General features: G+C 46.3%; 3 protein-coding genes and 1 long non-coding RNA gene across 5 annotated transcripts; 3 read left to right on the forward strand and 1 right to left on the reverse strand.

The window, feature by feature from the left end:
• The first annotated feature begins 3213 nt into the window (after positions 1-3213).
• LOC121832937 (ficolin-1-like) lies at positions 3214-107204 on the forward strand. The gene is made up of 5 exons (XM_042288216.1): positions 3214-3373; positions 32570-32706; positions 63380-63485; positions 103676-103852; positions 106871-107204. Exons 1-5 carry the CDS (start codon positions 3229-3231, stop codon positions 107173-107175), a joined length of 870 nt encoding a protein of 289 aa, XP_042144150.1. The 5' UTR covers positions 3214-3228; the 3' UTR covers positions 107176-107204.
• On the forward strand, positions 90865-95440 carry LOC121834519. Its single transcript, XM_042288215.1, has 6 exons — positions 90865-91333; positions 91423-91675; positions 92427-92598; positions 92783-92934; positions 93149-93260; positions 95007-95440. Exons 1-4 carry the CDS (start codon positions 91300-91302, stop codon positions 92897-92899), a joined length of 576 nt encoding a protein of 191 aa, XP_042144149.1. The 5' UTR covers positions 90865-91299; the 3' UTR covers positions 92900-92934; positions 93149-93260; positions 95007-95440.
• Positions 96936-102551, reverse strand: LOC121834518. Of its 2 annotated transcripts, XM_042288214.1 has the most exons (5): positions 102152-102551; positions 101956-102069; positions 101377-101463; positions 100856-100972; positions 99233-99476 (listed from the first exon to the last, which is right to left on the reverse strand). In XM_042288214.1, the coding sequence occupies exons 1-5, from the start codon at positions 102357-102359 to the stop codon at positions 99331-99333; spliced, it is 672 nt and encodes a 223-aa protein (XP_042144148.1). In that variant the 5' UTR covers positions 102360-102551; the 3' UTR covers positions 99233-99330. The 2 variants fall into 2 exon arrangements, with proteins under 2 accessions (XP_042144147.1, XP_042144148.1); XM_042288213.1 differs by lacking the exons at positions 100856-100972; positions 101377-101463; positions 101956-102069; positions 102152-102551 and adding exons at positions 96936-98118; positions 99929-100784 and having other exon boundaries at positions 99360-99476.
• Positions 107205-129924: 22720 nt separating the features above from the next.
• On the forward strand, positions 129925-144042 carry LOC121832969. Its single transcript, XR_006077246.1, has 4 exons — positions 129925-129994; positions 130594-130642; positions 132580-132789; positions 143983-144042. It is a non-coding gene; the product is annotated as an uncharacterized LOC121832969 (long non-coding RNA).
• The last annotated feature ends 137 nt before the right edge of the window (positions 144043-144179 follow it).

The following is a 144179-nucleotide window of genomic DNA, read 5'->3' on the forward strand; positions in this document are numbered from 1 at the left end:
GGCGCTTGATGGCACGAGGGATACGAATCATACCGGGTGAAACAAGGAGACGGTAGGCTCTTTAAATCGACCAGAAAATTCGGTTTCTTAACCTATCGCGCTACGACTTTGTGCAGCGTTGCCCACACATGGTGCATTTTTTTCGTAAAATTTGCAAAGAGCGGATTTACCTGAGGAAAAAGTAAAGAAAGAAAAAGGCTTAGCTCCTATGGAAACGCAGCGACGCCACCGGTCTGCAATCAACACGGCGCCGTTTCGCACGGTAGACAAGAGATGGCGCAAGCGGTCGCGACGCCAACTGCCGCCAACGAACGAGCAGACGAAGCCGAGAGCCGGCGTAATTAGCAGCAAGCAACAACAAGGAACTGCAGTTCCTTGTTGTTACCGCGCCTGTCTTTTTTGTTTCTGCGACTGTCGCCGCCTGCGGAACGCGCGCCGCTTTTGAGTCGAAAAGATTGTCTGTAAAGACGCTGGCTCTCGGCGCCGTATGCTCGTTCGTTGGCGGCGTTCGTTGCGCCATCTCTTGTCTCCCGTGCAAAACGGCGCCGTGTTGATTGCAGACCGGTGGCGTCGCTGCGTTTCCATAGGAGCTAAGCCTTTTTCTTTCTTTACTTTTTCCTCAGGTAAGTTCGCTCTTCGCAAATTTTACAAAAAAAAAAATGCACCATCTGTGGGCAACGCTGCACAAAGTCGTAGCGTGATAAGTTAAGAAACCGAATTTTCCGGTCGATTTAAAGAGCCTACCGTCTCCTTGTTTCACCCGGTAGATTCGATGTCTCGCCAGCTTAATCTCGTTAGTAGAAGTCTCCTTCCTTGAGAACAGCGGGGATTCATCGTGCAGATGCCTTGCTAGCCTTGAGCAACACTGTACTCGTACTACGCAAAAGGATGTACTCGCAATGCGCAAACTTCGTCCTTTTCTCTTATTTTTCTACTTCGAATAAGTAAATCTGTTTCAGTTTTATTTCGAGTGGAGCAGAAGCTACAAGAGCGAGTGCCGGCCTTTCAGCGCCCTTGATAAGCACGCGCGCTCGTGCAGTGCAAGTACCGTTTAGAGCAACATGCTCATGCTTATACCTTCGGCTTCACTCGCACACAAGGTGGAACGATTATATTTATATTTTATAGCTTAATATATTTTCGGGTGTGTGCCTACTCTTTTGTGTTTATTATTGTCGCCTTCGTTTTTACTACCTCTACAATCACGCTCCCTTTTACTCTCTTGGTGTTAACGCTTAGGTTTTTTTGTCTTACTAGTACTATAAACGTCCGCTTGTGGGGCTACGCAAGCAAATTTTTCGAACCCGCTCAAAACGCTCTTACGCTGAAGAAAAACGCTCTACTAAAACGCGTTTTTGGACCTCCGCTTTCCATTCCGGCGAAGCGGGCCGCGCATGCGCAGTTTGGCACCCTCAGAGCGGAGCGGAAGATGAAAACGGTCTACTAAAACTCTCTACAATTGCACGTTTGTTCCATGATGAAAGTGAGCGGATCCAATTCGCGGTTGCGATTCGAGCGCCAGAGTGAATGCACTGTTAGAGCTGTAGTATTGGAGCTGATTAGATTGCCTTTCAATTCCTAATATATATAAACGATATTGTTAACGGGCCGCTTGTATCATGAGCCTACGATATTGTATGCTCATGATACTAACGTGTTCTTTTCATGTGATCATCTACAAGAGCTTCAAGTAACTGCAAAGAGCTTGTTTGTAGAACTATATGTATGGTTAGAGTCTACTCACCTAGTGTTAAGCACAACGAAAAAAATATGTTATATTCAGATCAAAGAACAAACCGCTGGAGTAAAAACCCCATATTCAATTACTAAATTAGACAATAGAGTTTACTACGGCACACAGATTCTTGGAGTATCGTTTGAGGAATTTTTAAGTTAGACAAAGCATGTAAATAACCTAAGATGTAACATCTCACGTTCAATTGAAATGCTGCGCAAACTAAGGGGATTACTACCAAACTGGCTCAAGCTACAGTTGTACTACGCTCTTGTCAATCCTCGCTTACAATATTCTCTATCAGTGTGGGGCAGAACCACAAAAACACGCACTGGAAAAAATATTCCTTTTACAAAAGAAGGCTGCAAGAATTATTAAAAATTTAGGGTACATCGAAAAAAGCACCCTCATTCAAAAATGAAGGTTATTACAAATAAAATATGTCCTCTCACACAAATTGCCGATCCTCGTTTTTGATCAGATAAAGCACGATGTGACATAGTTCTCTGATACTTATCTTAATAAACCTGCGGAATATAATTTCAGGCGCACCGCTTTTAGAAAACCAAACGTTAGAACTAACTGTGGAACTCAAAAACCAGATTACCGATTTCCTAACCTACTAAATAAACACCCAAACATTGTACGAAAAGCACAGCAGTGTAGAAAAAAGCCACAAGTTCAGGAAAAAAGTAAAACATGTTTTCCTTGAAGCTAATCGCTTACCTTAGATTATTGTTATAAAAAGTAAATTTTACGTTTGCATATGGCAAATAAAATGACTTCAGTACGTCTTTTTTTTTTCCCATGGTGTTAGGAAGTGTTATGATATGTTGATGCCAGACGGGTGTTGGATGATAGTGTGTATAACGACAATGTCAATGTAAATAAATGCAGTTTCCTCTTGTCTTTGTTTTATAATTTGCTTGTTTTGTTTGTTTCAATTTTTTGGTTTTTATTGTGGCGCATTGCTTATGTTCATTTGTTTATATGAATAATACTGATCTTAATAGTTCACAGATGTCTAGGTTTATTTTAATTTTGTTCCTTAATTATTGGGGCGGGGGAGGGGGGGGGAGACACATCAGAAAGCTTTTTGCCTTCTGTTGCTGCAGCCACCCAGACACATGTGTAACACATGTGTGCCTGAACTAAACTATTCTATTCTATAATGTCTTTGACTTTTGAATAGGGTCAATTACTTGTGCAGAGAAAAATAACAAAAAGTAAGAAAATTTCCAGAGAAGATGCTTTTAAAAGGTAATTCAACTGAAATACAATTGTTTTCCTAAAAACGAAAGCTCCCCGGTCAATCTCTTCCCCTCAGCCTACATCAACAAAAAAAATCATAGCGCAACTTTCGTTTTTGTTGCAGGTGCTCATTCGAATCATCCACGTGATGTCCTCATGCTATAAATGGGAGGAGAGATAAAGAGAGGGGAGCATTTGTTACGACTTATGAGAATATTGTTACCATCGACAAAGATCTCAAGATGTTCGTAGTATCCCTCTTCATACCTCTTGTGGCTGGGAACGTCTTTATGGAAAGCAGTATTCGGCGTGTTCCGGAAATAACCGAAAGACAGCACACGCCGACGAAAATCTACATGATATTTGACCCCTGCAACACGAACAAACGTGAGACCACTTTTTCCATTCATCCACGTAGACCGAACAATGTTTCGGGGATATCATTATGTTCGTTAATAGCGACATATCGGGTGCAATGTACAGTGGGCCAATTTTTTTAATAATATGACGCGAGCGTCGACCGCCGGGACGGCCAGCGCTGTGCCGCGGTGGGATGCGGCGACACGCGAGAGATTATGCGCGTGCGCACAAAGCTCTTTCCTGTACGAGCGTCGTCTGCTAGGCTGTTCCTTTGACCACACACAGACCCTGTTGATTATCTGCTGGCATAGTTAAAGGGGCGATGCAACAATTTTTTAACTTTGCGCAAATACCGCTTAAAACGGATCCCTGATAATAATGACCGTTTATCACCCCACACAATGCAAGTTACAGAAAAAGAAATTAAGGAAAAACGAGCACCGGTTCACCCCTTCAACTCGCAGGCAGAACGAGCAGGAAGGAGACTGGCCGGAGTCAGGACTTTCGCAGACGCTGTCAGGAAGACCCGGACGTGCTCTAAGCGGACGCGGCCTCGTACTCTACTCCCATCTCGGGCAGGTGCATCGCGGTGTGCCGCCCGAACGGTGAGAGGCGAACAGCCGCCTTTTTGCTCGGATCACCGTCCGTCGCAGAAGCGGAGGAAGCGGCAATGGCCTTAGCTATAACTAGCACCCAACACACAAGGAGATGCGATCCAAACTAAATGGTCACCATACTCACCGACTCTCAGGCTGATTGCAGGGCCTGGGCAGGAGGACTCGTTTCTGAATGGAGTAGAAGAATCCTAGCCCACCTAACCCACGAAGAATTCCCTTTGATTCACATACTGTGGACACCCGGCCACACTCTTCTTCAGGGTAATGAGAGTGCAAACTCTCTCGCTCAAGGACTGTCCTTCCGAGCAGCCCGGCATGGGGAAGAGGAGTTGGTCGAGAGCAACTCGACTAGACCCGTCTGCAACCGTCAACAGTCAGACGACGAAACCGAAGAACGCCCCACACAAAGTCCGCAACTCGAAACCTCTAATCAGGTTACAGAATATTACCGATCTGGGCGAAGGACATATCCACCTCCACACAAAGACTTAAGCAGACGCGAAGCTACCGAATGGAGGCGCATACAAACACAGACTTTTCCAAATCTACACCATATCCATCTCTTCTTTCCTGGCAGCTATCGAGGCACATGCCCGGGCTGCAATTCCCCGACCCCCACACTCTATCACTCTACCTGGCCTTGTCCGACTCCACTCGGAGAAGAGATTCAACCCCTACCAAATCCTTCCACATCATCCTGGGAGACTGCCCTACTCGGCTCGGGCCCTGAGCAACAGCGAGAGCTGATTGCTCGGGCCAGAAAAATAGTAGTAGCCTGCGGGGCCCTGAACGTGGGGACCATCAAACTATATACCGCAGCCAATGCTACAAGCCATCAAAACCAATCCAGTGATTTCACCCTGCCGTGTGACATTCTGCTTCCACGCGCAGTTGTACCCAACGGGAAGGCCACGAGTTAACGATGGACTGGCCAAGATAACTCGTAGCGACGGCTGCTGTACAACGCAACGTAAAACGGAGTATAGACAGGGTTTTCGCTTTATGTTCGGTATTATCAACTGCGTTGTTGCTCTCGTCATCTAGCCTATGTAGCCGGGTAGTCACACTTTTTTTTGACCAGCGGGCGTGCGCACTTTTTTATGGCACCTCGAGTGCCTATAGAAACACGGGAACGTGTTGTGAGAGTGTCGATGGGCAGCATGACGCAAAGGGGTATCGCAATAACCGTCCGGGTTACACAGGGTAACGTCAATAGGATTTTGAACGCATTTCAAGAGGAAGGCGTTCATCGGCGATGCACTTCGACATTGCGAGCGCCCTGCTCTCCCTTGCTACGGAGCGGGGGCTGAGTGCGATCAACGGAATAGCCTAGCAGACCACGCTCGCACTCGAAAGGGCTTCGTGCGAACGCGCTTAATTTCTCCCGCATAGCCGCAAGCCTCCGCGACACGACACTGGTCGGCCCGGCGGTCGACGCTCGCTTGATATTAGAGAGTTTTAGTCAGGGTATCGGAACAAAACGAAAACCAAAAACGAAAAACGAAAAAAACGATATTTTTTGACGGAACGGAAACGTAATCGAAACGTTATTTATTATTTTGTTCCGGAGTGAAACCGAAAAAATTTCTTATCGGTTTTCGGTTCAAGGGAAAATATCAGGTATTTCAGTAATTCGTTTCACGCAGCGAAGAGACAGCCGTTGGTTTGTACCATAATTAAAGAGAAGACAAGCAAGCCATCGCCCCCGCGTCTAAACTCCGGGCGAACAAGCATAGCAAAAACAAAGACAAAAAATACAACGAGAAACAAAAAACATGACGCAAGGCGCCATTGCTTCCCACCAATGAGAGCACGGTGGCGCGACGCCTCCACACGCTCGCAATGCTCTCCTTGGCTTTTGCGCCCTCTCCCTCCATGCTTTCTTCGGACGACACAGACAGACAACAGATCACGGCAAGCGCGGGAAGTTTGTGACCCGGCGTTGTAGAAGTCCATCTTTTGTTTTTCTACGGTTACGGCAGTCTGAGACTCTGTTGCAAAAGTGTACTTCTTGATCCCCATGAGCCTTCAGGGCCTTCTCGGCGCTGAAATTTATTTTATCGGACCAGAGGTCTTGCCTTTCACCGAGCACACTTGATGACGTGCTGCTTCTGAGATCATGGTCGGTGCCTTGATCATGATCTCATTCTCAAGGCAATGAACATGATCTCAGAAGCAATGTCGTTTCCGCGGATTCCTCTAGAGCGCCTGAATTATCTATTTTGGTGTAAAAATAAACGTTACGTACCTTTTAATGTTTGCTGCGATTTGTTTTTTTTTTCATAGAAAGAAACCGTTACGAACCGTTACGGAGCATTATTTTTTTCGTTCCGGAGCGAAAACGGAACGGAACTTTTTTGTATGGAACGAAAATGAAAACAGAACGAAAAACATTTCGTTCCAACACCCTGGTTTTAGTAGACCGGTTTCGCTTTCTCGCTCCGCTCTATGGAAAGCGGGGTCGCCATCGCGCACGCGTGACCTGGTCTCGGATTTGAGCGTGAAGCGTCAGCTCCGCTTTCCTCGCCATTTTAGTAAGCGCGTTCCACTCTCAGTAAAGCTCGCCACTTGAAAGCATGCTTGGGAGCGCGCACGACCGTTATGAACCTCGCTGCACTAAGATGGCTGCGCAGACTTTGTTTGAAACGGCGTCCTCAAGAAAAAAAATTGCGGTGGCTTAGTTCGGCTATGCCAGGATATACGTAGCGTGAGCTTATGCGCACAAAATGAGAGGTGCTACCAAGCGGCTCCGGTGCAGCGTCAGACTTGGCTACTGCGCAACGGAGGCTCACAGCTGGGCACGCGGCGCCGCCAGTGCGTCTGCCGCGGCTACGAAGCCACTCCTCTGGAATGTGCAGACCGGCCAGGCACGCGGTGGCAGCGGAGCGCGCAGCGGCGGCGGCTCCGGCGCGCCAGCTGTGCGTCGTGTGACGTCACTGCTGCTCGCGCATGCGCAGCACGGTGCACGGCTCATTATGCGAGCCACGCGAAAGTGCTCAACGTCGGAGAGTGTAGCTCACGCTACAAAACGTTTCACGGTGTTCGAGAAAAGGTGACATACTGAGCCTCCGGCTCAGCAACACTTCCTTTGATTTGATTGCTCTCAAAACTCTGACTGACTGACTGGTGTTCGAGAGCCTCTGGCTGCTTCGGGAAACCGCTGGTCACAATCTTTTTACGGACCCTGACCGGTGGAAACAGATGCTGCCTTGTCTAAGTTAGCGGGCTCGACTTGTTTAATCCGAGCAGTCGGCAAACGAGCAGATATTTTGTTAGGTTATTTTAGGCAGCAAGACAGTGCAAATTAGCTAAAGTGATTGCTCCATTTATATCCCTACTCTTCTGTTGTCCCAATGAAATTAGTTTTTTCTTCTTCGTTTTCTTCGGTTTGCGATAGGGGTACCTTGGTGTTTATGTGGACTGCGGAACACCGTTAGCGGAAACAACCAAAATATCCTGTTCTTATTTTTCACCTTAAATTCGAGGGGTTGGCATCACCTATGGGTGTCGAATAAAGCGCTCGTTAGGGGCACTAATCTGAGCAAAAAACTTTTAGCTCCCTCAATAACTGTCAAAGAAATAAACTGCAAATAAAAGCGATTTTGTCGTGTTCGTAATAACAGTGGAGCGCAGTGTACGTATGTACCTTGGGAAATGACATAAAACCACTTTGCTTCTTTTTCGTCTTTTTTTTTTTTCAATTGTTTTTTGAAAGTACATTTTTCGCTCGAGCTCCTGCCTAGTTTCAGCCTCACTTGTGCTACTTTGTTTTCTAGAGGTGCAATAGAAGGCTACGCCCCCCAATGCAAGTCTACATTTACACTACTGAAGCCAACAGTAGCATTGTAATTTGATTACATTCAATATTCACATTCACACCTGAGAAGTAAAATGGCAGATATTAGTAAATGTTCTTTTATGCAAATATTTCTAGATGCCTTTCAGCCTATAGTTGGACAAGTATTTCGCTAAGCACAAAATATTTGATGTCATTCACTGGGATCATTTTATGCATTCCGATATTGACCCCCCCCCCCCCCCCCCCAAGAAAAAAAAAAGAAATATGTTAGACCATCTGCATCACGCCCATGGTCTTCGTAGGGTTTGTCCAGCTGACAAATCATGCCGACTCACTGTCTGGTACTTCACGACGAGCACCCTAATGTGACCAGAAAAGTATGGCTTCTGATTCTTTGATGGATGGCATATGGGCGTGCTGTGCGGTCAACGAAACCTCAACAGCTGTCCAGGGGTTCTCCCTTGTCTTTGACGGCCTAATAAAAAGAACAAAAAGGCACTCTTACAACACGGCAGCATTTAAACACTACCAAAACATCTGATATGAGACTTTACTCATATAAGATAAAGCTATTTCCATGGTAGGGTTGTAAAAAAATGTGTATCGTAAATTAAAAAAAAAAATTTTAGTTGTTCCTTAATTCCGCTAAGCTGTCAAACTGTGCATGCGAGGTCCGCTACGCCGGACTTCGAAAAAATACTTCTGAAAAGCCTTTTAATCTACTGTTATTGCTGTGAAGTCCAGCGTCGTGTTTGCTAATGCTTGCATTGTTTATGCCTGTCTGGTTTTCATCAGACAAAATCTTGACGTGGAATATTCTTTCAACCGTTCTTGGTAACTTTTTTCAAAACACCGCCGGGTAACATATTCGGCCGCCATTATTTGGGCATCGCTTTTAGTGCGAGACGCATGACTAGAACCAAGTTCACATCCAGCATCGACGCAGCATTTCCGTCTAATACATTTAGACTCGCATCCGTGACAAACAATGACGCAGCTCTCTTGCTCCCTTGACGCTTGGCCAAAAGAAGGCGTCCTCGAAGAATAGTGGCAGCACTTTTAGAAAGGCTGTATTCAAGTCCATTATTTTCTAAACTTACCAAGGAAATCCAAGGCGAACATTTTCAGACGCAAGTTAAACAATTTCAACATTTGGTGCAAATGTGAATAAATAAACTTGAGAGGAACGGTTTGTTTGGTGCGGCTTGCGAGCGCTATGCTTGTGGGTAACTTTCAGTGGCATTTTCGACAGGAGGGCGCGTGCACAGGTGTAATTGGCGTTCAAGCACGCGTTCCCGTACATCTGACTGCATAGCCATAGAAGGATCACAAAAACGCGACGACTTTACCCAAAGCCCCTTCATGTTTCAAAAGTAGTGCAATGTCCGTCCATGCTCGAGGGACGTGCAACGTGCAGCCCTTGGGGAGATCATGGCGGTACAGCGCAAGACTGAGCTAGATTTCAGACTCCATTAACTTCCTGGAAGTGGCGCGCGGCACGTTCCTCTAGCATTTCTACAACAAAAAGTTATAGCCCCTCTATCCTGGGAAAAGTGGCGCCATTCATTGTTGTAGAAATACTCGAGGCACGTGCCGCGCGCCACTAAAGCCTACGCTTTACTTGTTGATTCGGCCTCGTTCAGGCTAAGGTCATGGTGAAAAACATCGACGCGTTTTGAGTAACAGCCATCTTGAGATCTAAGCGATCACGCTAAGGACGCTGAGGGCAGTCCGCTCTGCAACTTCTGAAGCGGAGCGCACGCTCACTCCGCTAACTAATCGCTCCAACTCAGAGCGGGCCACGCATGGGCGGTGCGGACGATGCTTCTTGCAGAGCGGAAAGTAGAGCATAGAGGGCTCATAAAAGTGGCCTACTAAAACTCACCAATTACAAACGCGCTCTGTCGTGACTTGTCCTGACACTGCCCATGAATACATTGTTGTTTCCTCGTGCCGAAACAAAAGTAAAGACGTAAATTAATGGCGTATCAAAAAGAGTGACTTTTTACCAGACAGTTCAGCTGTGCTATAAACAATGGAAACGCGAAATTTACTCAAATTATGCAGGGTCTCTCCTGTGAGAAGAGCTCCAGTTTTGCGAGGGCCAACCACTTATGTTTGTTCATGTCAGCGAGCAGGTGGCCGAAGCTCTCGTTGATGTGACCCACGGTGAGGTTCACAATACTGGAGAACACCGACGAGTTCCGTCCAAACGCTCATTCAAGTTAGAACAGACGGTTGAAATAGGCCACTCGACAAAGAACCATGCAAAGCTCTTGCGAGATCGGCAACACCCTACGCTGATCTGTCGGGTGCTGGGATTTGGAGGCCCACTTGCAGAGTAGCCAGGTCCTTCTGGAAGCGGGATTGCTTCCTAAATGATTTGCCTTCTACGTTGGCAATGTCCAGCAGACCGCGTTCGGAAGGGAAGCTTCGGCACTTCTTGGTATGAGTATTACAAATCACAGACTCGATGTCTCGCCAGCTTAATTTCGTTAGTAGAAGTCTCCCTTCATGAGGACAGCAGGGGATTCATCGTGCAGGTGCCTTGCTAGCCTTGTGGAACACTGTATAACTCGTACTCGCAATGCGCAAACTTCGTCCTGTTTCTTACTTTTTCTATTTCGAATACGTAAGTCCGTTTCATTTTTAATTAGAGTGTAGCAGAAGCTACGAGAGCGAGTGCCGGCCTTTCAGCGTCCTTGACCAGCACGCGCGCTCGTGCAGTGCAAGTACCGTGTAGAGCAGCATGCTTAGGGTGCCTTCATATGCGCGCTTTGTTTAGGGTGGAGACATCTGGCCATTGTCCCACACTTTTATTTTTATTTTTTGTTCAGAAGCGCGTGAAAGAGCGTGTCCCTGAACGCGTTTTTGGCGCTGACTGTGCTGTGGCAACATTTTGTTTTCGTCGATTTCTTTGTATGTTACCCGTGAGCGCGTGCTGTCGGCATCAAGTACTACAAAGGGTAGCATCACCCTTAATAGAAGGACATTGAGGCACCCTAAACATGCTCATGCTTATAGACGCTTTGCAGCAGCTGTGCATGGACGCCGCCATAACTAACCTTCAGTTTTTGTTTCCTCTTATTCCGTTTATTTCACTTCATCATTACCATAGCAGGTCAGGTTATTGCCATATTAGATTTAACTGTGTCCTTTTCTAAAGCATCGGCTTTTGTAGAGGATTGTCAACTACAGTTTCAGTTGCTCGGCATCTCGGTAAGACAAGAGAAGGTCAGCAATGGCGGCTGTAATTTGGCGCGTGTGTAAAGCGTCTATACCTTCGGGTTCACTCGCACACAAGGTGGAACTATTATATTTATATTTTATAGCTCATTATTCTTCGGGTGTGTGCCTACTCTTTTGTGTTTATTATTAGCAACTTTTAGCGATGGTGGTACCGCGGTGTGAGAATCGCGCTCCCTAGCTCCTGGATGATTGGCCTCATATAAAATAGACTTGCGTACACCTTCCTGGCGTAAAACAATAACGTAAGGCTATAATTCTGCTCGTCTATAGCAAAACAAGAATTACATACGCGTCGCAGACCCAGCCTTGTCCCGCTGTTCTATGACAATCATCCAGATGACAGCCATTTTGACAGACACCAGTGCGCCCCCTATAGGTCGTGAAAGATGCGAATTTTCGCCTTCGTTTTTACTACCTCTACAAGTACGCTCCCTCTCACTCTCTTGGTGTTAATATTTTGTTGTTTCTGTGTTACAAGAACGTCAACTTGTGGGGCTACGCAAGCGAATTTTTTTAACGCTCTCGAAACGTTTTTACGCTGAAAAAAAACGGTCCACTAAAACGCGTTTTAAGACCTCCCCTTTCAATTTCGCCGAAGCAGGCCGCGCATGCGCAGTTTGACACCCTCTGAGCGGAGCGGAAACTAGAAACGATCTACTAAAACCCTCTATTATTAAAACATTGGGCCACTGTACACGGGGCAACACCATGGAGTTTTCGTTGACCGTTTCAGTACCTCCGCTGCGCTCTCCCGAACGGAGACGCCACTACAGCGCATGCGCGGAGCCATCCTCTCCTTTCAGAGTCCCGGACTTCGTAGCGGGTGTCGGGGAACTTTGCGGGCCAGCGGAAACGATCCACGAAAACTCCCTAGTGTTAGCGCGAACGCGAAATCTACAATTAATTTTCTTTAGTTGTATTTCTAAAGGTTACTGTCGAGCTCGAAATTTAACGGGCTAGGTTACATTCCAAGGTGAGCACTTTCCGCCATCCCAGCAGTTTTTTATTACAGCCTCTAGATTTTAAGAGAAGTGGGAGAAAAAAAACGGGGATTGCTTTTAGTGCTACGCGCATTGTGCCTTGATATAACGGGTGTTTGCGAGAGATCCGAACCCAACTTTTCGCACCGCAAAAATAAACTAGACATCTCGGGGAGCTCAAACTCATTCAGAATGTAGCCCCAGCCGTTGGAGCAACATGCCAAAGTTTCAGCACCAACCGTTATCTCATTTAAAAGTTACAAGTGATGTTTCCAAATTTCGATGAAAAGATGGGCCCATTTTCGCCCACTTTCGGTTTCTGGCGCCAAAGAGCTCCATGTATTCGAGAGCTCCGTGGGTCGCCATTTTTCTAGTGAAATTTTCATAAAATCGCTTATAATTTATGAATAATATAAGAGTTGATGCTGAAACTTTGGCATCTTGCTCGAACGGCTACGGCTACGTTCTGAAGGAGGTTGAGCTCTCCGCAAAGTCTAGTTTATTTTTGCGGTGCGGAAATTCGTTGTGATTGCCTGAAGCTGAGCAGGTTGGTTATTCATGCTTATGAGATATGCCAGCTGAACGAAGGAAGAAATATACAAGACAGGAGAGAGACGCAAGGAACATACACATGCACTCCGCTGGACTAACAACCATTTACTGAATAACGTCCCCTTCGTCGACTTTCATTTAACGGATAACTTTTTTTTCGTCGACTTTAATTATTGCCTGGATGAAATAATCTCCATCGTATTCATCGCTTCAGTTTAAAAAACCTTGCTTCCCCAGAGGTAACGCCTTCTGTGGGCTCATTCAGGCTGTTTTACACACGGGACTTGATTGATTGATTGGGGGTTGATGGCGCATCAGCAACTAAGGCTATATTGCGCCAAGCTTAGACTATTGTAATTCGGGTTTAAGAAGGGGAAAGAACTATAGTAGCGAAATATATGATAAAACCATGAACATGAGTGTGTATAAATGTAAACAATATGACAATGAATTTAGGATAGAAAGTAAAATCACAGTCGGTGTAGGAGGCCGATATCAGTGAGGAAATTAAAAACACAACTGTATGGAATTACACACGGGACGTTTCCTGCAAATACTTCTTTTCTTTTGTGGAGGCAGTGCTTGCACACTCGCCCTTCTTCTCCTCGATAGCTAGGGACACTTGAATTTCCCTTGCGATTTTTTTTTTGTATCTAGCCATGATGGTGATGTTTCAGAAAAAGGGAGCACATTGGCATTGACGACAATGCGCTGGAAGATGGCCCGCTGCTGCAAATGTGCGCACGGAGGCGGCGTGTTCTCTGGTGGGGTCACTGACACAGCGCCCAATTTGTCCGATGTAACATTTCCCACATGACAGCGGAATGTTGTAAACAACAGCGCTTTCACATGGGGCGTGTTGAGTCTTGTGAGCGGTGCCGCACGTGGTCTTTTTGTTGTTGTAGGCCTCACTGATAACCTTCCGGCACATGGCATATGACTTGTTGGGAGCTGAGAAAATGACTTGTATTCCATGCTGGCCAGCGATCTTTTTCAGGCGATTTGCAACCCCGTGGAGTAGGGCAACACCACTAGAGGTGTTGCCCATGTGAAAGCGCTGTTGTTCCGCCCCCAACATTCCGCTGTCATGTGGGGAATGTTAAACCGGACAAACTGGGCGCTGTGTCAATGACCGCACCAGAGAACACGCCGCCTCCGTACGCACAATACAGCAGCAGCGGGCCATTTTCTGGCGCATTGTCGCCAATGCCAAGGTGCTCCCGTTTTCTCAAACATCACCATCATGGCTAGACACAAAAACCAGATCGCAAGGGAAATTCTATACTCTGTTTCACCTTATCTTGTACCACAGCGAAGGCTGAAAGCGCGAGCTCATAGCGTCGACAGCTGCCCCTACTGCACGAGAGCTTGTGCCGCCGAGATCCGCCCCAGAGCAAGGAGCTCGCGCTTACAGCCTTTCCTGGGGTACAAAACAAACAAACACATTAGTTGTTAGTTGTTTATACAGCAGGATCGCTAGGTTGGACATTTGAGAAAAGGTACATGGAAGTGACGTAATGCAAAGGAGGAGCGTATCCTAGCAACACTTACGTGGCGGCTCTGCCCACTTTGACGCCCCTACGTCATCGCAAACTTGACACCCGTCACCCGTTTCAGCGACGTCCGGAGCCAACCACCGACGAGCGGAAGTAGCTACGCATTTCCTGAGGCGTCCCTACGCGCGGGATACGGGGCAGGATTTACTACGACGCGGGGAGCAGTTCCTGCGTTTAGCGAAGGAACGGCAACCAATCCTGTGCGTCGCTGGCCGTCGCATCTGTTCTAGTACAGGTAAAAGTATTGAAAAACAATCAAAACCTTTTGGGCGTTGTTAAAACAAACCGCTTTTTTTGTACCCTTTTGCAATACATTTAAGAATTAATTGGAGAGAAAGTTGTTCCAATATTATGCGGGATGTGCGCTACGCGCCTTCTTCAAACCAAAATGTCGAACCATGAGGAGCCGGGTGTGCCGGGGGCAGCGGAGGGGTCGGCGGAACCAACGGGGAGCGCGCGAGTGACGGCTGCTTTAGTCAGAAACAATTTTTTTTATCTTTCGAGAACTTGCTATTGCTGTGCTCAAATAAGAATGTTTGGCGCAACATCTGTGATAATTCTTTCAAAGTGGTCCAGTGTTTATATGCTGGTATGCTAGTCAGAGAATATATATATATATATATATTTTTTTTTCCTTTTGAAATTTAACTATTGTGCTCAACTAAGACCAGAGTGTTCAACAAGATATCTGTGATATATACTTAAGATTGCCCAATTGCTTACATGGTTCCAGTCGATGCTCAGTTTTACTTCCAAGAATGAAATATTACATTCCATGTTATCACACTTTTATTCATGAAGTCACAGGTTTTTCTTTAAGAAATAAAGCAATTTTCAAAACAAACTACATGTGCACTGTTAAGATAACACAATCACCTAACTTTGATGAAGTGCCATAAAAGAGATAATGAAATGGAGCAGAAGGCAGGACGCTTTGAAGCATTTGTAATATGAAACAATGTCCACGACAACAATATCCCTGGTTCAATCAGCAACTAAGAAAGCAACCTCTGCTAAAGCAAGCATTTCTTTCTAGAGGTAATCTAAATTAATTCTCAGTTTTTTGCAGGGGCAATCCAGATGACCTGTTGGTCTGGCAACTAAACCTCCGAACCTTTTCTGTCACTGTCGACTGCGTCTCGTGCCTTCTGCTAATAAAAATAAAAAAAAGGCTGTATCGATTTCACCACGATGCACTCGACACGTATCCGGAGGCAGCACGCTGGCTGTGCGACGAACTTCACAAGGTGTAGGAGCTGAAGAGAGTATGTAGCTTGTGGACGGCCATGACTGTGGAGCAGGAAGCGAAGTGTGCACTTTACGGCTTCCACGGGGAGGGCTTCACTGAGGGCAAGAATGTGACGGGGTCCTTGGTGGTCAGGACCTCAGTCGTGGTGGCGAGAGGTTCCCTGTCGCTGGCGGCGTCCGTGCTGGGCACCACCGCAGCGAGGGCGCTGAGGGGCTTCCCGACGGAGTCCCTGGTGGTCGGGACTACCGTCGTGGCGGCGGACCCCTTGCGTGTGGCGCTCCGCACGGGGACGTCTGCGGCGGGTTCCGAACCGGGCGACAAGGCGCTGCCTCAGAGCCTTCCCCCTGTCCGAGAGGCCGACCGGAAGGCCGACCGGAGGGCCGGCAGGAGCCAGCCTCTCGGGAGCCGACGCTGACCTCTCCGAGCTCGGCTCAGAACCGTCCGAGCTCGGCTCAGACTCCAACTCGGACTCTTCAGCGTCGGAGTCTGACTCCGGTTCTGGCTCGCTCGATGCAAGGCAGATGTAGTGGAGCACTGCACATGCCGAAATAATGGCGGTGGCTGTTGAAGGGTGGTAATACAGAGCCCGGTGCCTTTGCAGACACCGGAATCTGTTTTTCAACAGCCCGATACAGCGCTCCACAACAGACCTTATCGAGGAATGCGCCTTATTAAACCGGCCGCAAGCGGTGGAGGTCGCGTGGTTCCCGGGGACAGGGGTGATGAGCCAAGGCTCCAAGGGGTAGCCGCTGTCACCTGCACATGTAGAGGATGGAACATATTACATTCTTTACTTTTTAAAATAAAAGGCAAGAAAACAGCTGTGTGCAACTATGTCAATTATAATGTAACTTAAGTGTGACTTAAAAGTGTGTTAATATTTATGCACTACAGTATCAGTTTACATTATGATTAATTAGCACCAGCTTGCCTGCAAACTCCCTGTTATTTCATGTAACTATGTGTTTTCCTGGTGGGTTGTATGGGATGTGTGCACGATTCCTTAAGGGTGCTGTGCTGTATGCAAGTGCATTATTAGGCCCTTGCATCCGACAGATAAAAGCTCTGTTGCTTTTGGGAGTGTGGCCGTGACCTTAGGCACGGGCAGAGCAGAACACGCTGGCCTTGTCTTTGGCAAGCAAGGGGATAAGGCGCCAGTTCGACGAACCTCTTTCCTAATCCTCGGTGGAGTTGGAGATGGGGAAAAGAGAGGGGGTGGTTAGATTGGAAAGGAGTCAGGTCCTGTTGGGACACGGAGGGTCTAATAGGAGGAGCTATATGGGCAGACCGAAGAAGAAGGGTCAGGGAAAAGAATCCAGTGTGTGGGACAGAGACGACCCGAGGACAGATTTGGCGAGCCCCAAGTGGCCAAGGAGGAATTGATCCCATTCCGTACAAACTGACGACCGTCAAAGCAACCAGGCGAGCCCTCAGGGATCGGCGAAAGAGCTCCAACTTCATGCAAAAACCAACCAGCAAGAGGGTACAGGCGGACAGTAACAGTGAGTGGGCCGAACCGGACAACGACTCGCACTGCGGTTGCATGCCTTGCATAGTCTATCACTGTCGTGAGATTGGTCTAGTGTGGTTTTCGTAGCCTGCAGAGTGTGAGAGTTATGTGGACATAAACAGAGATTAATGGCCAAACTTTGGGTGTTGTCTCACTTCAAGGAGTTCCAGCAACTGTGTCTGTGTGCCTCACAACAAGCACAGTACGTGTGGTACTGTGGCTTTCAAGCAGTGGGAGCCACCGTATGCGTAAGGAATGAATTTAGTATGCTCACCAAGCAGGAACCGGCCGTCGCGTGGCACCTGCCCTTGCTCGAGTTGGCTTCGGAGCCAGGAAAATTGCCACACGAAGGAGTCGTGCACCGACCCGGGATACCGTGGGTCGATGCACATTATCCGGCAGTCGGCGTCACACACCTGAAAGTGAGAGAGATATTGACATGTAATTACCTGAATCCACAAGTAGTAGATTGTACTTATGGTTCACAAAGCAGTCGGAATTTCAGAACCTTTTAAGTTATTTTGTCTGACACATGCATGTCAACACACCTTCCTGGATGCAAGGTACAACTAACTACCTTAAAACAAAAATAATGTTTTTTTTTGTTTTTTGTTTTTTTTTACGGAAGCTTGCACGTTTTAACAGACAAGTATTATTTTTGGGAGAAGCGTCGCACGGCTCACATGCTACGTAGAGCACACGCTCGTGCAGTCGTGAGACCCCACAGCCGGCAGTCATAAAACGGCATACTTAAACCGTATCGGCAATACGTTTTTTTTTTTTCTAGAGATTTGGGGCGCGTTTTGACAACGTAACATGAGTGTACTTACCACCATCACGTTGAGGGCGTAGAAGTACTTGCGGCACCAGTACGCCGCCTTCGTGACGGTGGGGTCGTTCTTGGACGGGCCGACGATGGAAACCATGGTCCCGTCCACGCAACTGATGACGCCGGGTATCCTGCCGAACAGCCTGAAGCCCTTCTCCGCGACGAACCTCTCGCTCGGCGTCTCGGGGAAGTGGATCCAGCCACGCTGGACCCCGAGACGACGCACGATAGCGACGGACACGGCGCGGACCGCAACGCTGACTGTCTTTTGGTCCCGCGCTACGTGTTCGTCGGTCGCCACCATGCCTTGGAAGCTCCCCGTGCCGTAGAAGCGCAGTGCACACAACACTTGAAGCTCCACAGTCATGACCGTCCACGAGGTACGCACTCTCCCCACCTCCGGTTCCTCGCGAAGTTCGTCGCACAACCATCGCACCACGATCTTGGGCAGGCGGTATGTATTGCTTCCAAAAGATCTCCTCCGCGAGCTCGAATGCATCGCGGTGTTCCCGATACAGCCTTTCTGGCGAAAAAAAAAGCTCTATTAAAGAAAAAGACGAAATGACGAGACGGCGACGCCTCGCCGCCGAACACATGCTGCCAATGACACCTTGTTCCGAGCAAGTACCTTTTGAAACGTACTCGGTACAAAACGAAACGTCATTTTGTTGTCACGTCCGGTAGCCGACTCCGCCCAGTTTTGCCGACTCCGCGCACATTTTTCTAGGGAAATTAGGTCACTTTTGTTTCCAACCAATCAGACGTGATGACGTCACTTCCGTGTACTAAAAAAAGGTACATGTACAATGTCGAACCTAGCTATCCAGGAGTTTAGTCTGCCAGAACATGGCGACGTTGTTACCCACTGTAGATAAGCACTTTAACCAGTGCAGTACGACTGCTTGCCAGGGGTCTTTAACGTGCGCCACGCAGTAGTGATACACGACCGCACCCCGGTACGATGCTTATCCGGATCGAAACGGGCAGAGGTGGGGATTGAGCCCAGGACCTCTGGGTTCTGCAGCGCGAGCTTTCGCTCCAGGTGCTCCGAGCTGGTGTGTGCTAGACCACTCGGCCACCGATCCCCCACCCCTCGGGTACAACATAAGGTGAAACATAGTATAGCCATCGAGGAGGACGAATGCGTAAGCACTGCCTTCATTGTACTACATACAAAAGAAAAGAAGTATTTGCAGGAAGCGCCCCCCGTGTAAAATAGCCTGAATGAGCCCACAGAAGACGTTACGTCTGGGGAAGCAAGGTTTTTCTAAACTGAAGTGATGAATATAATGAATATTTCATTTAGGCAATAATCAAAGTCGACAAAGGAAAAGAAGTTATCCATTAAATGAAAGTCAGCGAAAGAAAAGTCGTTATTCAGTAAATGGTTGTGTCCAGAGGAGTGCATGTGTATGCACCTTGTGTCTCTCTCTCTGTCTTGTATATTCCTTCCTTCATTCAGCTGGCATGTCTCACAAGCGGAAATCTGGGTGCGTGTTTTTCACAAATACCCGGTACATACTATATAATGTTCGATATACTTTTTAGATATATTTGATGCTCGCTATCTTCCTTGTACATCCATGTAATTGTGCTTTCTTCTAAAACAAACGAGAGCATAGCGCGGGGTCGCTAGAATCAGCGACAACATTCCGCTGTCAGGGGGCGTCGCGGCGCTGGGCCACCGTGACACCCCCCCCCCCCATTTACTGCCCAGCTGCACCCCCTGACCGCTGCACAAGGGGCTGCTCGTCTCCCCCCCCCCCCCCCCCCCCCCCCCTTCAGTGACGCCACTGAGCGCACTAGATTAGCCCTCCCAGCTAAAAACATTTTTTTTAAGAAACACAAGAATACAAAGAAAAAGACGGACTGATTGATGCATCTTCGGGTTCCCTCTGCACAATGAATTTGTTAGAGAGTGACTAGACACGCCTCGAACATTTCAATCCTCCGATCTTTGGGATTCTGAAGTCAGAGCTCGTCGAGGTCGGTAATGCTGATCCGCTGCTCCACGGGAATGATTCCACACCTGCCAACGAACACTCCAGTGCGACCAAGAATGTTTTCCCAAGATGCCCTCAGAGGCGTCGGAACAATTCGAAAGATAACGGGGGGGGGGGGGGGGGGGGGAGGGGGGGCGTAGCCAGAGGGGAGGTTTATTGCGTTTGAGACCCTTTCCCCCTCAACCCGGAAACCAGCCGACTTTATAATTACACATGCATCTTGACTCCCTTTCTCCCCCTCCGCACACCAAGTCAAGACATCACAGTCCCCTCCGCATCCCTGTCCCCCCCCCCCTGCACCCCCAACCCCACCCCTCCACTGGGAAAGGGGGTGTCATCTCAGACCAAGGGAAGAGCTTGAAATTTCATGGCGGACGTCTCTCGCGGAGATCGGTCTCAAGTGCGCATGCGGGGCATTGACCAAAAAACGACCCAAAAACCACGTGACCCCCGTCGCGCAGTGAAACCCTCTCTGTACTACAGGCTCTGTGTTATCTCGTTACATGGGAACTCAACGCGGTCCAACACACTCAAAGGCGACTGTGTGAAAGAGCTTTTACCCATTCAACAATAACATGTCGTGACCGAAGTCGAGACCTCAACAACCTACTCAGCCTGCGTTAAACACGCACACACACAAACACCATAGGCTTAACAAAATCATAACACCAAATGTACTCTTAAATTTTGTAGAGCGCAGCTCTTAGGCGCCCGTTTCCGGCTTGAGCGGCGTCGCCGTCGGCGTAACCGCGCGGTGCATTATGCGTAAATTTCCCCGCTAAATCTAACGGAAAGATTTTCCCGCTAAAGCTAGCGGAAAAATTTCCCCGCTAAATCTAGCGGAAAAATTTCCCCGCAAAATCTAGCGGAAAAATTTCCCTGCTAAATCTAGCGGAAAAATTTACCCGCTAAATCTAGCGGGAAAATTTCTCTGGGGGTCACGTGACCCCCAGGTAACGTGACCCCCCCCCCCGAGGTCGCGTGACCCCCCTCCCCGAGGTCACGGGGGGGGGGGGGTCACGGGCCCTCGGGGGGGGGGGTCACGTGACCCCCACGTGGACCCCCCTACCCCGAGGTCACGTGACCCCCCCCCGAGAACAGGGGACCTTCAGTACCCTTTCCTCCTCCCCCTCAAGAGCTGCACTCTAATTCGGCGTTACAGGGAGTTAAGTTGTAAACGGCTTTCATTTTTAGAGTGCAGCTCTTAGGCGCCCGTGTCCGGCTTGAGCGGTGTCGCCGTCGCCGTCGGCGTAACTAAGGTCACCCCAAGGCCACGTGACCCCCCAAGGTCACCCCAAGGTCACGCGACCCCTACCAAGGTCATCCACGGTCACGTGACCCCAGGTCACCCCAAGGTCACGCGACCCCCGAGGTCACCTCAAGGTCACGTGACCCCAAGATGACCCCACGTGACCCCTCAAGATCATCCCCACGTCACGTGACCCCTCCCAGTCACGTGACCCCCCGAGGTCACATGACCCCTTTCAAGGTCACCTCAAGGTCACGTTACCCCCCCAGGTCACGTGGCCCCTCCCCGAGGTCACGTGACCCCCCTCCTTCCCCCCCGAAGTCACGCGACACCCCCCGAGGTCACGTGACCCCCTCCCTCCTAGGTCAGGTGACCCCCCGGAGAATATTAAAGAATGAGGGGAGGAGTACCCTTCCTTCATCCTCCTCAAGAGCTGAGCTCCAATTCGGGGTTACAGGGAGTTGTAAACGGCTTTCACTTTTTTAATACTACCGTAAACAGGAGTTTATAGACAAGCAGCCCCTGAGGTCTTTATAGTTTATAGACAACTCATCTATGACCGTTTTTTATTGACAGTATAACTTACTTGCATTTAAATTTTCTGTCGTCATATTACTAGTATCTGAAACGAGTTTCATACAGGGGGTTTAGATTTAACTCCAAGAAACAAAACAAAGATCAGTGAAGTTTAAACGAGTGTCGTCTTCACTATTTATCAGGCACGGCCAGCACCTCCTAATAAGAAAGCTTAAGTGCTTTCTTGCGTCAGTAAAGGAGGCCACTTTAGGCCAGAGGTTGGACACGAGTACGGCGTCAGCAGTCATCTGGAACTCGTGTCCAATCAATGAGAACCCGACTGTAAGCCGAACGGTGACGCCGTAGTCGTGTCCAATTTCTGACCTCTGGCGGCCTTCTTTGCTGACCCAGGAAAGCACTTAGGCTTTCTTATCTAGGAGGTGTTGTCACGGCGCACATTAGATGAGAGGACAATCGTCATGGTAAGTTGAGTGAATAGCTCAAATATGTTAGTTATATATTTGTGTTATTGGTTTGGTCATGTTGCGATTGCTGTATGGACGAGAATACAATTAGAGGTGAAACCAATTTAAAAAAAAATGCCAAAACGTTAATGCAGTTTCAATATTATTTAATTCAAATTTACGTTTTTACGCTGATTTAAAAATTGTGTGCAAATTTCGCACAATAAAAAAAATCCCGCAGTCATTTTAGACACATCGTCGCTTTTGTCGTCTGCGCACCCACTAAGGACATGCCGCCGATATCATGGCGACATCATTGAAACGACTGCGTCACTCTTTCAAGCGCCGTTGTGGGCAGGGCTTGCCGAGCGCTTTTGGCGCGCGTTTTAAATCGTATTAGAGCACGTGAAACTTTATTGATTATCATAGTGGAAAGGATTACTTTTTTTCAGCTTTTTGTTGGATTGCCCTCTAATATTAATTGATGTCAATAATGCAGTTGCAACCTGACCCGTAATAGCAAAAAATAAAAGGTTAATTAACATAGTTTAGTTCATTAGCTAACTTCCACCATGAGTATATGTTCACCTAGGCTAATAGGTCAATGGTGACGACAGCACTCGTTTAACTGTCACCCACTGTCACCTCCTGACTGTTCCAAGTCTCACCCAAATGGATCCGAATTACTACGGCGGGTCATGTCACGTGACAACACAGACTAAAAAAAAGCTGGGCGGGAGTTGGTTTTCGCGTAAAAAAAGTGGTCCCTTGGTTTATGCCTGACGACGTCATTTAAGTGTCATGCTGTCGCCGGTCGTGATCCTGACGGCGTCTCAGCAGCGGGGGTGTATGTGGCAGACGCCTGTTCTGCTGCTGGTGACAGACCACGGAAGCTCCGGCAGCCACGAGTTGGGACGCCGCGAAGACAGTGACACTCGCGTATGCTTGTACTTTTCGCCAGCATTTAGAAGGCCAACCGCAAGGATCGCGACCTCCGACAGCATAGCACTCCCGCTTCTCTGGCGCCATGTATTGCCATTTCAGGTCCATTTTCGATGTATGGGCAGGATAGGACGCGAAACACATCAGGCACCGTAGTAATATAGCGGAGTGCCCAGTCCAACCTGGGTCTGTGAGCTCTAATCTTGTTTTAGCGTCCAAGCAGTCACCGTAATGTACTGGTCCCATGCAGACCAGTTTACTATATTGACTGCTTGGATGCAGGGTGTGACGGAAGAGTCCCGAACATCTGTTATCGCCCAAGAGTCAATGTAAGAGAACATTCCGGAGATATATAATTCCCCCGCAATTGCTGTACGCGTTGTGACCCTCGGATGTACGGCACGTAAAATTATCCAAGAAGGGAAGACAAAGTTTACGTTGGTTGAACAGTTCGTGATTGCAGAACGCAGAGAAGGCAGACGGAAAGCAAGACATGGTTTGGTTTGGAAAGCGTTTAATACCAAATAGAGGGTTGGGGTAAGAAAGAGTGCGCCGGTGACTCCGAGGGCTGGGCGCTGGCATGAGGATTAAGGAGTTAGGCAAGTATATGTGGATGTCCTGCTTGGCCTCGAAAACAATGTCTGGGAGGCTTCGTAACACCCGTCTTTTGTCTTGTTCCTGTCCGGGAGGGTGACCCAACCTTTAAGTGTAGCGATGTCTTGGTATCGATGTTTATTCCTTGCTTCCTCGAGTGCAGGGCGGTCCCACAGTATGTGGGCCATGTCGTGCTTCAGGCCCGTGTCGCACCTCTTGCAATGGTCGGATTTCTACCTTTTTCCCCAGGTCGCAATTCTGGCCGGGTCTATTGTCGCTTTAGCCCTTATTCTTAGTAGAAGTACTCTCGCCCTTCGACCGAAATCCTTCCTGGGAAGGGGATCAGGGTCTGCAGGGATTTTAGTTTTGTTCTGTATTTTTCCCTTATTCGGATCCTGGCTTCTCTGGGATCGTACTCGCCGCGTAGTCGAATGGGGTCGGTACTGGGTCGCAAGCCGTGAATTACCCGTGGTCGTGTGGTACTGGAAGCAGCTCTACTTGCCCGGATTTAAAAAACACGGGACGGGGAATTCGATCTGCTCCTTCATTTCCTGGGATTCCGGCATGGGCCCATCCAGTTCTTGCTTGTACACCTCTATTTGCAAGTTGCGAGACAATATGCTTGATATGGCGGATAAGTCTGCAAGGACTGTTTCGGGTTCTGCACTCCTTGACGGCATCCTGTGAATCCGAGAATATCCAAAGATTCCCTGGTATGCTTTCAGAGTTAATGATGCATTTACAGGCGCCAAGTGAACAGCACGAAGTAGCATGTAGTTCTTCTTGCTTTGTAGAGGACTTGGCTGGGATATTTTGGTGATGATTTCTGTTTAAAGCAGGGAAATCGACTGCGACCGACTTTCAGGGTATCGGTCTCTCGACGCTTGCCATGTCCGTTTAGGCAGCAACAGTGTGGTTCCGGTCCTAGCTTTCAACTAGCTTGATGTGCGCCTTGGCTCGTCTTGCAACTTGCTCGGCGTCTCCCTCGCGGGGTAAGGGCTTGCTGTAGGTGACCTCCGTCAGGTCTTCCCGAGAAGGAAGACTAGCGGAGAGTTTGGAAGGTAATTAGTAGTCTTTCTTAGAAGTTCAACGATGGCCCTGCCTTGGGTTGTGAACTCAAGCCTTTCGTCCTGGTCATCCATGCGAGCCTTTACAACGTCGTACAGATCATTGATGCCGGCTAAAGTCCAGAGCTCACCCCGGGGGGTAAACTTCGGCAGACCCGTGATCTCCCGTCTTGGCTGGTTGTTAAGGGTTTCCAGTCTTTGCCACTGTCCCTTCCTGAGCCAGAAGTGCCTGGCACCATAGCACACTCGCGATACTACAAGGGCCGTGTACATCCCTTCGGCAATGGCTACGGTTGCACCTCCTCGGGCACTGCATATTCGCCTAATGACATAAAGTGCCGAGCTGCAGTGTTCGATGGTGTATTCTAGTTAAGCGTAGGCAGATGCGTTCTCCTCGATCGTGATTCGCAATATATTGATCGAGGGAGATGGCTGGATTTTTTTCCGCGCAAGTATGAGGTTCATCTGCTCAGCGATCTTATTGTCTTGAAGTGCTTTCGATGCTATGACGATGTAGTTGGTCTTTTCTGGTGAAGCATTTATCCCCGACCCGGGCCAGATGAGCTTCAATCACGTCCAGTACGTTTTGTAAAGATTCTTGCTGCGCAGCTATGCTCATGTGATTCTTCGACAGGATGGTAACGTCGTCGGCATACACCGTGAATCCTAAATCTTTTATCTTGACGAGTTCGTGCCGCAGGGTGGCCATGACTATGTTGAATAAGGTCGGCGAGAGTGCAGAACCTTGGGGACTCCGATCCGGTTCACTCGCGTGTTAACCCTCTCGAAAAGACCACAAACCATTGTGTATGTTCTCCCTTCTAAGAAACTTTTGATGAAATTCAAGGTTATGCTTGTTAGTCCCGGTGTCCTTGCTTCTCAATTGATCGATTCATGGGGTAAAGAGTCGAATGCTTTTGATGTCGAGCAACGATTGCGTCTGAGTGTTCGAGCTTGCTTTCTTTGCTTCGGATGATGCCGGCCGAAATGAGAATCAGGCTTTTCTGTGTGCCTAGGCTGGGGCGAAAGCCCTTCTGTGCAGGGTGGAAGGCGCTGGTAGACTCCAGAAACCATTTCATGCAAGTGAGTACCATCCTTTCCATGGTTTGGAAAACGCAGGAAGTCATCGACATGGGTCTGTAATTGCCGATATTTCCCTTGGCATTTCCTGGTTTGGGAATGGGAATTACGGAGGAATTTCCTTTAGCCTCCACCATAGCCCTCGTGATATCATGGCGAGCTGCAGGGATCTTCCGACCGTTGCGGTACTTTTGTACCGACTGAAGCCGCTTAGCCCAGATCTTGCGAAGATTAAGGTCGGGTCTAGGGGCGTCTTCTTCCACGCTGCATTCTATAATGGCTCCCTGGAGCACGCTGTGCAGGAGATCTTCAAAGCCGGAGTCTACGAAGTCATCTCCTGTAGGAATTTTTCTGAATTTATCCCAGTGCACGATATTTATCATCTTTATCGTGCCGTCCTTCAATTAACGACTTGGCGGGAACTTGATTGCTATCGTGAAGTGGCCATTACACAAGTTGTCCGGGAGGCATTTCCATTTGCGATGATGCGTGAACGTGTTCGAAGTTAAAGTCATGTCGGGCGAGGTGTCCTTTTGCCCGGCTCTAGCTGCCATCCTGGTCTTCGCGCCTTGCTTATTAACGAGATGAAGTCGAAATGTCTGCATTCCGCCCAGCAGATCGTCCCTCTTTGCGTCTGGTAATTGTAGCCCCAAGCAGTGTGTTGAAGATTAAAATCTCCGCCGTACAGCTTCTGGTCTCTCGGGTACAAATGGTGTAGGTGAGCGATCCACCCGTGGTCGACCTTCTTGATGCCCGGCCTGTAGTAGACCGATACGAATATGATGTTGTGGTGCTTATGGACCGAGGTTCGCACCGCGATGACTTCTTGATTTTCAGTGCAAAACTGCCTGGGTTCAATTTGGTGCTGAGGCCAAACGCTGCGCATGTAGGCCACTGCATAACTTGGTTTGGAGGGGGATGACAGGTCTGTCTGTCTTGTCACTGGGGTGATCGTAGGGCGTGGGTAGCATAAATACTGCCAAAATTTGAATTGTATGGAGTGAGCTTCTTGAAGTAAAAGAACGTCAGGGTGCTCGTCGGGTACGTCCAGTAGTTTTAGTCGTAGCTCAGCTGCTCGCTGGCCGAGACTCCGGCAGTTCCACTTGAGAACCCTTATCATGCTATTGTGGGGACAGGCTGCAGAGTGATCTGGCCTGAGTCCAGATCGACTAGTGTTTCTTGTCTTCCTCTTGCTGTGCCTTGAGCGCCGCGTGAACGTTGTCCAGCTCAGCCTTCGGGAAGTTGAACTTGCTGCGTAGTTCTTGAATTTTGGCCGTCAAGTTGGATGGCGGTGAGGGCATTGTGCCTTGCATCGCTTTGTTGATCCACAAGGAGCCGCTTGGGGAGATCGGGACTCTGTTTGCCCTGACTTCGGCTTCGGCTTGTTGTTGCTGGGGCTGCCTCTGGTGCTGCCGCTGTTGAAGCAGTTGCTGTTGTTCCTGGAGCATGCGCTGCTCTCGGTAGCTATAAACTTCCTCTCTCATCTTCTTGTTGATTCCTTGCCCCGTCGGACATTGGCGGTTCGTCCAAAGATGGCCCTTCTTCTTGCACCTTTGGCAGAAAGGGGTAATGTCGGCACGCAGGTTCCTGCGTAGGGCTGGTCGGGGCTGGGTTTTGAGTTCCGCAGCGCGGGCACACAGAATCGTTGGGACAGATCTCGGCCTTGTGGCCGGTGCGGTGGCAGTTGCTGGATGTAACCGCTTTTGGCTTGAAGGGGGACAGTCGCATGAACCTCTTCCCGTAGACCACGCATCATAATAGTTTCCCACCGTCAAATGTTAGGATTGCAGTATATGATTTTCCGAGCCGGCGAGCCGCAACTACGTGAATCTTCTCGAATTCAATCTCGATATTCAGCGTGTCATCTTGATGGTCCTCTTGGAGGGGGTAGACATCATAGATAACACCCTTGCTGTAGGTAGGGCCATAGGTTCTAAACACCTGGACGGGATTTTCTGTTCCTTGATGGTGACCACCCTAAACTTTTCAAGTCATTCGGTCGATTCTTTCGAGTCCACGCGGACCGAGATCGTGTTGGCCTTTTCGATGAGGTGCATAGAGAATGCAGTGGCTATTTCTGTGCCTTGCAGATGTATCTCCAGTTTTGGTAGGAGCGTCTTGACTGAGACTCTAGATCGCGCCAGGCGGATCTTGTACTCGTACTGCCACTTCTTCGGAGTTTTGGGTCGCGGAGGTGCTTGAAGCTGAGCTGAACCTCGGTGGAGACACTTCCTTTTCCTCTTGCTCATGATTGTCTTCCACTCGTCTTCTTTTTCTTCGGTAGGGTTCGCCAGAGCGCCACTCCCCGACTCTGCGTTCTTGAAGAGTGACGTTCTGCTTTCCGCAGCCACCACGGCGGCGCTAGAATCGCACTTCGTTTCTCTGTGCTTTTCCGGGAGATCTGTCACCATCTTGGCTTCGATTTCTTTTTGAAGTGCCTTTTACGCGGCTCGGCCCGCTTATTTTTTTTTTTTTTTTTTTTTGGGGGGGGGGGGGGAAGGGGGGGGCACGGAATTATGCGAGTCTCCGAGGATATTTTTCAGAATTTCAATGAGATGTTATTTTGATATACTCGAGAGGATCGGCCTTTAAAACTTGCTCATCGGAGCCTGGCTGGTTTAGAGATGGTTGTGTTGACTCACTAAAAACAAAGTATTCTGGTACTTGAAACGTCGGGGGCTTGAGAATGGTGGCCATACCCACCGTTTGACTCGTCGGAATCTCCGCGGCAGTGGCGGTGAGCCCATCTTGACAACCGACGTTCATGTCCATCTCTTTATATTGCCATGGGTTTGTCTAAAAAACGCTGGAAGTGCCGCTCACCTCATTCGGGTTCTCCGGGGTTGCCTCCCCCCCCCCCCCCCCCCCCCGACAATCCACGTTGAGTTTAGAACTGGATGAGGCAGTCATAAACGTTCCTTGGGGCCGAGCATATCGGGAACGCCAAAAATACGTCCGTTCTCGTCCGCTGCTTTTTCTTCTTATCAAAGCAAGACAGAATAAGTGATAACATTCTTTTCCCTTCGCTTTATTTTTTTTTTTTGTGTGTGTTGTGAGCTTTTAATGAGAGGAAAGAATGAATAGTGCCGCCACCAGGATATGCAAAGCGTTCGAGTCTGGCACGGGCGTACGTCCAAACAGCCCCAGAATTCTCTTCGTTGCAAGGTCTCCTGGGTTCCCCTGGAAAGCTATATTGCGGCAGTGGCCGATAATAACCGGAAAGAAAGAATCACGACGCGAGTCAACATGAGCTCTTCTCTGCGGTGCTGACTGACTTCGCTGGACGACATATTTGAGTACCATGTTAGGAGGGCATGCTGAGAACGAGCTCACAATAATAGGCTGCTAAGAACGGCAGTCTTGATGATGCAGAATTCAAGTTGCAAAAGAACTGCGGAAGCTCACCGTCAGCACGCGCTCAGCAGTCGCGCATACAACTATGGCCGCCAATGAATACTCCCTACGATCCGTTCACGCTTAATCTTTGAATGCGGCCAATGGTAAAAGCACGAGAGCTCAAGGTCGCTGCTTTGAAGCGCTCTTCTGCAGATAGAGCCCTCGCGCTAGAAGTCCATGTCTAAAAGCATATCCTTCTCTATACTGACAAAGCCTGGCAGATAGCCACGAGAAGCGGCCGCGGAAATTGAAAAGGTAGGGCAGCAGACAGCGGATGAGAGGAAAGCCACGTGACAGGCGCCTCGCTGCGGCGAGACGCCCAAACACACTTCTCCCGAGCGATGGAATGTCCGCTCGTGCTCCTCGCTTTCCTCGAGCTGCCGCTTCTTTTCTTGCCGGGTTTGAAAACCATGTTTCGGGGCCTCGCCGCTGTAAAACGTGTGCGCTGACGTCCAAGTTTCCCGAAAAATCGGGAAAGCGACAGAACAGCACACGACAAAATAGCACGCGACAAAACAGCAAACAACAAGGTCAAAACAGTGCGGCATCAAAAGTGCGCAGCGACAGAACAGGACGCGTCAAAACAGTACGCGTCTCAACAGCACGGCGTCAGAAGAAAACGGCGTTCAAACAGCACAGTGACAGAAGAGCACTTGCCAAATTAGCACAGCGTCAAAACAGCCTGCTGGTTTTCGGTGTGGTTATATTTTGCTACCTATAATATAATAACTTCCCACCCCATGCCAATGGAGTTCAATCCCTTGCCCTTTTCTTGCTATTGATTCTTAATTACCGTAAAAACCCGCATATAATACGAGGCTTTTTTCAAATTTTGCCATGTAAAATTTTCGGTTCGTATTATACGTGGGTCCCAACAATTTTCAGCTTCTATGAGGCGCGATCTGACGCAGTTTGACGTGGTTTCGGTTTCGTAGCAATATGGCGTTCAAAACAGCTATCATCATCATCATTAAAATCACAATGTCCGAGAAGCCACCATGTATCCACGGTCAGGCTAGGCAATGGCGTCGGCGCGAATCGCCGAAAACGATGCTCAGCCGCCTTCATAAAGAAAAGTAATTTTGGTTGCGGAAGACATCGGCAACAGTGCTGCCGGGCGACAATTCGCCGAAAATGAAGGCGGCATCCGCGGATGGAGACGACGAAAGCAAGCTCTGTTCCCGTGCAACGGAACGAGAAGAAGCTTTGGAGGCCCAAAAAATGGCGTGCTCGCCGACGTCGAGGCAAGTCTCGGCGACTTTGTAAAAGAGGAACGTGAACGGCACGTCGCCGTAGACATCAAGCTGATGCAAGAGAGGGCCAGAAAACTTTGATGAGCCGACATTGGGTACAATGGGTTGTTCGCATTATACGCCGCGCCGGGCTTTCACTGCCATGGTGCACGCCCGTCGCTCGCTCTTTCAAGAAGTACGGAATTTCAAATGTGCTCGACGGCACTAAAGACGACTGCCTGAGGGAGGAGGCATCGGACAAGGAGTCTGATGGAAGTGATGACAGTGATTAAGGTTCAATTACGACGCAAATATACGTTTTTCTTAAGACTTCCTGGGTTGCATTTTAGGCGGAATATTTTCGCGGTCCTTAAATTGTTTCATATTATACGCGGATAAAACTTTTTTTTTTCTTTGCGGTCCTCAAATCATGCCTCGTATTATACGCGGGTTCGTATTATATGCGGGTTTTTACGGTATGTGACGGTGAAAGTGCTAGATTTAATCTTTATTGTTTAAATAACAAAAGGTGTGACATATTTTTCCATGTTTCGCTGATTGCAGATGCTGCCCTCTATTGCCTAATGCAAAAAAAAAATAACGTATTGATGTACAGTACTTTTTTACACTGCAACTCTTTTATACTACGGAGACAAAAAGAAGACACTGTTTTTTTTTTGTATATTTGACCCCGCTACAGAAAAACGTGTTTGGAGATTCATGTTTGTCCCTTGTCCCTCTTGTTCCCCTTCTCAAGGGATTATTTTCATCATTACTGTCCAGCTCGCTTGCCCCTTTGCATTTAATTTGCACTATAAAGAAAAACGTCAATGTTTTTTATTTGTTATTTATTTTCTTTTTGCCGTCAGTCTAGCACCCATTGCTCTCGCGAACAGTCTGTGAGCGAACATTGATAAGCAGAAAACTGGAGGAAACGAACCGCGAGCAGGATGACCTCTTAAAATGCCAGCAAAGCATACCCTAACGTTGAGTGCCTTTCTGTCTGAACGCAACCGACTTGAAGAAGGTGTGACCAGTGCCATGGCTATTATATGTGGGCTCTCTTTGTTTTCATTCACTCATTTCAGTATCCCGTGTTCGTTTATAGTGAACTCCCCATTTAGGGATTATGAATTGTAGTTAAAGGAACACTGACAGGGTATTTAAGGTGGCGAAGGTTTTTATTTGTTATTTTTACATGACATATAAAACCTCAATTACACAAAACACAATTTGCGGCTCGAAAGTAATTATCTTTCCACCCGAAAACCGCCGATCGAGAAGTGGCCGGTTTGATTCCCGCTCACTCTCTTCTTCGTGGACACGTGCCGTTTTCTATGGTTTAGACACAACCACCAAAGATAATCAAATTTATGGCTCATTCAAGGCACTCACTCAATACAAAGAGTTGACAAAAATATGATGCCCATTTTTTTCGTAGCTTCTAAAAGACTGTAAACAAGTTGATTGAAAAAAAAAAGTTGCACATCCACGTGCCTTTCGGTAACTTTCTCCTCTATATTTCTTCTTCCTCCCAATCCAGTTTCGGTTTTGGTTTTGAGCAGTTGCGTATTTTGACTTCATTCAAAATATATGTGACGCTGTAGAAAAATATTGATTCTGTAGTTTTCTGACACTATATTAATCCCCTGGCAAACTATTAAAAAACGTTGGGGAGTGGTAGTGTCCCCTCAAAAGATGGGTCTAATGGCGCCACAAGAAGTGATATTCAGCAATGTCACTATAGCTAAAGCGACCTTTCTTTTGTCCCATAAATGGTGTGTAACTTGTATCAGTGATTTCATGCTCCTTATAGTTGGACTGCATAGAATAGCCCTACGATTTTTTTTTGTCGTTTTATGCTGTCGCGTGCAAATAAATCATTCTGGTAAACAAGATTTTCTCAACTGTATAATTGTGTTTGTCATAGACGTCGATAAAAATTACGCAACGCGGATGTATCTTCAAGTGTTTGTACTCTACTCCATATACTTTACAGTGTACGTAACTTGAGTAGTAGTTTAAATACTTTATGAAGCAGGTATTTGGTAACTTAAATACTGTTATTGAGTATTTTGTACAACTTTGTTTCAAGGGTTTAGTCTGTGTGTACGCGCGCGTTTGTTTCCTATGCGAAATAATATACAAGACCCGCGTTTTTTATGTTTGAAATTTTAGCAAAGTTCTCCTGCGTCGCTCACTTCGCATGTCTGACCTTTTGTGATAAATTAACAACCGATGTACCGCACCGCTGGCCGAACCACCGGCGGATTTTTACGAAGTCCCTCTCCTTGAAACTTTGATAAGTAATGTCTGCTTTACGCACCTTTCTTTTTCAGCTGGAAATCGAACGGTAAGCTGTTCCCAGATAAAAATGAGGGAACGCAGCAGCACGAAAACAAAATATACAATTTATCCTCGCGACAAATCAGTAGACGTGGAATGTGACATGGAGACCGATGGCGGCGGATGGACAGTAAGTATCTCCTCATAGAGGAGAGAATACAAATTGCACTTTTAAAGATATCTTTGCCCTTTTTATTTTGATGAACAGGCAAGATCGTTCAAAAGGGGCAGTGCAACAATTTTAAGGGGTGTCAGTAGTTGATTGTGTTAATGCACCACAACTAAGAGCACGTGAATTGGAGGCTCCAGCTGCAGAACCCCGGGATCCTTGATTCAGTCTCCACGTCAGCCCGTTCAAACTGGATCATTATCATATATCTTTACGAGTTCGTGTATTGCTATGCACTGCGTGGCTCACCCTAAAAACCGCAGGTTAGCATTCGTACTCCACTGGAAACATTTCTCATCTACGGCGTGCAACAATTTCCATACTCTGGCAGACTAACCAAATACTGTTCAAACGTCGTTACGACGAATGAGCACGTTTCGCAATTATCTGCTGAGTTTAAAGCTTGAATTTGAGTAAATGTGCCAAAAACCTTTCTTCGCCATCAACATTCACTAAATGGAGCTTAATAATAATAATAATAATAGCTTTATTTCCATCACTCTTGATAGGGGAGCCCTGTTGTGCTATCGTAAACCCGACGTCAACAAAAACATCCCCTTTTTTCTGCTTTCGTAACGAACCCATAAAAGCGCGTGTTTACACCTCTCCTCGTCAGAAGTTGACTCCCGGCCGCCAAAATCTTCGAGGCCGACAGATTGTGATGTTCGAACACTACCAAACCGGAGCTTTGAAAGTGTTTTAATCCGACGCGGAAACCTCCAGACCACCAGAGAACGAAAATTAACTTTGAGCGGGTTGGTAAAGATGATTTGAAAAGCACGAAACAATAAAACATGTGGGCACGAGGACAGACAGTGCAGTTATAGTGACCTATAGTTCACTGTAGTAGAGTTCTTTCAACTAGCAACCGACATTTAATGAGGCCCCCGAAGCCACTTTCAATGCCTCAGCCGTTTTTTCCCTCAACCCAAAATCCCTCGGAAGAAGGAAAAAAAAAAACCTTCGGAATGAAGAAGAAACCCGGGAAAAAGAAGAGAGAGAAAGAAATATAATTCCGAGGACACCTCAGCTTTCTTATGAGTTGGGAATGCGAAAGCATAAATGTTATCTTTCGTTCCCTCAGTTCGTATGCAGTGTACTGGCGTGGTCGGCCACGTTTCGCAATTGCCGAGGTTGCGGTCGCTGGCGAAATAGATACCTCAGGCGCCGCCATGTTCCTCGGTGCCGGGAGGAGCGGAAGGGGCCGCAGCCCCACCCCCCCCTCGGCAACGCCTGACACGACAGCGGCGGCCGAGCGCGCGCTCTCGTGTAGCTGCCGCAGCCCCCCCCCCCCCCCCCCCCCCCCCCCCCGCCTTCCCTCCGGCAACGCCTACTACGAACGCTTTTTCCCCACAGGTGCTCGACTAAAGGGCCCTCACCCGCCCCCCCCCCCCCCCCCCTCCCTTGAAAAAAATATTTTTTTTAAACAGTCCGGTTGGGACACGCGTATCAGGAAATAAATTTTAAGCGAAAAAAAAAAAAATGACACCCATAATGACGGCGCGAGACGCGATTTAAGCGCAGACCGCATGGAGCGTTTTTGCTCGCGATTCAGGCGCGTCGGCGTCAAATCGGCGTCAAATCAACGTCATTTCCTGCGCGCGGCCGCGCGTTTTCGCGGGAGCGTTGCTTTCTAGCCGACCCAGAACAAGACGCGCGCTCCGAGGCGTCGAAGCGGCTCTCGCCCATCACGTGATCCTGCGCAGTACGCTGTTTCGTATTCAGCACATTTCAAAGTGTTTAAAAGCATTTTTATTTTCCATATAAAAATTGAAAAGACGCTCCTTTTGTCACACAAACCCGTTCGTGTGTCATTTTGTAGTATTTGTGTCAACATTTACATCGCGTGTTGAGAATGCTGTTATCTGGCAACGCTGATAACGCGCGGCCGGCGGTGCTTGGCTTTGTCTGCATGCGGGTGCCCCTGCGTCAGCTTCCGCGCGAGCGTTCATAGCGCGTCGCGTTTTCGCGTGCAGAAAACGCGCCATGCGGTCTGCGCTTTAGTCGGCAGCACCTCCTTTCCACTTTTTTTCTCTTTCGGCGTTCCGGGCGCGGGGAGGAGCGGCGGAGCGGATTCGCCTTCACGACCGAGATGGCCATTCCGGAAGGACCAGTGACGTCATGGACTTGGCACGCAGAATTTCAAATAAACCTCTCGCCGTCAATATTGCTCTAAATTTCTTTATCACGCCAAATGTATCGTTTGACCGGCGTGTCTTAACCAGATTGTTTGGATTTTTGTTTCCTTTCGGGAGCCTTTAGTTAACGGAAAACTTTTTAAACGTCCTATATATGATTTACAGTTCCGTAGATTACTAAGTAAACCAACTGACTGTGCGGAAGAACCCCTTACCGTATTATACTATGAATACTATCGATGCATAAGTTTCGGCGAACTGTGTGTGCACTCGAGAATCAATAAAAACTATGATCATGTTACAAAAATAACTAATACTTAAGTGAACAACGAAATGACGGAGGTAAGCGTCGTAGAATGCAGGTGCAAATATGTCTTTTCAAACGCACTGCTTAATATGACAATATATCTCAAATAAATTTTATTGCATTTATAGAAACACATAAAAAGCTTCTCATATATGAAAAACCGTATTTTCTTAAAATGACGTTCAATGTTGTAGTTTTAGCTGTTCTTTTCATATTTACAGTGTTGTGTCTTTTAAACTATACTTAGATTAAGAATATTACAGTTTCTAAATAGTCCCTATTAAAAAAAAAACAGCGTATAGACGGTATGCAGCAGCTGTTCATGGGTGCCGCCATAACCGACCTTCATTTTGTGTTTCGTCTTATTTTGATCACTTCGCTCCAACATTACCACCGCAGGACAAGTTATTGCAATTTTAGATTCGACTGTGTCTCCCCAGCATTGACCTTTGGGGAGGCTCGTCAAAGCCCGTTTTAGTGGCTTGGTATCTCGATTCGGGAAGCCCAGCAATGGCGGTTCTAATCTGTCGCATGTGTAAAGCGTCCCTACATTTTTCGTGCGAATTTTCATATAGCAATATGGGGTACGCGTCATATGGTTGAGACGGGTCGTACGGTTGGTACGGCTGATTTGGTTTGTATGGTCCATATGGTTGTTATGGATGATATTGTTTATATGATTGATAGGCTCTATCGGTCAACGCGCTGTTTACAAACAAGCCCTCACGAGGTGTGGGCACAGCGCGTGCGCAGGAACCAGATTCGCCTGACGTGAAACGTCTGCGCCCTAACAGCGCTTTTGGATAGAACCTTCCAATGGATATGTTTTTGTGTCTAAATAATTTTACATCGATAGCTAGCTCGATTCAAACTTGGCCCATTATTGTCAAAGATGCATGATTCAGGAATCCTTATTTTATAAAATGAAATAAAAAGACACACTTCCAGTGTACTTTAACCCTGATATATAAAGTATTAAAGCTGTAAAAAAAAAAATACCAGTGTTGTGAAAAAGATAATCTAAACGTTGCGAGACTCTAAAATATGTCAAAAATGATAACAGCTGAAATCGTCAGACCTACCTTCTGCCCTTTCATAAACAAAATCTCAAAAACAAAAAACAAATTCTGCAGTTCTAATTTGCAGTGTTGTTCTAGTAACATATTTTGAAAGAACGTATATTTTTTACGGAATCTTTTAGGACCCATCATTTCTCCCTACACGATTGGAGATTAAATCACCCATATACATATATATATACATACGAGAAGAAAAGAAAATCTTTGCTGAAAAGAGCAACAACGAACGGTTTAATCCTCGGCCTTTCGGCCGGAGTCCGGCCTTTATCCGGAAAACTGACGTAGACCGGACGCCGGCCGAAACGTAAAAAAATAAACCGTCCGTTGTTGCTGTTTTCACCAAGGGTTCTCTTTTCTTCTCAGTTATATATATATATATATATATATATATATATATATATATATATATATATATATATATATATATATATATATATATATATATATATATATATATATTATATATCAGTGTGTCGAACCGAAAAAAATACGGGTTCGGTTACGGTTCAGGTTCAGGTAAATTTATTTTGTTCCGGTTCAGCTCCGGTTCGATTAATTCGATCCGCGAACCGGTTCGGAAATTATAAGTGACAAATTGCAACATCAAAATAAATTACAAATAAAACATCTGAAATCAGCACATACGAAACGGGATACATCGTACAGCCTCATGAAAAAAGGGTGTCAAAAGATGTATTCTTACACCCTTTGTCCCGTATAATACACCCCCAAACTTCAATTCGACGTACAGCGCCCTACAGTCGAACAGATGGCCCGAAATTTTACGAGGGGCTTGATAGCCGTGGGGTACAACTTATTGAAATAGCTAATGTACGTTTTACTGAACACGAAAAAAAAAAATTCGGGTTTTCTTGGCCCTACTGTAAAAGCTCGGTGTTTTCTTTATGTGGTCTTTGATACGTACTTTAGCTATTTAAAATGTTGTACCACACGGCTATCAAGCCCCTCGTAAACTTTCGGGCCCAATGTTCGACTGTAGGGCATTGTACGTCGAATTGAAATTCTGGGGTGTATTATATGGGACAAAGGGTGTAGGAATACACCATTTGACACCCTTTTTTTTTTTTAGAGTGTAGTGTAAAGCTCAGGGATTTCTACCAGGAATGGTTTCTTTATGTGCACTCAAAGGTTACCTCACCGACTTTTACGCATTCGGACTTCATCTAATTGGGTCTGACGCAGTAGCTGTAAAATCCGCGACCTCCTTACAAACCCACTTACAAGTAGAACTCGCTAACTATCCCGCCACCTCGGCGTGTAAGCAATGGAAGGAACAGTGGGGAGAAAATACAGCTTTCTTTATTTGAATTTGCCTTCGGTAACTCAAATTAGACCCTTAAAGAAGTTTTCATTAGGACGTAATAGGATAAATATTAAAATAGAAGAGTTCGCTGTCTCACAAATATGTTAGCTTCTAAGTGCCTATACGAAACCGGATGCATTATTATCAAGCTCCACAGCCTTTTCTCTTCTCATTCCGATGGAAGCAAGCTTCAAGAACTCGCGCGTTCTAGAAACGATTTATGAAATGTGCACACAGCAGCATTTACGATTTACGATATTATAGAAAAATGAAATCCCGTGACGCGATTTTTTTTTTTTTTTTGCACAGTCTTCCAATTCTTTTTCTTCCGTGCAAGCCGCGACCAGCGCAATACTGGTTCCTATGTCGAGATTCATGGATGCAGCGTTTGTCAAGATTCATGAATGCAGCGTTTATATTCCTAAGACTGTGTGGAGAAGAAAAATATGTAAGCGAGGTGTGTGTCAGTTGACGGCACTTAAAAAACAAATAGCATTGATAGCACATTCATTGTCAACAGCGCGTGGCCGAACCGTTTTGACATGAGCCGGTAACCGTTATTTTTTTTCCGGTTCAGTTCCGGTTCGGGTTCATCGCGATAACAATATAACGGTTCGGGTTCGGGTTCAGTTCCGGAAAAAATACCGGTTCGGTTCCGGTTTTCGGTTCGGTTCGGTTCCGGTTCGACACCCTGATATATTTATATATACATATATACACATATATACATATATTGTTACGAAGACGACGACGCACATCTTAGGGAAATAGGGGCGCGCGCTACATGTTTTCGCCACGCGAGCTGAGAGCGATTCGGCTGTTCCGCCATTGATCGCCTCTGGTCTTCCCACATCGCACCATCAAATACGTCTCTCATAAACACCCTCGCAAGTGGTGGAGGTGCAGACGATTCCCAACCTCTCGGTTCCTGTGCTATCGCGATCGGCCCTGGAGCTTCGCAGCGGACGTTCAACGCACAACGCAATGCCGGACGAGGCGGACCACCCGCTCCACTGCTTATCAAGAACCGCCAGCGAGATCCACCAGTTTTCAATGGAGCACCAGAGGCCGATGTCAACGACTGGCTAAGAAGTTACGACCGGGCTAGCCTACATAACAGGTGGGACGATACTCTCAAGCTCGCGAATGTTTTTTTTTTTTTCATGAAGGATACCGCACTCCAGTGGTTTGATAATCACGAAGAAGAAATAAATTCCTAGGACAGATTCCAATTCGGCTTCGCGGAAATATTTGGCAAACCCGAACGCCGCAAACAACAAGCGAAAGATAAACTTGCCCGAAGGTATCAAACTACAACCGAGTCCTCCACGTCCTACATTGAGGACGTCCCTCACCTGGGTCGGTGCGTCGACACTAACACGACCGAAGAAGACAAAATCCGGCATTTGTTCAAAGGGCTACCACACCAGCTATTCTCAATCGTAGCTCCAAAATCCCCTCCAACTGTTCAGCGCCTCATTACAGAGTGCAAGAAGTAGGAGGAGTTGCAGAGCGCCCGCATAACAAAGGCACCCTTCGAACGCCTGCCCGAAGTGTCCCCACAGACCACAACGGCGTCCGACCTCCCACAATTAATTCGGCAAATCATCCGCCAGGAACTTCTGGCGTACTTCGGCACACCACGACCGTCAGATGTCGCCCCAAACCAACGGAGCGACACCGAATTTATGCGGAAGGTAGTACAGGACGAAGTACGAGCTGCTCTCCAACCACTCGCTTCGCCTACCCCTACGTACGTGCCAGCACCACCAGCACTCACACCCTGCTGCCCAATGCTGTGTGACACGCAACCCCGCTACCAGACGTCCTTCCTACACCGCCCCCAACCCCCCCGACGAATTTAAGGACAACAGCGACGCACCGATATTTGGAGAACAGACGACCAGCGCCCGGTGTGCTTCTATTGTCACACAGCTGGTCACATCGCCCGTTACTGCCGTCGACGAATTGATAATAACGCCTATTATCATGCACCTGGCAATCCGTCTCTCTATTCGAGAGATTTTGACGACAGCCGCTCCTCCGACGCACGCCGCTCTGCAATCGATTCACAAACACCTCAAGACCCCCGCGGCCGATCACCCTCGCCGTACCCCAGACGCCGCCGATCAGTGTCACCCTTCAACCACGCAGCCGCAGCGTCGACGCCGTCGTCAAACTAAGGAGGGCAGCCTGTGGTGCCACCGGTGGTCAGGCTGCACTGCCAGAAGTTGCCGAAAATCCTCCTTTTATTGGACGGACGGCACTCAACGTTCATATTGCAGGACAAACATGCGCCGCCTTGGTCGACACAGGAGCCGCCAAATCATGCATATCAGACAATGTCTGCCGCCGCTTACGCTTACTCCAGCCAACGGACACCTATTGCGCATGGGTAACGGCGAATTGGTGCAACCTCTCGGATCTGCATCAGTGTCCATTCTCATTGCAGACTTATCCTATATTGTGGTATTCCTCGTCGTTTCCAACTGCGTCGCTGACGTTATTTTAGGCTGGGATTTTTTGACGTCCACAGACGCCTTCATAAACTGCGCTAGAGGCGAACTAGAGCTGAGCTGCATCGACCCCGTCGCTGATCACTCCCATTCGAAAAACATGACCCTTCGCACAAACGACGACCTTCTTTTGCCACCACTATTTGCCGTTGCCGTAGCGCTCACAGCCGACCCGTCGTTTATAGGCACCTCTGGACTAGTGGAACCTGTTGAATCACTATTTGCGAAGGAAAGTATTGTCGCCCCATACTCCATCGTGTCCCTAGTAGAAGGCAGCGTTTGTCTTTGTCTCACCAACGCATCTACGGAGTCGCAAATACTTCCCCGGAACACTCGTGTCGCCAATATGACCATGTATCAGGAACACCACATTGCCACTCTTTCGAAACTTTTGTACCCCCCTACTTGTCTACCCGGTTCTGCACGCGAAATGAGTGACAACTTTACAAGGATGGTGGACGCTAGTTTGCCTCCCGAGGACCAACATCATTTAGCCACCCTGCTTAAAGCTTATTCTGATATATTTGACTTCAGCAGCCAAGCCCTTGCTCAAACATCCGTTGTCCATCATCACATTCACACTGGAGAGGCACGCCCACTGAAAAGCAGACCATACCGAATTTCACCCACAGAGCGCAAAGTGATCCAACAGCACGTCACCGAAATGTTGGAGAAGAAAGTCATCCAGCCTTCCTTTAGCCCTTGGTCGCCACCCGTCGTCCTCGTAAAAAAGAAGGATAGGTCCTGGAGCTTCTGCGTAGACTACCGCCGTCTGAATAAAGTAACCAGGAAAGATGTCTACCCGCTGCCCAGGATCCACGACACCCTAGAAGCATTCCAAGGGTCATCCTTCTTTTCATCGATGGATCTCCGGACTGACTACTGGCAAATACCGGTCGCTGATGCTGACAAACCTAAAACAGCGTTCGTCACACCTGACGGCCTCGACCATTTCAACGTAATGCCGTTGGGTCTGTGCAATGTCCCAGCGACCTTCGAAAGGATGATTATAAAAAAAATCGTGAGGGTGCAGGCGAGCTGGTGAATATTAATCATGTTGAATTAACCTGAGAGTGGGGTAGAGAAGAAACATCAAAACGTAGAAGGGACTGAAAACAGACAGGACGACGTCTCAAACTCAGCTAACTCATTTATTTAGTCCACCTCCTTATGTAGTCTCAATCTCAAGGTCATCTCTACCAACACAAAAGGACAAAGTTATACAGATCAAGCGCCACAGCCTTCATCACACAATGCAAGAACGTTGACAACATTTACAGGTCGACGCGATGAGGCAACATCCACCCACCCTCAAACTTGAACAAAAGGATCTCTTCCCCTATTATTCTATACACAGTTCATACTTCTGAATTGTAACATGCCCTCTTTACAAAAAAAGGGGAAAAAAAAGAAACACTGAAACGATAGTAGGGCCAATACACGTGGAGATCCACAAAAAAAAAGTTTGTACGGTTTTTTGGAAAATCACAAGCACTTAAAACAACCTAAATAACAAAAAAAAATGTTTACACTTTTAGAAAGCTTTTTGAGTTCTTCCAAACTGTAGCGAAGCCTGACTTATGCAGTTGCCTAGAGACTGTCCGCACGGTCTCCCTTACTACTCTCTTTACATCGTTCCTCTCTTTGCGTATTATTTCCGTCTCCGACCAGAGCGCCGTGCAGTTGTTACATTCATGAATATGTTTTGCTATTTCCGAGTTTTGTGCATTGTTCTTTACATTTCTTTTATGTTAGTTTAATATGTCATTTATGCAGCGTGACTTCGGTCCTACAAACTTGAATCCACACTCTAATGGTATCTCATACTCAACCCCAGTCTCGAAACATACGGATTTTTCCCGATGAGCCTTTTTGCAGTCGCTCACACCTGATTGAAATGGCGTCAGTTTACCTAATCTGAAATCCGAACTAAAGACAGTGTCTACTCCAAACTGCCTCGCACATGCCTCCAGGTTTTGAGAGATGTCATAAAAATAAGGGATTACAGCAAAGCGGTTCCTTGGTTTCTGTTCAGTATCTCTCCTGCCTTTAATAAACAATTCTAATTGCCGTTGCTTTTCCATTGCCTTTCTAGTGATTCAGTGATATGATAAACACATGACCTTTCTAACGCGTTCCTGACCAATGACTTTACAATCCCCGCCTTTACGGTCTTCGAATGACAACTCATTCTTGGCAAAACTGGTTTCGATTTTTCTTCCGGTTTTTCCTCAGTAAACTTAAATTCTGGAGCCGTTGACCTTATCACACCTTCTATGGTTTATGTTATACCTTCCTTAAACGTGCATATTAAGATGTCATCTACATATCTTCTTCCTATTGCCGTACCCGGAGACAACTCCTGTAGATTATCGTGCACTGCGCGATCCAAAGAGTTTAATCATGGGAGGCGTTGTTCAGTGTTATCGATGGACACTAAGAACTTGTATTATTCCTTAGAAAATACCCGGTTAATTCAGAGAGTCAGGGAGGCATTGGAGTTGAATCTTGTTAAATTCCAATCGGGCTCAGGTATATCGGTAGAAAGTTCCTTAACAATTTTGGAGTTTTATCTGAAGTCAACGGTAGTGGAGTGCGAAGGAAGAAAGTATATACAAAAAGAAGGTGTTTCTATAGGGTCATCAGTCGCACTGATTTTAGCAGAAGTTCATTTAAACTTTTTTAATCGCGCAGTGCACGATAATCTACAGGAGTTGTCCCCGGGTACGGCAATAGGAAGAAGATATGTAGATGACATCTTAATATGCGTGTTTAGGGAAGGTCTAACAGAAACCATAGAATTTGTGATAAGGTCAACGGCTCCAGAATTTAAGTTTACTTTGGAAAAATCGGAAGATAATGTTCTGCAGTTTTCTCGATTTACGTATTCACGTAAATCGAGGGTTATGTTGGGAATATGGTAAAGAAAAATCGAAACCAGTTTTGGCAAGAATGAGTTGTCATTCGAAGACCGTAAAGGCGGGGATTGTAAAGTCATTGGTCAGGAACGCGTTAGAAAGGTCATGTGTCCATCATGTCACTGAATCAGTAGAAGGGCAATGAAAAAGGTTGATAATTGTAGGTTATGACGACAGTTTTATAAAACGGCAATTAAAATTGTTTATTAAAGGCAGGAGAGACACTGAACAGAAACCAAGGAACCGCTTTGGTGTAATCCCTTATTTTTGTGACATCTCTCACAACCTGAAGGCAAGTGCGACGCAGTTTGGAGTAGACACTGTCTTTAGTTCGGATTTCAGATTAAGTAAACTGACGCCATTTCAATCAGGTGTGAGCGAGTGCAAAAGGCTCATCGGAAATATCCGTATGTTGCGAGTCTGGGGTTGCGTATGAGACACCATTAGAGTGTGGATTTAAGTATGTAGGACCGACGTCACGCTGCATAAATGACAGATTAAACGAACATGAAAGAAATGTAAAGAACAAAGCACAAAACTCAGAAATAGCAAAACTTATTAATGAATGTAACAACTGCACGGCGCTCTGGTCGGAGACAGAAATAATACGCAAAGAGAGGAACGATGTAAAGAGAGTAGTAAGGGAGACCGTGCGGATAAACTCTCTAGGCAACTGCATAAGTCAGGCTTGGCTACGGTTTGGAAGCAACTCAAAAAGATTTCTAAAAGTGTAATTTTTTTTTTTATTCGGGTTGTTTTAAGTGCTTGTGATTTTCCAAAAAACCGTACAACCTTTTTTTTTTTTTGTGGGTCTCCACGTGTATTGGCCCTACTATCGTTTCCCAACAGCACAAGAAGGAGGTCAATGAGCTCTTGGAGAGCCAGCACAACATAGTGGTGTACGTCGATGGAGCAACAAAAGGGAAGGAGTACGCCGCAGGAGCAGTCTTCAAGAGAGGCGAGGGGGCAACTCCCTTTGAAATTGCCACTAGCTGCGGACGAGGCACGGAGGTCACACCGGACACGGTAGAAGAAGCGGCTCTTCTGTTCACGTTGGGAGTATACGGGCACCTCCCCGGTAAGACGAGAAACCTCGTCATCTATACGGACTCCCAGGAGGCGGTACGAAACATGTACAAGATCAAGGCAACCGCAAGCCCGACGGTACACGCCTTTTTCGACACGGCGCTCGGCCTATATCGGGAGCACGGCACAAGAATCAGTGTACGATGGGTCCCGGGATACCAGGAGATCTTAGGAAACGACATGGCTCACGCAGCGGCACAGTGCGGGATGAGAAGAAGTTTTTAGTTGCCATCCCAACAGGCGTCCAACTGCGAAGAGTCACTCGAACAGCCAGAAGATTCGGCATGCTACGACCCCGTCGAAGAGCTTCGTAGATGTCGCAAGATGCGAAAGATTCAGCTAGCTGAAAAGTGGCAACCCGAGGACTACCCGCTTCCGGCGAAAACCTTCAAGCGAAAGGAACGGTTCAACTTCGGCGCATCCGTACCGAAGGCGCGGTCACGCCAAGGCTCAAGTACCACATCAACCTCTCGCAATTACAACGGACGCAGCCGTACGCGGTCCCTCCGGACCCGCGATGTCAGAGATGCAAGGATCCAGAAGCCATTCCCAGGCTCGACCATCTCCTATGGGAATGCCAAGCTCTAGCCTTGTGCAGAGTGGAAGCCATCGAGACGCTACCTGAGGAAGAAAGACCCAAGAGACTCGTGGATTGGACGGACCAGCAGGGCGAAGCCCAACGCCGGACGAGGATTCTCCAGTCGCTTCTGGACTTCGTAGCCAAGGCAGATCTGGGGGACTCCATATGAAAACACCCCTCATGACCCATCGCACAGTCATCCCTCATCACCCATAATCACGCAAGAACAAGGCTGCCAGATCCGATGATCACTGCGGCGCGGATAATCTTTTTATTCGTTCCTTGGTTTTCAATAAACGTTTTCTACCTACCTACCTACTATCGTTTCAGTGTTTTTGTTTTTTTTTTTCCTTTTTTTTGTGAAGAGGGCGTGTTATGATTCAGAAGTATGAGCTGTGTATAAAATGATAGGGGAAGAGATTCTTTTGTTCAAGCTTGGGGGTGGGTGGATGTTGCCTTATCGCGTCGATCTGTAAATGTAGTCAACGTTCTTGCATTGTGTGATGAAGGCTGTGGCGCTTGATCTGTATAACGTTGTTCTTTTGTGTTGGTGGAGATGACCTTGAGATTGAGACTACATAAGGAGGTGGACTAAATAAATGAGTTAGCTGAGTTTGAGACGTCGTCCTGTCTGTTTTCTGTCCCTTCTACGTTTTGATGTTTCTTCTCTACTCCAGTCTCAGGTTAATTCAACATGAAAGGATGATGGATACATTTCTCCGCGGCCTCACCTGGGATATATGTCTGTGCTACCTCGACGACGTCGTCGTTTTCTCAACCACACTTGATCAACATTCACACCGGCTGAGGCAAGTTCTTGGTTGTTTTCGCTCCGCACACTTATAATTAAACTCAAAGAAATGCATGTTCGCTGCTCGACAACTGAAAGTACTCGGCCATGTAGCCAGTGCCAGTGGCATCAGCCCGGACCGCGACAAACTCAGAGCCGTTACTGAATTTCCTGTTCCGCAACTTCAAAAAGACGTCCGTGCTTTTCTTGAACTGTACACTTACTTCCGAAAGTTCATCCCTGGCTTTGCTCACGTCGCTAAACCTCTCAATCAACTCCTTCGCAATAACGCCGCATTCAAATGGGGCCCACTTCAACGCCAATATTTTGAGTCCCTTAAATCGGCCTTGACGAACAGTCCCATTCTTGGCCGCTTTACTGAAGGAGCCGAAACCGAAATACGTACAGACGCCCGTGGACATGGTATCGGTGCCGTCTTGGCTCAAAAATTTTCAAACAGCCAACATGCTATCGCCTACGCGAGTGAACGGAATTACACTATAACTGAACGCGAATATTTGGCTGTTGTATGGGCTGTGTCAAAATCTCGCCCCTATATCTACGGTATTCAGTTCCATATAGTAACCGGCCACCACGCACTCTGCTGGCTCGCCAGTCTGAAAGACCCCCCAGGACGCCTTGGGCGATGGTCCCTCAAACTGCAAGTTTATACGCTCACCGTCCTCTATAAATCTGGAAAAAAATACCTCGATGCCGATGGCTTCGATGTATTGTCTCGATGCCCGCTACCGTTGTCGCTCCTCAGCAAGACACAAGAAACTCGCTCACGACAGCACCTTTGACACCAGTTGACATTTCTGCAGCTCAAGCGTCTGATCCTTACCTAAAACCGATAATTGATTACCGTGTTGGGGTAACCCCACATGCCTCACAGAGCACAGCACGCGCAGCGCGTTTATTTGCCCTTCACAACGGCACCCTATGCAGACGAAATTACGAACCGGAAGGACGTCCTTGGCTTTTTGTCATTCCACGAGAGCTTCAAAAAGATGTTATTTGTGCAAATCATGACGACCCAACGGCCGGACATCTAGGCTTCTCCAAAACGTACTTTGGAGTCTGAACCAACTACTTCTGGACCAGAATGTACCGTGCCATCAACAAATATGTTCGTTCTTGTCACCAATGCCAAACCAAGAAGAGTCCAACGACAAAACCATTTGGTACACTGCACTCCATCTCCCCACCACATCATCCCTTTCAGAAAGTCGGAATTGAATTCTTGGGCCCATTTCCCGTCTCCAGTAATAACAAGTTGAACCAGGGTTGCCAGGTGGTTTCTAGCTCAATTCGCCAAATGCCAGACGATGTAGCCTAAAACTAGCCAAATGCAAGAGATATATGCAGCCCAAAAGTAGCCATATTCTGCAGAAGCCAAAATGTCGTGCGCTGGAATGTGCGAGCTCAATTCGAAAGCACTGCGTCTGTATATCTGGGGTTTAGGAGCAGCTCGCAAGATCTACGACATCTTGAAATGTATTGAACGCTTTATTTCAAGCACAACAGTACAAAAACAATTTTCCACGCGCGTTTTTGCAGTCACAAAGTTATGAAGCACTCGCTCGCGCCTCATATATGATTTCCGTCTTAAAACGGGCAAAAACTTCTTTAGGAGAGTTGATGTCCTACAGCACTCGTTCTTTCCATGGAAAGCAAACTTTACATAGAGGACGTTTTGAAGAGTTGGAAGGGACATGTTCTTTCTTAGGCCTGATTTCGTGAGGGATACGTGACAGAATACTTTCTCCACGGCGGCATTCGACATGGGCAGTGTTGGGAGCGCGATGGCAAGCTCAGATAGCAACGGAAACAGAGCTGCTCCTGCGCATCGATCTTGGCCTTGTTCGGAATATACATTGTCCAAAATCTGTTGTATTTTGTTATGGCTCATTGTGCTTTAAGAAGCTTTCACGTTTCGCGGAAAGGCCTCCTTTGTTATATCCTGTCCGCGTACTCTACACAACAACGCGTCCACTAAGTCACCACGACACCAAAGTATCCGCCGGAGTATAGCAGACGCTCCCGCCGGCGACCGGTGCCGCATGTGCGTCGCCGTCAATATTTTGTGCGGCGGTAATCTGGCCAATCAGAGTACGCCGCTCTGCGGCAGATCTGGAAGGGCCAGGTTTTGGAAATATGCATCCGGCCTAGCACGCGTTATCAGGCGACAACATGTTTTGTGTTGCCCTTAGTACAATTTTTCCTCGGACGAGGTGCCTCTTGTAGGAGGATTGTGGGAAACTCGAGAAAATAAGAGACGCCAGTAGGTAGCTGAAAGAACTTCGGAGCATAAAATAAGCCACAATTAATACAAAAGCGATGTCGTCGGAGCTGAATCTAGGTCACGGTAGCTCACGACCACGAATCTCCACGCAGAAAATCCCTAAGAGCGGGAATATAGAATGGGTGGACTGTCGCTTCGTGTTCACGCTGAAGCATTTTTTGTACATCTACTCTATACCAAGGGGAGAAAAAAGCGGGTTTGCGTTAGGATTTAAAATAGCCCAAAAATAGCCCCATAGCCATCCGCCAAATTTCGACGCCAAATGCATGACAAAGTAGCCCAATTTGGCTATTAATAGCCCAACCTGGCAACCCTGATTAACAACCGGTGGAGCTATCGACTGCATGACCCGCTATGCAGAAACCAAATCTGTTCCTGAGGCCACCGCAAGAGAAGTTGCGAACTTTTTCCTCACCTCCATACTACTACGCCATGCCGCTCCGCAGTCCATTACCAGCGACCGTGGCACCCCCTTCATTGCAAACCTTCTGCACGAGGTCCTCAGGCTCGTCAGTACGATTCATCATGTGACGCTTATCATCCGCAGGCTAACGGCCTCACCGAGCGGCTGAATCGCACACTAGCTAACATGATGTCCATGTACATTGCCGACGACCACACCAACTGGGATGAAATCCTTCCTTACGTCACCTACGCCTACAATACCGCACGTCAAACAACTACAGGATTTTCTCCCTACTATCTCCTCTATGCTCACGACCCTCTCACTACTCTCGACACTGTTTTGCCATATATTCACTCACCTCTGGACCCCTTCGCCTCTGAGATCATTTGTCGAGCCGAAGACGCCCGTCGACTCGCCCGGCTCCAAACTCCGCAATCGCAACAGCTACGACAGCTTCGTCACGCGGATACCCACATACCAGTGTGTTATAATATTGGCGACCTTGTGTTACTCAAGACACTAATTCGCCAGTCTGGAAAATGTGAAAAACTCCTACCTAAATTCACCGGTCCACATCGCGTCCATACGTCGTCTTTCCGACATAAACTACGAGCTGGTTCCAATATCTCCGCCCTGCGACCACCGCTTCAGACCACAAGACATCGCTCACGTCTCCTGCATCAAGCCTTACTCGCGCCAACCCTAACCATTCTACAGTACCGGATGACCGGCACTACCACCACCGGGGGGAACTGTTACGAAGACGACGACCCACATCTTTGGGAAATAGGGGCGCGCGCTGCATGTTTTCGCCACGCGAGCTGAGAGCAATTCGCCTGTTCCGCCATTGATCGCCTCTGATCTTCCCACATTGCACCATCAAATACGTCTCTCATAAACACCCTCACAATATATATATATATATACATATATATATATATATATATATATATATATATATATATATATATATATATATATATATATATATATATATATATATATATATATATATATATATATATATATATATATATACAACACGGGCACTTCACGTCATCGTACGTGGTCTCCGAGGGGGATATAAACGAATATGTGCAGATGAATGAACCGTACTTAATCCAATGAATTAAAGAATCCAAGTTTTCAGGAACCCGCCGAAAGCCAAAAATTGGCGGAGCCAGGATTAGAATTAGAATTAGCTATAATTATATCAACACAACATATTGACGGCGACGCACATGCGGCACCGGTCGCCGGCGGGAGCGTCTGCTATACTCCGGCGGATACTTTGGTGTCGTGGTGACTTAGTGGACGCGTTGTTGTGTGGAGTACGCGGACAGGATATAACAAAGGAGGCCTTTCCGCGAAACGTGAAAGCTTCTTAAAGCACAATGAGCCATAACAAAATACAACAGATTTTGGACAATGTATATTCCGAAGGGGGTGCCACGGTCGCTGGTAATGGACTGCGGAGCGGCATGGCGTAGTAGTATGGAGGTGAGGAAAAAGTTCGCAACTTCTCTTGCGGTGGCCTCAGGAACAGATTTGGTTTCTGCATAGCGGGTCATGCAGTCGATAGCTCCACCGGTTGTTAATACCCATTCTATATTCCCGCCAGTCAAAACGAGAACACTTCGTTTTCCTTTTCTTTCAATCAAAGAAAAAATGGCCGAAAAGAAGAATTGGAAAAAAGCTAACCGTTTAGCGGGTATCTACTCAACTAATTTCTCGCTTAACAGTTTAATATATACCGATAAAAAAGCAGCGAATAGTATTGAAGTGATGAAATATATCATTATTAACGTCATTATTATCACAGAACCAGTTTTTGGGACATGTGGTTGGACATAAGCCAACTATACCTGGTGTCATGTGAAGCCAATGAGAGGCCCAATGTTAAGCGTTTGATCGTGTCACATTAAACGTTGAAGCGAGAAAAAGAAAACAACAGTGCGGCACCGATTAGAAGATCTCAATTAAATGTCCATAAAAAAAGACGGCAATGGCCCTTTCGAACTGTGAATGCCCTTCGGTTCTACACCATTAAATTTATAAATAAATTCAGATTCTATATTTTTGTATCTCTGGTGGTTCGAAAGCCCCCTTGGAGTATAATAAAATTAAAATCCGAACGTCCGTTATGTCCTGCGGAGTTTAAGTGACGAGAAACTGGTCCGGCAACGTGTTTACGTATGTCACTTTTTTGTAAATTCATGCATTTTCTTATGGTTGTTTTAGTTTCTCCTATGTACTGATTTGGGCATTTGTTGCATTGAATCAAATTAATAACATTTTCCGAATTACAGTCAAAGGTATTATGTTCCAGTTGAAGTTATTTGCTGTGCTACGAATAGAATTAGCTATAATTATATCAACACATAAACCGCATTGGATATTATTGCATTTTATGTAACCAAGAGGGACCAGGCTACGTCCGATGGAGTTTCGGGACTGTCTAAAAAAATCTAATAAATTACGTGGTCTCTTAAACGCTATACCAGGTGGTCGAGGGATAACAGCCTTTAAAGCAGTGTCCATGTGTAAACGAATCATGTTTCGTCTAAGAATATTTTTTTTTATGTTTGGAAGTTTTAGTGGTAAGGTAAGATTAGTCGTAATTCATAGTTATTTCTTTTCGGTCGCTCTACTAAACACGCGTTTCGAGAGATTGTTCCACTTTTTGATATTGAATTATTTATTAAAGGTAAGGGGTATTTACGGTTAATGAAATCCTCTCCTAGTGTTATAGCGTTTATATCAAAATCCTCATCATCTGAACATAAGCGTCTTAATCGTAGCATTTGGCTCTATGGTATACCTTTTTTGTTTTGTATTGGATGACAGCTTTTATAATGCATAAATTGTCGTGTATTTGAAGGTTTTCGATATAAGGTTGTTTTCAAACCATTTTCAGTAAGTCTTATCTTAATATCTAGAAACTCTATTTCTGTATCGGGGTATTTATATGTAAATTTAATATGTGGATTAAAATTGTTGGCAAAATTAATAAATTCAAAGAGTTTATCTTTCCCATTATTCCAAATGATAAATATGTCGTCGGGGACACGTTTACAAAAAAAAGGGGTTTATGCGGAAAGGAGTTAAATAGCCGCCCCTCTAAAGACATCATATATATATATTTGCATAGGAGGGACAGAAACGTGATCCCATCGCTGCGCCATGTATTTGTGGGTAGTTGAGTAATGCGGATTCTTGGCCGAATTTGTACTGAAGCTTGGGGAACATAATAGCGCTTCACGACAGGGACGAAGAGTAGGAACGAGACAACACAATGCGCTAACTTCAATTGGTTTAATCGTCAGAAAATCAAGGGTATCAATACTCTGCATCATCGCGCCATTCAGCCAACCCCATGCCACGCCACTGATCGCAAGAAATGTGTTTCTTTGTCGCCCAAATCGACCGACACCACGCTGACACATCGATCCCCGTAGTTTTTTATCAGGTCTGCCTCTATAAAGAAGCACAGATCTTGCGATCAGTGGCGTAGCATGGGATTGGCTGAATGGCGCCATGATGCAGAGTATTTATACCCTTGATTTTTTGACGATTAAACCAGTTGAAGTTAGCGCATTGTGTTGTCTCGTTCCTACTCTTCGTCCCTGTCGTGAAGCGCTATTCTGTTCCCCAAGCTTCAGTACAAACTCGCCCAAGAATCCGCATTACTCAACTATCCACAAATACATGGCGCAGCGATGGGATCACGTTTCTGTCCCTCCTATGCAAATATATATATATGATGTCTTTAGAGGGGCGGCTATTTAACTCCTTTCCGCATAAACCCCTTTTTTATAAACGTGTCCCCGACGACATATTTATCATTTGGAATAATGGGAAAGATAAACTCTTTGAATTTATTAATTTTTCCAACAATTTTAATCCACATATTAAATTTACATATAAATACCCCGATACAGAAATAGAGTTTCTAGACATTAAGATAAGGCTTACTTAAAATGGTTTGAAAACAACCTTATATCGAAAACCTACAAATAGACGACAATTTATGCATTATAAAAGCTGTCATCAAATACAAAACAAAAAAGGTATACCATAGAGCCAAATGCTACGATTAAGACGCTTATGTTCAGATGATGAGGATTTTGATATAAACGCTATAACACTAGGAGAGGATTTCATTAACCGTAAATACCCCTTACCTTTAATAAATAATTCAATATCAAAAAGTGGAACATTCTCTCGAAACGCGTGTTTAGTAGAGCGACCGAAAAGAAATAACTATGAATTACGACTAATCTTACCTTACCACTAAAACTTCCAAACATAAAAAAAATATTCTTAGACGAAACATGATTCTTTTACACATGGACACTGCTTTAAAGGCTGTTATCCCTCGACCACCTGGTATAGCGTTTAAGAAACCACGTAATTTATTGGATTTTTTTAGACAGTCCCGAAACTCTATCGGACGTAGCCTGGTCCCTCTTGGTTGCATAAAATGCAATAATAACCAATGCAGTTTATGTGTTGATATAATTATAGCTAACTCTATTCGTAGCACAGCAAATAACTTTAACTGAAAAATAAATGATACCTTTTACTGTAATTCGGAAAATGTTATTCATTTGATTCAATGCAACAAATGCCCAATTCAATACATAGGAGAAACTAAAACAACCATAAGAAAACGCATGAATTTACATAGAAGTCATATACGTAAACACATTGCCGGACCAGTTTCTCGTCACTTAAACTCCGCAGGACAGACCGGACTTTCGGATTTTAATTTTATTATACTCCAGAGGGGTTTTCGAACCACCAAGGATCGAAAAAATAAAGAATCGGAATTTATTTACAAATTTAATACTTTAGAACCGAAGGGCCTCAACAGTTCGAAAGGGTCATTGCCGTCTTTTTTTATGGACATTTAATTGAGATCTTCTAATCGGTGCCGCACTGTTTTTTTTTTCTAGCTTCGTCGTTTAATCTGACACGAGCAAACGCCTAACATTGGGCCTCTCATTGGCTTCACATGACACCAGGTATAGTTGGCTTACATCCAACCACATGTCCCAAAAACTGGTTTTGTGATAATAACGGCGTTAATGATATTATATTTCATCACTTCAATGCTATTCGCTGCTTTTTTAATGGTATATAGTAAACTTTTAAGAGAGAAAGTAGTTAAGTAGATGCCCACTAAACGGTAAGCATTTGTCCAATTACTCCTTCTTTTCGGGCATTTTTCTTTGATTGAAAGAAAAGGAAAAGGAAGTGTTCTCGTTTTGACTGACGAAGTCTACCAGGCTCGAAACATATCTGCAGATCACTTTTTTGGCGACCTTCGGCGACCATCTCCTATAAGGGCAAAGATTAAAACAGCGCAAGGGCACGGACAAGAACAAGAAGGTAGACAAACAGCGCCTTGTTTGTCTACTTTCTTGTTCTTGTCCGTGTCCTTGCGCTGTTTTAATCTTTAATCAGGAAATACCAATTAGCCCAAACTTCTACTTTATAAGGGCAAATATTTTGTGAACAAATTTCTCTCGAGTGCCTTCTTTTTATCCCAGGTGCTGTTCCTATATATATATATATGAACTGATGACGTTGCATTTCAAAGCGTTGTCGGAGTTTCAAAGCATTTAGTGAGTACACGTTACAGCCTGAGTCAGTGCTTCTTCAGTCTTGAAGAGGTCCTCACTAAGGCCGAAACGTCGAGTCGCTAAATGCTTTAAAACACGAATAACTCTTCGAAGTGCGACTTCATCCGATTATATTCTCCGGCATCATATTCTATACTTCCTTTATACATAGAGAGAGAGAGAGATCTTGACAAAGAGATCTTGTTATTGTGAATGTCCTATTGTTTGATATCTAAGACTACTTCAAATCGTTAACTATTAAATGGATGTCTAGCATTTCTGTAAAACAAATTATTGGGGAAACCAAAAAAAAAAAAACGATTTTTAGGAAGGTGTAACTGGTAACCGAACCCGTAGAAATTAAAACCGTAAAGAACCGAAACAAACCCGATATCACCAGGAAACGGTAACCATAACCGTAACCGAAACGTTACATTTTTCGGTTTGAGTCCCTGACAGCGGGGGCAGGTGGCCGGTCGGGCAGCGTTTAGCGAGGCTGGCGTGGGGCGTGTTCGTGTGACTAGTTCTTCTTGTTATGGGCTGTGTTTGAATCAATACCCTATTGTGTGTATACTGGCTCTGATGAAGAGATAGGGACTCGCAATGTTGTCAAATACTGTGAAGAAAAAGACTGACCGGTGGTGTTTTGTGCCGAGGTGCAACGTGGGTTAAAACACGTGCAAAGAAAAACACTCCTTGTTTCGGATGCCGAGCGATGCCTTTCTGTTCGCAGAACGGAATCGTTTGATTAAAAAAAAAACTCACTGTGCTACGCGATTGTATTTTTATTTCTGAATGGAAAAAGCAAGACTGGTGCAGAAAAAAAATAGAGATCTAAGAGGGACATGTGACTTCTGTTACATGTCATTAACAACAAATTTCTTTCAGTGGGGTCAGGCTTCAATATGACAGCACATGAAGTTGATTCCTTTATCATATCAGCATTGGTGTTTATATTCATATGATGTATGTTCACTAGATAAAATAAATTTAGGCATTACCTGGGCTATGAGCTCACGCTGATAATGCAGAAGTCAAGAAAAGTTCGGTTTCATTAAACTATGGTACACAAAACATATGTATTGATACCAGTAGAAAAGCTAGGCATTTAAAGGTCTGCAAAATGTACAACTGCCAAACAAAAAATCGTCCAATATCATAATATAGATAGACAATTATTCTTCTATAAAAGCAAATCAAAAAAGAAATTAAAGAAGCCAGACTTTGTACGGAATTGGCCGCTCCGAATCGGCATTTGCACTTGGAATATAGGCTTCTGCCGCTCGCGCGGGTCAATTTCTTTTTCAGAGGGGTGTGAGACACGATGGTAACTTGTTTCAAACAACCGACCAATGGAAAAACAAACGAAGAATACGCCAATTTTCATCCGGAATCAAGCACCTCTCCCTATTGAAAAATCTCATTTGTACTTATTTATTTTATTTATAATTTATTAATACTACTGTCTCCTATTTCAGGAGACGTGGTAGGAGTGGTTTACAGCATATGGGTACACAAAAACAATAATAAAAAACACCAGGTAACAAGCACAATTATATTCGTTCTAGCTGATCCAAAAACACACAAACAGCGTTGTACAAAGGCTATATTCATCGCAAAAAAAATTAATAAATGAGCATCAGATACAAGAATCACAAAGATCTCGGAGTTTATTAAAGAAGGAGGACTCTGGTGATGCTGTTATTATATCGCCTGGCAGGGAGTTCCAGTCGTGAACAGTCCTTGGGAAAAAAGAGTACTTAAATGCATTAATCCGACAGTTGAATTCTTTGAGCGTTTTGCAATGACAACTTCGCATGGGATAATCTTGAGGTGCGGGTGAAATATATTTAGAGATATGGATTTTGAACCGGCTGTTTAATAAATCAAATAGACACTTTATTCTCCTAAACATGCGTCTATGCTTTAGGAAGTTCACCCCAGAGAGGACGTACAGTTCAGAGACGGGATATTTTCGCTGAAATTTATTATGAATGAAGCGTAAACTTCTTCTTTGAACATTTTCGAGGACGTTTATGTTGGTACTTGTAAACGGATCCCAAACCACCGAAGCGTATTCTAGGATGGGTAATATGAAAGTTTTATAGGCTGTCAATATAACGTCGGAAGAGGCATGTTTTAAATTTCGTCTTAAGTACCATATCTTGGATAGTGCTTTGCGCGCAGTAGACATGATATGAGTGTTCCAGCGTAGGTCATTCGATATAATGACACCCAAGCGTTTATAAGAAGTAACTTCGGCTAGTGAAGTACTATTAATGGAATAATCGAAAGAAAGATGACTTAATTTATGAGTTATATGCATTCGAACACACTTATTGACATTCAATGACATCTGCCACGAGTCGCACCTGTGCGCCATCTTGGACAAGCAGGTGTTTAGTAGAATCTGGTCACTTATTTTATTGACTTCTGTAAATAAAACCACATCGTCTGCAAGCAGTCGAACACGTACTGGAATATTAGCGGCTAAATCGTTTATAAAAATTGAGAACAGTAATGGCCCCAGGACCGACCCTTGCGGAACACCCGATAAAACAGGGACTAATGATGATTCACTCGAGTTGATCTGTACATACTGCTTTCTGTCCTGTAAGTAGTTCAGGAGCCAGCGAAAGATACCTTCGTTTTGAACAATTGATTTGAGTTTAAGGAGAAGTTCACTATGTGATACTCTATCAAAAGCTTTAGAAAGATCTAGGAATATGACGTCAATTTGTTTGGATCGATTCAGGATATTTGCGAAATCATGGACTGTGTCAAGTAACTGAGTCGTAGTAGAAAGGCCATGACGGAAACCATGTTGATTTGAAAAGAAAAAAGCATTTTTTTTCTAAGTAACTCGCGAGGTGTTTAAAAACAATATGTTCTAGCAGTTTCGAACAACGTGAGAAACATTTGTGTCCAATAAACAGATGTCAATCAAACAAGATATGTAAGAACCATATAAGAATTATATAAGGTATATACGAACAGATGAAAACCATATGAGAAACTTTGAATAAGTTTTTTATAAGTTTCTTATGTTGATCTTGTATGTCGTTAAATACATTATATAGTTATTATAGGGTCCTTTTATGTTCTTATATATCTTGTGTGATTCATACGTGTTTATTGGACACAAGAAATTTCGCATACAAATGGATTTTTCACTAGGGCTGCTGTGACCGCCAGGCCTCTGTCAGTCGTCGGATGACCGCGCTCTGCCCCACAGCACCCTCACCGGCCTGCTTGCACATTGCGACACACTCACGGCCGCTGAACGGCACACCTCCCCATTCTAGTACACCATAGCCTCCTCTATACTGACAAAGCCTGGCAGATTCCCACGAGAAGCGGCCGCCGAAATGGAAAAGGTGGAGCAGCAGACAATTGGTGAGAGGAGAGCCGCGTGACTGGCGCCCGCTGCTGCGCGACGCCGAACACACACTTCTCCAGAGCAAACAAGTATGTTTCGGGTCCTCGCCGCTGCAAAAGCTGTGCGCTGACGTCCAGATTTCCCAAGAAATGACTCTGATGCTCTGTGCTACCAGTAGTGATGCGAGGGCTCGGAAAAAAACCGGAAATTTTGGAAAAAAACTGTTTTTTCTGGTTTTTTCCCCGACATAGTATTCGGGAAAAAAACCGAAACCCAAGTTTTTGAAGTATTAACAAATCTATTAAGCAAATTTCTGCAACGAACGTTATAATTGATATCGCTGATCTCATCGAAAGGGAAAATGGCCATCACGCTCCTCTGAATTGAGTTTTGCCGGCAGAGCAGGCGGAAACTTAATCACGCTATACTAAACATAATACATCTTCCAGCCCCTAAGAAAACAAAACAGCGCGACGGCGGGGCAAGTGAGGAAACACAATCACCTCGGGTTGTCTGCCGCCTCGCCCCGTCGTTGCACCGTTTGCGTTGTCTAAAAACTATGCAGCAACCATCCCGAATGACCGTTGCTTTACTGTTCAGTGTGAACGCCTTATACGGAGGAGAAATGACAGTGCTGTCCGAGGCTTGTTGGTAGTGTGTACGCATGTGATGAAGCCGTGTTTCTAAGTCCTCTATGGCGTTTTTCTCGGTCAATAAATTAATATACGAGACTCTTAATTTACAGCCGGATCTCCACTACCGCACCAGCATGAACATAGCTTTAAATAACATAACAGCAGAGTGGCGAAATATAGTCGCATATGTCAACCATGGAAGAAATTAATTGCTTAATGTACTATCATGAAGGTAGTGCCATGTTGTAATGCCACGTTAAATAATCATATTCAAAGGGGAGTGAGGTTTAACAACATTGATGTATTTTGTCATGACCCTTTCCCCTTCTAAGGGTACAACTAGTTCTGCATTAAAGAGTACAGGATCAAACTTCAAAACCAACATTGGATGAGGTAGATATGCACGCGTTGACTAGATATATTTTGTAAATTAAGACGGATGTTCCAAAGCAGTGTGTTAGTTAGGGCTACTCTGACTCCACGCTTGAGTCATCTCCGTCGTGGTATTTCAGATCAGGGCTCCTGAGCTCGAGATTGGAGCGAACAAACACCAACTTCTGCACTCTGTGTCCTTTGAGTCGGTTCCTACTTTTGGTGTGGACACCGCTGAACTTCGACCAGTTTCGTTCGCACGCAGCGGAGGAGGGTGGGACTTGGAGAAGGCGACAAGCAATTGGTGCCAGGGGTTCAGAGGCACACAGCCCTTGCCACCACGTGGACGGTGGAATATGCTTCGCCGAGTCCTCGAATGCCTTCCTCGACCAAGCACCTGACTGGACCCGGTATTCGGCGAGATTTGACAATACTTTTCCCACATCGAGACACATCCTTTCTGCTGTCTCTGTGATGTAGTCCATTGCGTGGCATACCTCTTCGTCACTTAAGCACCGCCCTTTGAACTTCGGGTCGAGCAAATTTGCTGCAGCATGTGCTGGACGGCAAATAAAGTTGCGTCGCTCACACTGGATTTCTGCTACTCTTTCCTTTTCGCCCGTTGTCAAGGCAGAGTTTGGAAGGGCCTCTTCGACTTGTCTTGTTACTTTGAACAGGATCTCATGGACGTCTGAGAGGACAGCAGTGTCTGACTCAGCCTCGGAAATAGCACGGGCAACTGGCTGCAACACGTGGAAGGTGCTTTGCACATCTCGCCAAAAGTAGTCTTCATCTAATATCGTTGATCTTATTTCCCTGCTCACTTGAAGCTCCGCAGCGATCACAGTTTTCTGTAAAGCTTCTTTGGTCTTCAGTAAGCCTTTTAGTGACGTCAAAATGCCCGCCCAGCGAGTTTCAGCTGGTAGTTTTAATGTGGTCTGGTTTCCAGCATAGCACTCTTCTTGCCTCTTAGCAAAGTGAGCCGCAACCACGTGAGAGTTTCTGACATATTTGATTACAGTCTTGGACCTCTTGCAAACTTCTTGCAATGTCACCAGTTTGAGCATGTCCGACAGCAACAAGTTTAGTCCATGAGCACAGCATCCAAGAGTATTGATGCTTGGGTAGCACAGACTGACAATTGTCCACGCGGCCTTCATGTTGCTTGCATTGTCGGTAACAAGAGCGAAAACCTTGTCGGTTCCAATTTTCTCCACAACCTTCACAATCTCTCCCGCGATGTAGTCTCCTGTGTGCCTGTGATCTTCCGTCTCCACGGCGCTGTAGAAAATAGGCTTCGGTGTAGCCAACACAAAGTTCAAGATGCTCTCGCCCCGTACATTGGTCCAGCTGTCCGTGAGTACAGTGACGCACAGAGCGGCGTTGACTTTCTCTTCCACCTGCGTCATCACTCAGGCATACTCGGCCTCCAAGAGTCGTCCACCTAAAGAATGCCTGGAAGGCGGCACGAATGCGGGCCTGAGGAGCTTGAACGCTTCTCGCCAGTATCTGTTTTACGTAACTGATAAAGGCGTTCCACTGGCATATATCGCTCGAGCCAGCGCCTCATCAAGCTTGCTTTGACACCCTTGCGTCATTCTGTCAACGAACGCTTCTATAGAAGTTCGCTGCTTGACATACCTGTCGGCCTCATTTTGAGAGCTTGTGCTTTCATTTTCCACAGGTGCACGCTCTGACCGTAAAACTTCCACAGATGGGCTCCTGGACCGACATGCCCCGGACTCTGATTTTGTCGGGTCGTCCGATGCTGCAGACCTGATGTCCGGGGGGCACTTCGAGCACCTTTCGATGTGCTGCCGCAAGCGAGTTGCGTTGGGAAATTCGTATTTGGCACAGCAAAATCTGCACACCGCTGGCCCCTTACCACTGTTTAGCACATCAAAGTTCCTCCAAACGTTGGAGCGCGGCCTCACCATAGCGAACAGCGCACAGTTTTCACGGATCCACGGCGAAAGTCTATACCCGAGAACGATGCGCGCGAGGTTTCGGAAGCGGCGCTGTTCAAGCTAAAGCGTTATAGCTGCCCTGGCTGAGCTCTCCACGGCGCACAGCACACAGTTTTGACAGCTCCACGGTCCACGGCAAGTGTCCACACCAGAGTAAGATGCTCAGAACTTTCACTAAGGGGCTGGGAAAGCTAAAGTGATATGACTCCTCCGACTGCCCGTCGAGAGCGCCAACGGCACCGGCGGGGACGAAGAACTGCGTAGGTGCTATCGGTTGTTGCCAGATGAGTAGTCAAAGCTCAGCTAAATTGACAAAAGTTGTCGTAAACGTTACAAAAAGTGATATAATATAATAGTTCACCGTAAAACTGGCGGAAATATCTTGCGGTTGTTGACCTCTGTCGATATATTTCGAATTTTTACTGAATTATAGCTGTTGAGAATATTTTTCGAATGTTTCCAAAATTTCCGGAAAAAAAACTTGTTTTTTTCGTCGTTTTTTTCCGGCCTTCAAAATTTCCGGAAATTTTACATCTCTAGCCTTGTCGCAAATCTGGAGCGCGAGGATCTGGTAGCCTACCAGATCCTCGCGCTCCAAATTTGCGACAGGGCACTCTTTGGCTCCGTCGTCGAACTGCCGCGGTTTGTGAGTATAACCGCTCATTCACGCTGGAAGCCAATCCGCGCTCGCAAAGCAGTTGCGAACGCGGTGCTATAAAGATCCAGTGCAATTGCACGCGCACTCGATGGCATCAAGAGCGCGTGCAATTGTACTGGATCTTTATACAACCGCGTTCGCAACCGCATTGCGAACGCCGATCCGCTTCCAGTGTGAATGAGCGGTAACGGAGGCTATGAGTACACCCTGCCTGAGGCAAGGTTCTGCCAACCTCCACGGTCGTTTCTTCCCAAAATTTTATCAAACAATTCCCTGGTTTCCCCAAGATGTTCAGGAAATGTGTTAATTTGCTTGAATGCTGAGATTATCGTTACGGAGCACCTTAAGAATAGAATTATGTAGTCGGGTGGCCATTTAAAGGTTAAATTTGCTTCGTTAAAACCTTTTTACATAATTAAACTGTGTTACTTTGGCCTTGGGTGGTCCCCTAAATTCGCTGTTGTTCCCACTGGAGATTACCTCTGGTCCCTATAACATGCAAAGAAGCCTTTTTCCCGCTGCACTCGGCCGGCACGAGGAGGAAAAAGGGAAGGAACGTGTCTCTACAACCCACTGAGACCCAATTAAAGTCAATCCCTAGATTCGAACAAATTTCTCTTTGTCCCTAGAATATAATGCAACTCCCTAGATATAGGGCAAAATCCTTAAGGTTTTCAGCACTGGCTCTGTCTCTACATGTCTTATTCTTTCGTGTTTTTCAAATTGCCGCAGAACGAAGGCGTGTTCGGGAACATAACCGGAAACTCTACGGTCGCCTTCTGCACTACACTGCGCAGGTGACAGGCAAGGCGGTGTAAAAGTTCAGAAGACGGCTACAATTTGTGTTATTTTTGATACGAAGGAGAGCTCATCTACTAAAATATTTACCAGTTCCTTCACTAGGAGTGAAAAAACTCCCGCAATTATTAGACCCAAGTCTCATAATCACCGTAACTCATGATTTACCAGACCTCTGCCCCTCTTCAAAAAGGCATTGCTTATTTTTTACTTCAAAAGATATGCATATATTACTTTGTTAAAAATTTAAATGTTTATTATACCAAACAATCTAAATACAACTCAAATTAAGCAAATATGGACTTCTAATAGATCGGTTTAGCCCACCAAGTGAGTACCCTATAACAATATGGCAAACTTCTCAGATCATTTTAGAAAGAACTTATTCCGAATTGAAACGTGATAAATAAGTTCAATTCGGGTAAGAAATCCACAGATTCTGAAATATTCTATTTTTAACAAAATATCTTCGAAATTGACTTCAACCGAAGAAGTGGAGACATAGCTATATTCCCTGTAAGTATTATAGACGGCAATCATACGGTAGTAGTCAATACTAATTAGAACCCTAGAACGTATACTTTTTAAGGCTATGCCCGACATTATTTTTTTTTTGCATTAGGTTATATGAACCATTTTTGCAATACTTGAACTTGCAATCACCATAATATGCCGCCGTAATATTAGTCCAGAGGATGTTATAAGTGACTCGCAGCGTGCAACAAGAAGAAGCACATGCTTATTTTAAAACTTTTATATTCTTCAAGAATAAGTTGAATATCCCGCAGTCTTGCCTATGAGCGTTTTGTGCTTATGGCATGTTATACTTTCCCTATTTATAAAATTAAAACAAAGTGCTCGCATATTGTACGAATAGCCACGAAGGGGAATATAGTATTTTTCATAAAATACTGCTGCCAGAAAGTCATATAAACCCTAGTAAATTAATCTGATATGAATAAACATTTCTCTGTCAATTAAACGCATAGGATCAAATAAGATCATATAAAAGCATAAAAGAACTTTATAAGATCATATAAGGAAAATAGAATATTATCTAAGAAGTTAAAAGTAACTTCTTATCAGTTTGGTATAACTTCTTATATTATCTTATATTGCTTTTATGTACTCTCATAAGGTTCTCGTATGCTTTTCGCATCGATAACAACGACATGAAAAGATCAGTGAGAGAGACCATTAGGATAAAGACGTCTGCCGAATGCATCAGTCAAACATCCGTCCACTTAAGTTCAGACGCCGAAAATATTTTGCGGCTGACTGGTTTGAGGGAACCGGGATGACATCGAGGTGTCGCGGTGCGTGTGTGTTGACAGGAGATTTGTCGGCGGCTTTGTGACTGGTTTGGGAGCACCGGAGTGACCTCGGGATGTCGCTGTGTATGAGCGTTAACACAAGATTTGTCGGCAAATTCGAGTTGGCGACGTCTGAGCTTATTTTTGACTGGAATGTACGGGGGCCTGGGAAAAGGAAGAGGGAAGGGGTAAGGGGTTTCGGGAAGAGAAAAGAAAAAAGAGGGGGACAAAGGGTGGCGAGTGACATGTATGTTTGTCCTATGAAATAAAGTTTGTAGCTGCGTTTGAGACTTCGTCCGTGTCGTTGTGTGTTTGTCCCTGGTCCGCATCGCCAGTCTCGGGTTTACAACTCTGCTCAATTTACACCAGCTAGCCTGCACCCTCACCATTGCCACATTCTGATTCCCTTCGCGCTGACTCATCTATCAACTTCCAGGTGATTCAACGTCGGTCCAGATCTGAAGCCGAGAACAACTACTTCGAGAAAGACATCAAACATTACGAGAGTGGATTTAAAACACAGGGGGGAGCTTCGTGGATAGGCAAGTACAAATGTATAACTCCTTCTGTATTGGCATCCCAGAAAAGGCAACCCAAACCTGAAGCACAAAACAACTGCTTTTAAATGGCGACCTTAGAAATTGCAACGGTAGCGCGACAGCTTTTTGTCACAGGAATGACTGGTTCGGGGCAGTCGCTTCCGGACCAGTTTTTTCGGACCGGAGGCAGAGTCACTTGGTCCCTGAACTAGTCAGCAGCGCCTCGAACATCCGGCACTTCTGCGGCAGTTGCAACAAACATGCCTGTCATTTCGCGGCAACGTAACTAGATTTGCTATAACTAACGTTTGGTCGCTGTAAGGAGCATAAATAAAGAGCCACAGTGGTTTCTGTGGTAGCTCTGATCAGCGCTATTTAATAGTACTCATTTCTCTATAACAAGCAGCATCCATGTTTGAAGGAGCCCCCAAAAATAAACTCAATCTGATAGCCAATCCGTGGCTTATGACTTCACAGGTACGTATATTGTACCGCAAACAAAAAAAAAAACAAGAAAAAAAAAACGCATCTCCACGTGGTGAAAGATGTTGATTGGGGCGAAGCTTTGGTGGTGCGTGTCTGCGTAGACGCTGAGCCGCAGCATGCCGAGCCTTTCGTTCGTTTTCATCCATGTCACGCTGCGGTCAAATGCTCAAATGCGTAAATAACCACTTTCCATACCACACATTCTCTTTCTGACATGGATGAAAACGAACGAAAGGCTCGGCATGCTGCGGCTCAGCGTCTACGCAGACAAGCACCACCAGGGCTTCGCCCGAATCAACATCATCCACCACGTGGAGATGCGGTCGTTTTTTTTTTTGTCCTACACGAGCACGGGAGCACGTGCTCACGTGCTCGTGAGCACGTGAGCGCGTAAGCTCACGAGCAGGAGCACGAGCCCCCGACGCCGGACATCGGACGGACATACGGACATTTATTTTTATTTATTTATTTACATACCTCTAAAGGCTCCAAAGGAGCATTACATAGAGGGGGGTGTCGTATAAACTTTTACATAATCATACAATATTTTACAAGAAAAAATAGAAGACATCGTGTCACGCTAAACAGAACCATGAAGGGAAGACATTACATAACAAAAAAGCCACACACGCACTCACATCATTGGAGGCAGTCGACGTGCTAGAAAAAAAGCAATAGACCCAGCGAGGGAGTAACATACAGGGCAATATATGATTGATTCACCCTAAAGATTCACGCAATAACAACATAAATGTATCATGATCAGTGACCGTCGCAATTTCGCTTGCCAACTCATTCCATTCAATCGCCGCTTGTACGAACGGGGAGTATTTGAACAGATTAGTTCTTGCAAATGGAATATGAACTTTGTAACAATGATCATGACGAGGGGAAATGCGAGCCGGTGGGAGAATGTTGTTTTAACGGAAATCTGAGGAACTATGATAGAGTTTATGAAAATGGGATAACCTTGCGAGGTATCTTCGCTGGTGGAGAGTCAATAAACCAAGTGAACTCTTAAGTTGACTGACGCTTATAGGTGAATACGTTTTTAGTATAAACCTGGTGGCCCTGTTTTGTAATGATTCTAAATTATTAATTAAATATTTTTGATGCGGGTTCCAAATTATAGCTGCATATTCCAACTTGGGCCTAATGAGGGTAGAGTATGCAAGTAGCTTCGTTTCTGCTGTTGCCATATATAAATGCCTTCTTAAGAAACCAAGTGACTGGTTAGCCCTCCTAAGGATATAATCTAGATGAGTGTTCCAGGAGAGGTTGGAAGTTAAGTGGACTCCTAAATATTTATATGTGGATACTTTATCCAATTTTGAATCTATAACTTTGTAGTCGTATTGAAAAGATGAGCGACGATTGGTAAATGTCATTATTTTTGTTTTATCTATATTTATCTGCATTTCCACGTGTCACACCATGAAAGTATGATATCCAAATCACTTTGAAGGGCCTGGCAGTCGCTTTGACTAGATATTTGACGGTATACCACACAGTCGTCTGCAAATAGGCGAATCTTTGAAGAAATGTTGTTGAGGAGGTCATTTATATAAATTAAAACAAAAGTGGTCCAATAACGGATCCTTGAGGGACACCAGATTTGACATGTATAGGTGGTGAGGTGATGTCATTTGCAAGTACTGATTGTTTTCTATCGTGCAAAAACTCACGAATCCATGTAATTACCTTATCATTAATTATGAGATATTGTAGTTTTTTTATCAGACGACTGTGTGGTACACGATCAAAGGCCTTCGAAAAGTCTATAAAAATAGCGTCGGTTTGTGAGGATGAGTGAATACAGGTATGGAAATCCGTTACCAGTTCAAACAGTTGGGTTTCACACGAAAGACCACGTTGAAAGCCGTGCTGATTGAGAAATAGCAGGTTGTTTGAGACTAAGTGTTTCATGACAGATGAATATATTATATGTTCTAAAAGTTTACAAAGAACAGAGGTCAATGAAATTGGTCTATAATTTGTTGGGCAATTCCGATTACCAGATTTATAAATCGGCACGACATTTGCTGATTTCCATTCGTTCGGAATGTGGCCAGTATTAAGCGATTGCTGGAATAAGCTGGCAAGCACGGCACCTGATGCATCCTTTGTTAGTTAAAGTAGCTTCGAGCATACACCATCAGGACCCGGGCTGGATTTTGTCGGCAAGCGGTTAATGGCACTGATAACACCATCAATATTGATTTGCACATCGTCCATTTCTGGAATGACGATTGTAGGTGTAACATGGCTAGCCCCTAAAGGTGTATCCACACGACGGACCAAATCGCTGTTTTGGTCCGCGGGCCGCGCATCACGTGATCTCACGTCATCGGTCTTTGAGGTCCGCCGGCGATCCGCGGCCCGCGCTTCTGAGAAACGCCAAGCGACTTTTCTCGCCCGGACCTTGGCGGCGGACCGCAGGGTTTTTAGTATAATTGAAGCACTAAGTCTGGCAACAAGCTGACTTTTGTTGTTTGGATTGGAATCCAAACTCAAAGTCGTTTTATTTTAGCGCCAACTGTTGAAGACAAAGAAGAAAAACCTTTTGTTGTGCGGCGATGCAACTTGTTACTTCATCGCGCTCATTTAGCAATTCCCCGCTCTGTGGGACAATAGTCGCGACGACTACTCAAATAATCATCTAAAGATGTCCCCATGCCTCTTTGGGTTCACTTAAGTCCTCCTCGTCCTCAATAGTCAACGCCAGGGCCACCGCGGTCGAACGTCTTTTTCGTTCAACCTCCATTTTGGCTCCTTACAAATAGCCTCAAAGCAGCTCGCTGCATGCGTTTGGCGGAGCTGTGAGGTCGAGGGTTAGACCGGCCCGTTCACCCTGTCGTCTGCTCTTTTGGTCCGCCGTGTGGATGCTCATTGCAGCCGGGCGGCCCGCGGGCCTCGCATCACGTCATCAATCGGTCCGCGGCCCGGTCCGTCGTGTGGATACACCTTAAGGTGTATCCACACGACGGACCAAATTGCTGTTTTGGTCCGCGGGCCACGCATCACGTGATCTTACGTCACCGCTTTTCGAGGTCCGGCGGCGGTCCGCGGCCCGCGCTTGTGAGAAATGCCGATCGCTTTTCTCGCCCGGATCTTGGCGGCGGACCGCGGCGTTTTTAGTATTATTGAAGTGCTAAGTCTGGCAACAAACTGACTTTTGTTGTTTAGATTGGAATCCAAATCCAAAGTCGTGTTCTTTTGGCGCCGACTGTTGAAGACGAAGAAGACGAACCTTTTGTTGTGCGACGATGGCGGCATGGTGCGACGATGCAACTTTTCACTTCATCGCGCTCGTGGAGCAATTCCACGCTCCGTAAGGCAATAGACGCATGCCCTTTTCGGTTCACTTCAGTCCTCCTCGTCCTCAATACTCAACGCCAGGGCCACCGCGGCCAAAAGTCTCTTTCGTTCAACCTCCATCTTGGCTCTTTACAAATAGCCTCAAAGCAGCTCGTTGCATGCGTTGGGCGGACCTGTGAGGTCGAGGGTTAGACCGGCCCGTTCACTCTGTCGTCTGCTCTTTTGGTCCGCCGTGTGGATGCTCATGTGGATGCTCATTGCAGCCGGGCGGCCCGCGGGCCGCGCATCACGTGATCAATCGGTCCGCGGCCCGGTCCGTCGTGTGGATACACCACGTGATCAATCGGTCCGCGGCCCGGTCCGTCGTGTGGATACACCTTTAAGGAGCTTCGCCCCTAAAACTCGAGTGAGTGAGCCCTAATGCAGCGATTGTTCTTTCATTGTACGCTTGTGAAAGACCAAGGCTGATATCACTAATCTTTCTCTTGGCCGAAAATTACGCACAAGGAGCTGTGCGACAACAAATATGCTAAAGCAGCGAAACACGAACCCGACCTCATTGGAAAATTTTATCTAAATTCATACAGAAAGTCTTACGAAAAGGCATTTGCCGTATACTTTTGTGTGGGAAGGCACACAGGAAGCACTTCGTATGCACTTGCAAATAGTAATCCGAAATGTGCAGCTAAATCCTGCATAGTTTCATACGAGAAGTCAAACAGGTAATGAATCATAGTTCACATAACAGTCATTAGAGGCACAATCCTAGTCTCTACAAAATAAGCCCTAGCATCTTTTCACTGCTACGCATATAGTGCTCCAACTCACTTCGTTTTGAATGGGAATCGGGCACTAAAAAAATCTCTGAGTATAGAGCGGGTTATGACCGCTGTGGCGGGCGAATCTTTTCAAGGATTTGGCAACAGTGACGACGGACGCCTTACACCGCCAACCGCAACATCAGCAGCCACAACTAATGCGACACTTACATCAACAACGGACGTCATTTCCGCTGGTGGGGATGACGTCCTATCAGGATCCTTTTTGTGGGTATGGATCCTGTATACCTATGCAGGATCCTGTGTCTTCGTATGGCAAGGGCAGAGTTAAAGGAGGGGGGGAGGGGAGCCCGCTCCCCCTTCTCCTTAAATCCCCAAAGTCAAATTTTTTTTAAAGTAAAATCATTGATAAACACCAGCCAAAAGTTTCATTTTTGGCGACATAGCAAATATTGGGTCAACACATTATATCGGGGCAACGTTTCGGCCGTAACGCGTCCTAACTGTTTTACTTTTTCACAAAACGTTGCTGTCTCTATGGGACCCCCGGCACTCTCAATCTGTCAACGACAGCTTTTTTGCCCGGGGACCCACAACACTGCGTTAGAAGATAAAATTGAATTGATTGAATATCTCAGCAGACTCACCCCCCCCCCCCCCCCCCCTCCGGCCGCCGAGTGGCCAAAGCCCCTCCCAGGCCTGACCCATAAATCCGCCCCTGGGGTATACCTACACAGAATCCTGTAAGCGGGTATGGGCTTCATATACCTACACAAGACGCCGTATCCAACAACACTATATGAAATTTATACAAGATCCCTTAGTAGGAATATACACATTTTCCACAAGGGAGCAGCCATTTTGAATGTCTTCACTTCTGGCATGCGGTAAAACATCGTTTTCGTCTCTCCACGCCCCTGGAAGGTGTGCACGAAAAATGCGTGATCGTCACACATTTTTTTGCCTCACCTATGTTTTCTTGCATATTCCAGGTTGAAATGTTTTATTACTTTTTTGTCCCGTATACCAGACACGGAACCCACGTGACTGAGAACGACAGGAAACAAGAAGCGTCTATGTATAGACCAACACGCTGTTTACAAACAAGCCCGCGGTTGCCCAAACAAGGTGTGGGGACTGCGCATGCCTAGAAACGAAATTCGCGTGAAGGGAAGCATCTGCGCATGCGCAGTGCCGTCGACAGTGCCACCGCAGCTGCGTCACGTCAGGGCCGCGTGTTAATCTATAAGATTTTTTTTTTTTTACAAGCGCGTGGTTTCATCTGTTCGGTTGCGCGAGAACACGTGCAAGCGATCAAAAGGATCAAGTCTGATGCTTCCGTCAACAGCTTTGACAGCGTATTACCCTAAGTATGAAAGAGATTATTCGCAACTTTCAGCGATGGTGGCACCGCGGTGTGAGAATCGCGCTCCCTAGCTCCTGAATGATCGGCTTCACAATAAAGGTGCTTGCCTACACCTATCCTGGCATGAAATAAATAAATAAGCTCTAATTCTGCTCGTATATTGCAAAACTAGAATTACTTAGGCGTCGCTGACACACCCTCGTACTGCTGTTCTACGACAATCAGCCAAATGACGGCCATTTTTACAGGCGCCAGTGCGCACCCCTATAGGTCGTGAAAGTTGCGATTAGGCGAGCTGTGGTGGGGAGGACGGAAGCGACGGCGGCTCCCGAGAGGTCCCGAGAAGCAACTCTTGGAGAGAGAGAGAGAGAAACATCTTTATTGAACCGAGCTAATTACGACGTCTTCTTAAACGCCGTCGATGGAAGTGGTTCTCTCTTCACGGGACCCATATGCTTCCCTAGCCGTCTGGCCCCTGGAGATCAGGACAAGCTGGTCTTCAAGTGCGGGGCTGGTTAGCAAGGTATCCTATCGCACGGTAAGAGAGGATGAGGGAGTGGGTGGGGTGGTGGGGGCGGTAAGAGGTGTGAGGAGGGGAGGGGGAGTGGCTTGACAAAATCTCATGCTCCAATGACGTGTTGGAGTGTGCCTAACTGAGTCCTCCAGAAATTACATTCCTTCTCGTACCTTTCCGGGTACATCTTGTTTTGAAGGTAAGGGTGCGGGAAAGATTCTGCCTGTACCTGCCTATAAATCGCTTGCTGTTCTCTGCTAAGCGATTTTTGAGGATCGGGGTAACGTCGCCTTTCCATCCTGTAATGGTTCGCAATGTCGCTATCATCAATTACGGACCGTGGCTCACCTTCCTTTACCCGGTGTTTCATCTCTCGGGCAAACTGGTGGGCAAGTTCGTTGCCCTCCAGCCCAGATTGAGCCGGAGTCCTTATCAACTCAACGTTCCTTTCAGGTACACATCGCGACACTGTTAGCGCAAACACGACATCGGCGATTTTTCGCAATTTATTCAGAAAACGTATTAGTGGGCTCATACCTTTACCTCTTATATTAGAGCCCTAGACGAGGTCTTTCTATAACAATAATATCTTTGATGGCAGCCTTTCCGTTCTAAGAGAAAAACACAAAAAACTGGCGATCGCTTGTTCGCGCCAACAGTGTCACGCTCTGTACGTCGCGTTTATTTTGAGAATGTATTGCCGCAAGAGACACCCACCCCTTTCTTTAGCTGTTATATGCCTTTTGCGAGTCAGTGACAATTCTTCCCACTTTGGGCTGCGCGAGTGCTAGAGCTATTGCGACCTCTTCTGCCCATTCCGGAAAAGACGTCTTGATGGATGTGCAGGTCACAAGCACATCCCCCGTCGTAACTGCCGGCGTGCTTTCGATGAAAACTTGGGTAACGAAGTGTATGTGTAGAAAGTGACCCCCTCTTCCTCTTCTTCTATTTGAACTAAAGTCTCCGTCAAGGCCACTATACGAGCCGCTCTACGGCTGTCGTTACGACGCTGCCTCATGTTTCGAGGCAGCGGCTTAGAGTCGATTTTATGCTCCCATAGCCTGGGTAACGGCCCCGTTTCCTTCCGATCTGGCTCTTGCCAGCCAAACTTGGCAAGAACGCGACGTCTTGCCAAAGTATGACTGAGCCGAACTCTTTGATTAGACAGATGAGCTTCTTTTAACTCTTCAACGACGTTGTGCTTGGCCATGCCGAGAAGCTTGTCTGTCGACGAATGCTTCGGCATGCTCAGCGCCATCTTGGTTGCCTTCCGTATAATAACGTTCACCTGCACCCTGTATTTCTTGAGTAACTTGAGATACGGCGCCGCTTAAACGATGCGCGACATCACGAAGGCCTGGACGAACGTCAATGCACCATCTTCCTTGAATTCTCTTCTACACACGCTGGCGCTGTCAGAATGTTCTACACACAGAACCTTCTACGCCGAATCTTCCAGAACCCCACGCGTGTACATAAGGGGCTCCGCGTGGCGAGCCGCAGTTAGTTTCACCTCAGCGTTCGATCTTGCGGCTTCGCCGCCTTCGACACCCGCGACGCTCTGTTGTTATCATTCTTTTTCCTTTTATTTATGGGCACAAGTTCGCCCCACTGAACGTTCGTTTACTCAGTCATTCGCCGCCTCATCACTTGCCATTCGTGACATTGTGGTGGAGGTGCGGGGTACCGCATGTCCGTGCAGCGCACCTCCCCTCCCCCCCCCCCCCCCCCCCCCAAGTTCCCGCAGTACAACTCCGAACCCCAGTTTCGGAGGCCCCGACGAAGACCAGATCAAGACCCGATCAAATCGCCGCATCCAAGGTCTACACCTGGAACACGGACTTCTGCCACCCACGACCAAGCCGAAGAAGACGACGATGGTCAACCAGGCGCAGACCCCGACCGCTTCTGCCGTCGCGTACCTGCCGGTCACACCCAGAACTCAAACGCCTTTTCACGGAGACGTCCACGAGGACATTTAAGACTGGCTGACAAATTCAGCGTGTATCCCGCCACAACGGATGGACGACTGAGTTTACCGTTGGCAGCGAGCGGAGGACCTTCTCCAAACAAGAGTGCAGGGCCCCAACGAAAGCGTGACCAGCTTCGTAGAGGATGTCATGCGCCTATGCGCCCGAGCCGATCCGGAGGCAGCCGAGGAGAAGAAGCTTCGCGTCCACATGCGTGGCGTGAAGGCTGAAATTTTTGGGAGACTTGTCCTCAATCCCCCGACAACAAGTCCACGGTTTTGTGGCTGAAGCCCCTAAGATCGAGCGCGCGCTGCCGGCCCGAGCAAGCTATTACCATCGACTCGCCGGCGTGCCTGCTCCTCCAACCGCCGCATCTTGCCGACTGGACCTGAATACCACCGGTGTCGACGGCCTTCGGAAAATCGTCCGCGACATTGTCCGTGAAGAAATACGCAAGATGCTCCCCGCCGCGGATCGCCCATCCTCACTGTCGCTCACTGAGGTTGTTCGAGAGGAGGTTTACAGAGCTTTCCAACCTGACAACCTGAAGTCCTGATCAACACGACGACTCCAGAGGAACCGACATTGAGCTACGCCACCATGGCCCGACGACCCCCCCCCCCCCCCTCCAAGCTAACCGCCAATCCACGGCGCCACGACAGCGAGACACACCGATGCCGTTGCATCCTGGTCGCCGGGAAGGAGAAGTCCAGTATGTCCGCCCGGAACAACTATCGCCGAGAAAAATCGACGTGTGGAGGACGGCCGATCGACGCCCGTTGTGCTACCACTGCGGGTAAGCCGACCATATCTACCTCCGCTGCCCCTACCGGCAAATAGGGCTGCGTGGCTTCCATCAGAACGATCCACGTCCACGCTACGGTGAACGACCGCAGGAGATCGAAGAATACCTCAGACGACCTCAGTCTCCCCCGCCTGCAGCTCGCCGCGTCTCCCGGTCGCCATCGCCACGACGAACAGCTTCGCCGACGCAGCGACCCCGACGTGAAAGCCCGTCGCCCCTCGTTCCTCGCCGGGGAAACTAGGCGCGGCAACCCCTGGAGGTGGAGTTGCCGAAGACGACCGACGCCAAGATCCACCACAAACGTCGGAGGGCCCCCACTCAAACATTACCAGAGACCGAAACGACGCTCCTGCAACGGTGAAGAATAATCTACATGTCGTTATCGACGGCCACGACGCGTCGGCTCTCGTTGACACTAAGCAGACTACTCCGTTCTGAGTGGGAGGCTCTCCCAACGCCTTCGGAAAGTGACGACGCCGTGGGATGGCCCACAGATACGGACCGCCGGGGGACATCTCATCACGCCAGTCGGAAGATGCACTGCTCCCGCCGAGGTTCACGGCAAGACGTGTCCTGTGAAATTCGCTATTCTATAAGACTCTGCCAGAGACGTCATCCTCGGCATGGATTTTTGTGCGAATACGGCGCTCTTATCGACCTTGGTAAAAACAGATTGACGCTGCGTACACCTCTTCCACCTTCAGGGACACCCCGAACAGCGTCAGCTGCCGCCCGAGTCGCTGCCGACCACGTTACTCTGCCGCCGCGATCAAGTGTCGTCGTAACCGTCGTGACTGATGCAGTTATCCGCGGCGACATTCTTCTGGAGGGAAACCTTCAATTGGTACTGGGAAGAGGAATAGGCGCTGCGAGAGGAGTAGCTGAACTTGGGGATGGCCGCACTGTAGTCCTCGTGACGAACTTCCGAAATGAAACGCAACATATCACGAAAGGTGCAGCCGTGGGTCACGTCGAGGAACTCCGGAGCTCCGCCCAAATCACTGGGATTACTGAAGAATCCTCGCCACCTCAGCAAGACAGTACGTCGCCAGCGCAGCTCGACATTGACCCTAAGCTTCCGGGCCCGAAAAGAGGGCAGCTGATCGACCTCCTCGCCGAGTACACCGACTGCTTTGCGACATCGTCGAAGGTACCCCAAATCGCCGTTGCGAAGCCCCGCATCATTACCTAGCACGACGCGCGCCCTGTGCATCGATCGCCGTACAGAGTCTCCGTAAAACAAAGGAAGGTAATCCAGGAGCAAGTTCAAGAGATGCTGAACGACGACATAATCCAGCCTTTAAGCAGTCCGTGGGCCTCTCCAGTCGTACTGGTTAAAATGAAGGAGGGAACGCTTAGGTTCTGTGTGGACTACCGGCAGCTGAACACGGTAACGTAAAAAGATGTATATCCACTCCCCCGCGTCGACGACACGTTAGACCGGCTGCGCCACTCCCAATACTTTTCATCGATGGTTCTGAAGAGTGGCTTCTGGCAAATCGAAGTCGACGAACGCGACCGAGAGAAGACAGCTTTCGTCACGACGGATGGCCTGTACGAGTTCAATGTGATGCCTTTCGGCCTATGCACGGCGCCAGCAACTTTCCAGCATGTCATGGACACCGTACTGGCAGGACTGAAGTGGCAGAGCTGTCCCGTGTACCTCGAGGACGTCGTAGTTTTTTTCCGGCAACTTTGACGAGCACTTGCGACGTCTCCGAGCTGTTCTCTAAGCAATACGAACCGCCAGACTCACTCTCCAACCGTCAAAGTGTCGCTTCGCTTATGACGAACTGAAGTTCCTAGGTTACGTGGTTAGTAACGAAGGCGTTTGCCCGGACCCAGAAAAGATTCGCGCTGTCGCAGGATTTCCAGCGCAGACAGACAAGAAGGCCGTACTCAGCTTCCTTGGACTATGTGCCTACTATCGGCGCTTCGTTCGGGATTTCTCTAGGATTTCTGCACCGCTCACAAACCTCACGAAGGACGCCCAGAAGTTCGAATGGGCCGAGGAGCAGCAGCAGGCATTCGACGAGCTGAGGCGACGACTCCAGACTCCTCGTGTTCTTGGACATTTCGGTCAGGATGCGGAAATCGAGATCCACACGGACGCAAGTAACGCAAGACTCTGCGTGATACTGGTTCAACTACAAGAAGGCACCGAGCGAGTAATCGCCTATGCAAGTCGGACACTATCCACGTCGGAGAAAAATTGCTCCACGACTGAGAAAGAACGCCTTGCGGTCATCTGGGCAATCACGAAGTTTCGTCCGTACTTATACGAGAGCCCGTTCCGCGTAGTCATGGACCACCATTCGCTCTGCTGGCTTGTCAGCCTCAAGGACCCGTCAGGACGCCTCGCTAGATGGAGTCTCCGGCTAAAAGAGTTCAACATGACTGTGGTCTACAAGTCCGGCCACAAGCACAGCGACGCCGACTGCCTGTCTCAAGCGCCCGTCGAAACACCTTCCGGCAGCAGCGACGACAATGAAGACGAGTGCTTCCTAGGCGCAGTGAACATTGACGACATGGCACGAGGTCAACGAGACGATCCTGAGCTGCGCGCACTAATAGAGCACCTGGAAGGGCGCGGGAGTACCACGCCACGTGTTTTCTCACGAGCCCTGTCGAACTTCGTGATGTGACAAGGTGTACTCTACAAGGAGAACTTCAGGGACAACAACTTGTCCTGGCTGCTGGTAATTCTGACCGACCTTCAAGAGGAGATCTTCGAAGCCTGCCCCGACGACCCAACGTCCGGACACCTTGTTTACACCCGGACACTGGCCCGTATTCGTGAAACGTATTACTGGCCCAAGCTCCCCAAGACCGTCCACCTATACACACGATCATGCCACGAGTACCAGCGACGCAAGAATCCTCCGATGAGGCCGGCCGGACTCCTGCAGCCAATTTCTCCTCCAACTGCACCCTTTCAGCAGATCGAAATGGATCTACTCGGCCTTTTTGCGACGTCGACGTCGGGGAACCGGTGGATCATCGTCGCCACAGATTATCTCACCCGGTACTCCGAAACGAAAGCCCTTCCTGCAGAGACTGTGTTCGAAGTTGCCAAGTTTTTCATCGAGTCCATCGTCCTCCGGCACGGCTTTCCCCATATCCCAATCTCAGACCGTGGATTATCATTCATGGCCCAGCTGTCGCAAGAAGTCCTTCTTCTCAGCCACACCAGCCATCGTCTCACCACGGCGTACAACCCGCAGACCAACGGGCCGACGGGAAGACTCAACAAGACCATCGCCGATATGACCTTCATCTACGTCGACGTCGAGCACAAGACATGGGACGAAGTGTTGCCGTACGTCACGTTGGCCTACAAAACGGCCGTGCAAAAGTCCATTGGGTAGACACCCTTTCAACTGGTTCATGGCCGCAAGGTAACGACAATGCTGGACGTGATGTTACCCCAAGAACCGGCTGTCGACAGAAGCGACGACGCTCAGATGGTTGCCCAACGGGCAGAAGTCCGTCAGCTCGCCAGACTCCGGATTAAAGCTCAACAACGCGTCGACTTTGGCCGCTACACCTTTCGTCGTCGGGACGTCCACTTCCAGCCCGCAGACAGGGTCCCCATTCGTCGCCGTGGCCTCAGCGAGAAACTCCTGAAACGGTATTTCGGACCGTACAAGGTACTTCGTCGACTTGGAGATCTGAACTACGAGGTGATGCCCGACGGAACAAGAACATCATCACGCCGTCCACCACGGCCTGAATGAATCCGTACTACGCTCGATAGGACTGTGGAACTTATGTGTTCCAAATGATTATTTAGTCTACTTTCCTTTTTATTTGCTCTGTTTTGTTTTGTGTTGCATCGGGGCGATGCACTTTTTTAAAGTGGGGAGTGATGCCGCGAGCGCAGTTGACCAAGCAGGCAGTACGCTCGTGGCCTAACGGTTATCGAGCGTGCCTTCCACGCAGAAAGCTAGAGTCCTGGTCGCGGGGACGCATTTTTGTTGACGCTGACGTAAGGTTCTGGTAAATTCGAGAACCGTGCTGCTTGTTCGAGGTCAGAATGTTCTACACGCAGAACCTTCTATGCCGAATCTTCCAGAACCGCACGTGTGCACATAAGGGGCTCCGCGTGGCGAACCACAATTAGTTTTGCATCAGCGTTCGATCTTACTGCTTCGCCGCCTTCGACGCCCGCGACGCTCTGCTGTTATCTTTATTTTTCCTTTTATTTTTGGGCACAAGTTCGCCCCGTTAAACATTCAGGTTATTCAGTTATTCGCCGCCTCATCACTTGTCATTCGTGACAATATCATCTTCTGAAACCTGGCTCCAGAGTTCTTCCAACCAAATGGTAGTCGGTTATATTCGTACACGTCGATTGGTGTTACAAAGGCAATAAAGGACTTGATGTGTTCCTGTAGAGGGACCTGCCAATAGCCTTCACAGAGATCGATCCTGTAGAACCAGGAGCACGTCCTGTCTGGGAATTGATTTGGTGATAATCTGTGCAGAGACGAAATATGCCATCTTCTTTAGGGGCTATGGTGATTGAGGATGACAACGTTGACGTCAAGGGTCTGATGATCCTGGCATCTAGCATTCTCTACACTTCCCGCTTAAGCCATAATTTCTTTTCGTGGGACATGCTGTAGGGTTTTTTCCGCACTGCAGATGTGTCGCGTAGCTTGAATGGAACCTCAATAACCGATGTTGCTGATGGATATGATTCTACACATATCAAATCTGGGAACGATGTTGGTACGTACTTAGACCTCTTCACAGTTCTGACCATTTGACCTGGAGCAGCAGGTGAGCTATCCGCATCCTTGTCTAGGGTTACTTCGTCCTTCCAGGCTATGTTCATTTGGAAGTGCTTCATGTCGAGTCGTGATAAAACGAACACGAGCTCGACGTCTTCTGCGGCGAGTGCCTTGACCGGGATTTTCTTTCCCTTAAACTCGACTTCCAACGTCGTCCAGTTTTGCATTAGCTTAACATTGCCATCATAGCTGTAAACGTCGATGGGCAGCCGACTTCGTATCTTTTCTGGGTCCACGATATTCTTGATGACAAGGCTGATGGATGCTCCAGTATCAACGAAGGCATCCAGGTGTCTCCCACTGACGATAACAGGGGCATAAAGGATGTTGTACTTAACCAAGTAGACAGTCGCTTTCTTCGTCATCGGGAGGGACTGTGCTCCCTCTTATTAGATTTCCGTCTGGTCGTTAGCACCGCTGTTTACGATGCGGTGGCATGTATCGAAGCACGCGCATTGCGGCCCTTCCACAATGCGATGGCACGCGCATGCATTCGCACGTGCTTCGTGGCTGACTGAATTGGGTCTTGTGTTCATTTAAGGCTTGTTACTTGCCCGGTTTACTGGAAGCTTTTGGCCGCTGTGGGTGTTGACGGTCGCGCTTCTGAGCTTCGTTAGTGGTCGTTGTTTTCCGTGGGGAATTGAGTGGTCTACGAACACAACCTTCAGTGAATACAGAAGGTCCTCAATGGTCTTTGGAGAGTGCGCTCTCACTTGTCTTTCTGCCTCTTTGCTCATCCCGTGGATGACCAGTGCGACGATCGATGTTTCGGGTAAATTAGAATCGGCGAGCTGTACAAGTCGCTCTTTCTCATAAAACTAATCTAGTAGGCTGCCTTCTCGATGTTTGTAAAATATTGCCTTATCCCACATTCAACCGCATTTTGTCAGAAGATATTGTGAAGCTCTCCCTCTACGTATCTCACGAATCGCACCCACATGAAATTCGTACCACTTTTTCGCATTCCCTGCGAGAAAGAGCCTTAAATTCTTGATCCGCGCGCTGTTTTTTGTCCCGCGGTTTTTCTCACAGGCATATTTGTAGAAGTTCAGCCACGTAGAAGCAGCTGAAGATTCGCCGTTAAACATATCTGGCTTTACTGTCTTTTCCCGCCTACGTCTTTCCACTCTCATATTTTCTAACATGGTGGTCATGAACTGCCTCTGGCGTTCTATTTGAGATACTTGCAACTGCAGCAGCTGAGCAACAACCGATGCCAAGTCTCTACCGGCCGAAATCACTTCACCAGAAGTAGTGGTCGGTTTCTGAAACCACTCCTAGAATTCCTGCACTATGATGTTTAGTTTCACCTTCCGTTTTAGAAGTTCTTTCGGCGACAACTGCGCTTTCCTGGCGATGAAGGAGATAAGTTCTATGCTGTTAGCTTCCCGGGCCATTGGAACTGTTTCCTCACCGTTTAGCTGGTAGCTCTCCAGTATTGGCTGTCCTTCTTTGCCAACCGTCAAAATTATAGAAAACCACATCTTTCATGTGATCTTCTCGACTGCGCCAAGTGTAACGGTTCGTAACACGCGTCAAGATCAAAACTGGCGCTTTTATTCTATCCACCTCTTCATCCTCCTCTTCTCTTTTGTTTTTATTGAGGTAGAAAAAAGGAAGCCATAGAAATTCTCTATCCTTCTCTATCCTGGCCTATCGCCGCTTTCCTTCTTGTCTGACTCTTGGAACACTACACTTCTGTTCATGACTCTTCTGATCATGTTCGTATTTTAGTCCTTAGAAACCTTCATCTTTTCGATCGACGCCCCCGCCTTGCCGCTGTTCGGGAAGATGACACCCAGGACAGGATACGTGCTTGCGTGGTTGGCGTTATGCTTGTCCTGTCGATGGTGATGCCGACGTTCTCTTGTTCTCCTTTCTTTGTTCTTGGCTTGACGACGAGTAACTCCGACTTCTGTGCCGAGCAACTGAGGCCGCACGATTTAGCGAACTCGTGCACGGTCTTTGCCACTCCCTGAAGGGTCTAGTCCATCCAACTCTCCGACCCTGCCTTCGACGTCCACACAGTGATATCGTTTGCGTAGATAACATGATCTATGCCCTCTATGTCTTGAAGCAGGGCCGAGAGCGGGAGGAGTGCCAGGTTGAAGACAAGTGGCGAGAAAACCGACTCTTGCGGGGTGCCTCTGTCTCCCAGGGCTATCGGTTTCGACTCCTTTTCTCCAATTTTGATCGTTGCCGTTCTATTGCTTAAGAAATCCTGTGCACACTTGAATGTTCGCTTTCCACACCCCGTTTGCCGCAGGTTACGGAGAATACTTGCTTGTGTAACGTCATCGAAGGCCCCTTGAGATCGATCCCCAGGATAGCTCTTGGCGTAGGAGTCTTTGCTTTCCTGATTACCAGCTCGTGTAGTTGCACCAAGACGTCTTGCGTGCCCACGTGCCTCCGGAACCCGTACATGGTCGATGTCCAAATGTCTCTTAAAACCATACGCTCGACCACCTTCCCCACACACGACGTGAGGAAGATGGGGTGCAAGTTGTCGACGTGGGGTGGTTTCCCCGGCTTGGGAATGAAACGCACCTCCGCTTCTTCCACTCTTTTGGTAACGAACCCTTCTGCGAGGACGCGTTGGCGAGGTTTAGCAGTTCCGCTCGGCTTTCGACACTCATATTTTTAAGCATCTTGTGTGTAACGCCGTTTATGCCTGGTGCGCTGCCTTGATTACTTTCATTGATGGCCGCAACCAGCTGCAGTTCGGTGAAGGCTTCGTCCATCTCGACGTTGCTATCCCCTTCGTACTCCAGAGTCGGATTACTTCTCTTCTCGGTCGAGAGGTATCTACTTGTGAGTTCACGGATGAGCTTCTCCCGTCCCCGTCGTAACTGTTGATCATTCTTGTGAAGTCTCGAGCGCTTTCCCCATCAGGTGCCGCAACAGTTTCGGAGTCTTCCTTGTAGACAGTGTGCCTTGCAGGTCTTCACACATTTTCATCCAATTTTCCCTGCATAGCTGCTGCGCATGCTAGACCGCCTGCTTGTTAAGGTCATGTATGCATCTCCGAAGCTTCTTGTTATGTCTTCGCCTCCTCCATCTTCGAGTAAGACCGTGCCTGCCCGCCCACACGTGGCTAAGCCTCCTGTCTAAGACGGGAACTCGCGTAGTCGTAGTAATCTTCTGTGTAAATTTCTTCACAAACTTGTATTGCTTCTTGGCCCATGCCTTATACGTCTTGGTGTCTTGGTCCTCGTCCTTGCTTTCACAGTCTGCGCGTCTACGTAACCGGTCCGAGTCTGTAATGGTGGCTTGACCCAGTTTCGCCCTCATATCGATCCCCCCGAGGGTGTCACAAATGATGTGATCTGAGCCAAGATTCTCTCCCGTGTTACGCCAAGTAACGTCGAGGTTCCCCTGAACTAACGTTAGATTAGGAGTGGTGTTTCTGACCGGTGCTGGTGCCTGTCCTGGTCGGCACGCCCGGTTCGTTAACCACCTCCATGTCGTGATCCTCTGCAGCTTTTACCATTTGGTTTCCTCTTTTGGACGAATATTTGTAACCCCACCCCGTTTAGGCCGCGTTGAACTCTCCTACCACTAAGATCGGTTTCATTCTTGCTGCTGTAATGCAGTCCAATATGGTGCCTTCAAAGTCAATGACCCTGCTGGACGGTCGGCAATACGCATTCAGGACAAAGATGTTCTTGCCACCCCCCACTCTTCTGCTATGAATTTTCATGAGCGTATGTTCGCAGCCTCGCTGAGTGGTCACGTTCTGTGTGGCCGCCACGTTGCTGCGGACCAAGATCGCAGTACCCTTTTCGCTAGGGTCCGTATACGTTATGTATACCGCAAGCTTCGCCCGGCCGTTGGTCTCTTGTAACGCTATGATATCCGGTTACTGGTCCAATTTATCAACGTATAGTTGTAACTTCTGTATCTTGTTTATAACACTCGTACAGTTCTATTGAAGTAACGTCGCAGTCTGTTTCTGCTTTCCTTTAGTCTTCGTCATTTTCTACTTTCTGAGCGGTAGATTTGCGCACGGAACCAACTTCTCGCTGCCTGACCCGTAGATTAACTCGTGATGGCTTCATCTTGGCAACCGTGAGATGCTTAGTTTTCGCATGCAACTAACGGAGAGTTCTCTGCATTTGGCCTACACATTTTTCATTCTTACTGTTAGACTCTTCACTGGCTCAGGCAATTGAGAAACTTGTTTGGAGATTTGTGTAAGCATGCACATGACCGTCTCCATTGTCGGAGGAACGGCGGCCTCGGCCTTCTCTTCCTCCATGGAAACGAGTGCCATTTCTGTCGTTGGAGCTTGCATCTCTAACTGCGTCAACTCCGGTGGCGTGATCAGCGCCGGTGGCGTGATCGCCTTCGGCGCCGCGGGAGCGGCGAAGGTGGTGTATGACTTGGCTACGTTCCTTTTAGCTACGCTGACGTCATTACCATTGTTCTTTGGTCTACTGAGTACCTCGATACACTCCATCATTGCCTCCATCTGATTGTTTTGGCTCTTGATTTGATTGTTCTGCCTCTCTACCTTTTGCTTGAGTTCCAAACAGTGTCAACACTCTGTCTCTGGAAGGGAAGGAGGAGCAAACGGAAGGGAAATTGCTATTCTTGAGAGCGACGGGAAACCCCGCTGCCCGGCCCACCTGCTTCTCGGCGCGGTCGCTCCGCCGGGCCTTCGACTTGGGCCTCCATTGAGATTCGCGCCTGCGAGCCCCAGCTGCCGATGGTGACCTGGTAGCGCTCTTGCTTCTCCCTCGCCTTCTCTGGGAGCGGCTGCGACGCCCGTCCGACGCCTGCCACGTTCTCTGCTGTCACGCTGGCACCCTCGGCTGCTGCAGCTACATCTCTTCTTCTCGTTGCTCACGTTCCCAACGCCGTTTACCAACGACGTATGGCGTCTTGAACCTTGCTTTACACTTCTTGTCTGTGGTGAGGAGGTTCTCCCCGCAGAGGCTGCAATTGGGGTTACTGCAGACGTGGCTTTCTTCGTGATTCTTCATTCCACGACCACGGCATATCCTGTCTTCTGGGTTTGGGCAAACGTCCATTTGGTGGCAGGGGGACCACACCGGTAGCACATATCGATCTGCTTGCGATTCAGCGAACACTCGACCCACAGGTTGCCGTATCTGTGGTTCGGGACCTTGTCGCCGCCGAATGCGATGATCACCGTCGTCGTCTTACCGATATGGTTGACTTGCACAGTAGTCGAATTATAGTCTTGAACTAAGATTCTTCAATTTCTAGAATAGTGTCCGTCGACGGAACACCCCTGATGACGCCCTTAACGGTGCCGTGGGGAGCGGTCTCCTAGGCGCTGACGTCGTGTGCAATGCCGTTGATAGTGAGGTTTCTGACTGCCGGGTAGCGGTCTGCTTTCTCTCATTTATACGTACTAAAACGACTATGTTTTGCTGTTTGTCCGGGCAGATGACGTTTGCGTTACCTCCTCGCCACTCACGTTCGCAGCTGGGGCGATGGCTCGGCTGATCTCGAATCTAGAAATTTCTCCAAGGTTCAGGCCTCCCCTGGGACGCATGACGATCTTGATATCTTGCCTTGGCAACGCAGGCATCCTCGCTGTCTTGAGTAGCTTGCTCTTGAAATTTTTCCGCTGCGGGTGACGATGCCAGGCAGCCGCCGGTCCACCGTTGACCGTCGTTAGGCAACTCTCGAAAGCGGCTCGCCATTTGCCTGCAGTGTGAACGTCACGTCTCGCTTGTCCCGTGTCACTAGTTGTCGCGCGAATGGCAGTGGGAGGTATAAACGCTCATGCGGGCGTTCGGACTCGTTTCTCCACCTCCTTGCTCGCCCTCTTGCGGCGGGAACGCGAAGCGCTCTAGCGATCACGCTATACTCCGTTCACCCTTAAGTAGATTCACCCGCTCGTCACTAAGTGGGCGAATTTCGCTACACAAACCTGAGTTTCAGGAATGCACGAGAGTGTTGAGTCTTTCGGAGGTTCATTACGAAGACGTCATGAAGGTCGTACGACCCTTAGGTTTTCCCCTGAAAGGGCTGTAGATTCTTAATAAATTTTAAACATATGGGTGTTTTCACCGTTTTGAGCGCATTTTCAAACAATTTTAAGATTTACATTACCTAGAAGAAAAATCTGGAAGAGCGTATGGTAGTACATACAAGAGGTTTCTCCAACCTCCATTTTAATACCATGGAGAGAACATTATAGATTCTAGTATACAGGGTGTTTTAAGAAATGTGGACGAATTCGATACTGCGAAAACTGCGCATCGCACCAAAAAAAAAAAAAAAGGTTGTGTCGTTTTGATTCTAAGCCAAGGGCCTATTAGGGAAAATTAATAAAGTTCATGATAATTAAGTTGCTAATCATTTTCGTGTAATTATTTTTAAGCACTGAGTTTAAGGGCACGGTTTCATTTGGAAACTTGCTGAGCATAATCAGAAATACTAAATGAAAAAGTTGGAGTGCGATAGAAAGCACGTGCTAGATTTTACACCTTTCTCAAAAACCATACAACTTCGACGGGTTTTTAAGTTTCGGTTTACAATCGAAGCGCTCCTCGGCACCGACGGCACCGCGCCCTGTGGAGAAATAGTGCAAGCTGCCTCTGCTGCATTGAGCGAGCACAGCAAAGCAAAATGTTGGTTGCACTATTTCTCCACGGGGTGCGGTGCCGTAGGTACCCAGAAGCGCTCCGATTGCAAACCAAAACTTAGAAACCCGTCGAAGTTCTGCTGTTTTTAAGAGGCTGTAAAATGCAGCGCGTCTATCGAAAAAATCACCAGGAAAAATCCTCATGGTCCATCAGGCTGATTGTCTCATGTGTTTTGGGACATTGCTGTTCTGATTACCTGATCGTAACCTGATGGTGTGATGGTTTGGTGGCTTGATGGCTTGATGGCATGATGGTTTGATGATCTGTCGTATTTTGGGACATTGATGGTGTGATCGTTTGATGGTGCGAACGTCTGTTGGTCGGTATGAATTTCTAATTACACATATGTACCGGCAGAAGACAGATTCCATTACAGTCAATTGTGGACTTTATTTTGTGCCAATTATTATTTCAAAAAAGAACATCCGAAGTGTTAGGGTACCTTCCGAAATCCTCGTAGAGACTTGCAAACAATGTTTGTATTTAGGTTATGGCATGTTAATATTTCTATATGGAAATGATTGGACGTTGAATTATCAAACAGCAAAAACAAAATAGCAGAGAAAATGCGTTTAATCTACTCACTACTTTCAAGACTCCACGATCCGCAGAAACTTCCTCGGTGTCTGTTGCGGGGCTATCTACACTCTGTCCCCATCATCTATGCTGGGCATGACGGCGTCGTGCGACAGCGTGCAATACACTAAGCCTCGTCGGCCCGAGAATGCAGCAGGCCTCGTATTAGCGCATTCGCGGCTTCGTAAACGTTTTTTTTTTTTTTTCTCGCAAATATTCAGTTTATAGTATACGTGCGCCTGGTAAATAAATTTCCTATCAAGCAAAGTGCGTTTTTCGACGCATTCTCTGCCACTTGGATTGTAAACATGATTTTCTTGACATAGAAAGCAGATCAACAAATTTTTTCAGCAACGGACAATAAAACAGTTTAAAACAAAACTATGGTTGCAAAAACGTACCTGAGTTTATAAGAAGGTGCCTTCGTTACCTTTCGAGTATGCCAGGACAATTGTTGAGGCGGATTAATAGAAATTGAACACCCTGTTATCGAGCCACGCCGCTGTTAGCTTTATGCACCGAATGTAATTCACGAATGCGCAGCGACGCGAGATCATTGGCGCCTTCTCTCGGCCACTCCTGAAACCTCCTGAATGTGGTCAGATTATTTCCACCACCGAAAGATGACATGAGAAGCGCCATCAGCCTTTTTTTCGTTCTGATGGTCTATCGAGATATCCTGATGCTCTCACCCGGGCAACATCAAAACGTTTCGACGGTCCGTCAGTCGCAGCAAGAAACGTTTTGAAGGTCCGACCTTCAAGCAGAAGCCTTTAATGGTCCATCAGGCACCATCAAGAAATATTTGATTGTCTCTCAGGCACCATCAAGTAGGCCTGTCGTACAATCGACAGTTAATTCTGATGGTGTGAGCGGGTTTAAAAATGTTCTGTTATTGTATTCATATATATATATACTAGTAAACGACGTATTTTTCGCCGGCTCAATACTTCGCGATTTAGGTCAAATCTGAAGTTTTGTAATAACTCGCGGGTTCTAATTTTTGCGACGCGGTATAATCTCAATATAGATTTTCATGTGTTCAAATTTTACCGGAATTGTTCGCGGGAACTATTTTTCGCGATTTGCCGGCGATTTGCGAAATTCGCGAAAATTAGGTTCTCGCGAAACTTAAGTCGTTTACAGTATATATGCGATTGGTTTAAGCATGCATGCGATCGAGTTCAGAGGAATACGCACTCGCTCAGAACCACTGCAACAACGCGCGCCCACGACTGATGAAATATTGTCGTCACATATAACAGCCACCGCAGAATATAAATCGTGGAAATGCCTATACTTTGTCAAAGCAACACAATTTTTTTGCGAACTTGTTTTTTTTTTTGTATGTTTCTGTATCTGACGACCGTAATTCTTGTGCAAATGGATTCTCACACCTACACCCCCCTCCCCCTGAAATAATTCCTCTTGGCACTGCGGGGCAACATGCAATAAATAAATAAATGCGATTTGATGGTACAAAACACTTCTGATGGTCCATCGCCTGATGGTCTGACGACCCATCAAATGCAGTTATGAGCTTCTGGCCGACCGTCAAACGCTTGTGATGGTCCACCAGGGAGGTTTGATGGACCATTAGCTGCCACTAAAGTACCTGACAGACCATCTAACGCTCTGGATGGTCCATCAGGGAAGTCTGGTGGACCATCAGGTGCCATTGGAGCAACTGACGAACCAAGAAGACGTTTTCAATGGTCCATCAGACGCCGTCAAGGAAGTATGATGGACCATCGAAATTTCTTTGATGGTCTATTTGGAGGGTCTGATAGACCATCAAGAGCCATCAAGAAGGTCTGGTGAACCATCAAGGAAGCCTGGTGAGCCATCAGGGAAGTTTGATGGGCCATCAGAGAAGTTTGACGAACCATCAAGAAAGTTTGATGGACCATGATATTTTATTTATGGTCTTTTCTATCGGGGTGTCTTCTATCGCACTTCAATTCTCTTATTTAGTGTGTTTCAATGATGCTCAGCAAGTTTCGAAATTAAACCATGTCCTTAAGCTCAATATCTATAAGATTAATTACACGAAAATAATTAACAACTTAGTTATCTCAAACTTTAATCATTTTCCTAAGTGGGCCCCTGGCCTAAAAACAAAACGACACAAGCCTTTTTTTTTGTGCAACGCGTAGTTTTCGCAATATCGAATTTGTCCACCTTCAGTGAAACACCCTGCGTATTGTAGTATTTGTGTAAATAAATTGGACGGGACAGACTCTTTTTCATTAAGTTCAACGAGATGGCGACAGCAGAATCAAGCTGCAAGAGCATTTGCTGTTGTTTTCTTCTCTCGAGCTCGTACGAAAGGTGGCTCGCGGCACGCGTTTGCTGCTAGGATCGGATTTGCCTAGCGTGCCTTTATGTGCACTTTGCTTCGGGGCTCGGTGGCATGGGGTGATGACACCTTACCAATTTTTTTTGAACTCTTATATTTATTTCTTTGCTCTGAAGCGCGTGAAAAAGCATGTCCCTGCACGCGTTCGTGGCGCTGACTGTGCTAGAGCGACATTTTGTTTCCTGCAACTTTTCTATTTTCCATGTGAGCGCGTGCTGTCGTCATCAGGTTCTACGAACGATGGCCTCACCCTCAACAGAAGGACATTGAGGCACTCTAGTTTTGCATGTCGGCTAGATTTTCCCGTCGTGTGATTTATGTCGGCTACGACGCACAATAAATGGGATCAATGAGAGGCAACGGATGTACGACGTAGTGATGCCATGGCAACGTCCAAATTGCATTGTTTACCGCCGCGCCCATCGCCTTTACTTTCAAATAGACCGCGGCCGATCTCATCAGCTATGCCAACCAATCCAGTCATAAAAACATGCACACGACACCGTGGTTTTTGATCCCCGAGACCAAGCGGAAAAGGCATATACTTTCAGCAAAGTCCCTTGGTGTGCTTGTGTTTGCCTTGCAAGCAACGTCAAATGCGCCAGTACACAATGCCTGTGCCACACGAGGCTCTTGGAAGCCAATGGCAGTGCAGCAATCTTTCGTGGCCGTGTCTCTAATGTTCGCACAACAGTGGTTGTCCGTACTTGGAAACGTCGGGCGTGAATTTTAACCAGAGTCTTTAGGCTCTCAGCGCTGGTTTGGCTTCGTTGGCTTGTATAACCCATTCCAGATCTTGGTCATTTTCTTGGTCGTCTTGTGTGCTGCGGCATATATCAGCAGTAGAGTTAGAGCTCAATTTATCCAACATTTCAATTTTTAAAAATTTACAGCCCAGCGTGCGATCTCCACAGCCCAGGACGCGCATGTTTGTTGCTTCTGAAGGCAAACACATCACGTGCATGCCATACGCACGAACACTGAAAATGGCCCCGGCCAGAAGCCCGTGTCGAAAGGCCGTACTGTTTTTCGCATTCGTTGCGTGAACAAAGAAGAGCGTCGATAGTGATTCCATAACAACAAAGAATGTCTAAGGCGTCGCCATGGCCTCAAAAGAATGATACGCGTGTTCGGCCGAGTTTCCAATATACATGGCTTGGAAGTAACGTCATTGCATCATTCTGGTGTTCATCTCAAGTTCTTTTTGACATGAGAAAGAAATTTAGTGGTAAGTAACTAAGTAGCGCCTCCACGGTGGTAGACAAAAGGGACCGTCCGCGATCTTTTATGAGAGTACGTGGAGCTCCGTGGCGGAGAATCACCTGGTTCAGCGGGAACGCAGCAATTTAGGGTGCTGTAGCGTTGGGAAGGACCGCTGTTTCTACGTAACATGTTAGATGGTCGATATACACAATTATCCAGTTCTGGGAAGGGTCCGAATAGGTCAACTCACACAACGACGAACGGTAAATGAGGGGGAGCTATGGGTTCGAGAAGTCCTGGGGGAGTTGATGTGGGACACTCTCGACGCTGGCACAGCTGGAAACTCCTGACGCACTTGAATACAGCACTATACACTCCGGGCCAAAAGAACCCATGGATGACAAACTCTTGTGTAGGTTTTAGGAATCCGAGATGGCGGGCAGGGGGCTCATCTTGCAGATTTTGTAATATCTCTTGTCAGAGGTGTTGAGGTATGACAAGGAGCCAACGCTTACCCTGTGGATCATAATTTTGACAAAACAATATCCCGTCAATATAAACAATTGTTGAGCTTTGTTAGTAAAACGTCAACTTTTGAACGGATTGCTGCCTCTCAAGTGGGAGAGTATCTGAATTATTCACACGATCTGCACGCTGCTCGGAAGGCAAAGTCTCACAGGAAATAGGAGCGATTGAAGCTGTGGTATTTGTGTATAGTGCAAGTGTAGTAATGGTGTTAAAGTGCCCCTGGAAAGAAAAAAAAAAGTTTTTTAACAGTGTTGTTGGGACATCCGTGTCAAAAAATTAATTATACGCAAAAGAAAACATTTTTAGAGAAATATTCACGACCCGAGACGCGATTTAGTCGCTAGTCACCTCATTTCTACTTGTTTTTCATCTCGGCATGCCGAGCGCCTGGAGGAGAAGTGGACCGGTTTCGCCTTCGCGTCGAGGTGGAAAGAGCGAATTACCATCTCATTGAGCGAATGACCACTTCGTGACGTCATGGACTTTGCGTGCAGAATTTCAAATAAATTTATCACCGTGAATACCGCTCTAAACATTTTTTTTTTCGCGTAAAATTTGTTTAGTGCCACGCGTGTCCCAACAGACTGTTAAAAAAAAAGTTCTTTTTTTCCTTTCAGAGGCCCTTTAAGGGTAAGCGTACATCGGCAGAGGCCATCAGCGTCTTGATGTTTTTGACCACTTCTGTTGACGATATTAAAATCATACTCCTGCAGTTTTAGCGCCCACCGACCGAGGAGTCCGGTTAGGTCCTTAAGGGAAGCAAGCCAGCACAAAGAGTGGTGGTCGGTGACCACTTCAATGTGTCTTGCATAAAGCTATGGTCGGACTTTTCCAAGAGCACAAGATTGAGATTTAGACGCTTCGTAAACAACACTTTAATAATATTTTAGACAGCATTCGTAAAACATGTTTTGAAGCGAAAGGCTTACTTGTCCCGATGAGCGAAAAAGCGTCGTATAAACCGATAAATGTATATACGATTGAGCGGCTCGCTCCGCTCATCGAGCGATCTTACTTGTCCCATTGCCTTGGCGTCATCCTTGCGGTCATCCTAGAAGTCGTCCTATACCTCTAGGACGACTTCACTTTTCACAATACTTAAGAAACAAGCGGCGTCGGCGGCGTTGTGCTGTGCCCGAAGGATGATCATAAAATACGTCATCAGGTAACAGCAGCGTGATGCCAAGTGAATAACTTCTGCAAACATGAAATCCAGATAGAATCCATGTAGATGTCTAGTTTTATAATCCAGATAGAGAAACGTTATACTGGGTTTTTCGGTAGGGATGGATCTCTAAAAATCGCAAAACTCGATGTGTAACATACGAGTGTTCGATTTAAAGAATGATCTACCCGTTTAACACATCTAAAGTGGAATGACTTTTAAGATCACATCTTTAAGTGCCTCAAAATATTATTTAACTCACTAACTACGTTCTGAGACACATTTGTCGGTAGGTGTGAAACCGACATTAACGTCTATACCGAGGCGTTGACTTCAAAACAGTATTTTTGGTACACACCATACTAAACCAGAAACTAACGGACGACAAGGGCGCAAACACACACGTCTCAATCTTTATGAGTGAAGCAAAGTGATGAGCTGGAAAATGTGTGTGTTTGTCCCTTTGTCGTCCGTTCCTTGCCGGTTTAGAATCCTGTGGAACCTTAAGGAGCTCGCCTGCTTTATACATTTGGTTTCTGTTTTGCTCGTGACTTTATGTTTAAAAAAAATGTGGCCGCATCTCCACGTGGTGAATGATGTTCATTGCGGCGAAGCTGTGGTGGTGCTGATGATACTGATTTTATTGTTCATAGGTGGTGCGGAGTTCCGGATTGCGTTTCAACTTCATTATTACTGCTTAATGGTGGGGGAAATGCAGAGCCAGTGGTTCTTCTAGCGGATCAGCTTGGATCCGCTAGAAGAGGGGGGAACGCATCTCCACCGCTTAAGTCAACGGTCCATGTCAGAAAGAGAATGTGTTGTATGGATCGAGGTTATATACGCAGTTGAGCATTTGACCGCAGCGCCATCTCCTGTATTGGCGACGAGATCTTTGGGTGGCGCCGCCTCGCGGATGCTTTCTGTAACCTAGTCAGTAGGACGCTAGCAGACGACGCTATATGTAATCGTATGAGACATTTCTGTTAGTTTACAGCAGGGACGATTGATAATTATTTTTAAAATTTTATGACGTGTCATGAGCTTTTGTGGGACTGAACGGCAGCCCCTCCCAAGCTCTCTTGATAGATACCAGCTTTAAGATGTTCGAGAGCAAGCCTAGAACTTGGTAGCGCGCGCGCAGTCCAACGCGGATGCGCGGTTGCGCTGGTACTGCTTGCTGACTTTCTTTTGTTCTGGATTTAGCGTGTGGCGATTCTTTGTCTGTTGGTCCTGATTAGTTTAATCTAATTTTAATCTAGCAGCGTTAAGTTCGCATTCAGCAGGGCGTGAGGGGACAACTGTGCACGCGCGCGTTGTCGTTGTGGTGGTATGGAGCTCGCCGATACCGACGCTTCCGTCCAAGGTAAGGAATTTGCACGGCTCTGGAGTTGTTTCCAAGCATTCGTACGGAACTGCGTGAACCAAGTCTGAATTATTATTTTTCCTTTGCAGTGACGCTTCCCCTCTCCAGTATCAACGAGTACGTGGCACAGGAGTTTGCCACATCTCGACTTCTGCTCGAGGGAGAAGCCGTACTGGAAGCTGGGCACGTTGTGACGTGCAGTGTTAAAGAAAAAGTTGACAGTAACAGCACGTTTGTAGGTTTCGTGCTGCAAACATCGGCTTTAAGCAGAGACCCGCACGAGCTCGAGATCGTGGTGAAAGAGAAGACAGTGGCAGCTGCATCATGCTCGTGCAAAGCAGGGTACGCATGTTGTGAACTCTTAATTGATCTTCCCTGCTTTCGGAAGTTCCCTTTCCGGACACTTTTAATGTAGAATGTACGCTAACATACCTCGCATGCTCGTCCCGCAGGGGTAATATTTCGAGAGGGGGTTCCTCCGCTGAGGCAGAGCGTGCGAGTATTTCATTCTGAAAACTGGCAAAAGTCAATTGCTTGGACTGCAACAACTTCCCCATTGCATGAACCTTCAGTGGAGCTTGCTAAAATGAAAACGATACTTCGATGCAAGCGAATTACAAACATATTGGAGGAAACCAGTCTAATGTTATGTTGATCATACAAATTAAGCTAGAAAGGGCAACTATACATTGCTCGGCTTATGGTTCCTCATGGGTGCCTCTGTGAATAGTGTGACTAATGCCAGCTTCTACGACCCTTTTTTTTTTGTGTGTGTGTGTGTGGGGGGGGGGGGGGGAACGGAACGGACGGACAAGCCAGAAGATTGACAAACACGTGCGGGAAAGGTTTACATTAACCCATGATGCCAGGAGAAGGTGGTGCAGACATCAGTGCGTCGGAGCCATACCTTCCGCTAACTTCTGCCACTGCCATAATTTATACCATACCATTTTAAGGCTTGTATGTAAACACGGTAAACATGGAAGCAGGATGTCATCTCATTGCTTCAAAAAGAGTGCTTTTGGCGATTTTGTATATCTCAGAAATTCATTGTAAAGGCTTTACTTCACAGTAGCACTGTTTTCATTTTTAGGAGCTACAAATGCAAACACATTGTGGCCATGCTCCTGTACATCCATGCCACAAAGGTGTTTGAAATCTTGTCGTCGACCGACCTGCCACAGCAGTGGGGGAAAAGTCAAAAACAGGGTGTGAAGGACAAGTATGCACCCAGGCCAATCATTGAGCTTCCCTGCGTAAAGAAGGTATGTATGTGCAAGAATACAGCATACTACAGTGGATGGTAATTCTAAGAGGCAGCAAGGAAGTAATGTAGGCACAAATGCCCAGTACATGCGAGCCGCAATTGAGGCGTATCTCTGCGCCATCTGCCGATGGCTCGCCTGGTTTCGACTACCATATAGCGCATGCCTCTCCGACTGCTTACAGGCACGTCTGTTCTTCCGCTATTCTGCAACATGGTGCTCGCCTCAGAATCTGGCAAGACGTGCCACTTCAACGGCCGCCGTGATAAGTGCCTGCCATGGATGCTGCGACTGGAAATAGCACGAGTGGCTTGTGGTGCATATCGCAGGCCAATAGTGAGTCTGATTGCTGAGTTTGGCAATTCTGTGTTTTCCTTCATATGTCATGAACTGTTTTTTTTTTTGTGTGTGTGTGGCCAGTGACATTTACTGTTGATAGAAAAACTCCATTTATAGGGCCAAGGTCACGCAACACCAACTAAACTGGACAGTGCTTGCCTGGCAGTAAACCCAATCCAGGGCTAATGTGCTTCCTTATTCGAAATTCTAGATCAAGACAGCGAGTGACGCAAGTCTGGAGGGAGACGTCCTGGGCAAGCTACTGCAGGGGCTCCCATATCGCTCTGCTGCTCACCGTCACCGCGAGGAAATCCCCGTACATGGTTAGTCCACAAATTACTTTGATTGTTGGTATTGTGCCTGTAACATTTAGCAGTCACCTATAATGAAAAAAATATTATGGAATTACACTGCAGTCTAAAAGTTTTAGCTTAAAGAACGACTGTCAGCTGCCACATACTGATTGACAGCTTGAAGGAACAGTTGCATCATTGCCAGTTCTGAGCTACTCTGAAAACATTTTGAATCTGTTGGGAAAACAAAAAAAACATGACCAATATGGGCTCCTTATAGTGTTGTCTGCAGGATAGATTAACTTGGATCATTCTGAATAATGGGTAAGCGCCCTGTCATGTTCCGCGTCAGGGAAAGAGACAAAAAAGAAGTGTGATATGCTTGTGAAGAAGCGAAAAGCATGAGAACAAGAGATTCGGCGATGACCGATAGGACGGGTAGACTTGGCTATGACCCGGAGAAGCATCAATGACTCTCGGCAACAACCCGAAAGGCGACAAGAAACTTCCTGTACGTATCCATTCTTGGCAGTGGCCCGAACTGGCACCGGGAGGAACCTCTGTACCAACCTATTCTCGGCAATGACCCGAGGCAACCTGAACCACGACAAGGGTCCCATCACAAAGTAACAAGGACGCACATCCAGCAGTATAGATTAACTTCGGCTGAAACATCTTGGCTGAGGTGGTCATCTGGACGATATATGTGAGAATTTAGCGATGTCTAGTAGATATATAAATACTTGAGCGCTGATATGTCATATTTTATTAATATACATTTACTCTGGCCAACCACAAGAGTGAAAGAAAAGTATGCATGTGGTTGGAAGAGTAAATAAATGTATATTAATAAAATATGACATGTCAGTGCTCAAGTATTTACATACCTACAAGATGTGGGTACTCACATCCATCGTTCAGGCGACCACTTCAGTGAATATGTTTCAACGGAAGTTAACCTATATTGATGGATGTGCGTCCTTGTCACTGTGTGAGGGGAGGGACTCTGGTCATGCTTTGGGTTGCCTCGGATCATTGCCAACAGTAGGGGGGTGCAGAGGTTCCTCACAGTGTCCGTTCGGGCCGGCGCCGGGAATGGGTAGGTACAGGAAATTCCTTGTCGCTCTTCAGCTTGTTGCTGAGAGTCACTGATCTCCAGGTCACAGCCAAGCCCACCCGTCCTATTCCGTCATCGCCGAATCTCCTAACCTCGTGGTCTTTGCTTCTTCATGAGAACGCCACAATTCTTTTTGTTTTTTTCCGTGACGCAGAATGTGAAAACTTCCTTTGCTTTGCTTAGCTCAAAAATTGCAAAGTAATAATTTTCACCCAAGATCTTCAATTATTGTGCTGGTGGTAGCTACTAGGGGTAAGCCACCATATACCAGTAGAGGCCCAGGTGCTTTATCTATACAAGGGATGAGAGGTGGGAAAGCCTAATATTAGGAAAAGTTGACCCTCAAGGTATGCAATGAATTTACTGCCACACATAGATATGCTTTAATTTGAAGGACCAGCAATCGAGCTTGCTTGTTTCCTTTCCCCGATAGTCGAGCCTCATTGGTAAAAACCACTAACTGTGATGTGCTGCGTATGCTTTCGTGTGGACACGATAAATTTTGTTGAAATATATATAAATTAATTATGCTGAAATACTCAAACTAGGGACCGAGAATGGAACCCTCTCTCAAGTGGGATGTATCCTACTGCTTGACAATGACGTACCTTTGCGAGAAGCTGGGACGAATAAAGTTGTGTCATGATTTTGTCTTGTAGCTTTTCAGTGCATCGAGCCAGAGGAGTCGCCATCCCCACCACAGAGGCCAGCGACACTAACCGAGGCATTAAGAATGATGAGCAGAGATAATCAAGCATCTGATGACAGCTTCTACGAAGCCCTCCAAGAAATGTTTTCAAAGGCTGTTGTGGAAGAGATTGCCACACTTACCATCCAACAAGCAGAATCGCCAATATGGATGGAATACAGGACTGGTCTGATTAGTGCATCTGTGGCCTACAGCGTCTACACGAGGGTGAAGACCTTGAGGACAAAAATGGGTCCCCATGATTTGCGTCCCTTGTTCAAGGTCCTCATGCGAGAGTCGACCTTCCAGTCAGCTGCAATGGCAAGAGGGTCGCAAGACGAAAGCACTGCCAAGAGGAAGTACTTGCAGGAGTCAACCCACGCCAACCTCACGATCCAAGACAGCGGGCTTCTGATAATGGAGTCAGACCCATGTGTTGGGGCAAGTCCTGACGGGATCGTCACTTGCGACTGTTGTGAACGTCGATTGATTGAGGTAAAGTGCACAGATGGCATGCAAGGTTTCAAGAGCAGAGAGATGATGAAGAACAGTGATAATCATATGCTTAAGAAAACAAGCAGGTATTATTGCCAGGTGCAAGTGCAAATGGGTATTGCTCAGATTCGAAGCACAGACTTCTTTGTCTATCAAGACGAGCACACGCACATACTTTTTTCTGTGCATTTTGATGAAGTATTTTTCAGAGATGTAATTGAGAGGGCGGTTTTCTTCTTTAAGGAGTATATGATACCACTGATTACTGCGGTTTAGCCTCCTATGCACTGTTTTTGTGTAATTCTCCGATTTTACGCGACCGCCAATTTAGCACTGTGAAACAGGATGCTGAACCGAAATTTGGATTTACAAGGCTGCAGAAGTGTTCCAACAGGATGCTAGAAGCCCCACAATATACTCGTACAGCAGTATCTCGAACAGCTTGCCATATTTTTGGAAAAATAAGGGTGCCATTGAAGGAGGAATGTGACATTGCGATTCTCCCAGAACTGTTGAGGATGAGAGCAAGCGGCCACGCCTCTCTCCTCTTTGCTTCAGTTCACCTCTTCAAGGAGATGAAGCGAAGGGTAGAGGGGATGTCTCATCGGCCTCATTCAGTCGGGCCTTTCTTTTCCAAAAATACGGCCATCTGTTTGAGATAGCGCTGCATGAGCGACGTTTTTGAGCGTGTAGCATCCCGCCTATCGCTCCTGCCTTGCTTTGTCATTTAAATTTCGGATCAGCATAAGCACTGCTTCGTTTTATGCTTCTCTGCAGTCATTGTTCTCAGTGCTCCTTACACCCACTGGTTTTGTACAGTACGTGGCCACTCATTGAAGACATCACCTTGGGGCGTCTTTCCACCGTTTTGGAACCTTGCATGTCATTTGTTCACGCAATCACAACAGTCGCAACTGGAAAAGTGGTTGTCTTAATCTTAAAAAGTTGTGATGCACGTACTATTATTAACAGTCATCCCACTTCCGTTTCATGAATTTTTTTTAAGGTGTTCTTTCAAAATTGTGTACACCCAGATGCCTTTTTTGTTTAAAATGTTTTAGACTGCTGTGAGTTATATGTTATGAGTGGAGGACAAGTAGATGAAAACTATTTTGATTTGTCAAAGGTGTTTTACGAGTTAAATATACCTCTTGTGCAAATTATTTTTTATGGTACATGTCTAGAATTATGTACCTGGTTCACTTACGCTGTTAGACTTGTCATCCGCTAACAGGACCAGGTGATCAATTCTTGGTCCTCTTACGCTCAGCTTCACTTATGATGTCAAGTTGTTTAAGTGTCTTATGTTCTTTTAGACTATGTTATGATAAAGGATCATGTCACTCATTTCCCACTGGTACAAGCATAATCGATTGTTCCTTAATCCCACAATCAGTGAAAGCTTCGTGCCTCCATCATGGGATTAGTGATTACACCCGTTTTCTTCGATTTGCAATTCAGTATCTATGACTAGAGCCTTGGGCATTGAACATGCACAAAAAAAAAGCTAGTAGAACTTGACGCCAAACTTTATTGTTATTACTGTATTTCGAGCAAAAGTTACTGAGAAGCTAAAAGTAAAAGAAAACGTGTCGCTGGCATGGAACTCAGCTTTCACGGAAACAAATATTTGTCGTCTGCAAACAGTGGCTTCGAGATATTTACAATTCCTGCAAGCGTAGTAACAATGCTGTCAAGGTATGCAAGCAGATCAAGTGGGAACCGCTGCTGCAGGATCTTGAAGCGTTTGATGCGCTGAATGCTTCTTTCTACATGCACTCTGGCACTCGCAATGCTGGCATTTCTTTTTGCGTCACCAGGCGACAGCTGCTTCTTCTGGCCAAGAAAAGGTGGCCGGATCATCTCGAGCCCATGCTCATAGCACAAGTCTTCAATTAAAAAGCCCCTATCTACCATGACCTTGTCAATGTGGGGCTCACATTTGGTCAGAACTTCGCTTTCCCGGGTTATGTGTGTGTCGGAGGTCCTACCTCCGTAGGCACGGCTCACATAGCTAATGAGGCCTCCAGGGGTTGTGCAAATCAAAATCTTAGCAGTATAGGTTTTTTTGTAAATGCTGTACGTTAAGATCTGTGATGGCAGGTCTTTTGGTCGCTCAATTGCAATCTCTGTGCAGTCCAAGACCATCCTTGTCATGCGGTATTTATCGAAGTGCTTCGTGAGGCATGCAGTGACGTGGTCCTTGTCAGGCCAGTAGATTGCATGCCCGAGCACAGATGCTAGCAGTACAATGGCCTCCTTAAAAATACTCGACGCCGTAGTGCGGTGTACGTCAAACAGGACGGCCAGCAGCGAAAAAGACACATTGTGGTAAAGTTTGGTGAAGACGAGCAGGATAACATCCTCATTGCTAAGTGAGAAGCTCCTCTTCGACTGTTTCCTCCGAGCGTCGGTGAACAAATTGGCAATGTTATAGAACAGCTCCAAGCTCGAGATGCCCGTTAGCACTAACAGTGCCTGTTCGTCCTTAACAGTGGAGATGGTAATCAGTTGTCTTCTCCCCTCAGTCCATGTGTTCACTTGAACACCGATATCTCGCTTGAGGTGACACAGCTCCTCTTCAACATCTGAAATTGTTCACGTTGGCAATTGGTAATATGCACATTTGATAATGCAGAAGCCTGCACAATTCACAAAGGTTCCTGCTTTTCCCTACCATTGTCGAGTAAAAAATGGGGAAGCTGCAACACTCTGTCTACTCGGCTACCTTTCTACATGAACAAATGGTGCAAATAGAAGCAATATTGCATTTTTACACTAGTATCTTGAATATCTGGTGCATGTAATTCACTACATTTAATGCCCTTCAGGTCAGCCTATGCTACCACTTTCAATCAAACAGAATAAATGCATATGCCATCACCAAGCATACAAAATACAGTTTAAGATTGGAAAAAGTACAGTCATCTCTGCAGCTGTTAGCCATGGAACGATCTTGAAAAGAGCATGTGTGAGTAGATATTTCTTTAATACTGTCACGAATGACTGGTGAAGAGGCGAGAAAGAACGAAAGAAACTGAATGTTTAATAAGGCGAACTTGTGCCAAAACAAAATAAGTAGCACCGCAGGCGTCGGCGTAGCAGCAGTGTGAAGCGCTTGGGCAAGATTGGCTCCAGCTCGTCACACAGAGCCCTTATTATACATGTCTGGCCTTCGAGCAAATCGGCGTAGAAAGTTAGGTGCATAGGACATTCTGATTATGAACATGAGGGAAGGTTCTCGAATTTACAAGAACGTTAAAAAAAAAAGTGTGTCCGCTGCCCGGGTTCGAACCTCGGTCTTCTTCATGGAAGCCGCGCACGGTGACCACTAGGCTATGTGCCCGCTTGCGTTGATGCGCGTGGCAATACAAGCACAGACGATGATAACAGTGTTATATCCTCCGACCGTCTTCGAGTTACAATTGCGGTGTACAAAGAACCCATTTAGGTGGCCGTCCAGATTGTGTTCGCCGCTGGGCATGCGCTGTATAAGCTTGCCTCCATATTAGGGCGCCATCTTTCAGCACTCAAGAAAGGTGCCAAGGCACACAGAACCGATTAGCGGCCAAGGTTGGTGCGTGCTTGCCACTTGTTTCCGACGTAGTTAGATGGCACCCAAAAACGGTGGCTCGCGATTGCTCGGTAACAAGCAGCCCTCTCCACATCTCGGTGCAAAGCATTTGCGGATGCACTCCTTCCACAGGAATGCGGATAGCATCATCACCTAAATGGGTTCTTCTTGCACCATGGTTAGAATGCTGTAGAGGAGCGTGTGCTGTGTACCAGGCCAATGACTACTACAAATGTGAAGGCAAATGAAACACACCCATGATGGTGGCTGCGCTGTTCACACCAGCACTGGTAAAGGGGGCCAGTCCGGAAGCGGCTGCAACTGTGGCAGGGTCGGCATCGGCCTCACATTCAGCTCCAGGACTCTGGCAATCTGCAGCGAATGAAACTGCTCATTGAAATAAAATGGAGAATCAATGCCTTATCTATGTTTCTAAGGACACAAGCACAACATAGATCAAAAATGCAAATTAGTTGCCTTGGCATGTGCTTCGATAGTGAAACTAAAGTTTTGGCATTTGTTTCTGCTGCGTGAGAGTGCAGCCAAACACAAGTGCAAGCACTGAGCTTGCACTTGTAGCTTGCACTGTAGGTTCTTGCTGAAGCTGAGTATAGTTTTTGAGCATTTCTACGTCGGAGGCATATTAATTGACATGATTCACAAATCGTAGCCCCCCCCCCTTCCCCCAAGCGTAGCTGCCTCAAAGCTAGATATGCCCTTCAGGTCAGGCTTTGCTACCACTTTCAATCCAACAGAATAAATGCACTAGCCACCAAGCATACAAAATACAGTTTAGATTGGAAAAAGTACATTCTTTCTATTACCTTCGTTGCTGAAGTCATCTCTGCAGCTGTTAGCCATGGACAGTTCTTGAAATGAAAGGATAGCATGCGTGAGTAGATATTTCTTTAATACTGTCACGAATGACTGATGAAGAGGCGAGAAAGAACGAAAGAAACTGAATGTTTAATAAGGCGAACTTGTGCCAAAACAAAATAATAAGTAGCGCCGCAGGCGTCGGCGTAGCAGCAGTGTCAAGCGCTTGAGCAAGATCGACTCCAGCTCGTCACACAGAGCCCTTATTATACATGTCTGGCCTTCGAGCAATCGGCGTAGAAAGTTCGGCGCATAGGACATTCTGATTATGAACATGAGGGAAGGTTCTCGAATTCACAAGAACGTTAAAAAAAAAGTGTGTCCGCTGCCCGGGTTCGAACCTCGGTCTTCTTCGTGGAAGCCGCGCACGGTGACCACTAGGCTATGTGCCCGCTTGCGTTGATGCGCGTGGCAATACAAGCACAGACAATGATAACAGTGTTATATCTTCCGACCCTCTTCGAGTTACAATTGTGGTGTACGAAGAACCCATTTAGGTGGCCGTCCAGATTGTGTTCGCCGCTGGGCATGCGCTGTATAAGCTTGCCTCCATATTAGGGCGCCATCTTTCAGTACTCAAGAAAGGTGCCAAGGCACACAGAACCAATTAGCGGCCAAGGTTGATGCGTGCTTGCCACTTGTTTCTGACGTAGTTGGATGGCACCCGAAAACGGTGGCTTGCGATTGCTCGGTAACAAGCAGCCCTCTCCACATCTCGGTGCAAAGCATTTGCGGACGCACTCCTTCCACAGGAATGCGGATAGCATCATCACCTAAATGGGTTCTTCTTGCACCATGGTTAGAATGCTGTAGAGGAGCGTGTGCTGTGTACCAGGCCAATGACTACTACAAATGTGAAGGCAAATGAAACACACCCATGATGGTGGCTGCGCTGTTCACACCAGCACTGGTAAAGTGGGCCAGTCCGGAAGCGGCTGCAACTGTGGCAGGGTCGGCATCGGCCTCACATTCAGCTCCAGGACTCTGGCAATCTGCAGTGAATGAAACTGCTCATTGAAATTAAATGGAGAATCAATGCCTTATCTATGTTTCTAAGGACACAAGCACAACATAGATCAAAAATGCAAATTAGTTGCCTTGGCATGTGCTTCGATAGTGAAACTAAAGTTTTGGCATTTGTTTCTGCTGCGTGAGAGTGCAGCCAAACACAAGTGCAAGCACGCCGAGTATAGGTTTTGAGCATTTGTGCGTTGGAGGCATATTAAATGACATGATTCACAAATAGTAGCACCCACCTTCCCCACAGCGTAGCTGCCTCAAAGCTAGAAAAGCTATGGCATAGACGACACTACAGTAATATGACTAACCACCTGGTAGGTATTTGGCTTCGTTCAGCAACAGTGATGCAGAAAGACAACTGCAGTATTCAACACACCTGTGATTGTTGCTTCCTCGGTCATGTCGGCACTTGTATCCGGAGCCACCCCTGTTGCAGCAACACTTGTAGTAGGACCTCTACTGGCTGAAAATCATATGTAGAGGGACTGTGTGTTAGGGCTCGGGCATACTCCACCATCACGCTTTGTCGAGGGTGCACACTGAGGCTATTAATTTACTGTCACCTGACAAACCTCGTGAAATTACGCGGCAGAGATAAAGATTCTGCTGCTAGCCTGTGCTGCCATTCAGGTGACACACAGCTTAATAAGAGGTTCTCCATACTGCACGCGAAGGTTAAGAAGTGTTATGCCCTGCAGATTTATATAACTTGATTAACTGCCGGACATGGCCCAACAAATTAGCAAATGATTTATCAATTTTTAGACGAAGATAGATTATAAACTTAAAAGCTCTTGCTGAAAAGCATACCACACTTCTTGCTTAAAACAGTTGGGTCCGTAAAAAGAACGACCAGAATGATTCGTAGCAGGTGTACGACAGCTTCGAAACGAACCCCGCACCGCACCGCCCCGCCCCCCCTCCCTTGGTTCATTACCGATTACCAGTGACTTACTCGCTCTTCCAGGTCTCGATCGCGGAATTGGTTTCGGCCGTTTCGCGTCAAACGGGCGGATAGGCAAGCATTTACTTGGAACGGCCCCAGGAGCCAGCCACCGCCTCTTCCAGCCTGTTGAGGGAATGCATTTGTTTACTCGTTTGCAAAGCACAGGAACAAGTGAACTCGAAACTAATGATAGAATATCACTCACCGAGCACCTTGTAGCCCACAGGGTACACGAAGTCACTTTCATCGAAGTGCTTACTACATACGCGAGAGCTTTTCGAGTTCGTCTTGCCCATTTTCAACTTGGTCAGCCACTCCTTTCTGACTTTCCTGTCGCGCGGATAATAATAAAAACTTGCGCCCGTCTCACCGTGGTAGGTGTTGCACTGCGGTACCGAGCAGTACACCACCATCTCGGCGCTTGGACAACGCGTGAAACAACCTTTGTCGCGTCTAGAAAACTTCAAAAGGAACGATCGCAACCACCCGAGCACCGAAGCGTAGCGCGGCCGACCTAGGAGGAGGCATCCACCAGTCCTACTGCTTACGTCACAAACGATGATGATGATAGCTGGAAAGCGCCCCCTATAGTTCGCGCACGCCGCCAATAGACGTTGAGCGACTACATGCAACGTTGAAGTGTAGCGTAGTGTGCAATAAAGAAAAAAAAAGTGTAGCGTAGTGGTTAAGACGTCTGCCTCGTAAGCAAGCGGTTCCCTATTCGAGCCCCTAAACAAACGTACTTTTTTTTTTTTTTTTATATTGGCCGATTTTGGAGGCAGTGCAATTGATGTGAGCACGGACGCCGGACAAGGCTAGATTCTAAGGAGCTTCGCCCCTAAGAAAAAAAAACTGTACCATGGAGTCAATATTACGCTACGCATATTTGTTGCTTTCGGGAGAAAAATGCGACCTGCCTGCGCACTACTCCAGCTTCCTCGCCAAAGCGGGAATAATTCGTGTCGCTCAGTAATGTCAGCACACCACGAGACAGGCCTAGAAAATGGTATACCATCACGTATCTCCGATCCTCACTATTACCGCCATTTTGATAAACGAGTGGCGCCACATATAGACAGTTGGAGTCGTGGGTGTAACGTGACACCTTCGCGTCACGTCACGGGGTAAACTTTCCCGCGGACTTTAGTGGGCTAAATGCCCCGTGGCCCACATCACATCTGTCAGCCACGTTAACTCTCCTTTGAGAATCTCCCCCAAACCAACAAAAAGAAACAAGAATATTGCGTTAAACAGAAATCACCAGTAGTATTAATATTAATTTTGGTTCACATGTAAAACAAAACCAGTCAATAAAGATACCCTCGGGTGACGTAGCCTATCTGTGTTTCTTTGCTTTGCAATTAACATTGATACTCACCATTCAAAACAAGCTCTCACAAATAAGTTTATTCTGCCAGCATTTTAGCTTGCTAATGAATACCAACAATTATCTTTATATAATTAAATGCATATTTTTCTGCTATTGAAGCATATGGTTATATAGCATCGTGAAACGAAAAATGTGAGTCGCTACTCTTGCAGGTGTTTCTTGTTTCAATTTACTATCGTTAGCTTGGTTTGATCTATGGTTTTAGTCAGCGCCATGCACATTCCTGCAGCTCATGTTAGGAGTGAGGCCTCACGTCATGGAGGGTTTATGAGTCAGTCTTACCATTTGGAGAGGGTGTTCGTGTTTATTTCTAAGCGCATTTTTTTCCTTCCGTCAAAGGACTTGATAATCTTCATGCACTTACGAGTTTTCCGAACAACCAACAAGCTCTCAGAATCGAACTGACAAAAATAGGACAAAGGGAACCGACAGTATTGCTCTATCACAAATTCGTCGTCGGCTCCAAACAGGAGGGTTACAAGCTGACCGTTGCCGACTACGAGGGTCCTCATCAAGGTAGGTATCGGTTCTGCCGCAGTGCCTTTCGCAACAAATGCGAAGAATGTGGAATGGCGCGTGTTATTGAGCGCTTTGTCAGCAGGGAGCAGGACCTCTGCGGCTCTGCCGATAGAAAACCGAAAATTGAAAACAAGCCCAAACTGTTTTTGAAAGGCTGTAAATGCTTGGGGCGCTTTCTGTCTTTCTACGTGCGCTGATTTTGTGATTCTAGACGGTTGTTAGCTATTTTCTAGCTGAAACATCGTTTAAATTTGTTAATTTAGAAATTCAAATTCCCAAACCTAATTCAGAACTTCGTTATCGCAGACGCTAATGATTGTTCTGAATGTACCCTTTTAAGAAACTAGAACGAAATTAAAATCTTCTGTGTGACGTGTAGTTTCGCATGAACAATTCGGCTCATGTTCCGCGAAACACGCCGGCATGATCCACCTTTTATGAGATGGTAAAAATGATGTGCTATAACAGGGGTGGCCAGAGTGACATGGGGTTAGAGATGCAAACAAAACTATAAACGTTCTGAGAGCCGCAGGACAAAAGGAAGTAGCAATTCAACTACACTAATTGAATTAATGTAATTTAATTACTTTCTTTTAAATTTGTAATTGCGTTTAATTACTTTGGGCTATAAGGAATTGTAATTGTAATTTAATTACTTTCTAGCTTCAGTAAGTGCAAAATTTCGGGCACAATTACAAATTACTTTTGCAAGACTGCGGCTCTGGCGGAATGCCTCTGAAAGCCTCAGTGCCCGCACCAGCGGCCTAGCTCTCGGTGACACACTCGCAGTTCCAAGTTTATTTTCTGTTGGCTTTACTTCGTATCATATTGGATTCAGCGTTTTGGAGACTGACTTCTCACCTGGGAATATTGTCACCATTGATTCAGGAGCCCCGATTCGGTTCTTACATAATTCTGAACCATCATAGTTCCAACTCAATGTAAATAAATCAATGAATCAATCAATCAATCAATCCTTTATTTCACATCAGAAACTGATGTAGGCTGCAGGGGCAAAAAGTCAAAAGTATGACTTGACAAGGCCTCTGCAGCCTTACAATTGGCACACGGCGACATACTACACATGAAGTAATAACATTAAGTTTTCAGCTTTAAACATTAAGCAAATAAATAAATAAATAAATAAATAAAAAAGAACCAGAAGAACAGCATAAGTTAAACACGCTGTTAAAGATAACAAAAAAATCATATACATATATATATATACACATACACATATACATATGTATATACATACATGTATATACACGCATACATACACACACATACATACATACGCATCATACACACGCGCATATACACACATATATATAAGGCACATAGCATATTTAGGTACATGACAGGACAATAACATAAAACGTCTGTGTGTACATGCGTTCCTATTAGCACGTGTGGATTATAATAACACTATTAAAATATTCCGAGAAGACTAATTGTCGTATATTTATTTGTCTGGCTAGCGAAATTGTGTCAACCTGATTTTACTTTACCGATCTGGCTCCTTCGAGCATATGAGCTAATTTAATATTATTTCTTGAAAATAAAAGAATGTAAGACTTCATTGCCCCAGACTGTCCAGTAGTATTAATAATTTAACATAATTCACACGAGTAACGTACAATACATGACATTTACACAGCGATGCCTAAGCCTCCTCCTAAGTGGGGCAAGCAAAGAACAAATGCGTTGCATTCTTAACTACTCGCTTAAAGTCATATGGCCCAAGTCGAATCGCTCTCATAGATAAGTAATTGTATTACATTTTAAAAGTAATTTGTAGTCGTAATGAATTACTTTCACTTACTAGTAATTGTAATTGTAATTAAACTACTTTTAAAGCAAAGTAATTGTAAATGTAATTAAATTACATTTTGAGAGTAATTTATCCACGTATGGGGCATCTTTATGCCGAAAAGCAATATGGTTTTATGTACGTTGTCTAGTACAAGACTGCCAAGACTATGAGCTTTTTTATTATTTTTTTATTGTAGAATATTGTTTTGTCTTGGTGACACGGGAGGAGAAAGGGGGCAGACTTACCAAGGAGCCGTGAGCCGCACTTGGGCGCGTGAACAGCCGCACGCGGCTCGAGAGCCGCGGTTTGGCCCTTTGCTATCATGTTAACTTTTGACTGCTGTTTCTTACCAGGTTTTGTTTACCATTCAGTTCAACTGCATACATCCGTAGTGACTGGTACAGCTGAAGCCCCAGCACGATTCCGGACATTAATTATTGACACTTTAAGTGGGTTGTCGAACTAGTCAGACTAAATGCATTTTCGGAAAACCCAGGCTTTAGTCTTCCCAACTTGCTATTTATTATCTCTCCATTTAGATTAGCAATTGAGAAAGCAGCAAATGAAGGTTCTGCCAAAATCAACATTCAGATTTTCCCGCGTTCTCCAGCAGGGTGATGTCACACGCTGTATAACTTGGAAGTCGAGCAGACAGTTTAAAACGACACTGTACTTTAAGCGTTTTTTTTTTTTTTTGGCGTGAGCTAGCTTAGAATTTATTGCACGCCACCAAACAAGTACAAACTTTGCTGTCCCCGTATAGTAATCCTATATAGGAATCAATAAATGTATTGAAGAATGATAACGGCCGTACCTTTGTAGCGGGCGGTAGCTTGCTCCACTTAGCGTCACGTTTTTGGCGTCGCGTTTTCAGTGTTGTCAATGTTACCATGGAGCCTTTCGGACCAGATTTTAAAATGCATTAACTTCAGAAAAAAAGTACTGTGATTTGTAATTTAAGTTACTAGTTCAGTTGTGTCAATCAATGCGTCTAAACAATTTGTATGCAAATCAGTTTGGAAGTAACGAAAATCATTTTGTGTTCACTGACGCAGTAAAATGATTCTAGATGTTTGCCTATAACAGAACATATTATATCACAGAACATAATATTTTATATTTGCTGCTTGTTAGAATATCGTAATGCAAGAGCCGTCAACACCCTTGCTTGGCTGACACTGGTGTTTTGGCATGCACAGATTACGACGCGTTGTCCTACCACAACGGACAGAAGTTCACCGTCAAGAAGAGCATGACGCAGCCACCCGACGGAGACAGATGCTCCGCAAGACTAAGTGGTGGCTGGTGGTTCAAGGATTGCAACGAGGCAAATCTTAACGGACGTAAATTCACCTACACTTCGCCAACAAAGGCCCTCGGTATTACCTGGCACATCAAAGGCCAAGAAGAATCCTACTATTATCCCTACGACAGTGTGGAGATGAAGATCAGGGACTACGACTATGGTTTCTGCACGGGCGCTTTTAGATCCAAACGTATCTAATTTCTAATTTCTGCTTCGGTGCAAAAAAAGAAAAAGCACTAAATTGCGCGGAAGTTGCCATTTACGATATGCTCCGTTAATTTCTCGCTTTTTGACTTTTTTTCTGCAAGCTTTGGAAATAAAATATCACTGCTAGAGAAAACAGCATGAATTGTCTTGGCTCTCCCGGCTACCGCCAACGCCCAACGCTAAAGCGGCGGTCCCACTGCTTATGCATTTTACAAAAGAGACGCTGCAAACACTGTCTGAGGCCTTCCTTGTAGATGAGGGTCCCGTCACACTGGTCATATCAAAACCCATTTTATACATGTTAAAAGCATACATATGCACGAAGCACACACGCTTGAAACCTGATTGAGGCGTGAAAGCAGTGAAATCATGACTGCAGCCCGTGTCGTTTCTATGACGTACGAGCAGTGTGTGAGCGGCTTAAATTCACCAACTGCGCACCATTAGCGCCGACTAAAGCGCGGACCACATGGCGCGTTTTTCTGCACGCGAAAACGCGACGCGCTATGAACGCTCGCGCGGAAGCTGGCGCGGCACCAAGCACCGCCGGCCGCGCGTTATCAGCGTTGCCAGATAACAGAATTCTCAACACGCGATGTAAATCTTGACGCAAATATTAAAAATGAGAACTAAAGGAACAAATAAGTAAATAAAACTGGTTTGTGTGTCAAAAGACACACCTTTTAATTTTATATGGGAAATAAAAATGCTTTTGAACACTTCGAAATGGGCTGAATACGAAAGAGCGTACTGTGCAGGATCACGTGATAGTTCGACCGACCCTCATTGGGCGAGACCCGCTTCGACGCCTCGGCACGCGCGTCTTGTTCTGGGTCGGCTGGAAACCAACGCTCCCGCGAAAACGCGCGCCCGCGCGCAGGAAATGACGTCAGTTTTACAATGACGCGCCTGAGTCGCGAGCAACGAGGTAGAGGGGCTTAGAGCGATAAACCGGGGCTCCGGTCTGCACTCGAAAGTGACCCCCATAAGGCGGCTGCCATTGTACGCAAATTTGACCACACGTCACATGACCAAACCAAATACGTGACGTCACAGGAAAGATGGCAGCGCCCTTGCAGCGGCTGGCCCCAGCTGGGCTGGAGCTTGTCGGATGCTTTTTTGGTTGTCGTTCGTCTCGGCGAGTTGATTTCAGACGCGGAAGCCGTCAAAGGAGGCCGGTCGAAAGCGAGTTCAGAGTTCAGCGTGGTGTTTGACGTAGGTATAACGTGAAAATACGGAGGAACGGTGTGCATTTCGCTGGTGACCGACCGGGATATTGCCACGGAAGAGACAATCTGACCTACGTTGCTCGGACCTCGGATTGATTCGGATACCGCTAGGATAAAAGTTAAGGCGACGTTTCTGTGCTCTCATTGACCATCGGAATCTTCGAGGTTTGCAGTGAAGCGTGGGCAATATATTTGGATACACAGTTTAACGACGGAAATTGCATGAGTCGTGCTTGGCGGTGTGCAATCGCGGTGCAGCTTCGGTCAAATGACCGAGGGCTCACTTCGGTTGTGCGGCGCACCGGAAGGCTGCCTTGAAGCTGGTAGTTCCCGTGCCGTGCTGAATGATGCTGTGCTGCTTACAAATTGTTCCGGCGTAGAAGTGCACTTTCACGGAGCACAGGTGTGCGGCGCACCGAAGAGCTGCCTTCAAGCTGGTAGTTCCTGTGCCATGCTTTAGGTGATGCTGTGCTGCTTCCGAAATTGTTCCGGCGTAGACGTGCACTTTCACAGAGCACAGGTGTTGCAGTTGGTATTGATCCCGCTGGTCTGTCGCACGTTTCGTCAACACAAACGTTCATCCACACTCGTTACGCGAATTACAAGCTGTCCGGACATTTCATCGAGCGTGTTACGTACCCAGCTCACGCCGCTTTGTGGCAACAGTCTGCAATGGCTCATTGCCAGAAAAGTGGTCCCACATCCATTTCAGTTGAGTACGTCCACGGCAGTCGCCAAACCCCGAAGGAGAGGATTTATTCGGACAAAATGCCACTAAAGCAATGCAGCTTCTTCAGTGTTCAGGATAGATTCTCTTCTGCGAGTTTTGTTATACTGTCACGGATCCTTGTTCCAGTACTCTCTTCTATCAATATTCACTATTTTGGGACACTGCAGGTCATGCTAAGCTCTAATCGTATGTTCAGGTGGAGGTGCTGGGCACTTTACCCATAGCCCTTCACTCTGTGTGAACCCGGTGGCTCTTCAGCCGAGTTACCCGATAATGGGACACGGCTGGCGGACTATCCTGCGTCTTATGCCCCTGTCGAGCCATAAGCAAAGTCCTGACCCGAGCCTGGCAGAACAACCGCAAGACGACCGAGTACCACAAGGAGTAACCTCGGAAATACACCACGAAGCACCTGAAATCCGAGCCAGTTGCTGCTACCAGGAAAAACCACCGGAATTCGGTCTCCTGTCAGAAAATCCGAAGCTGACTAAGCCAACAATGACAAGCCTGTAGCAGCAAACCGTGTCCCCTCCCACCATTGTTTGCATGCCCGTCGCAAATCACACTCCGACGCTTTTTCACGCAAGCTGTATGAAGACGTCAAGGACTGGATTGAACAATATGACAGTGTCGCCCGCCACATTGGGTGGACAGACAACCAGCTCCTGCAGAACCTATACTTCTCGTGGAGGAAACTGCCGGCGCTGGTCTGAGAACCATGGATCCTCCTTAACGTCATGGGAAGTTTGCAAGATCGAGCTGAAGCGCGCATTCGTCAGCCAACATCAACGAGAGAGAGCCGCATTCTTGATTCTGTCCAGGGCACTGCCCCAATGAGAGCGCCACCGCACTCGTGGAGGATGTTTTGCGCTTGATCGAGCGCCCACGCCCACGCCCACGCCGACCTTGATGCTGCAGAAGACAAGAACCTAAGAATCCCATGCCCCTCACGTGAGGGACAACACCTTTGGCAGCCTTGTCCGCAACCCCCCAACAACAGTCGAAGTGTTCATATCACTGAGGCTTCCAACATGGAATGTGCACTGCATGCCCGAGCCTGCCACTATGAACAACTTCCCGGCGTCTCGACACTCGAGTTGTCCAGCTACTACTTCGACGCCAGCCTCCCAGGCATCCACGACGTTGTCTGGGACGAGATCAGGAAGCTACTCCCTGGCATCAGTTGCCCGGCTTTTATTTTGATTGCCGAGATTGTTTCGGAACAAGTTTGACAGGTATTTCAACCGAGACTTCTGCGAGCGAAGCGGCACTTGACAAACCAAGGGCAACTTACGCCACAATGGCACGACGACCGCCACCGGCTGCCCCTTTGTATTCAATGCCAATTCAATGAGACACTCTAACGCCGAAGCATTCCCGGCATCGTGTGTAGGTCTGTGCTCAACAAAGTACACCGAGGAAAACGTAGGTGATGCGAATGTGCGACCGAAAACCACTTTGCTACCACTGCGTGAAGCCGACCATGTCTACCAAAGTAGCCCGTACCAATGAATTGGTCGGCGAGGGTTCGTGCCAAACGACCCTCGATTACGTCTCGAGGAGCGACCACGGGAGATTAAGGATTACCTTCGGCGACCTTTTGTCCCTGATGCCGAAGGTGCTGAAACGAAGATTCTGAATCCCTGATTACCCCAAAGCTCCTCATGTCCATCACCTCAACAAGAGGTAAGCACGACAAAGCAGGTGAACGGCGATGCAGTGACAGTGGATTTGGTGTCGGTTGTCGTCCAAGGACAATACCTAAAAATTTGCTGACACCAATTTTCTGTGTCCACTCCACGAAGTACACAATTTCCAACTTTGAGGGAGAATGCCCCTGAGTGACTTGAAGGAATAGAATGGTTGGTTGCTCTCAAAAGTGAACTGCAAGCATCACCAGACTTGGATAGCAAACAAAAATTGTTGCCAGCTTTCAAGTCAACGGTACAGCAAAAGGCACAGCCACGTAAGCAATACATGCCCGAGCTTGCTACATTGATGCCGAAAACTACCAGGAAAATTTTCGGATTAGAAGCCAGCCCTGCAGCTTTAGTGCATCAGACGTCAGTGGCCGCACATGACGTATGATTACAAGACAGCATCAGTCGGTCAAAGTTGCCACTCGACCAAACTGAACACCGACGTGCCAGGAGCGTTATCCGACAACAAGGTCCACAGGTACTACGACTGAACGCCTGACACGAGACTGTCGCAGAAAGAACTCGTTATGGAACCATTTACTAAGAATCAATAATTACGTAATCAAGTGGAAATAAACATATTTGATACACTAACCCGATAAACATATTTCCGCTTGCCTTCATGCCTTGAGAGTCTACACACCGAGAATTGTGTCCACTGCACGCTCTGGACCTTACGAGGACACTCGCTTCTCTGACCCTTCAATATTAATTAAGGGGTCATACCAGACTCGCAGACTTCTAGCAAGGGGCTGCACTCGTTCAACCTTTCCTGAACATGTGGTGCATCCGAAAACCAACTCCAGTGATGTGAAAATGTTATTTATTAATTTATTCCTTCCAGGGGCCTTCGTAGGCATTCCAGAGGGGATACTTAAAACTACACACATGATAATAGCATTAAAGCACACTGCTGTAACTTGTTAATTGGAAAAACAAACACACCTCTGAGCATATAGTTTAATAGTATGTGTTGATGCATTGTTATATAGCATGACACTTCCTATATGTATGACACACTAGACCCTTTGCAGAACCTTATCAAGCAACACAACCGTCACCATGTTTTTCGGCGTAAAGCACACGAATGGGCCCCAGTTCACGTCGAACGCTAATGCAGCATTCGAGTCCAATAGGTGCTGAGCCGAATTCACAGGAATGGCGGACATAACATTCTTGTCGAACAAATGCCCAAACTCTGAAAGCCTGGGGTAATTACAGTAGTAGCTGCTGTAATTTGTTTTATCAGAATTTGGCAGACGGCAAAGGCTACAGTCTCGGTGAGTCAATACACACATTGGAGAGAGGCACATGACAGCATATCACCAGAGTGCTCGTCTGCACAGATTTGTCACACACCTTCGCTCCGTCTCTCTGATTGGCTCGAGGGGACTGTGGCGGTTGGCCTTTTCCAAGTTACGGTGATGCGAAGTATAGACAGCCCACACTTTTAAAAAGAGTCTATTGAAGAGACCGAAAGGAATGGTAGTCAACATTTTTCAACAAGACTGCTCTCCAGGCAAGGGATGAACACAAATATGAATCATCTTATCCAGGAAATTAGAACAATTAAATAATTGACCGACTAATACAATGCACTCTTGATGGAAAAGGGTATAGCTGCAATAAATCCTACAAAACAGAAAAAAATGCGCAGTTAATCTATGCATGCACCAAAACCGTTGTTCTTATAGCAAGTCGAATTGCTTTGAAGCAGGTGCCTGCAACGATTTATTCTTCCCCATACTCAATAAAACGCCAACCTCGTAGCTGAAAATAAGGGTGCACGTCGCACTCACACACAAAAGAAAAAAGGAAGAAAAGCGATCGAATGTAGAATCGTGGATTAGCACAAAAGGTTAAAATCGCAGGAGCTTCCTCGCTAAAAGTTGCTATGGTTGTTCGGTGACGGAGGGCTGAAACAACTTCCCTTAGGCCCTAACGCGACGTATACATTTCGCGTAGATTCTCAGATATTTCAACGTTCAAACAAAGCTAAGAGAATGCGAAAATTTTATGTTAAAAGCACTCAAAGTTCTATCGATCCTCGGACACATCCCGGAATCCGAGCACCGGTACGGCGATGCAGAGCTGATGCTGTCTCACAGGCGTTAATATCGATATGATCCAGAGCGATCTTGCGCAAAAACGGTATAAAGTCTCATTCCTTCATATTTTCACATTATACCTGCGTCAGCGAGCACGAAGAAGCCCGAAGTCGTCGGAAAGCAGCTGCACATCACGGCTACCGCGCACCGAACAAACTCGCATCCGCCAGCTCTGGGCGCTGCCATCTTACCTGTGACGTCACGGCTCTTGGGAGGTCACGTGACGAGTGGTCACATTTGCGTAAAATATGGCGGCAACCGGGGGGGGGTGCCACTTCCGAACTTCCGGTTTATCACTCTAAGCCCCTCTACCTCGTTGGTCGCGAGCAAAAACGCGCCATGCGGTCTGCGCTTTAGTCGAAACCGAACGAGCATAGTTCCAAATTGCACAAATAACGTTGTATTTAGGAAGCGGTTTCCAGAGCCGTATGTGTCTGCGCTGTAAAGGAACAACTTGGTCCTCGGTGCACCACTTACGAGGCGTGGTTGTTAAACAACACGTGGCTGAACACTCATTCTCCGCTCGCATGTAACCCTAGCGGTCCGAACCAACAGATGGACACGACAGGCGTCCCCTCATTTTACCTGTCCTTCGTCGCTTTTTTTTTTTTTTTTGCGCTGGGTTTTGTTAGCAACGTAACTTTTGTTCTGAAACGCTGGCATCTCGCTCGAACCAGTTCATACCCCTGGCGCTACATCTGGGCGTAGAACAGCTCATTTCTGCTCATAATTTGTTTTCAGGGTTACAAAAATCAGAAATCTGTGTGTGTGTGGGAGGAAGGGTGTTGCGCATGATACATAAAATGTTTTCTCGTTAGAAACAATGCTGCAGCTCCGGCACAGCCCTTCAGCAGCGCCGCCCTTTTCCTCTTTTGTCTCGTTCACAGTTCCTTGTCTGGCCATTTTAATTGTCGGCGATGCGGGACTTTTTTACAGCATCGATTGTAGCTTTGTTTCACGTCGTACTATAAAATGTCCGCCTCCTCACATGTGATAATATTTTCCAGCGAGTCAGTTTCTGCTGCGAGTTGTTCCATGAAATCAGAAACGTTTCCTCCCGACGTAACATGACGTTGCTTAAATTAGGTTAATTGGTTGCAAAGATCGGCGATTGATTGATTTATTCTGTTATCTACATCGCCCTTACCCGGGCATTATTGTAGGGCGAAGACAATACCAAAAGGCGAATAAAATATAAAACACACATCGAAAATATGCGTACGATTCGAAAACAGTTCAAATGACATCAGGTATAAAAATAATGACATAATATAAAATTTGCGACAAAACAACAAATTGGCAAGCACGCAACCAAACAAATCCACAAATAGACAGTAAGCGAAAAAAAAAAAAAGTTCTGCAGAACCGAAAAAAAAAATGAGGAAGCTGCAGCCGAGGAGACAATTTTATCTGGTATGCTATTTCGTTCGTTTACAACATGGAGATATTACAATGATCACTATAGGTTCAGGTATCGCTAGTGTGCTATTGCATATTAAAGCAGACAGCAACCAGTCTAAGCTTACCTTCCGGTAATGCATTCCCATGGAAAACGCAAATGCGTTTTCTCTTGGCGATCGATTATAAGAGCAAAGTCTGCTTAGTGCTGTGACAGAATAAAAAGATTGGAACGTTTTACAATCGGACGTACAAAAATATGTGTCTGTTAGAGCATTTTCCTTTAGAATTCATAATGGTGAACACTGCGCTAAAATACCCCAACATGTATAATACGCGTTTACGTTCCAGACTGCTACTATAGGGCACGTATTTACGCATAAAATCAATGTTATGAAGCCCATAAAGTGAATCAGCTTGATGAAATGCCAGAAGGATGCTAATATAGGCAAAATCAAACAATCTAAACACACAACAAGAACAAAGCATGGAGTTATGGGACGGAGAACACGTACTGGATTAGTAACAAACTGTGCATAAGTAACATGCTGCGTGTCCGTTATCTGAATGCGATTACAGCTTGAATCAACCCTATGCACTTTTTATTTGTTCTTTTTTCTTCAGTTGATAGTTTGGCTTGACATATCATGCTGTACAACGTAGACCTGAGTCTAAATTTTTGCCGACTTAAATATCGCACAGTAATAATAGAAAAACCAATTAATTAAATAAATTACACTTCTATAATGTGAAGGAAGCTACATAGTACCCGTAACGAGTAAAGAAACTACGCTGAATTCTAATATTCCCTGGCGAAGAGAAAAATATCCCGTACGTTTTCTCATAGGAATACGCAGAAGACTGGAAACGTAGACTGTTTGCTGTTTCCTTCAATTCGCAACTGGAAGTCCCGTAGACACTAGCGCCAGCTGAGCCTCTAGCGTTTATTGTAATAACTCTATGGTTTACGGTTCTCGGGGGAAAAAAGACTCCGGTCTTATGGCGACCATCATGAATTGGAACAAATTGTTTTTAATTCACACGAAGAAATCTAAAACTACATACTCGAATACAAGCTAATATAATCATGGCTTAATTATTTAATGACCGAGTAAATATTGTCACGTGTATCTTATTTTTCCTTCCTATATTAACGTGAAAATTTTGCACTGGTAGTATAATATTAAAATAAAATTTCGACCAGAACTTTCATTAATTTTCATTTTACTCTGTATTAACAAATAAGAAATTTGTAAAAATTATGAAAAACGTAAAACAAAAATATAAAAAAAATCCTTGTCCACTTGTATTATAACACTTAGCGAGTGGTGTAACATTATCAGCCAGTTACGCAAACATCCGATAAAAAAGTGTAAGCACCTGGCAATAATTACTCTTTATTTATCCAATAAAATAATTAAAACATAACTACATTAGCCTGCCCTAGAACCCACACGAACGTAGAGAATATTGTTCAAGAACAAAAATAAATAATATACGAATGTGAAATTAAATTACATTTTTGAATGAGGCGTGTGCGCATGCTCAGTGCCGACAGCAGCGCCACCATAATGGCGTGACGTCACAAAATAGGGTTGGTCTATACACGAGGTAGGCTCGGTAATGTACCAAACCACAACACTCGCTCACATGCTGCACATTAATCGCAATCTGACAGGAAATCAAAACCAACAAACAATTCCAAATTTAGAGATTTTTCTTATCGCCGTAAAATGCTGTATTTGTCTTACATATTTCTAAAAATTAGTTGATTTAGTGGTTTTCTATAATTCTCGGAAATTTTCGAATTGGAACAATGTGTTTATTTTCACAACTTAAAAGTTAATGCGTGAAATTTTGCTCAATTGGCGGAGAGATGTTTTGGTGGCGCCCTCCTGTTTCCCTCTCGCGACGTCATTACCCTCCGAGCAACAAGTTCGATGGTGCTTGTAATTAGCATGGTGGAAGCTTGAAATCATTGCGTCCTCAAAGCAACACTGCCAACACCGCCGAAACTAAAGTTCTAACATTCCTCTTGTTTGCGTCGATGAGAAATCCTTTGTTGACGTCATAGTCAGCATTCGGCCAACCGTGAAGGGCGCTGTGAGGAACAGGATCACTGAATCGGGGGCGGTAGTGTTTCAGAATTCTGCAGGTATCAGTAGTGAGCATTTTTTAGAGCTTTTAGAATTTTATCTGGGTTCTACTTCTGTTAACGTCAGTGGGCAGTTTTTTATACAAAAATCTGGTGTTTGTATTGGTTCGTCCGTTGCCCCTGTTTTATGTGACATTTTTTTAGCATCGTTGGACAAACGGATCTTTGAAGGTCTCGCGCAATTAGATATAGTAAAGGCGTTTACGTATGTTGACAATTTCCTTGTAATTTTAAATACTGCTACTAATTTGGATGAAGTTGTGAAAGTTGTCAGAGCCTTCACAGAGGCATCAGGAGGTCTGAAGTTCACTTGGGAGATGCCAGATGACAAGCGCATCCAATTCTTAGATCTTACGATAAACTTTTCTGGAGACCATTTTTGTTGGATGTATAAACCGCGGTCAAAGAAAAGCCTAGTGTCATTTGACAGTGCTCAGTCTAAGATTATTAAGAAGGAATTCGCTATAACCTGCCTCCAGGCAGCTTTTTCAAAAAGTTGTAATCACCAAAAGTCGACTAGCTTTGATATACAGATTAAACGGTTACGGAATGCAGGGTTCCCTTCATGGCTGATTGCTAGTGTCTGTGAAAACCTGCTTCAAAAAATCAAACAAAAGAACCAAAAGAATGGAAGTATCACAAAAAAAGACAAAAAAGAGTGCAAGTCATTCCACACATGCACAAAGTTTCACACAACATAAAAAAGATTGCCAGCAGATACAATGTTAACATTGTTTTTTCTGCGTCCTGCAAACTGGCTAAGATTTGTCCGATGATGACTAGAAAAAAGAAAGTTTTGTGCTCCAAGAAGCATGCAAGCCAATATACTGACTGTGTCACTAACGTCATCTATGAAATACCGCTTAGTTTCGGGAAAGTTTATATAGGTCAAACAGGACGCTGTTTCAATGACAGGGCAAGAGAGCACAAACTATCTGTACGCAACAAATCGGGGGGTCATCTGTCGGAGCATGGCAAGCGTTGTGGTTGCGAGCCGATTGTGGAGTCAACAACGTTCTTGAAAAAAGCGAAAGAAAAAACAGAGCGGGAGACTATAGAGGCTTTTTTTATTAAAAAGAAGTTTTCGTTTTTTTATCGTTCCCCATCTCAGGGTTTACAAGATGACGATTGATTACCAGCTCGCCTGCACTCTCTCACTGCTAAGAATGACAAGTGCATCAGTGCGCCATCTGTTATCCTACTAGATAAAGAAGTGACCTATCTCGATGGGTGTTTGTAAGGTGTTTTATTGGCTGTTGGCGTTGTTTGAAATGTAAACGGTGGATGAGTTGTCTATAAAAGCGAAGAACGGTCTTGCAATAAAATCAGTTGAGAGTCGCGCCTCGTCCCTGTCGTTTGTGTTATTTCCTATTGTCCCTGTCTCTTTGCGTTTTTAAACCTTATACCAATCAAGGGGTTCGTGCCAATAGTTCTACTTTTCTCATGGCGATACTTTCTTATTCTAGTTACGCTGAAACTGCTTAGTGTAGTTTTTGTAGGCCAATTCGACCACGTTTTATTTCAGCATGGCAACCGTCACCCAGAAACGGTCTATACGGGATGTGTGGAGTACGTGGCTGGAGACGAGAGTGAACGGCTGTCTGTTGACAATAGGCATCCGGCCTGATTGAGCGGATTGTAAACGAATCGTTGGGTAGAGACCGTTTGTTTCTCGTGGTGGCTGCCATGTTGAATTCTGATGTAGCTGAGTTGGGAAGGAACCACACATCACTTTATTCGTCGACTGGAAGATGCTATACTTCGTTTCACCTTAAAAGGGTACGGAAACAAAAATTGAAATATTCAGATTTCGTTCGGAAATAAGTAAAGCGTGACGGATAATAACCGTAACTGATAATCGCACGTTTGTATTTTGAACGACTGGCTATATTTGTCGGTCCAAACGGTGCGCTCGAGCAAGCACTCGAAGCGAACGGAGAGCGCGATGCGTCATGGGGATGTCCGGCGCAAACAAAAACAGAAGGAAAAGATTTCCCGCCTTCGTGGAGTAGCAAGGCAGGTGCGGTTATGAGCTTTGTCCTTGGTGGCGTTGTCAGCGTTGTGGTGGTGTCAATAGCGTCAGCGCGTTACAACCGAGCCGTTCGAAGTGCCCGTGCGGTGACGAGCGTGTGGCTGGCCCGAGGAGCACGTAGCTTCCACAACACTGTCAGCTTAGGGCTGAACGAGGTGGGGAAAGCAATTTTGCTCGAGGTTTGAGCGACGGGCTAATCTTCTAGGGGGAGAGTGGCTGTTTCCGGTTGCACAAACGAGGGTCTGAGAAAGAGGGGAGTCCTTCCTTTCAGTCTTCTTGGACCGTTTGGTACAATGCGCGACTTGTGAGTTGAGGAGGAAAGCTAAGAGGGAAAAGGTTGAAATGCCAAAGAGCGGCGCTGCTCCGAAAGAATCTGCTGCGTCACGATTACGTAGCAGATTCCACAACGTTTCTAGACTACCTCCCAAATATAGGCTCCGCATGCATCCACCAGGTGCACATTGCAAGATCGTTTATTTAGCTTTAAAATTAGCTTTCTTGTGCCTTTCAGCGGAAGACTGGTGTTTTTGAGGTTAGGGTGGAACATACAATACATTCAAGCTAGAAAATGAGCTCTGGAATTTCGTTTCCCTACCCCTTTAAGTCCAGACACCGCGGACGCTATAGAGCACATGAGACCAACCAGACAGCGTGAAAAGGGCACCATCATGGTAGTCGTTTTGTTTCTGAACGTGTTCTATCATCTCTGAACCAATCATAAACAAACATTAGGTACAGAGACTTGCGCTTTTGGCACTGTTTGGTTGGTCCCATTAGCTCGTAGCGTCGGCTGCGCCTGGACTTAAGCTAAACAAAGTAAGCACCTTTTCCACAAGGGCGCAGCCACCTTGAATGTCGTCACTTCTGGTATGCGGTAAAACATCGTTTTGATTTCTCCACGACGCTGGAAGGTGTTTACGAGAAATGCGTGAATGTCACACATTGCTGTTTCGGCTCACCTCTATTTTCTCGCCTATTCCACGTTGAAATGTTTTATTACTTTTTCGTCCCGTATACGAGATATGGAACCACGTGATTGAGAACGAGAGGAAACAGAAAACATCTATAGAATTCAAGGGGTTCTTGCCAGTAGTTCTACCTCTTTCTTGGCTATATCTTTTATTGCAGTTATGATCAAACTAGGTATTTACTTTAGTTGCCGTCGCTCAACCCTTTACGTCATATTTTAAGGTGGCAACCGTAATACAAAAACGGTCTATAAAGCAACTGAAGTGACGTGGCTGAGTAGGGCTATTTGGTATACGTAAAATGTAAAAAAAAGGCCCGAAACTACTGACGGAACAGAAGAAATACGCAAACAAAACGAACGCAGACTCGCAGCTGAAGTTTTTATTACTTGCAACAGGAAGCACGAAAATGAAAAGAAGAAACCAAACATGCACCCTCAGTCGCACACGAGTCAAACCCCTCGCCCTATCACCCGCATAGCCGCCACATCACCACGTGGCCACCTCTGACTTTCGCAAGCAAAAATTCGATTTTATTGTTTTCCAAAGTGCTATTGACGCTTCTCTCGCACACTAGTCTCCCGGAGTGACAATGTCAAACGTGTTGAGTACTTCTTTCGTCGTTGTATCTTTGTCTCTTCCTCTAATTGTAGCGTCACCAAAGGGCGGTTTACAGCTGCACCCTCAGCACTGTAACGGGAGGTGGGCTCCCGTTACACGGCCAGGATTAAAGTGCATGACTACCCTCTTGTTGCTATGGTCGGAGGGCACCTCCTATGGCAGGAACCGAATTCGCGTGATGTGGAGCGTCTGCCCATGCGCCGACAGCAGCGCCACCGCAGCGGTGTGACGTCAGAGTGCCGAGCTCTGGTTGGAACGATTAGAGGGTAGACCCGAAGCTTGTCTCCACTGCACTCGTCGAACGCGTTCGAAGGCGAAAGCCGAAAGACTGACACCGGCGTTTCGCGTTCTAACGCGCTCGTCGAGCGCAGTGGTGACCTAATCTTACCGAGTCCTAAGCGTAGTCATTCCGACCAGAGCTCTGCAATCTGACGTCCCCGTGCGCTCTTGTCTCCTCCTTTCCGTCAGTTTTCTCGGCGTATGGCTTGAAGTTCACGCAGCAGGGTTGAGAGTGCCTCGAACGGCAGGCTGCTGCCACAAATTGCTCCTTTCAATGCGTCATTCGTCGTTCGGATCACTCGTTCCCGCAAGCCTCCCCACCGGGGCGCGTTTTACTCAATGAACTTCCACTCTACGAGGGAGTTCGTCACAACAGTCACGAACTTCGGATATTGACAAGGTGGCCAGCACTCGTACACATTATTTAAAGTATTTATTTGTTATTAGAAGATTACACACAGCGCACAAGAAGCGAACACGAAGTAGAAGGTGTACACGGGACAAGCGCTTACTCTCAACTGAAGTTTTTATTAAAAGGAATCATCGAAGAAAACAACAGCATTCCACACCATCATGACCAATTCAGCACGTGTCGAGATAACAGATCTTTTTTGCTATGTTGAAAGACCAGTGTTTGGTTTACACATTGCCCAGTGCCTTCTTTTTTGATCGCGTAGGCCTCTAAAATTTCCCTATTCATTTGATCTCCCTTCTTCCAGAAATTATGACGTGCTGGAAGTCTGGCTGGCATCCACAGTATGCACAAAGGAGCGGCAAATGATCCCAGCTGTCGACCGCAGAGACCAAGTACGCTAACGGGGAGATCAGATGACCAGGGAATTGTTAATGGCCTACATGATCAAAAAGAAGGTACTGAGCACTGTGAAGGCTAAACGTCGGTGCTTCTACATATCAAAGAGATATGTTATCTGGACACGTGGTGAATTGGCCATGATGGTGTGGAATGCTGTTGTTTTCTTCGGTGATTCTTTTTAATAAAAACTTCAGATGAGAGTAAGCGCTTGTCCCGTGTACGCCTTCTACATCGTCTGCGTTTCTTGTGCGCTGTCGAATCTTCTAAGCATGAACCAACTAGAGCGCATCGCCACCCTAATTTAATTATCATAATATAAGGGTTTCCCAAAACAAAGAACTCGAAAGAGTACAATAAAATAGTGTACTTAATCACCTAGCTAATTAAAATGTTCCGCTTTCATATTCCAGCGTCCGCAATGGCCACCAACTTAACTCCAGAACTAAAAAAATCTTTTTTTTTAGTGTGGACTAAATGATATAATAATAATAATAATAAAAAAAAAACTTCGTAGGGTTTTTTAAGCACGAACACGCCCGCGTTTTCCCACAGCAGCTGTGGGCACTGCGCTTGCGCCGAAATCTGATTTGCGTGTAGTGAAGTGTCTGTGCATGAGCCGTACCGACAGCAGCGCCACCGCTGCGACGAGGCGTCAAAGCCGTGAGTTAAAGTATACAGAGAAGTGCGCGCAATAAAATTACATTCTATGATAATGTATTCATTTTTCAAGCAAGTAGGCTACGACGCGTCGCAGCACAGGATAGCTCCGATTAGAAAAAACACTTCCAGCCTTTCCACTGTGGTGAAGTACGAAGACCAGCGAAGCTGTACTATGGTCAGACGACCTCAAGTACGACTTCTAAGACGACCTCGAGGACGACGCCTAGAGGACGACCTCAGGGACGTCATCTAGACACCTCAAGGAGGATGCCTAGGACGATTTCGAAGACAACGTCTAGGACGGCCTCAAGGAAGACTTCTAGGACGACCTCGAGGACGACATCTAGGACGACGCTTACAGAAATTCAGCCACTCCACTCTGGTGAAAACCAGAGTGGAAAGGCTGGAAAGGTGTTCGCCATCTATAAGCGAGGCCGGCAAGCCGATTGTCTGGTTGCTGCCGTTGCTGATAGAAGGCGCTAGCTGTCCAGAGTTTTGTGTCGACATTTCTTTTGGGGGGGGGGGGGGGGGTGGAAACGACCCTGGGGAAACTAGCCCTTAACAGCTCTCCTGTAAAAAAAAGAACACTGTTTCAAGAGAAATACAGATATGAGTTCACCGTCACGCCGCTGATCGGTCAGCGAGTTCATTTTGAGTATTCGCATTCTCAAGACACCGCGGAACGCAGCAACATATAAGACTAGCACCACGTGTCTTTTGACAAACATTCTTCAACCTTTTATTTGATGTTATCGAAGTAGCTGTGTGACGCTTTAGACAAAATAAAGAGTTTCCGCTGAAGCTCACTCTTCATGTTGTTTTCTAGAGGCACGAGGCAGGGTTCTGCGTACAGTACGGCAATGACATCGTTTCAAACAGCTGCAATGAGCCAAGAGTTCCCTGGAACACGCCGCCTAGAGGTAACTACATCGTACGTCATGTAACATGTTGCTGCCTAACGGCACCGTTTTTTCGACGCGAAAAAATTACAGATTAAAAAAAAAAAAAAAAGAAAAAAAAAAAAGCAGCTTTATTTTTTTATACCGCTGCTCAACTGACGGGAAGTTCGTCTACCCTAAAGTGTAAACAGGATACAAGTGATTTTCCGAACGACGAGACAAGCGGCGGCGACGAGGATCCGCTGTCGCTCGGTCCTATTGGATACGTATCCAAGTGTGAGCCCTAGTGGCACCAACCTTGTGACCGTTGCGCGTCACAAGCGTACGATGAGCTAAGAAAGCACGACCTGTCACGTGACAGGTTGAGACTAGTCGCGTGATGTTCACAATGTCAAACAAAAGACGTGTGCTTTATGCTGCGGCGACCACGCTTCCTTGTGCCCCAGAGACCTCTGACCTGCCCACTCCTTTTTGTTACCAGCAGATGCGTAAAGAGTATTTTTCAAGGATTGAAAAATATTCTCCCTAGTGAAAAAGCTATTTTTATAACAAATATCTTGTGTCCAATATACATATGAATCATACAAGAGATATAAGAACATATAACCACCATATAACAGCTATGCAAGAACTGTATATGATATATAAGAACATATAAGAACCATATAAAAACTATGCAAGAAATGTCTAAGATATATAAGAGCATATAAGAATCATATAATAAACTTATAAGAAACTTCTCTCAAGCTTGTTATATGTACGCATAGCAGAACGCGTTGGATAGAGTACAGTTAACACTGAAAAAATAAAAACACAGAAAGTACACGAGGGACAGACACACACAGTTCTTTAAACGAGCAACTACATTTAAATGATGCCCATTACACTATGATGAACCACCTTGGATACGGAGAAAATTAAGTGAAGACGAAAATACTAGAAGGTACTAGAAAACGATAAAGAAAAAGTTAAAGATGGCGGAATTTTAACTTCCTGAAAAGGAAGAAGAAAAAACGGGAGATCTTTTCTATGACAATTCCGGCGGTAGGAAATCCATCTCTGCTGTCGATAACAACAGTGAGGGCTCGGAAACATTGTCTGTGGCAGTTTTGATCTTAAAGGCTTCGATGATCTCTCGCCCATACTTGTCTTTGTGTGAGCCTAGCTCAGTAGTGTTTGCATAGCAAGAAGAGCAATCTTGGCAGGTGCGGGCGTGGACAACAATCGGATGGTAGGAGTCGGATGACGCCTTGTTGGTTTCGAGAAAGTGTTCTCTAAGGCGAACGTTCAGGCATCGTCCCGCCTGGCCAATGTATTGACGGCCACAACTGAGCGGAATAGAATAAATTGACCTCTCTTGGCATTTGACGTATTTGTTGACGTGTTTGATGGTGCATTCTGGTGGACGACTTTCTTTATTTACCCTTTGGCACATTTGTTTTAGCTTCATCCGACATGTGAATACTACCTTCGTGTCGAAGCGGGCAGCGAGACTCTTCAGGCGGTGGGAAGTATTATGCACATATGGAATACAAGCCGGGCGTGTGTGGCTGCGTCCATTGTTGTTAGATGATCGGCGGTTGGGCCCTGTAATGAGATGCTGAATGGTAGTACGGAGGAGGTCTGCTGGATACCCGGCTCGGAGAAGCCGGTCATGCTGACGTTGGACGCTTGTTGATGAGAGATGGGGACAGGATTTTGAACAAGAAGAGGCAAACAGGGTTCCAATAATTCCAAGCTTTACCAATTTAGAGTGGTTTCTGCAGAAAGGGAGGACCGGTTTTTAGAGCGCAGCTCTTATGGCGCATTCACACTGGAAGCGGATCCGCGTTCGCGAAGCGGTCGCGGATGCGGTTCGCGAGCGACCCCGTTCAGACTCACCAAGAGGCGGTTGGCGGTTTCTCGGCGATCACGCGTGATCTTTTGAGACTTGCGTTTGGCAACCCTGTTTTACAATCCAAAATCCACTGTAATTCAAGATCCAAAGCCAAAGTTTTGCTATTTTGGCACTCGGAATATTTTTCTCCGGGATGTTCGCACGCATTACAACTCCGAGTTCAGGCAGCGAAAAAAAAAAAAAGAAAAAAGCATGGATCCGCCAAACTCGCCTGCGATTCCCTCGACTTCGCCCACAAGCAAAGCCCAGCTAGGCGCGCCTTGCTGACTCAAAACAGGATGCCCCCGATCTTTTCTTCGAAGTGGACTCTTCCCGCATGAATAGCTGACCTTGTTTTCGGGATAGAGGGCGAGTTTTCCCCCCTCGTTTTTGAACTTGTTGTTCGCTCTTATCATTTTCGAAGTTGTGAGCGGTGGGGTGGACCGTGGTGCGGGGAAATGTGTTCGGTGCTAGCCGGTCGGGGCTTCGTTGGTGGCGGACTCTTCTCTCGTCACTTGCTCGTCGATCGAGTCTAGGGTTTGTTTGACATTAAGCTCAAATAAACGCCGTATGGATTACCTCTGCATTGTCTGGTACGTACACTTTATTTCTTGAGTACGTTCCCTTTATTTATTTTATTTATTCCTTGAGTACGTTCCCTTTATTTATTTAGTAGTAAACACTACAGGTCGAGCTAGCGCAGGTACCCTGCCCCCTCCGCGGTAGTGCGTTGGCTACGCAATCGAGTTCACGACGTCTCTATCGGTCTTCGTGGTGGTCATGCACGATGTCGAAAGCTTTCAATAGTTCACGCGACTATCTTAGTGGGTAGAAAGGCTGACATTTCGGTCGATCAGGGGCGGGTTCCGACGTTCTACTGGCAGAGATTAACAAGGCAGCGAGCTTGGGCTGTGGCACTCGGAATAATGAACAAACTCTTACCCGAACCAAATCACCGGTGCGAAGCCCGTTAAAATTACGAGTCAATTCTTTTCGCGGCGCATTCAAATGACGGACGTGAACATCAAGTTTCTCCGTTCATTTGTCGAAAGCTAGGACTACAGCGCCTTGGACGCCTCTCCAGCGACAGGTGCCATCTTGTTTCGAAAGTCACTGACGTCACGTCAGCGTCGCGTTGTGGTTGGTTGCCGCTTTGCGGTTCGTGAAAGCGGTTGGGAGAAATCGGTCCCGAAGCGGTTGGTCAAAACCCGCTCCAACCGCTCGATCCTAGCCGCTTTGCGGTTGAGAACGCGCGGATCCGCTTCGCGAACGCGGATCCGCTTCCAGTGTGAACGCGCCATTAGGGGCCCGTTTCCGGCTTGAGCGGCGTCGGCGTCGGCGTCGCCGTCGCCGTCGGCGTAACCGCGAGGTCACGTGACCCCCTGAGGTCACGTGACCCCTGAGGTCACGTGACCCCCTGGTCACGTGACCTCAAGGAGTCACCTATCCCTCAGTACGCATCCATCTTCCTCCTCAAGAGCTGCGCTCTAACCGGCGTTACAGGGAATTGTAAACGGCTTTCATATTTTTTTTTTTTTTAACGTTGCTGGAAACTCCAGCATATGCCTTGTGGATGAAGATAAAGCCTTAAATCCAGATACTGGAGTCCGTCTTCTGTTGGTTCTTCACTTGTAAACCTAAGACCCGACGAGCAGGAATCGAACGCTTCACAAATGGCCCGTGAGGAGATGGAGGTCGGATGAATAACAAGATAGTCATCTACGTATCGAAACACTCGGTATTCGGGGGCGAAAACATCCAGTCGGGACTTAATTGATCGGTCTACGTACATGAGAAAGACTTGACTGAGTATTGGGGCTAGGCAGGAGCCTATACAAACACCATTCTTTTGTCTTAATATGTTGCCGTTGTATTCAACGAGAGTTGGCTGAAGGTATAAGGCAAGGAGATCTGTGAAATCCTTAACTGTGATCCCTGAGGTATTTTGAAACATACAGAGACCATGTTCATGGATCCAGACACGGAATTCAAGAGAATACGGGGGTCTAGGCTGTAGTAAAGCTCTTCTATGTCTAAAGAAAACATGGAGAGTGGCTGGGTGGTGGAGTGTAGGGGGGAAAGGTGCGAGATAAGATCTGTGGAGTTTGAAATTCTAAAGCGCAGGAGGAGCGTCACCGTGGAGAGATGTTTTTGTAGAAATAAGGCCAAGGGTTTCTGCCAGCAGCCTCTTTCAGATACGATGCTTCTGAGCGGCACGCCTTCCTTATGCGTCTTGGCTGTGAAAAATACGGAAAAATACTGTTTTGCAGGTGAACCGAGTGTTTTCTTGAGAGCGGGCAGATTCATCAAAGTGCGACAGTCTTTTTGCCTCTGCGCGCAGAGATCCAGATGGCCTCTTCTTTAGTTGATCAAAGTTCTTTTCCAGTGCATTCGTGACCTTCTCTTCATAGGTTCTTTGATTCGACCACGAAAACACTGGTCTTGTCTGATTCGAGCAATTTGAGTTGCCCCCGCCGCAACTCTTCAACTGCTTTCCGAATCGGGAACTTGCCTGCTTTCGGAGGGGGGTGGTAGCAGATAGTGGAACACAGGGCGAGGCGACTTGATGTACCGAAGTTAATTGGTGAACTTTTGAGGTTTCCATCCAAAAATATGGATGGAAATCAGGCTGGAAAGCATTAGAAGTTGTCACAGGCACTTATTTAGCCAGTCTGCCTGTGAACGTCGATTTCGTCACTATTCTTGCCCTGGACTAGCACCGTAATCACAAAGTCACTAAACGCTTGTGCTTGATTGAGAGAGACTGCATTCGGTGCAGAACGCAGTTTTCTTACTGCTCTGGACAGTGACAATAAATTTGAGGGATGTATTTTCGCCCACAAAATTGTATTTAATTACAATTGTATTTGAAATACCCACGTTTTAGTATTTAAATACAGACGTCAAATACATTACCCAATTTGTAAATAAATACAAATGCAGAATACACAAAGCATTTGAAATACGTATTTCAAATACTTGTATTTGAAATACTGCCCATCCCTGGTTTTTATACTGTACTATTCTCATATGGTTCATACATATCTTGTATCATTCATATGTGTTTATTGGACACAGAAATTTCTCATACCAATTAGATTTTTCGATAGGGCTTTGCACTCTACACGTTAATTGTACGGCGCACCAGGGGTTTGGGGATTCGTATTAGGGTTCAACGAAAAGCCAAATATAACGAAACAAACCAATCAACGCACCTCTTCATGACACCCCTCCTGTTAATTCCCGGGGTCAGTCGTAAGGCTGTTTGGAAAGGCACTGCGTTGATTTTCGGATTTGCACACTAAATACATAACACCCTTAGGCTATTGATGTAACACACTACGTGTGTTGGTTTAACACCAAAACAACATTGGTGTAAGTCTTCGGAACAGTGTTAGGGTGCTTGCGTACGCCCTACGAATAGGGAGGATAGCTTGCGATGTTAGCAGCATCCTAGGGATATTCTTGCGGGCAACAAGTTTGCAAAGAACAAACCCCACATACAGTCCTCACACACGCACAGAAACAGCAAGTACGGGCGTAATAGATCACGCACGAAAGCGGAGCCATTACCCTGCTGACTGGTTCACCCCCTTATATATACTCAACTATTCAAAGACACACATTCAGAGTTGCCTTTGTTTTTTCTTCGGTTTTTTTGTTTTCGTCAACATTTCGCTTAATGCATAATATATCTAAGTTCAGAAATGTTTCTTCAGTAAAGAGCATTGGTAGAGGCTTGCGTTAGTCGAGATCGTCACTAAAACAACCTCGCTAAAACGGATGTCATTGCGGCGAAAGTGTTGTTCGCCTCACCATATATCTTCTTGCAACCTTTTTTTTTTACACCGTTTAAGATAAAGGGTGTTAAATGCAACATAACCCTATTCTATGATCGAAAAGGGCGTATTATGGTGCAGTAACGGTACTGAAAGGGTTTAGTAATGGTGGAAAGTCACTGGAACAGCGTTTTTACACCCCAAAGCGTGTAAAATATTTTAGCGTATGGGCGGAATAGTGTCTCTCACTTCTAGCATTAAAGAAAGAAACTATTTTTGTTTTGGCGCGTTACGTTTTTGGGTAAAAAAAATGAAACACAATAATCTTTGTGGTATTCCGAACTCTTATACCTTCTCTCTCGCGTCACCTGCATCGTGCCGTCATTAAGGGTACATCAAGTTTGCGATTGAGTTTTGTCTTCAACGCTTTCTGCGATTCTTGACTTTTCAAGCTACGGTTCGGTCACAACAGCACACCGCACCCGGCCAGCATCGCCGGTAGTGGCCGATAGTAGAGGAGAGATGGTCTTGTTTATTTGGGGTGAATAGGCCCATAGAAATTTAGTAAGTGTTGGGTGGCAATAGTAACAAGCTTTCAACACATTTAATATTAAACTAAAAGATACTTTAAAACGTATTCATCAACTGAGTAAAACATTCCACTGCTCACTAAGCTACCCCTTGATGACGTCAGATTGTGGTTTCCAGGACCGCGATGACAGCCGCCGATCGAGAAATAGTCTGTTTTTTTCCTTTGGAAATACAAAGTAAAATTGGGATATTAAGGCAAGGTGGCGTGTTTTCTCTTCTTGCCAAGACAGGCAATATATAGCGTCCAAACTGCAAACGTTTCCGACGTTAAAACCGTCTCACACTGCGTTCTTAAAGCAACCGTTGAACAGTCGTATTTTTTTTATTTTTTGTTAAAATTACTACCATCGGTGAACAAGGATTTCTCTTACTTTACCGGTTATGTGGCTGTACCTGTTGAGGTACGTTGAAATCTTCAAAATTAAAAATCTCAGTTTACTAAAAAAAAAAAAAAAGAATGCTGCTGTTCCTGAGGCTGCTTCAGTCCAATACACGTGCTAGTGGGACCCTCTGAGACCTCAACGAATCATCAAAGGCAGAAATAAAAAAGTAATAAAATTAATGGTTAGATTCCACTTTCATAGATTTCACAAGGTAGGAAAGGCATTTCATCAACGTATTTTTCTCGTCATGCCTACACTTTAGTTTTTATCACCGCGTTTTTGTTTGATTGCTCGCTTTGAAAACCACGAGAGCTGTAGTCTGTAGCAGGCTATAGCAATAGCGGAACAGATGCTCCGACAAAACCCTCTTCCTTTCGAATCGCATTGAACGGTTCGCAGAGCGAACCTTGCAGAGAAGGAGAGTGCGGAGGGGGAAACCACCAATCATGGCGAGCAGGGAGCTGTCCTGCTGTTGTAAAGCTGCTACAGACTATAAAGGGTCGGAGCCCCGACTGCATGCTACCAGCTGACGAGAAGAGCGTCTTCTGGGGTAAATATTGTGCAGGCACTTAATCGAAATCTTCCAAAGTAAGTTGGTACTTTCACTCACTCAAATGACAGGGGCATAGCAATACCCAGGCGGCCGTTGTCACTGACAGCTCAATAAATGCAGGGCGTGCCTTACTTCTCAGGCATCTTTGCTTCAGCCTCCTTATTAAGCAATATCTCGTTCGCTGGGGAGCGACGGTAAGATCCTCCACATACCCTTGAACTGTCGACAGCTCAATGGAGGCCGGAGAGTCATTTAATGATTCGTCGCTGTTTGGTGTTGTTTTTGTTGAAACGCCAGGAAAACTGTCGAGGAACTCTCGTCCTTCTGAAATTAAATTATTGCTAGAGCTAATTTTTTTTTTCTGCACGAGGAGCAGTGTTTTTTTTTAACTCTTGCCTATTTTTTTAACCAAAATGTGAAGTTCTAAGCAGACACCTTTGTTAACCTAACAAATGAAGGAATACAAAAAAAAAGTTACGCAGACAGGTTTTATACTACGAAGAAAAATATTTCACCTATGTATTTTATCTCCCTTTCGGGACTCGCTTTATCGCCAGGCGAGCACGTGGTAAGATATCTTGAGGTTAATCTATTGTCGCTCGACACAACCTCATAAATATTTCATATGTTGCAGATCATGACACCGAGGAGAGTTATAGCTGGTGTGCTCTTTGCCATTATCGGTACGTGCCACATGATATCTCTTTAAAAACTAGAAACGCCGTACGCCGAGTTTAGATTCCCAATACGTATCTCAGGTCGCACTTTGACAGCTCCACTAATACCGAACCTTGAGCAGCGAAGGGCAATAAAGAATTTTAGTATGTCGTTTCAATACCTCTGATAACGATACTCTTTGAGTATGCCTCGCATCGCTATCAGGTATCGTTATCGGAGGCATAGAAACTATCTGCTCGAACTCCCTGGTGTCAGCGCAGAACGTGTTTTCAAAATTATTAAGATCTACATTTGAAAAGGGTGTCAGTGGTGTATACAAACCATTCCAACTAAGACATCCCCCCCTTTTTTTTGTTTTAATCACACCCAAACGTCATAGCGTGCGTGACAATACTCTGTTTCATGATAACTTTTCAAACTGTGGAGGCTACGGCTCTGCGGTCCAATGAGAACGTTAGAGAGATGCACGTGACTAGACGAAAGGGGAGAATGTGTGTCACTACACCAAATGCGAGGCGCGTGGCCCGGAGGAACCGCCTGTCGTCTGCTAGCCAAGAGTCGCCTGCTCCGAAACCAACTAACTTCGGATGAACGTCCACAGCAGCAACATTTCCGTCCGCTAGAATAGCGAGCACTTCGGGAACAGTTCATGAGACAACCATACGCTCAATTTAGCCGCGAATTGGTGTCAGGTGCTAATGCCAGGGCGCAATGCGATGTTTTGAGTGGAAACGGCCGATTGCACGGCTGCGGTCAGCAACGGCCACGGCGCAACAAGTAGAAAAAAAAAATCGAGAGTGGATACAGATGTGGCGTCACTTTTTTGCTTCAAGTATAATTAAAACACATTAATTTGTGATTGTTTATTCTTTATTCTTCGTATCTTTTAGTTAGAGATGGAATCGCGCGAGTTCCATTGCTGTTTAAAAAAAAAGAAGCCTAGAACTACTTTTCGTCGCGGACGGCGCTATGGCCGTGGCGGTAACGAGGCCCCCGTGGCCTCGACCATGGAGTGTTATGACGTGCCTTGCTCCGGCGCTCTTATTGGACCGCGGAAGCCGCAGCTTCCACAGTTCGCCAAGTTATCGTGAAACGGTGTATAATGGTGTAGCGCCATGATCGGGAGGGAGGGTGTTAACCAATACAACCTAGAAGACAAGACCTTTTCCACCCCAAACGTCATCACTAGTTGATACACGCAGCGCCACCTAACCTTCGCCAGCCTCGCCCCCAGCGTGACTCGCAGCGTTTCCCACCGAGCGCCACGGAGCTCTCGTATACATGGAGCTCTATGGCCCCCGTAACCGAAAACGGGCAAAAGTGGGCCCCATTTTACCATTAAAATTAAAAGAAAAATCACTTATAACTTCTGAGTAAGATCACGGTTGGTGCTGAAACCTTGGCATCTTGCTCGAAAGGTTGGGGCTACGTTCTGACGGAGTTCGAGCTCTCCGCGGTGTCCAGTTTCTTTTGCGGTGCGAAAAGCCGGGTTCGGATCTCTCACAAACACCCCATACATTCCAAATCTCTTCGCCGCATGTCACATTGCATAGCATTCTTATATAAAAACGCTGTTCATTGGAAACCCCACCATGTGCTTTCGCATACATAAGCAGTAAGCTAGAGAAACAAACGCCTCACTTGACCCACGTTTTGCAACAACCAGAACTAACTCTGGCTTCTGATAGGCGATTCTGAGCAAAACCCAGACTGGGCCGAAAAGGTCACTTTTGGTTCTACCTTGGCTTCTTCGGGCATTTTAAGGCACTAAATGCGCAGGCGAAAAGCACATTTTTGTCCCAAAGAACTGCGATGCCCAAGTGTTCATGGCATTAATATCTGTTTTAGGCGATATTTTTTAATTTGTTCAATATAGCAAACAGCGTCTAGTATCAGCAGCCAAGATACGTGGCTGATACTGAAATAAAACTTGTCCCGACAGCCCTGAGCCAACTTCGCCCCGGTGGCGGAGCATGCCCTGGCACCGAAACGCAGTGCAATGCCGGCTGCTGTCCCCTGAAGAATGCAGTCTGTTGCTCGGACAATCAGCACTGCTGCCTCACTGGCTACGTATGTGACCCCCCTTACTGTATCGGCGAAGCCGGCAGCTCACCCGTTCCGGCGGAAGACATTGAATAAGCTCATATTCGACGTAAGTTCACAACAACCCCCCTTCCTTTTGGGTGACCTGTGCCATGGCAATGTTCTACCCTGTTAGCAAAAATAACACGCCCAGACGTGTAAACCGTTGAACCATAGCGGACACGTCGAAACGTGTTCGTTTTACACGGAGCCATCTGTGTTTTTCGTCTACACATGAGGTGCTGTGTAAAGTTAACACGCTATACCGTGTTTGCCTTCCGAGAAGCACGGTTCAACGTGTTCCTTGTGAAACATGGCGGCCAGCAGCCGAGAACAGGCGAGGGACGAGCCCAGCCAGCCGCGCCTTTCAGCCAAACTGAAAGCATACAGGACGCGTTCGTTCTCGTTCGATGTCTTTTATGCACAGTAAACAGTCTCCGAGCGGCGGACGTAGCTACGTGCAAAGGTACACATCGCGACACTGTTAGCGCGAACACGACGTCGGCGCATTTTCGCATTTTACTTTTAAATAGTATTATTGCGCACGAAATTTTATCGCTTACATTATAGAACTAAATGAGCTCTTTCCGTAGCAATAATAACTTGGATGACATCCCTTGGTTACAAAGAGAGAAACTGGAAAAACCGGCGATCGCTTGTTCGCGCTAACAGTGTCGCGCTCTGTACGTACGTGCATCGTCGGCGGTCGGTGGTGTCGGCAGCTACGACAAAACCGCTAGCCAAAAAAAAAAAAAAAAAAAAAAAAAAAACGAATATTGAATTTACATGGATAAATAGCTCAAGCAAACTCTTGTAATCGGGCGGTAACTTGCGCCACCTAGTGCGATTTCTAGCAACCAATGAAAAAAAAAGCAGGAGTGGGTTAATACGCTGGGAACTATCACGAGTAGACTGCTACTCTACATACCTCACAGACAAGACGAGCACCACGTAGGACACAGCAGCGACACATACACAAACACAACACCGACACTACGCCCGACACTTCCTAACACTAACAACACTAACAACGGACTCTCCCCGCGGCGTATATATGCTTGACATGTACGGGTGAGCTCTTTGGTCGCTGACCGTTACCGATTTATAGAAGAAGACACAGAACACGGCACAATGGACAGCAGTATGTAAGAACTGTTTGCATTTAAAAAGTATGGAGGCAAAATCTGTAAAATTAGTCCTTTGCGAAAAACAACGATGTACTAACAATAAATCTTAAACCGGCCATGAAAAAGTTCAAATTTTTGTTATTTTCATGGTCGACCAGTGTTATGAGCAGTCCGACTCGCTTGAATCAGATAGAAAAACAAATGATTGGGATTTTATCAGTACGTATTCAATAATCAATGGAAATTATACTTGCGCAAGGCATTTTTTATATATATTATTGTGAAGGACATCCGCCCAACACTTCACTTCCGCTAGTTGTAGTACGCGTACGGGAGCAGACGCCTTCACTTTTGGGGCGTTTTGATGCAGATTGTTGTCGTCTGTCGTGTTGGTGTCGAGCGAAGCGGTGAGGCTTGGGAGTTTGTGACCGGTGTTATTCGTGATCATTAATGTGGCGCTGATGCGTTTTTTTTTTGTTTTTTTTTTTAATATTTTTATGTAGCTACATTGAAAATTCACGAGCCCGTGGCACTGCATTATGCTAAAATCGCGAGCTCCTTCTCTGTTGACGTCGTTTTTCTGGTAGCACTCGTGGATACTGCAAGCGTTTAAACAGTGCACAGTCTCGCCTACATCCGCGGTGACGTACTCGACCTGTTGAAACATATTGCTTGCGTCATTTTGGAGTACGCAAGGCAATTATCTCGCTGCTCTGGTTTCGGTTATAAAAGCAAGGCAAAACGCTCGTAGTTCCCGCCCTCAGTACACGTTGGACATCTTCCACACTTTGACACTGGATAACTGGATGAACGAGGATTTACATTTACTTCAGAGGTCACACTCGCCGCTTCCTCACCGTCGAGCAGCAGGATCAGCTGGCGACAAGCCGCGTATGAAAGGCTCGAGCATCAACAGCCCAAGTGCACTCGGTGCCGATGCGGGCGATGCGGGTTTCTGTCAACCGCTAGCCCAGCACAGACCGTGACCGTTCCAGCTCTTCGTCATGACGCGGTGTTGCAGAAAGCAGCGTATAATACCACTACACGGACCACCGAAGCGAACGCACTGTTATCGTAAATCTTGGCTTGTGATTGCGCCTAAATTTGTAAATAATCTTATTCTTTTTTCTGGAGACGCAAACAAAGGGCATAACAAAATCGTTTGCATATTCCGCATACCTCGCAAAAGCGTCAGTCACCTTGCGAGAAGCGCAAAACATGGTGTCCGCACCGTCCTGACTTTCCAGTCTTTTACCTGCTTTAGAGCAGTTTGTACCTGTTAGTAGGTATGTCTACTGAAACTGCAACTTGAAACTTGGGGCAGTGCCAGAGGGAAAAGAGACATATTCGGGCCTTTTCCCAATGTAAAGGAAAACCACTATGTTCTCTACGTAAAAAATTGGTCTCAGTTCATGGATCTGTGGGCAGGTAGAAAATCTTGCCCTATAGTTTATTCACACCGCATGATGAGCGCAACAAACTCACACGAGTCACACGAGATTTACAGGAAAACATCGGTGGTGTCTTAAGTTTCCCTGAAATTCTGTATAACCGGTCGTTTGCGGGACCGAATCATCTACTCGAGCGGTGTGCGTCGCTGTGCGAACACGTCGCTGTGCAAATGCAGTCTAACGACACGAAGCATAGAAACGGCAGATTTAGGGAAACTATCCGAAGTCCCTTGTTCGATTAAAACGACGTAATTTTGTTGAAAACGGCCGCAGCATTTTACTCACGGTATGCGTCGGGAATCTTCCACATTTTGAAACGGAACGAAGGAAGATTTACTTTTAAGAACGCTCGCTGCGTCCTCCCCGACCAGCTGGACCGGATCAGCTGACGACGACGGGGCTAAACCCGCCAAACGCAACCCCACAACAACCAATATGAGCTCCGCGTTAGTGCGGGTTTCTACCTACAAGCACCGCACCACACACCACGAACGTTTCGGCCCTTTCTCGCATCGCCGTGTTGCCCCAAAGAGAACGAGATCGCCGAAGAACGCAGCGCTGTCGTGAACCTTGGCTTGTGGTTGCGCACTCGTGGACCCGTGACTCCCCTCGCTTTCAAAGCACACACGACGAATGGTACTTTCCGTCTTCCGGGAACGTCACAGGGGCACTTCTCCGGTCACGTCTTCACTATGTGCTCGCAAACTGCGAAGCTCTATGCGAAGCTTCTCGCGTCCCGTCAAACCAAAACAATAGCGACTGCCAGAAATTTCTCCAGTCAAACAAAAAGAACGAAAGCCAACCGGCGCTTGCTTCCAGCGTACATCGGCGTTGCACTTGCGCCGTGGCCAGATCGCTTGCAGTTGAAGGTTGAAGCAAAAACGAAACCAACTGCAATGTCACGTGTTCACATCGAGGACACGCTTTTTATATCCATTTTAACTGTTTGGAACGAATAATTGGACCCATGACTTTATTTGTGGTGTGTAAGAAACTATTATCAAGAGCCCTAAACTAAATGCAAACATGGGCGACATGAGGGAAGCCGCATTGCCATCGACCAGAAAATGGCGGCGAGCCACGGTAAGCGCGGGTTTCGCCAACGTCCCGCGACATGGCGTAATTGCTTTTGGTGCATATCTGTTTCCGAGACATGTTTCTTTCGGCGGCATTTGTCTCGACGGTCCTTTCTAAGTGTGTCCCCAAGCATTCCGGTGCTTCGATAGCCTGCAATGCCGCGGTAGTCGCCGGAGGCGATGCGTGTTATCGAGGTCGGCTACACGGTTATGCGTGTATGACCGAACCAAAACACGTTTTTTACAACCTCGCATGATATCTGAACGTATTATCCGTTACTCATCGTGTAAATTTATGGTAATTTGTGTAAATAGCGTGTTTTTCACCCCAAATATTCACCAAATACACGGCACTTGCTAACAGTGTAGCAAAAAGATCTGAGGTCCGCATGCCACCAACACGCGTCTCTGACGGCTCACCCCTGGTGTGGCGCTGTGTCGGAACAGCGCACGCGACGGTTCACTTCACTGGATTCTGGTTTCTGCGCACCCGAAGCGGACTTGTTTGGAAGCAGCGCGTTGGTGTATATACTGGGCCTGGAGTCACGAGCGAAGCTATACGGGTCAGCGTAACGGCACTTCTACCCTCTCGGTACTACGAATCATTGTTGCCAGTTAAAAAAGAAAAAAAAATCTTTTAGGCGAAATCGCGGAAAACGCTGTCCGGTCCCCCGGAAGTGTTAAACCAGTCTGACGCGCCAAGCGAAACGGCATTACTTAAACTTCCTGACACCATGTTCCAAGCCGAGGGATCCGGAGTTTCGAAGGCTAGCTATCGCCAATAACGCAGTCTTTCCAGGAAAAAAAAATGGCTGCGCCCACAAGAAAATCAGGGACCAAAGGGACGATACAGTGATGTCTCGTTATTATGGACACCTCCGTTCCCGTAAAACAAAAATGGTCCATAATGTAAGTTGTCCATAATAACGAAACAAAAATGCATGTATTTTCCCAGTCTGTCCACGAAAGTGGCGTCCTCATAGGGGGGCATCAATATTAACGGGGCCCATATTAACGAGACATGCGTGCTTCCTTCGACTTACCCGGGGCTCCTGCACCACACACACACTGTGATTCCCCCAAACCAACCAAACGTATCACTGTGTTGATGTCGCAGTTCAAAAGCATTGTACTTTTTTGTGACCTCTAGCTGTTTAGGTTTTTTGTCTAAACCGAAAGGTGGTTGTGTTTTGTACCAGCCATCACTTAGTTCGTTTTATAACGTGGGTGAGTGTTCTGCGCGCGACCTTGAAAAACAGGATTTTCGGTGGTTTGGTTGCGGTTGTAGTTTTGTGTATAAGGAGGTTGATTGATTAAAATTATTTGCGGAGTTTGAGACGCTATCTGTCCCCTGTTACTTTCTTTTCCACTGTCAAAAAAGGAACTTCTCCTTCGGTTCCAGTTTTGGGTTAAAATCATCCTGGCAAACTTCCACCAGCTCACCTGCGGACTGACCGTAATCTCGCTACTCTTGGCATAGGTATTATTTTGTGGCTTTAGGCAAAGTACACCTGACCGACTTCTGGATGGCAGCTTTGCGTTCCATCGCGTTTTATTTCAAAGGGAAGCTCAAGCACTCTAAGTAATCTGGTCATCGCACTTATCTTCGGGAGAAGAAAACGCAAACGGTATTTATTTTGAAATATGCGTGCAGCAATCGCCTCCGGGCATACGACAATCCCCTCTGTCACCTGCTACCTATCCAGAGTGTTGTGACGTCATTGACGTCATCCGAGGGTCAGCTTAGTGACGAGAAAGGATCATCTGACCCCATTGGCGACGCCACTTTTCCTAGCTTTCACTCCGCTATACTATTTCTTCAAATTCAAGAACCTTTTCAGCTTCTCTTTAAAGCATGAAATCAGGGTGAAGAATATAAATCAATATAATTTAAATTGTGATTTAAATCAGCTTAGTTTTACAATAATGGTTTAAATCAAACCTTTCCAGCAAAAAATAATTAAAACAATGCATTGTTTGTTTAATATTTGATTTATTATATGCAGCCACATTTTTTATTTCATTCGAAAAAAAATCATTAAGCAAGGAAGAGCTGTATAGGGCTTTCGTTCTACCTTACCATAAGTTCATCGGCTGCATGACGGCCTAGACCAACAAGATCCAAACGCGAAAACAAAAAGTTGAAACTAGAAAAGGATGTCCTTCGACAAGAACGACACGTCAAGCGAAGCTTTTCTGACCCTCTAAAAGAAGATCAAGTTTCTTTAGACGTCACCATGTCTATTTTCGATCTCTTCTACTTTTTGATGTTTCTTCTATACTCCAGTGTCAGGTTAATTCAGAACAGTTAAGATCAAGCTCTTTTCGGTCAAATATGGCGGGGATTACAGAAATAAATGTTGTTAATAGATCGATCTAACTAAGCGTTTCATGCATGCGTGACGCCTCCATAACTGTAGTTCACAGGAGACAGGCGTCATGGCACAAGATGGCTCCGGCCGTCTCGTGCTGGGCTCTCTGAGAGCTCCAGCGGGGTTATAGTTTTCCCAATCTCTGCCTGCAGTTGTGGAGTAACGAACTTGACTCTCGAGGTCGGTCTAATAAATTGAACTTTAGATTTCCAGTAACGCTTTCGTCCGCATAGTTTTTAGTTATCAGACGAATGTACCAGTCAATCTGCCAAGTTGAAAAATACAGGTAGTCATAGGAAATCACCATGTCTAGTTACAGTGATTCGAAGAGAAAGAAACGCGTAGCAATCAAAATTTATTTTTTTATTCTTCACCGGGCTATTGAATATGGTGTCAAGAGACTACCCAATCTATATTTTGCTATAGAGTCAGGTATACTTTTAATAAAGATAAAAACTGAAGTGCTCGAAAATGAAACCGAAACATGAGCACTGAAGCTCATGGCCGAGACCCGTGGACGATGTGTATTAAGGAGGAGGGAGAAATGTAGACGAGGAAATGCCAGAAGTCACGTGGCTCCCGCCGACCGCGTTTTTTTTTCTCTGCTTCTTGGGCGAGTGCAGCAGACAACAACGACGACGAACTTGCGTGCACCCATTATCGTGCGATTGTTTCGCACTCATGTCCCTTCGGCTCGACGTTCTGCGCTTGAAGATCGATTCGCCGGAACTACGAACAACATGAACTGAAGAGCGTTTTGGCAACATTGACTGGCAAAAGAACGAATAAAACAAACTCGGGACGAGGGAAGACGAACATTTCCCAAGTAGCGGCCCCACGTCCATTGCAGTGTTGGTTCGTCGTGCAGCGTCGTATAGCGTCGTCCAGCTACGACGCTATATTGAGAATAACCACTGATCACTATGACTCTTTGCTGGATTCACTCGCGTTCGCCCGCTCCGCGAGTGCGGCCAATGCCACCACGATCGCCCATATTTTTGGTAGTGTTATATTATCTCTAGCCACACCATAATAGTAGGGTGGCGCAATCTACCGCCCGTTAGATAGGGTACACATTTTCCACCCGCAGCTGGCTGAAGGGTGGCAGGGCGACTTCGTGGAAACCTTGGGAACAAATAAATAATTTTTACCCCAGCGTATCACTACGCGCCAGGATAGTCACAAAAACACTGAATGCTTGCCGATGGTAAGTTCTTGTCTTTTCGCGATCTGGGCGATTTAAACAGCGCGCCGCACAACATGACGGCATAATCGACCTTCCTCTGTCGCATCCACTGAGTTTCAAGAATCTGCTTGGTTCGTCGAGCGATTTACATTAAGCACGAAATATCACCCATGGTACAATCTGCTAGACCCACGGCTATCTTTATGGCAGCCTGCCTGCCGCCACAGCGTTGTCTGCCATATTATTATCATGGCTAGAGATGGCCGACCGTGGCCACATTTCTGCGCATAGGCGTATCTGTGCAAACGCGATACAGCAAGTATTCTTAGTATGTTTATACGGCCTGAACTTAGTCTGCGTCAACGGGCGACTTGTCTCTCAGCTCTAGATGAGCAATTTAACTAAGTTCAGTACTACCCCTATAGCCTGGTGTCTTTAACGTACACCAGGCAGTAGTAATGCACGACCTCACGCCGGTACGATGCTCATACAGATTGAGAAGAGCAGGGGTGGGGAAGAATGAGGTGTACATGTAGTACAGAGAGTTTCCGAGGAACGCGAGCCATGTTTTTTCGGCCAGGGCAGCCAAAGTATGCATCCCAGGAAGTCTAACATTCTGTGGAAATGTGACGCTGGCAGTTGAGATAGAAAGGAAAAGTTTTATAACAAGGCATTATCTCGATCAGAAGATAATAAAAAAAAGCAAATGTTCGATATGAGCCGACGTCTACCTATGCCTAATATCGTTAAAACAAGAAATGACACGGTGAGAGCATATCGCATTTATTTCAGTGAAAGGTAAACGGAAGAAATGTTTTCAGCCAGAAAGAGGATGTTGTTTTCTTCGCTGCTGACAATTTGTGTTTCCATTGAATTAGATACTACAAGCGCCTACAGTGTGGTTTCTTGTTTTGACGATATTAGGCTTAACTGGACGTCGGCTCATAGAGAAGATTCATCTTTCTTAATTATCTTTTGAACTACGTGACGTCATGTTCTCGAACTTTCGAGTTCTATTCGAACCGCTAGCGTCACATTCTCACGAAGTTAGAGCTTTCTGCGATGCTTTGTTTATTTACCGGAGCTGAAAAACACAGTTCTCGTTCCTCAGGAACTCCAACCACTTCCTGTTATCTGCTCATATTTTTTTTTTTTTTGTTATCAACGCATTTCCAGTTTTTTGGAGGCCAAGAAAAAGGATTTCACGTACTTTTTCATTCTTAATATTGAATGTCTCCCTTAGATGACCCTCGACTTTGAACATATTTGGTGCACATAGTTTTACCGCCACGTGACCATAGAAAAGAGAGTGAGCGCGACTGAAACCTGCCAATTCTCGAGCGACTGCTTCCGGGCGGAAAGAAAAACAATTTTGAACCACAAATCGTGTTCTGGGTAGGTGGGCTCTCAGGCCATGTTCAAATAAAAACCTCGGCAGGTATTAACACCCTGTCCAAATTATCTGATGTAAATCAAGTAAATCTGAATTACCTAAATATTTCCACCCTGCATGAAATGTATTTTGACGAAATCCTCAATCCAAACGTTTTTTCCGTCCGTCCGTACCTTTCCCATTGAATTTAACAGGAAATTTATGTCGCGTCGCCCAGAAATCAATTTATTGTTCCTATTATAATTTGAAAAAAAAAAAATTTGTTGTCACGTGACCCGACGTCACGAAACCGACACAGAAATTAATTTACTCCGCTAAGTTTAGCGAGAGAATTTATGTCACGTGACCTATAAACCAATTTAGTTTCCTGCTAACTTTTTAAGGGATATTGACTTCACGTGACTTCTGTGCTAAAGTTAGTTTGCCTGTTAGATTTAGAGGAAAAATTAATTAAAAGACAGGTTCTTCTTCACTACCCAAAACGACAGTTTAATGAAGCCATGGGGAATTCTTGCCTTAACTCGCGCGCGTTGTTGGTTTGGTTACATCCATAGCGCAATTAGTAGGTCCAAGTATGTTTTTGAGCCGTCCTATGTATCAGAGAGAAGAAATAATTTAAAAAAAAATTTCCATTTCGCAGCAGAACTGGTGTTCCCGAATGTTCTTTTTTCCCGCTGTCCATTGAAGATTGGAATAACCTGCCAAGGAACATTGTTGAAACGGCATTATCAGAGCTGTTTTTAAAAATATTCAATGTTACCTCTAAATACCGCAGTTCATTACGTCTTGAATAATTGTGTTTCATCTTGTGTTTGTAGTGTACACATTTTATGTATGTGCCCTTCCCCACTATAATGCCTCTTCAGGCGATGTAGGTGTGCAAATAAATAAAAAAACGAATTAAATACGGGTTCCCTCTCTTCCGCCTGTTATCTGTCCAGAGCGTCGGGACGTCATTGAAGGCATCCCAGAGTCAGGTTAATGGTGAGCAAGGTTTAACTGACCTTGCTAATGACGTAACTTTGGCATGGTTTTCTCTCCAGTTTAGCGCTTTCCTACTGTTGACGCGCCGCAATAGGCAAGTTGACGTCGAATTTTCAATTTGCTATTACGACCCTGCTATTTATAAGTTCGAAATAAAATTTAAGCCATAGATGCCTAAACCTCAACATTTACTGTTTGTTTTAATTCAAAAACCTTTTCAGCTCCCTTTTTAAGGGGCACTGGCAGGGTATTTTTGCTCGCCAAGGTTTTATTTGTACATGACATATGAGATCCCAAGTACCGAGAAAAAAAAAACAGTTTGCGGCTCGAAATTCGTTTTCTTTCCGCCCGAAAACCGCCGATCGAGAACTGGCCGGTTTGAGTCGCGCTCACTCTCTTCTCCGCGGTTACGAGCCGTTTTCTATGGTTTCGACACAACCACCAAATATAATCAAAGTCTTAGGTCATCGAAGGCACACACATAATATTAACAATAGAAGAGAAATATGATACACATTTTTGTGGCTTCTAAGAAGCTCTAAATAAGTTGATTAAAAAAAACAAAAAGAAGTTGCACAGCCACGTGATTTCCGCCAATTCTGTCCTCGATATTTTTTCTTGCTCCTCAGTACAGTCTAGGTTTTGGTTTCGAGCAGTGTAGTTTTTTTTTTTATTTTGTTAAAAATATATGTGGCGCTGTAGGAAATTATTGATTCCGTAGTCTTCTAACACAAATAAATCACCTGAAGCCGTTATCGGCGTTGTTTCGCAGCAGATTCCCTGGATGTGAACCATGTAGAGTCGTCGTGGCACGTACCGTCACAAAGTTGCACGACTGCATCGTGTCACATGACGTCACGTGGATCCGAGTCGTTTCTCGGAAAATTTGTTTTCAACCAAAATATAGTGAAGATTTTCCAGAATTTTTATCGTGGAAGCGTACGCAGCATTTCCTGGCTGAAACGTAGAAACCTTTCCATAAATTTAGCGGAAAAGTTGTCCTCTAAATTTGGCGGCTGTGTGCAGCAGAGTTTGTTCAGCAAGCTGTGCAGCACCTCAGTTGTGTCGCGGCAGTTCATGTGCGACGCACGGCAAGGAACCGGGAAATTTAATGTCTCTGCCAGACACGTGGCTGAAATATAGCAACTAAATTCTCATACTCAGTACTTCCTCGAAAAGGAACTAAGTACACTACTCATTACTACGATTCAAAAGAAACGCCTTGTCTCAGCTCGAAGGTAACGCGCTATTTTCTGGTTACTCTGAATCCGTTGTGTTTATGAAACAGCATCAGCTTCCTGTCATTATGATTTCTGGCGTGTGAACGCGCTCATGCGGAGATAACCGTTGCTACACCGACATATCATGGTGCACATCTTTGAATAACCTATCAAGCGTTTTCTCGTTGTGCAAATTACAGGCCCCAGCCGGGGTGAGAACTAGGTTGGACACTGTGTTGTAGACGTCCCCCTCGCCAACTGAACACCGTCACTCGTTACTTCATTAAACAGTAACAAAATTATGCTACTCGGGCTTTCTCCTCAGAAATAACTAAGTCGTTCCTTCGTTTCTGAAAAAAGTACAAAGGTACAAGTCACTCGTTACGTACAATTCCCTGTCCTGGAACCTTTTCTTCATGTTGCAGGTGACGCAGTTTTTTTGCCGGCTTTACAGGTGTGTTCCCTCGCCTTTCTCGGTCTGCGCTTTCCCGATGTGAATCCTTTGGAGGGACATTTGTGGTCGTTAACACGCCTCGGCGATCCTCAAGCCGCCTCGCTGAATTTCATCTAGTTTTCTGCAACTCTCAGGCTGCGTCTTTGTGTTTAAATAAACAAAAATATTACAGAATCGGGAGTTTTTTCTTATGACTT

The sequence above is a fragment of the Ixodes scapularis genome, unplaced genomic scaffold (genome assembly GCF_016920785.2).
Source record: "Ixodes scapularis isolate PalLabHiFi unplaced genomic scaffold, ASM1692078v2 ptg001274l_1___fragment_1__unscaffolded, whole genome shotgun sequence".
In the NCBI taxonomy this organism is placed as follows: domain Eukaryota; kingdom Metazoa; phylum Arthropoda; class Arachnida; order Ixodida; family Ixodidae; genus Ixodes; species Ixodes scapularis.

Excerpts from the sequence above, each read along its gene's own strand:
- LOC121832937 (XM_042288216.1), top strand. The coding sequence starts at position 3,229 with ATGTTCGTAGTATCCCTCTTCATACCTCTTGTGGCTGGGAACGTCTTT. Across the intron at positions 32,707-63,379 it reads CCGATGGCGGCGGATGGACA|GTGATTCAACGTCGGTCCAG; the intron begins GTAAGTATCTCC and ends ATCAACTTCCAG. Across the intron at positions 63,486-103,675 it reads GGGGGGAGCTTCGTGGATAG|GACTTGATAATCTTCATGCA; the intron begins GCAAGTACAAAT and ends CTTCCGTCAAAG.
- LOC121834519 (XM_042288215.1), top strand. The coding sequence starts at position 91,300 with ATGGAGCTCGCCGATACCGACGCTTCCGTCCAAG. Across the intron at positions 91,334-91,422 it reads TACCGACGCTTCCGTCCAAG|TGACGCTTCCCCTCTCCAGT; the intron begins GTAAGGAATTTG and ends TTTCCTTTGCAG. Across the intron at positions 92,599-92,782 it reads AGCTTCCCTGCGTAAAGAAG|GCACGTCTGTTCTTCCGCTA; the intron begins GTATGTATGTGC and ends GACTGCTTACAG.
- LOC121834518 (XM_042288213.1), bottom strand. The coding sequence starts at position 99,965 with ATGGCTAACAGCTGCAGAGATGACTTCAGCAACGAAG. Across the intron at positions 99,477-99,928 it reads AGATGACTTCAGCAACGAAG|ATTGCCAGAGTCCTGGAGCT; the intron begins GTAATAGAAAGA and ends CATTCGCTGCAG. Across the intron at positions 98,119-99,359 it reads CAGCGCAGCCACCATCATGG|ATGTTGAAGAGGAGCTGTGT; the intron begins GTGTGTTTCATT and ends GAACAATTTCAG.